Source organism: Conger conger, chromosome 6 (assembly GCF_963514075.1).
Source record: "Conger conger chromosome 6, fConCon1.1, whole genome shotgun sequence".
In the NCBI taxonomy this organism is placed as follows: Eukaryota; Metazoa; Chordata; class Actinopteri; order Anguilliformes; family Congridae; genus Conger; species Conger conger.
In genome coordinates, this window is record NC_083765.1 from 8,187,523 (window position 1) to 8,296,587 (window position 109,065).

The 109,065-nt window shown below is 43.9% G+C and overlaps 3 protein-coding genes and 1 long non-coding RNA gene across 13 annotated transcripts; 2 read left to right on the forward strand and 2 right to left on the reverse strand.

Moving 5' to 3' along the window:
• The first annotated feature begins 30,030 nt into the window (after window positions 1-30,030).
• fabp2 (fatty acid binding protein 2, intestinal) lies at window positions 30,031-32,195 on the forward strand. The gene is made up of 4 exons (XM_061246581.1): window positions 30,031-30,291; window positions 30,613-30,785; window positions 31,567-31,674; window positions 31,893-32,195. Exons 1-4 carry the CDS (start codon window positions 30,225-30,227, stop codon window positions 31,941-31,943), a joined length of 399 nt encoding a protein of 132 aa, XP_061102565.1. The 5' UTR covers window positions 30,031-30,224; the 3' UTR covers window positions 31,944-32,195.
• Window positions 32,196-33,176: 981 nt separating this feature from the next.
• Window positions 33,177-34,048, forward strand: LOC133130497 (uncharacterized). The gene is made up of 3 exons (XR_009708959.1): window positions 33,177-33,421; window positions 33,590-33,700; window positions 33,814-34,048. It is a non-coding gene; the product is annotated as an uncharacterized LOC133130497 (long non-coding RNA).
• Window positions 34,049-34,516: 468 nt separating this feature from the next.
• usp53b (ubiquitin specific peptidase 53b) lies at window positions 34,517-85,526 on the reverse strand. 9 transcript variants are annotated; one of them, XM_061245122.1, is made up of 19 exons: window positions 84,841-85,526; window positions 73,235-73,899; window positions 70,625-70,731; window positions 70,266-70,400; window positions 67,238-67,351; window positions 65,255-65,337; window positions 64,945-65,050; window positions 61,238-61,384; window positions 58,960-59,109; window positions 57,103-57,271; window positions 54,260-54,451; window positions 53,441-53,563; window positions 50,481-51,123; window positions 46,863-46,930; window positions 39,016-39,094; window positions 37,928-38,655; window positions 37,511-37,624; window positions 37,255-37,347; window positions 34,517-37,013 (listed from the first exon to the last, which is right to left on the reverse strand). In XM_061245122.1, the coding sequence occupies exons 2-17, from the start codon at window positions 73,371-73,373 to the stop codon at window positions 37,548-37,550; spliced, it is 3,060 nt and encodes a 1,019-aa protein (XP_061101106.1). In that variant the 5' UTR covers window positions 73,374-73,899; window positions 84,841-85,526; the 3' UTR covers window positions 34,517-37,013; window positions 37,255-37,347; window positions 37,511-37,547. The 9 variants fall into 9 exon arrangements, with proteins under 9 accessions (XP_061101106.1, XP_061101105.1, XP_061101104.1 ...); XM_061245121.1 differs by having other exon boundaries at window positions 37,478-37,624; XM_061245120.1 differs by having other exon boundaries at window positions 34,517-35,697; window positions 35,869-37,013; window positions 37,255-37,624.
• Window positions 85,527-92,822: 7,296 nt separating this feature from the next.
• myoz2b (myozenin 2b) lies at window positions 92,823-101,296 on the reverse strand. 2 transcript variants are annotated; one of them, XM_061246769.1, is made up of 6 exons: window positions 101,192-101,292; window positions 99,468-99,579; window positions 98,168-98,334; window positions 96,772-96,886; window positions 94,772-94,955; window positions 92,823-93,135 (listed from the first exon to the last, which is right to left on the reverse strand). In XM_061246769.1, the coding sequence occupies exons 2-6, from the start codon at window positions 99,547-99,549 to the stop codon at window positions 92,910-92,912; spliced, it is 774 nt and encodes a 257-aa protein (XP_061102753.1). In that variant the 5' UTR covers window positions 99,550-99,579; window positions 101,192-101,292; the 3' UTR covers window positions 92,823-92,909. The 2 variants fall into 2 exon arrangements, with proteins under 2 accessions (XP_061102753.1, XP_061102754.1); XM_061246770.1 differs by lacking the exon at window positions 99,468-99,579 and having other exon boundaries at window positions 101,192-101,296.
• Between the last annotated feature and the right edge of the window lie 7,769 nt (window positions 101,297-109,065).

Consider the following 109,065-nt stretch of genomic DNA (forward strand, 5'->3'; position numbering starts at 1 on the left):
GTAAGAGCAGTCCTCTGGCAGCCGGAGGGTTGCTGGTTCGATCCTGTCCCGAGTGTGTCGAAGTGTCCCTGAGCAAGACACCTAACCTGACGAGCTGGTTGGTGCCTTGCATGGCAGCTAATCGCTGTGTGAGTGTGTGTGTGTGTGTGAATGGGTGAATGAGAAGCATCAATTGTACGGCCCTTTGGATAAAGGCGCTATATTAATGCCAACCAACCAGACTGTGGACAGTGGCAGTTTCAGTGAGCCGAGCTGCTATAGTCACACCTGCTCCGTGTTACTTTCATGCCAGTCAATACTTTACCTCTATTTATGCAGTACCGTATTTGCGACTTGTGTAAAGAAGTCCACAACCGATTTTGCTGCCATTCTTACGGTAATGAAGATTTCAGCAACAGTGATGGAATTTTGACAGGGTTAGCACCCTTACTCAACACAGATAGATCCATGGGATCATATCAGGAGACAACACCGTGGTTCAAATTCCAATCTGTATTATTATTACTATTATTATTATCATTATCATTATCATTATTATTATTATTATTATTCCTTACATGACAGTACGAGTGCAAACGCTCGTATCCCGAGAGACAGCGGTGGAGTTCCACCGCCTATTGAAGATGCTCACGAGGGGCCGACTGCCTGGAGCCGGCTCCATATTCACGAGGCACTTCAGGTCGTGGAGGCGTTAGCCCCCGAGAGCTTTATTTCACGCTGGTTAAGGGCCGGCCCCCTCACTGGCCCCTGGAGGACGTGCTCACGTCCCGGCGATGCTGCTCTCGCTTAGCGCCCGATGGGTCAACAGCTGCCTCAGACTCCCAAGCCGGGCTGAATTAAGCAGCTAAGATCCGCCGCTATTTGCCTTTTCCCAATTCATTAAGAAGAAGAAGAGACAGCGTTTTTTTTTTTGGCGGGCGAACTCAGCCGGCGGTTTGGCTGCAGAGACACAGATGACGGAAGGCGGTGTATGAATATTCTGAGTGAGTAATGTGGCACTAGCCTGTTTTGACATGACCAATTCCCGTAGGGAAATGAAACGCAAGGCCAGGGCACCATCTGTTACCTGTAGCTGATGTCACAGACCGCGATGAGGACAGCAGACACCATCTGAACTACCAGAAAAGAAAATAATAGAACGTTCACTCCTGTCTAATTTCCCATGTCTGGCAGAGCTCGGGTAAACCAAGTGCATGTTTTAGCAGCTAAAAACAACATTTTTAAGCTTTGTACCACTTCAACTGTGTGAGAGGACAAGCAACGAGGTGGGGGGGGGGAAATCTAATGGAAGGCTTCAGCAAAGACAAAAGCTTCCTCATCAACTTTGCCTTGGTGACATCACCGCTGGCATCAAAGTGGTTCAGATCATCAGAACACGTGCGCACAGGGGTCTGCGGGGCATATCAAAGGCATGGCAGGAGGACCAGTCAGCACCTTACGCAACCATGTCCGAGAGGGCTGTCAATCACACAACTTACAAAGTCACTTCACACACTGAAGCGAGAACGCCAGAAACAGACAGAGGCCCGGTCTGAATAGCAGAATTATGCAAACAACGCCATATTTGAAGACTACAAAGGCTACATGTCCATGCACTCCTTGCTATAAAATGGCAAATATCTTTTCATTGTGATTTTTTTTCTTGTGGTATTTCCATACACAAATGTTACCTACCTTTCGAGGTAGATATAATTAGCCTATTCAGATGATGATATTTTCAGTATTTGATTCTGCAGTCACCCGAATATAATATCATTGCTCAGAATGCACTGCGGTGCAAATGGTCCAGGGTTCATTTCATTACAATAGGCCTGCATCCCCTCCAAGGAGCTCTCAGCCAATCAGATCCTGGCTGTAAATACATGTCTGGTCAAGCTCGGATTCAGAAAAGTCACAGGAGAATAGAAAATGATTCTGGTGTCAGTAAACAGGAAACGCCATTTAACTTGTGAACAGGGCAACGGGAACTGCTATCTCTATACCACACACACACACACACACACACACACACACACACACACACATGCACATACACACACACATGCACACACAGTATCTGAAAATATAGCTTTGTTCTAAAACAAAATTATAAATCCTTGGTTCTAACCACTAATCCTTGGTTTCCACACTTCATGTTGTTTTTGGACTCTTTAAGGTGCAGGAAAGGGAATCAGATGCATGCAAAATGTTACTGCTACAATAAAATACAACAAATTACAAAAATACTAAATATATTTTCCAAGCTAAATCCTTTCCCTCCAACAAAATTAACTCCATGTAAACTGGATTGAATGAATATTATTATTATTATTATCTGGACCATGCCATCCAAAAAGACAGTTTAGATAACTGAGTGATACACACAATTTTAAGTGTCATCACCTCCAAATCAGTACCCAGTGAGTTCTACTACTACATTCACTACAAACATTTGAGAACATTGACCAAAAAATGAAAAGAAATGCCAGTGGGTATTCATTAAATATAGTAATATTCTAAAATAGACTGCAGTTACATTGAACCACTACTTGCAGGATTTTTGTCTTTTAAATGCGCTGTACCAAAAGATGCCAAAAAGGTAGGGATTTAAACTTTCAAGAGAGGAATGCAGTTTCCAGAGTGTAATCCCCATATTAAAAAGGGGGGTTACGTAACAACCTGCGTATTCTGCCATTTATCTTCCGGTGTTATCTGTGGATTCCCGCGTGGAGAGGGATTTGGCTCGTCCTCAGCACCTCTGTGTGTCAGGCATAGAGCAGCAATGAGAGCAGGTGAAGCTGTCCTTGTGGAGCAATAGCTTCGTCAGACGCTGTGTTGTGACAGTTAAGAAGAAGTATAACTGCCATGGTCCTCTGGGAAAAATATATTTTCTTTATTACCACGCATTTTCCAAGATTATTGCCGTGTCAGAATTGTGTGTTCTTAAGTCTACGGAAAAGTTAAAACCATACCTAAAATGCATGCATAAAACACATTACATTTGTAACCAAAGACATTTGTCTATAATATTAGAGAAGTGGAAGTGTCTTATGAATCCCAATACATGTATAAATCCCAATATAGTGACAAGCTACATTCTCAAAAGATTGTAAATACAAAAAAAAAAAAAAATGTTACAAAAAATGTATCATGGAGAATCAAACTGAAATTATTTTATATGATTGCTCAGGGACTGCTTATGACTAGGGCATATTGTTACTGTGTGCCACTGTACATGCATCACTCATTTTTATTGATTTATTCATTTGATCATTTTATTTTCATGTGTTTTTATTTCCTCTGGATTCCTGCTCATGTGCACTGAAGCAGTTCATGTTTAGTATCTTGCTCATTGATACAACGGTCCTGCCGTTATGGTGACTTGGAAAAGATATGTGGAGTGATCACTACTTATTACAGTTCAAATATCACATTACAATTTTGATAATATTGGCACCTACAGACATAGACATGTCATATGTAATTGATGCTTTGGATTGTGAGCAAAATTTATTTTCCTTTGGACCTTGTGTAACGTCCATATATTTTATGCATATTGAAGTTGTGACCAATCCAGTACCTTTGGTGCTTGCCCATAAAATACAAATAATTAAAGATATAAAACTTAATGACATACCGGCCATAAATACTTGGATTTCTCATCACTGTACTGTTATATAGCGGTTTTATGTTCTGGAATGTTAAGGCTCTGCATCCCACATACAGAATCTAGCGTTTTTAAGTGCCCATTTTTCTCCCATTTCTTAATTTCTGGAGTTTCTTCTGGATCCGCTGAGCTTAACCTAAAACTTGATATTAAGCTCGCAGGAGTGTTTTCCAAATCCCGCGTGGGTATCCCTACAAGGTTGCAAAACGTTACATCATATTTTGAAAGAAAATGTATTTTGGATTGCTCATAACCGGCACTTTCTGTGTACGTTATTTGAATTTCACAGCGATCTGTCTTTCCAAGAGCAGAGGGATGGATGGGGAAACCCATCAAAGCACAATTATGATTTACTCTGGGTATATCTTTTAATTACGATTAATGTTCTTTGTCGTTTTCCACCATTGTAGATACAAATGCATGCTCAGTCTCCTGAGGGACTTTGCGTGCAGCAAATGGATTCATCCTTCATTAAGGATTACGCATGCCTGCAAAATTGGAATTTAGACTAGGCAAGTGGATATCATGAGTTTACCCGTTAGGAATGAACAAAGATTCAAATGCTTTCTGTGAATATATTGTATAAGTCAAAGATGGCTGGTTATTTATTAATTTGTTGTTTATTTAAATTAATTTATTGTGTAGAACCGTCCAGGCAGCACAGATGGTGCAGTGGGTAGCACTGCCGCCTCACAGCAAGGAGGTCCTGGGTTCAAATCCCCGTCGGACAGGGCCTCTCTGTGTGGAGTTTGCATGTTCTCCCCGTGTCTGCGTGGGTTTCCTCCGGGTACTCCGGTTTCCTCCCACAGTCCAAAGATATGCAGGTTAGGCTGATTGGAGAGTCTAAATTGCCCATAGGTATGAGTGTGTGAGCGAATGGTGTGTGTGCCCTGCGATGGACTGGCGACCTGTCCAGGGTGTATTCCTGCATTTCGCCCAATGCATGCTGGGATAGGCTCCAGCCCCCCTGCGACCCTGTTCAGGATAAGCGGGTAAGGATAATGGATGGATGGATGGAACCGTCCAGTATTGCGTGGTTGAGCCAGAGCTAGACAAAAGCCAAAGCCAAATAACAGGCTCCAGCAGAAGAACAGCACCCTCTGCACCAGAAAAGCCTGAAAGGAATGCAGAACTGGCATGGTCTTCCTGGTCATACTCCGTGTGCTTGCATGACCAGGGGTCGATAACCATAGATTACACTGCCTTTAATCCAAAATACAATAGCGCACACACACACACACACACACACACACACACACGCACACACACACATACAGGAAGACAGACAGAGAGAGAGAGAGAGAACCTCTTTTTTCCATAAAAACCGAAGACGGTACAAATTCATCCCGCAAAGCTGAAAGCATGGACATCACGGCGAAAAGCAGCCATTCAGCCCGAGACGGTAAGCACAGCAGATCGGGTCAGCCTCCTAAACATCTCCAGAAGACCTGGCATCAGACGGAACGCTTTCATTCTACTCTGCAGGGGAAACACAAAGCAGTGTCATAAGCCGTCTGTTTTTCCTTCATCCTTGGAATGGAATTCCAGGGAAGCTGACGTGTGTATCTTCTGATTACCCAAAAAGACACTCTTCGACCTGGAATAATGCGTTCTCCGGGAGCCCTCGGATAGCGAATGCACAAATCTGACTGTTCAGGAGAACGAGAGGACTGGGTAGAGAGCCACGTGTTTTTTTCACCTCTGCATAGGTGCTGCAGCACTACAATATCATACCATGGCATTGATTGAGTAGCTGATGGTCGGATGATTGTGTTACACCAGAGATGGAAACCGTGTATACACAGTGCCATCAGATATGCTAACACTTCATATGTGGCGTGTTATTAAAATGTATGGATGCGCCTCATAATTGCGTTTGGGGCGGTATACGGTTTATATCTCGTACATAAGTCTCTTGCTGTCTCTCGGTGCACTTTATCTTCCTTTTATTGTTGCGTTTTTATGCTGCTGACAAACTAATGACTAAAACTAATAGGACTATTTATCTATCTAACTGTCTTTGAGACACTTCCTATTATTTTAGGATGCGGATCACTCAAAATAATAAACAAGTAATTTAGACGGGAGCCAAAAATGTCATTTATTTGAGTTTGTTTAGAGCTTTTTCATTTTAATAAGCTAATGGGAATAATGAACGCAGATTTTCACCGACACACATTTATCATATCTAAATCTACAGACCCAGTGAAGCTGCAAAAGGAGAGCTGGAATATCATCTATTTCCCTCATACTACTGCCGCAGACATGTTTTAATTTAGGCTAGACTAATTAACAGAGGCTTACAAATATGAAAATATGAACCTCTCGCATACTGAAAAGTGGCTCAGAAGACTCGAAGCATACAGATAACAATCATCACTGGCGACTGAAAGCAACAGAGTTCTAAAATGCCTAAGAATTTTTAAAAAACATTCCAAAAAAAGCCTACTCTCCAAAGGATTAAGGATGCAACATTAAGTGTGCACGGCCGTGATAAGGGCACGGGAGCTGTTGCCAGTAGGTTATCTGTTGGACAGGTCCTTCACACCCACGGCTGAGTTTTTCCTCCACTGCAGCCCACGCGGTTCTTGCGAGGGAAGCCTCGGCGCGCTCCTCGACCCTCGACAGGGCGATGTCGTGTCGTGGGGGGCCTTGAAGCTCGCAGCGGGGCGAGTGTGGGAAGTCGGATGGGCGTCGTCTTCGTCCGTCTCTGCACAGCCGTCCGAACCGCACGCCTCCCACAGAGCCACGGGACAGCTGTGACACTACATACATCGCCTTGAAAGACTTAGCGAGTCAGAGTCACACAAAGGTGCTTGATTTATTTTTTCAGGGGGTTTGGTGGAGGGTTGGTCCGAGGCCCACATTTGGTAACATCAGGTTCTCTCAAAGGAGCTCCGTTTAAAATCATCTCAGATTTACTCGTATTCCATTATTTATTTATTTTTTAAAATAAATTATTAAAAGGGAACACTTGGAAGATGTGGCATCATCTCTGTCATCTTTGTAGTAGTAAAGCTGCAAAAAATACATATATATCCTTCCCACCCACCACGCTGAAGGCATGAAAATACAGTTATTTTCCTTGAAACGGGGAAAAAAGTTTGAGTGAAAAGATAAAAAATTTTACCATGCACAATTTAAACAGTATATGCTACAGACACACATTAGGTAAGACTAAAAAAGTTTAAAAGTTGAATCCTACTACTTTGACCCATGGAATGATTGTTCTCTGCGCTTGGTTGCATATAAAGAAAAATAATAATGAAAAAAAGAGGAAAAAATAACACAAAGAAAAGCCAAAGGAGGAATCATTCTGACATGAAAATAATTTGGGTCAGAGGAACTGTTTTTCCGGGAGACTTTGCCTCGGTTTTCTCACAGGTTTATGAAGATAGAACCACATCCCAACACGCCCTTGTCTCCCAGACGTTTCCCTGACACGTCTCTCTGCGTCTCTATGAAATCAATTTCACCGTGTCGGGCTGTATGATAATATTCAGGACACATCATTATCTCCCCGCTAGCTGCCTACATTTGCCAGATATTTCAGACTTGGGTCATCTCACCTGCGTTAAACATGAGGGATTATCCTTCTGCTGTGTCTCTGCCTGTAGTGACAGCAGGGGAAAATTCAGTCTATTTATCTACCTTGCAAGCTATTTAGCTTAATGGATCAAAAGCATCATATGAGCTCTTTAGCACTGAATGTTCTCAGAAAGGAAGGAAAATTTCTACACATATGCATATGTGTCTGTCCATCATTTTCAAGCAGTTAAATATAGCATATACGTATAGATATGGACGCTACGTGTCTTGTATTGTTTCTTTGGCGGGGGGGGGGGGGGGGCGGTTATATTTGAATTACGTAAGCAGCCAAGACTGAAATATTTAGCATTTAGTAGAGCTGGTGCTTTGCTTCCAGAGCCAGTTTGAGGTTTTGATGAATGTAACTGGGCCAGACACGTAAAACTGGGTAATAATTACGCTTTAATGGGAACGCTGGCTTCCCATGAGCCAGTGTGAGTGTTTACTTTTAGAAAGAAACGGTGCTGAGAACAATGTGTGTTACATAAGCGGCAGTATGGTGCCATTACCTGCTCTCACAGTAAGGACACTGGAGATGGACACAGGCAGCGTCACGAACCAGCCCCTGAACCAGAACAGAACCAGTCTTCCCAGGAACCCGCTGGCCCACTAAAGCAGCCAGTTAATGACGCCCTTCCAATGCCTGTTAATGCTATCATACATGTCAAAATTACAGAAAAAACTGTCACCCTTTCTTTGTCTTCTGGCATCTTGAGAATAACCACTTGCAATCCATAGATGGCACTATGCAGTTCTGCATAGTGTTTCTGTGCGGTAGCTTTTTATATGGAGGAATTTCTAATGATGACTGAGTTTTGTAGAAGATCTAGGCGACTGGTCTATCCTGGCTTGTTAAAAATAGGTTTTATTTTTTTTGGAGGAGGGGCAGGGTTGGGGGTCAACTGACAAGTAACATTTTGTACACATAGATATCTGCACAAAAACAGTTTTAATTCTCCTAATGTGGACGAGGGGGGGGGGGGGGGGGGTGGTAGCCAGTTCAGAGGGCGTGTGGTAACTGAATCACAAAAGAGATCAGTGCATTATGAGTATACCGACACATGCACCACTTCTGCCACCACTGGGCCTGATCCAGGGTGCGTTCGGCCAAACTCAATTTCACCGAGCAAATACAGACTGTGTGTGCATGCATGTACAGACATATCCATCAAACAACGGAGCTTTCAGTGCCGTCTTTCCCTTTTCTTGCCATCCGTGTATCTATGTCTACCTTTACTACAGACTCCATTTCTCTTTGTTCTTATGCGCCACATTTACATATGGGAGAGAGAGAGAGAGAGAGAGAGAGAGAGAGAGAGAATGAAAACACACAGGACATCCTCTCCGTGAAGATATCCGGCCGGCAAACAAGGTCACGTGCAGGACTGTAGTGGGGGGAAAAAAATAGAAACTTCACAGGCCTTTTTACAGATAAAGCCCATTTTACGTCTGACAGGCGCATTTTAAAAGGGAACGAGGGGACGGCTTTAAGGTCGGAGCGTGATGTATGAAGGAGGACCGCGGGGGGGGTGTGGAGGAGACGGGGCCCCGGAGGAGACGATGAACAGGGATAAAAACGATGAACTCACACCCGTGTCCCCATTACTCTCACACAGCATCTCCCGGAAAAAAAGAGAGCCTGGCTGCCTGGCAACAGTCTCTAGGCGGGGCAAGGCGTAGAGACCGACGGCTGAAGGCCACGGCTATGCCTGCCACAGAGACTGTCACGCGGGCTGATACAGAGCCGGTCTCAGACATTTATACAACCGCCTGCCCGTCACAGACAGTTACTAAACTATTAGGAGCAATCTTTTCCATCCACCAGGGGAGACTGAGCCAATTCATTTCAGATACCACTGAGAAAAGGATATAGAATAAAAAAAAGTTATCAGTTGAAACTGAGGAAGATTACTTTTTTTTTTTTTTTTTTTTTTTTACAAGGCATCATCACCAATGCAGCTCAAGAGAAACATTTGTTTCCTCTTCACCAATATTTATTAACAATGCACTAAATACAAATTGATAATGCAGTTTGTAAATAAGTTAAATGCATTAATGCATTAAGTATTCATAACTGAATCTCATTCAATGTGTTAAACTGACCTCTCTCACTTTAGAAATGCAAACTTTCCATGGCAAATGACTGAATCACTGCACTAATGGATACATGTACACTGAATGAGCACTTTATTAGGTATTTATAAGACTTATTTGTCTTCTGCTGCTGTAGCCTATCCACGTAGACGTTTCACGCGTTGTGTGTTCAGAGATGCTCTTCTGCATACCACTGTTGTAATGTGTGGTTATTTGTATTACTGTCACCTTCCTGTCAGCTTTGACCAGTCTGGCCATTCTCCTCTGACGTTTTCTCATTAACAAGGTGTTTCTGTCTGCAGAACTGCTGCTCACTGGATTTTATTTTTCCTTTCACACCATTCTGAGTAAACTCTAGAGACTGTTGTGTGTGAAAATCCCATGAGATCAGCAGTTATAGAAATACTCAAACAAGCCTGTTTGGCACCAACAATCATGCCACGGTCAAAATCACATTGAGATCACATTTTTCCCCACATTCTGATGGCTGATGACTGAAGCTCCTGATCCATATCTGCATGATTTTAGGCATTGCACTGGTGCCACATGATTGGCTGATTAGATAATGCATGAATAAGTAGGTGTACAGGTGTTCCTAATAAAGTGCTCAGTGAGTGTATATTCTAAACTGCTTCCCCACCACAAGCAATTGTTTCAGGTTCTTCTTTAAGCCTTGGCAAGAATACCAGTTGTGCAAATCTCTGCAGTATTCACAAAGTTTCACAATATTCTTTTTTTTTTAAGACTGCAAACTTCCAAAAGTTGAACCTGTACACCTTTCTGTAATTGAATTGCAAATTAATTTGATTTCAATATGTCCATCGGCTAATACTGTAGCTGTTTTGTATGGTTCGCTTTTCTCATTCGTTCAACAGCATGCAAGTTATTCTCTGTGTGTTAAATTTCTCATATAACAGGTCCCCATGGCTGGAGTTTGCTGGTTGATGTAACTCTGATCTAAGCAGAGATTATACTCTCTCTGTAACAGTTTTTCCTTCGGCTGTCTCTGATGGAATGTTGCAGCAGATGTCCTGTTCAGCCGCCTCAATCTCTAACCCAGCCTTCTCCAACCCAACCTTCATCTCTAACCCAGCCTTATCTAAGCCAACCTCCATCTCTAACCCAGCTTCTCTAACCAAACCTCCATCTCTAACACAGCCTTCTCTAGCCCAACCTCCATCTCTAACCCAGCCTTCTCTAACCCAACCTCCATCTCTAACCCAGCTTCTCTAACCAAACCTCCATCTCTAACACAGCCTTCTCTAGCCCAACCTCCAACTCTAACCCAGCCTTCTCTAACCCAACCTCCATCTCTAACCCAGCCTTCTCTAACCCAACCTCCATCTCTAACCCAGCCTTCTCCAATCCAGCTTCTATAACCCAACCTCCATCTCTAACCCAGCCTTCTCCAATCCAACCTCCAACTCTTACCCAGCCTTCTCTAACCCAACCTTCTCCAATCCAACCTCTGACTTTAACCCAGCCTTGTCTAACCCATCCTCCATCTCTAACCCAGCATTCTCTAACCCAGCTTCTATAACCAAACCTCCATCTCTAACCCAGCCTTCTCCAACCCAACCTCCATCTCTAACCCAGCATTCTCTAACCCAGCTTCTATAACCAAACCTCCATCTCTAACCCAGCCTTCTCTAAGCTAACCTCCATCTCTAACCCAGCCTTCTCTAACCCAACCTCCATCTCTAACCCAGCCTTCTCTAAGCTAACCTCCATCTCTAACCCAGCCTTCTCCAACCCAACAACCAACTCTAACCCAGCCTTCTCCAACCCAACCTCCATCTCTAAGCCAGCATTCTCTAACCCAGCTTCTATAACCAAACCTCCATCTCTAACCCAGCCTTCTCTAAGCTAACCTCCATCTCTAACCCAGCTTTCTCCAACCCAACAACCAACTCTAACCCAGCCTTCTCCAACCCAACCTCCATCTCTAAGCCAGCCTCACAAACAGAGCATAGCTGTACGACACTATGTGTCAACGAATGGGACAATATTTCAGCCAATCGTATCTTCTGCAGGCAGCAATGAGTGCAGCAATCAGGCTGTTAGACAGGTAGTTGTCTGCCCTCTTCCAATGTTATCGCATTGCGTCACGGACAGGCCGTCACAGGAAACAGCTGCTGCTATTTTTACTCATCAAAATACTCCCCATGGGATGGGCTGCTGAACTACCTGCTTCCAGCTGGACCCGCCCTACAGCGCAGCCAAATAGACCATGTGACCTTTGAATACTGAACACGCTTCATGCATGAGAAATGGTATGCTACCTTTTTATTTAAATCACACCAGACCCAAGTCAAATGTGCAATTGTTTAGGATTCAAATACTCCCATTTGCTTTACTGAGCTTGTCTGGTGTATTGGCAGCAATTAAATATTCCCAAAAAGTGCAAACCCTGCCTTCCAGTCCTCTCAGTTGGCTCAATCGCAACAAGATCAACTGGCAAGGTCTTATCGAGCATAGAAATGTATTTAGATGCAAAAAAAACATATGTATTTGACCCAGGTCTGCGTCACACAAGACGTAGGTCGATGTAGCCTCTTCTGATTCCGATTCTGAAAAGGGGTAACCATGACATAATGTATTGCATTGTAATAATGCATTCACAATGACAAATACAGCTGCTATTTCCAAACGAATAGCATCTTCAATAAATGAGTTCTAAATCCAACATGTACAGTTGGACGACTCATGGCCCATTTTTAACACTTAAAATAATAATGATTTGAACCATCTTTATGCAGACAGCCATTTTGATTGGCTGATATCCTACCCATCTGACTATATAAATCACAGATTGCTGTTTTGAAGGGCCATCCAATTAAGCAGCATGTTAATCTGCAGCCCCCTCAAAACATGTCAAGTGTCTCTACGTGCATTTACATATTAATCCTCTGTTGTAAGACAAAATAGGGTTATATCAGGTTATAGTAACTCATTTATGATTTTACGGTCATCAAACATAAAGGAACATTGACAACATCAATCTGATGATAGAACCATGCCTTAAAGTAACCATGTGAATTATACAAACCTCATATTGTCTTCGACCGTACTTGGTGATTAAAACTGAACACGCCTTACAATTTATCTGGTTGGTGTCAAATAGCGGTTTTAAAACAGTCATTTTTCTTGAGTGGGATATGAGCCAACTTTGGGTTCCCTAAGTGTCTGCTGTTATATTAGTTGCCAGCTGCAGAACGGTTGTGAGGCAAAGTCTTTACTCAAGTGCAAGCCATTAACAAATATCCTCAGTTCAGGGAGTGCTGATTCATTCCACACTAGAGACGGTTATGAAACAACTGCCATTAAAAAAGTTCTGCCGTTAAAACAAAGAGAACTATCAGCCCTGCTCTACAGGCTTGTGATTTGTCGGGGAGGATAGAAAAGGGGAATGTGTACCAGGACAGCGAGAAATATGGAAATCACATAATATTCACAAGAGAAGAAAACCACACAGTGACTCAAACCCCAACTCAAACTCAAACACAACACAAATCTTCTGTGCCTAAATTGTTTTGTGCCTCCGACAAAGATTAATTCCAAGCAAGCCTCTATGAGATCCTCTCATTAGTGATCATAACAGCAATAAAATCATGTAAAGGGGCGGCCTGTAGCGTAGTGGTTAAGGTAAATGACTGGGACAGGCAAGGTGGTTGGTTCGAATTAAGTGTAGCCACAATAAGATCCGCACAGCTGTTGGGCCCTTGAGCAAGGCCCTTAACCCTGCATTGCTCCAGGGGAGGATTGTCTCCTGCTAATCAACTGTACATCGCTCTGGATAAGAGCGTCTGCCAAATGCCAATAATGTAATGTGTGTTGCTAAACGGGCCCATGAAACCCCAGTTCATATGTTCAGTAAACCTGAGAAAACCAACTAATGGAGGGCACAGAAGGTTAGACTGTACTAAGCATCTTACATGTCATTGTAGAACACGTATTTACACACACAACCTAACAATCCAAGGGGTTTCTCCTCATTAAAGTAGAATGACCCTGACAACATACTGTACAGGAGGTGGTGAAGACAAGGTTTATCATTTCCACATTTACATTCTAAAGAAGACTGCAGACCAGTTCAACTGTGACGTGACAGTGGAAGACTGACCCATGACCTCATTTGGATCCGATACTTGACACTTTAATGATTTCACATAATCCACAATCAGTCTCATCTCAATTTCCTTCCACAAGCACAACACCTGGCCTCGAGGTCATGTGATCACCAGAGGGTCATGTGCTCAACAAAATAGGGTGTTTAAGGTTCAAGAGCACAAGACATCATCGGTTGCTGACTGAAGTCTTGCCAATCATCCTACTGCAGCGTTTATTTAGTTTACAAAATGCATAATGCAACTCGCCATATTTCAGTTACCAAGAAACAAGATGAGACAAAGGTCGGAAGAAAAATATGCTAATCCACAGTCTCTAAAGGACATGCAGAAAGCTGTTAATGTAATAAGCCTAAAATAAAGGTCATAGCTTTAGCCCTGAACTCTGACATATCAGCCCTACATCGCCTGCTATGTGTGTTTCTGTGCCTTATCCTGTTCAGCAAATTACCATTACACAATGCTAATCGAACAGTGCATAGAGACGGGGAGAGAGACGGGGAGGGAGAGAGAGAGAGAGAGAGAGAGAGTGTGTGTGTGTGTGTGTGTGTGTGTGTGTGTGTGCAGGCTGACTAGAGGGGATAATGCCACCGGTCTCCCTTCCTAACCCCTGGAGCACTGCTGTCTTGCTACACTGGAACCAGTAAATGTCACTTGCATAAATAAAAAAGACGTATATAAAGGTTGCCCATCTCTGAGGAATTGTTTGGGTTGCTTTTTCATTAACTGCAGGACATAAACTATATGCATGATTATATGTTTTGGAAATTAACATTTTTCTCATGTTCTTTTTTGCGAAACATGCAGTCCATGAAAATATTCACTCCAAAAATACCGTTTTTCAATGTCAGGTCTCAAATGTCATGAAGTGGCATCAAGCCTCAGCTCAAGCGTTATCGTTCCTCAATCTCAAAGTCATATCCCGTCCAATCCGGCTTCGTCCATGAGGAGGTTTACGCCTCATCTGGCCAGCATTTCAGAAGGTCCTGATTCGTGAGGCGAAACACTTTGATTCCTCTGTCGAGAAGGTGTCACAAACATGCACCACCACTCCTTAGTCCACAGCTTAGATTCTGACACTGTACATTTGAGAACATCATTCCACGCCTCAGAATCAGATGGAAAGTTCTCAGTCAATGCACTATTTTTGGCTTCTCTGAAGTGACATGTTTTATTAATTTGAAGGTTTTAATTAATGACCGTTTGTAAATAAATAGAAGCATAAACCTTTTTGTTCTTGCTAGATAAATGTTACAGAAAACATGGAAGCGCAATTTAGTATGAGTAGTGTGCTAGTACGCGGTTTTGAAAACAGCCTTGGTCTGGAGACCCATATTAGTTAATTTAGTTAATTTCTTTACTCAGGTGCCGTAATGCTGGGCTAAAACAAAAACCTGCACTCTTCAAATAAGACTGGACACCCCTGAGTTAGGAATTCAATCTCTACTCAAGCAGTCTCACATACACTCGGCTATATATCAGGGATTTCTGCAACTGCTACCATTGCCATGTAGCAATGCTCACAGATTTCCATTTCCACCTTGTCCCTTTATCAAATTAATACAGATTCATTCTACCTTTACAAAAGTCCAAAGTAATGCTTTCCCAGTGCAATGGACTCCCATTTCTCATTTCAGCTTACTAAATTACCCTCGGTTTCTACTGGTGCTGTCAGAATGCATTTCTGGCAGCAAAAAAAAAGAAAAGAAAAATGTTAATGCTTCACTCTGAATTCCTATTGGAAGAGAAATATCCTTAGTGTGAAACTTTGCACTTCCTGTGCATTTCTGGTCGCGGGTAAGTTCTGACGTGAGTTCTTCGAGGCGTCCCCTTTCTGAGAGGCAGGAATACTGTGGCCTGTTCATGTACACGGTCTACTGTCTATGCTGTTAACACACTGGCTTCCTTATGAAAGTGCCGGTGGACATCAAAATGCACATTCGAGCAGTTGCAACTAGCATGGGCCAGCTCCCCACACCTTCTGCTACACAGCTGGAGTGACAGACCATATTTTGAATGTGGTTACTACGGCAATATTGTGTGCTTGAGAGAATAAAACATGGGAATCCTGTTCTCTCATCTCCAGCACGGTCTTTAGAGATAAGGATAAAGGGTGCTCTGACAGAACCCAGTCTGGCCCTTTGTGGCAGTTTACTTGGATATATTTATTCTTCAAACACCCTTCCAGTCACTGGTGCCATGACAACACTTCCCATTTCAGCTCTCGTCTGACAGGAGGAGTTGGCCTCTCTCTTTTTCAGCGCTGCCACACACACACACACACACACACACACACACACACACTCAGGGGGAAAACTGTGAAATCTTTGTATGCTCACAGACGGGATTCATATTAATGCAGATTTACAGTTTAGTCATTCACAGATGAGCTGGGCACCTGCTGCCCCCTTCTGTTTAAAAGAGCAAAGGGTAATTCACATCTTATCAAAGTAAATTCAGTTTCAATGCAGGCATCAATGTTAACAGCACTCCAAAATGCTCTAAATGGATGCCTTGTGTTTCACAGTTGAGCAGTCATCATAAGCCAAACATGATGCGCTGCGCTAATGTGTTGAATTCTACAGCTGCAAGCGCAAGTCACTCACCTGGCTGTTACCCTGGCAGCCAAGAGAACAATGGATCAGGCACAGTGGTCAGATCATCTGCTTTACATACACTATATCATAACATAGTGTAATTGTATAACCCGTACAGCAAAGGTGAAGATATACATATGTACATGGTGCCATGCTTGTGAGGGAGTCCAGAGAGTCCTGTCGCCATGTGAACCATGAGGCTCAGCACTGGTTGGCTGAATTGAAAGCAGAAATGTAGGACTGAAGAACTTTCACATTTCTAATTCTTTCCTCCGGCCCTGTGCTCTGAAACATGTTGTTTTCCAAAAAGAGGAACTCGGAGTTCTCTGCTCGGGTTCTCTGCCTCTAAAGTGGTTCCCGGAAGCCAGACAGGTGGTGAATTATTTCGTCCTTCGCTCTAATCCTTCCAAATCACACGTTTCTTTCATCTTTTTTTTTATTATTGTGATGTTGGTTGTTCTGCGTGAGTTTTTGGACAGCAGGTCACCACATGGTGTCCCGTTCTCCGTGGGAAGAGAGTCTTAGGGGGACGCAGGGAGAGCTTTGACTTTTTGAAGCCAAACCGCTCGACGTCAGCGGTCCGTGCTTCTCTTTTTTCATCCTTTCATCATCAAATTGTTTTCCTGCACTGCGTTTTGTTCCTGTATCATCCTGCCAGCTGACGTGGAAATTAATCTCCCTGCAATACCTGAAGCCATGTCCGTGAGCAATCTAATAAAAAAAGGTGCGAAACTGACAGAGCTTGAAGCGTAAAAGCAAAAAATAAATATAAATATATATTTTCGTTATGGACAAAATTAAAGTCTTTGAACAGTACTGTGAAGGCCCGTCTTCAAAAGACAAATCTCTGCATTGATGCCTCAAAACAATTATTCTGAAAGGTATCCACAAATAAATGTGTTACACTGCATTTGCAAAATGCCGATTGTCCGCAACTTTGCAATGTCTGGTTTCAGTTTAGATTTAGATGAATGCAGTCCATCTTATTGAAATAGAAAAACCAAAGCAGCCGAAATGACAAAAGCTCATAAACATATAAACGCACCAATCATGGTATTTATTTTGCACCATGCAGTGGTGGGTTGTGGGACTAGTTTTGCGTGTGCTAAAAGGTTTTGCATATGCAAAAGGTCATTGGTCTGAACCACACTTTAACTACAATGGTAAGAAATCGCAACCTATATTTGAAAGGCGCTTGAAAGATGTATTTTGAGCGAATGATTAATACAGAATTTCAGAAGTGAATGTGCAGTTTTATAAAGTATTTGCTAGACTGAAGATATGGGGGTCAAACTCATTGCCCTGATACGTGATCTTGACCGCGAATAAGATGTAGACATGGGCCAGGAATGGAGGTGGGATTGTCCCGCATAGAAACTCACCACTCTTCAGTGCTTGACATGTGACATACGTGTTCAGTGCGGTCACAGGGAGACAGGACTGTGCTAACAGTGGCGTTGAAGGAGAGGACAATAATCATCTGAACCACGGAGGGGCTGCTGGTAATAATGACATTCAACAGTGGAGTGAAATGACTTGACATGGAATGTGTTTGGGGTCACTGTTATCAGAATGGTTTGGCTTTGTGGTTCAATTGTCATGAGCCTCTTTAGGGTTCCCTACCGGCATGGGAAAGGCGGATGGACGCTCTGTCTGGGTAATTGCTCCTCTAGTGGAAACAAATGTTCAAGGTCTCAGCAGGTCCACCTTGGTGAGAACCACGACAACAAAGAACACGCATCGAAGCTAAAGTCCGCATGCAGCATTTTAACAAGGTGTCATTTTCGTCAGCTCATATGCCAAAATTCTGCTATGTTTCCTCAGTGTAGGTGTTGCACCGTGCGACACTGAATCCATATATGTACAGCAAATAATAGGAAGGAATCTGGGCTTGTAACTCAAAGGTATTAGCTTGCTTCCCAGCTGGCATGGCAACTTTTACTTTGACAATATCTAATTTTACAGTCCGCCTTGACAGTCATGCATACACATGCCCCCTCGCAGTGCTGAGTGACCTCTCATTGACCCCACGTTAAGCACATTACTTAACACCCCCATCACCACTTACTAAATTAGCAATGCAGAGGACAATATGATTACTCTGTAGAAGAAATTGCGTAACACTTTCACATTGCGATAATTCACACATCTACACATTTCACCTCTGTGTATGATTAAGGTAATTACAGCAGTTTCTGCAGCAGCCTTGAGGTTAACCCTTTATTTCCCAACATGAGGTTACTGTAGTTCTTCGTGCCGTTAATGAAGATGTGTTGATTAAAACACATAAAAATCCATTCCCCTTCCACCATAAGAGGCAGCTAGCAATGGTCCGCCTTCTGTTCGAGACACCGGGATTGCGTCCAATCAACGCTGCTCCTTAACTGACAGCTAAAAGCAATAAGTAATTTCTGCTTTATTTAAAACACAGTTTGAGGAGTACAGCAATCATTACATTAAGTTTGAGAAGAAAATGTGTAATTATTGCAGTCACTTGTAAATCACGAGACACATGTTTATTGAGTCCAGGCCATTGTTCCTATCATTTGATTTTCAGTTGATGGGATTCTTTGAGGGACCATACTGCAAACAGAGAGCTGACGGTGTTCACTGTGGATGTACAGGGCTAGATTGGGAAGCGCTAGGATGCTTCATCTTACAGAGCCTACGAGCTTTTCCAGGGTCTGTAAGATTTAGGACTGAGAACAGAGCAAACCAGAGTATAATGGAAAAGCTGACCTGTAGATCACACCTCCTAGGTCTGGGACTTAGAGGAAAGCTATGATAAAAAAAACAAAGGAACACAAAAGCAAAGAAAATGCCAAAAGCACACAAACAGCTTCCCTCTACAGTGAGTTACAGCCATGAGAGTACATTAGACTACAGCGAGTAATAAGCAGAAATATCCCACTAAGAAACTATAGCCTTTTCATTTCAGTAATGGCTGATAAACCGCTTATTTTTAACAGGCATTGCGGATGCGGATCGATAGAAATAATGAAAGATATACTGTCGGCACATTCCCGTTTGCATCCTCTCCCGAAGTTCAAGCGGTGTATGTTACACGGACCTATGACATGGTGGGTCAGAGGTAAAAAAAGCACTTTAATGCGCTGCGATGAAATCAGTTAGAGATGGAGCCATCTCAAAAATAAAGAAATAAAGAAATAAACAGATAAAGAAATAAATAATATCAACAATAGAAAAAGGCTGGTGTCAGCAGCACTCTCCACAGCCAGACGGGTGATGATAACACGAGAGAGGCCCATTTGAGCAGAAAGGGCTCGCTGATGAACAATCAGAGTGATTGTATAATGTGAGCCTGTGGTGTCACCAGCAGCAGCGTGTCACTGGTGATTTCCTTTCACCGAGGACCATTAAGGTGAGCTCTAAAAGCAGCATTGTAGCACCGCTACGCTAATAACAGGGGCCATGGGAAGGAAGCTCGTTACTCCAGAGAATTCAATCACTCCATATTTGATTTCACTGATCCCCATTTCCTGTGTGAGAAGAGGGACTTAACCTTTTAATGTGTGAAAAACAGAACTTGGTCTCCTTTTGCTTTTCTCTTTTTTGGTATGATCTCTTGAAAGAAACTGGGAAGCTACAAATAATTTTTCATGATGCATTTTGTTTGTGAATTGAGAGACAAGCCATCACTTAATGACATGGTACCTCCATACCACTGACATACACTTTCACTCAATAGATAAATAATGAAATATAATAAATAAACAGTAATGTAAGAATAAATAAGAAAATAAATAAAAATACATATTTATTTTTAATTAAAATTATGTTTCCCTGGCCTAATGGCTAAGTGTGTAAGAATCAGTTCAATGTAAAGACCATACAGCTTGATGGCAATACAAAATAGAAGATGTCAGTCATGCATGGTCACCACTGTCAGAACAGCAGAATCCCTCCCCCTATTTCGACGCAGACTCAAAACCCACCTTTTCAAACTCTACCTTAGTCCTCCCTCCTGATTTCCCCTGCCCCTCCTTTCTGATATCCCTATCCTTGTCTAACCCCCCCCCCCAAAAAAAAAAAAAAAAATGCACTTCTGATGACAACTATGTTTAGAACAGCATTTCCTGTGTATTTTGCTAGTTTCTGGATGTGATGCTCTGACTTATGGTAGAACCTATGCACTTGTAAGTCGCTTTGGATTAAAAGCGTCTGCCAAATGACTAAAATGTAAAATGTAAAATGTAGTTCAGTCAGCAGATCACTTTGCTCAACAGTGACACCTCTGGTCAAATGGCCACATGCGTCCTAACTGAACAGATGGAGGATTTTACAATAACGTACGGGCCTACAATTCATCAAAAAAGAAACAAAGAAATGTTCACTGTGAACTAGTCTGTATGTACAATGTCCATGAGAGTCCAAAGATGTGCAGATAGATTTAAAAAGATATATGAATGGATAAGTCATGATGGAATAACAGAATCTGAGCTGCAAAAAAACATATTGCAGTATCATATTTCTAATTGATTGACTTTCCATCAATGGTACAGCAGATGGCATAATCCATACAAGGAAATATCATAATTACAAGTAAGTGCGTGAATTTAGTAGCTTGAAGACCATGGATGTTCGCCCCAGCACATCTCGAGAGCACTGTTAGCAGCGCCAATTGGCCACACTTTGAAAGGACTGATTAGGCTAATTATTTTTAATTCATTTTCAGTCCAACTTCAACTCCAATTCCCATAGCAACATTGCGAACATAATCACAAACAATTAACTGGAAATGAACCGTAGAAACTCCCCATTAAAGTGGTCATTGACCGTACCTATGTCAATATATTCAATTACCCTCCTTGTGAACTCTCTTTTTTTAAATGACATAACTGTCTCATACACCCCTCATACAGTTGATTGTGTGTGGACATTAGAAGGCATGGAACACACCTCTGGAATGAGATTGTTATCAAATGGTTCTCATGTTCACATCATATCGATTGTACGTGTTTAAAAGCACGGTTCTAGAAATATTTTACACTTTTGACACTGTTGCAAAAAAAACAAAACAAGAAGTGGAAGTGGAAGTGTTGGAAAAAGTAACGTTCAAAAATTCCAATGTCTGTAAAGAGCCGTTCATTAGTTTGCAGCTTTGCAGCAGGGAACGATGGCATTGTCTACCTGTTCTTCCAGCCGTATGCTAACGACGTACCTGATTAGTCGCTGAACGACGTGGAACTCTGCGCTCGCAGTCCTAATCTGATTCTTCACGTCCGCTCTCCTTCTGACCCAGATACACGCGATCTGCCACCACAACTCCGTGAGCCAAATTGCTGGCAATCTTCCTCTTTGCAGGCGGTTTCACGTCTTGTGGAGAAAGACTCGGGTGGGAAAATAATGAATCCATTAAAGAGAAAAGGGGGATGTAGATAACTATGCTATCGGTTAATGGAGTCTTCCGGAAAGGCATGTGGCAGCAATCAGCTACATTGTTTCTGGAGTAAAACAGTCTCAAAGTATTGGACAGAGAATTGAGCCCCGTGAAAGGTTACATTTAAAAGGGGGCAGAATGGCACTGCGAACGTGAAATTAAAGTTTCACTGATTTAAAACGCATCTTACAAGGAAATAATATAACCTTGGGAACATACATGGCATGGATTTTAATTATATGTTTTCCATGATTAAAATATCCTTCTAATTAACATCTATAAATAATTAAGTGATGCTAATGAGGGGATTAGGTGTCACACAAGTATAGTTAGCTGCTATAGTTAGTATAGGGAATGTAGTTAGGCGCTGTTAGATTCTCTGAGTGGGCATGGGAAACTTAAAGGTTAGAACATGGATGTGAGGAGCAAATGCAAACAAAACTCGCTCAATGAGAGAGAGAGAGAGGGGGGGAGGGATGGAGGGAGAGAGAGAGAGAGAGAGAGAGAGATGGGGGAGGGATGGAGGGAGAGAGAGCATGTGAGTGTGAGATCAAGCACAGAGAGGTGAGCTGTGAACATTTCTGATTTTATTTTCAACATAATGCTGCATTCATCCTGACTCCCGTTGTGATTCCCCATTGCATAATTATAATATTTATCTAAATAAAATAAATATTAAGCCTGCCATACACATTTATTCTGAGAAAATGTGTCACATACTGGCATGAATAAATTTGGTTTCTTGTGGTTAACATCTTGCAAATTAATTGAGCAAGAGGGCACATTGACGGTTTCAGTGGCTTTATTCCAGACTATACTGCCACCTGCTGGGGGTTGCTGTTGTAGCTTCAAAACAGCTCCAGTCTTGTTTAATCCATTTTGATACAGTCTATGGTTTAGTCAGAAAGTGGAGGCAGAGACTCTCTGGGTGTTAACTGGGGGCTTGTCACAGTGTTGGGTATTCCACACTGTACTGTGGCCTGTAGTGTAGTGGTTAAGGTAAATGACTGGGACCCACAAGGTCAGTGGTTCGATCCCTGGTGTAGCCACAATAAGATCCGCACAGCCGTTGGGCCCTTGAGCAAGGCCCTTAACCCTGCATTGCTCCAGGGGAGGATTGTCTCCTGCTTTGTCTAATCAACTGTACGTCGCTCTGGATAAGAGCGTATGCCAAAATGCCAATAATGTAATGTAATGTACCGTGGGTAAAGGATGAGTCATGCTGGGTGGAATTGCCTGTCCTCTGCTGTCATCATATTTCCTGGTGACATCAAACATCAAGAACTGTGCAGAATGTTTATAAACAACATTCAATAATAATAATCATAATCATCATCATATTCCCTTGAGGCGCCACGGATGGTGCAGTGGGTAGCACTGCCTCACAGCAAGGAGGTCCTGGGTTCCAATCCCCGTGTCTCGGAAAACATCCATAGCACTCAATACAGCATAAAGGTACAAAAATAATTTTGTGTTAAAATATTGTTTCAAGACCATTGTAAATCCCTTCCTATCATTGAAAAATGCTCACTGACAATGACTCACCCTCTGCCTGTGTCTATAGTCCTTAAATTCGGGTTTCAAAATATGCTGTTGACGGGCCGGCACTCTGCACAAAAACATCTATAGCTGTACAATAATTCAAGCTCATTGGTTGAAAATTGGTCCTAACTGCCACAGCCAATGGTGTTTCAACTTCGGCACGTTCACAGAGAAGGGGAGGGATACACCGTGTTGCGGTTTGAACGTGTTTGCTGCCGCAATTCCTCTCTTGACCGTTAGAAGTCCAAAATTACCTATTGCACCTTTAAATACACTAAAAGGAGCCCATTCTTTCTCTGTGCATCATGAAATGTTTATTACAGCCGGTAATGAAAGCAGCGCGTCCTCAGCCCAGTCTCTGTGAGTCCTAACGGAAGCCCGCTCCAAAGCCACGCCTGATAACCCGCCCGATATTGCACTGATGTTACAATGCATGCCGGGTTATGTGCCTTCAGGGAAACAGTCCCCGGGTTTAATTCAGAGTAAATGATGGGGCTAAATTTGATGTGGGGGGCACCAGGCACACATATATCCTGTCTGGGTAATAAAGGGATCCTACCTGTGTGATTCGTAGAGGGGACAGGGCCAAGCCAATTGAAGACTATAAATCTTTTGCACAGGGGAAACCTAACATTCACAATCGAGTGTCTGTCCTTGTTCTATAAAGCAGTGTGTGCATTCTGCCATGTGTGTATTCTTATTTTTAACACTTTTCCTGAACGTGTGCATACAATTAAGTAAAATTTGTGGCTGTGACAAATTAGATTTGCATCATCCTTAACTTCCTTAACTTGCATTCAAACAATGGCAAACGATACTTTAAGTGGAATAGAGAAGAATGGTGGAAGGGTATGGTCTAGTGAAACAGCGACCCCTAGTGGCTCTGTGGGCCACATGAAGCTTCAGTTCATTTCAAAATCATCATCTGCAGATAACATTCACAGGTTCACTATTTTTCTATTTCCGCATAACTAAAATATTACAGCATATTTCTTGCTTAAATATTGACTGGTTTTATTTACATACACTGAGCTGGACTTCATACTGACTATGCAGTGTAGCTTTCTACACTCAACACTGTACTCAGAGCTCCTCCCTGGCAGCCTGCTGTCAGTCTCCCTCCAGAAGTGTGTCAGTGTGGGAGCAGAGGAGGACTACTCAGCTCTCTAGGCTAGTCACTGTGACCTCCTGCAGGACAGAGCTTTTCACACTATCAACAGTCACTGTGAGTCTGCAGTCACGTCCTCCCCTAAGGCACTGAGAGCAGACTTTCACCAAATGCAGGGAAAACGCAGCTTCTGTGCACATATAAGGGGCAGACTGGCATACAGGTCTGTAGCTGGGATTGGCGAGGCTGCCAGTTTGAATCCCAGATGGAGCTTTTGATGAGAACAATGTTGACACTGTGGCCCAGAATAGTGGCTTGTTTGGGTTCAGACTTTGTGCAGATACACTCAGTTTATTTACTGCTTTAAAGTGGTTTTCCATGAAACTGTGCACAAACATTGTCCCCATTGAGGTGTGCTGTACCAGGGGATATCAAGAAAAACATGACAGCAAAACTATCAGGATGGATGTATGGTGAGCATTTCAGGTAAGTGGAAATATAGATTTACTCTATTTGTGGGTAAACTGTCCCTTTGATATGGAAGAAAACGTGAACAGTAAAATTCTAAAACTAAAAACGTCATAGCAGAGTTACAGTGTGAACACAGAACAAAAAAAATGAAAAATAAAATATTCTAAAAATAAAATAAACTGTGTTTACTATAGAAATCCACACCATTGTGAAATTAATGATTTGGATTAAATGCAAGTACATGATGGCCCTGTTATCTATGGGTCCACAGAGTAACCCAGGGTGGCAGTGTTGATTCATAACTGCTGTTTACACAAACACCAGAAGCGTACTATTTGTCACTTTAATCGCTTTAATATTTTTTTAAACTCCCACAGAGCCGCGAAGCTGAAATCCCACATAATGTAAACAAACAGAAATTATTCATAAGTGTACTGTTCGGAAAGGCCGTGTGGGATTTACAGGAAGTATGTGCAGATAAAATGAGATCCATACATATTTATGTTGTACCCAACACAGGAGAGGCAACTTAAGACACATACCTGAGCTCAGCGTCTCACCTTTTTCATCTTATCCACTGTACACTGTGGCAAATACCCACCACACGCGTGCAGGTGTACAGTGTGCCATAAAGCCGTTTTACATACAACGCCAGGGTCTCCAAGTCCTTCAAAAACCCTCCCTCCCTACCTCCCTACACTGCAGGCCTCCTCGTATGTTCGCCTAGATTCTTCTGTTTCAAAAGGCTTGTATTCATACAAAATAACCCATAACAAAAAGAGATATAAATAAACCATCCATCATCCAAAAGAGAACATAAAATGAAGATATGTATTATAATTATATAATGGTATCATTAGGAAATGCATAATCCTTGTCTAATCTGCAGTAAACTCATGCACAGTCTATTGCAATTAGATAGTATTATCTATGCATTATGCATTATAAGCCCGTTACCTAATGATATTATTGTATGGAGCAGATACTATATTTGTATATAAGTTGTGGGATAATTAAAGCGTTAAAAACTAGTCAAATATTCAAGACCACATCGTGGGAAAGAGGGGTGAGAAGTGAATAAACGCTCAGCTACTGGGACACAGATGTAGCAACGCTCTTGTTTACTGAATGTTTACTGCCTCTCTATTCTCTCCGCAAAGACCAATCTGTCTCTTCTGTTTGAATTCTGCTCAAGCACACTAAAGCCTTGGCCAACATTTTACTTTTGATTGCCAGTCTGCATAGTAGATTTGCATAATGGCAAATGGAATGGAATGATGCCCTTTGCTTTAAAGCGACAGAAGTTCTGCTGGCTTACTGGGGAACTGGGCGTGTAATCAGGCTGGAGTAAGCCTTATATGGGACAACCCTTGTGCTATTCAACAAGGTATTTAAGCAGATTTATTTTTGAGACTGTCACCAGGGGCTATGAAATGAATCTCTGCATAGGACAGGTACCACTGTAGCCAATCTTCAATTCACAACAAAGATGAAAAGGGGACTCACTTTGCAGTTGTCGTCCATATTCACAACAACAGAGCTGATCCTTAAAAAACACTGGCACCTCAGATAATGTACTCCATCTCCCAAATCAACCAGTCTGGGGACCACAGCCAAAATGGAGACACGGCTGCACATTTCCTGCAGTAGGCATAACACTGCCATCGACCTCCCTTTGCACAGTAGGACATGAGTTTGAGACAGAGGTCTGCTGTGAACATTGTAAATAGTATTGCCTTGTTGAACTGTGGCACCTATAGTAGGTCAGTGGAAATGTTGATATCACTCTGTAGGAGTCCACAAGCCCTAGTGAGTAAAATACATTGAGGCATTGGGTCTTAGCTTCGGTTAGTCTGAATGTTGGCCACACCAGTGATCTGCAGGGATGCTGTTCCTGGCCTGCCACACGGACCCATCAACATCATTTTTTAAACATAAGAGAAATCAGAAAAGTGCACAGAAAAATATCAAATATACAGTTCTCCCTTGCGCTGCCACCCTAAGCTTGATTTGTGGGTGGGGGTCTCTGCCGGATATCGTGATACCATGTTTTGCGAAATGCACAGCAGAAATAATTTGATTTGATTTAGATTAAAAGCAATAAATCTCTGAGTCTGAAGTACAACTGTGTACACGCTGCAATAAACAGCATTGGCAACACTAAATGTTGTAAATAAAGAAACAGCAATGGTTGTTGTAGGGCGGCGTTCACTGCAAACTGCTTTGAACAATAAAGTTAACTCTACAGATTCAGAAATAATCATACTAATAGAATTCTATAACTTGCAGCTATAAAATGCTCTAGACATTAGATCTGTGTTGGAATTTTTTTTCAGAACATTTTATTATCCCATTTATTATCTGACTTGGCTCAGACATCAAGACTATAATAAGCACAGAGGTGCAAAACTAACTATTGAGCGGGCAACAGCCACTTTGAATAGCAACAATGTACAGATTTATAGATTCAATTGAAATTGACTTCACATTAATAAGAAATGGGATTATACGTACCTGTTCTGTACTTGGGGTTTACTGTATGTATTGTAAGACAGGCCTACTAAACAGCCCGGCTAAGCTAAACACAGCCACAGCTTTTACTACAGGCAGTATAACAGTTTATGGAGGGAAGACTGCCCATCACAGTCAATGACTTTTGAAATTTGAACTTAAACGAACTGTTTATCTTTTGGCTGAGATAATTGGATTCATTGAAAGGATTTCACAATCTTTCAAACAACCTATAAACATAAAGTCGTGAAACAGACACCGATATGTGTATTAGATAAGGTATTCCACAACTTGTTGGCGTCTTTCTCGTCTTCTGTTTGCTCCAATTTCAGATTAGCAGCGGCACATGCATGCATTGTGTTGCAATCTTTGGTTCCATTGCTACTTCACCTGAAAAATCCAACAATTTACAAGTGTCTTTCTTTTTTAATAGCATTCTGGATAAATTTTATATTGACTGCCCAACCCCCTATTTTATTGAACATTGTAGACTAAGATATTTTGTACACTGTGTATTCTTTTTTTAATCACTGTTGCCGATGTTGTTTATTTTGCAGTCACATTGTTGCAAAAACTCTTGCATGTTTTCTCACAGTTGACACTATGCATATAGCCTACGTGTATACATTTTCTGCATGCATTCTTTCGCTCACTTTCTTTTCATGGTTTTTTGTTAATTTGTAATGTTCATTTATTTGCCCCTTGTTATGGAAACTTAAACACAATGATCTATTCATTGTACATACATTATTTTGAATGATGTGGTCTCATTATAAACCCCTATAATATTTTTTTTTTTCTCATCTGCAAATTATTTTCCCACAATTTAAATGGGAGAGAAATTACCTTCTCTTGTGTGCAAAATTGATAAATAAAAAATCTGATAAAATCAACTGCACTGGGTCTACAGAGTTGGCCCTGCAGGTGCTGGGTGTCGTCACACTTGGAGAAGGCTGGGGGTTACAGCGTTATGCTCAAAGATCAGCAGAGATATCTCCCTAAAACCCAATGGTAGTTAACCCTACAATAATCAATCTTATCAGATCAAGCGTCTGAAGATATCCTTACAGTTAACTTCAGTTTTCTTTGAACAGTCAATTAGTATTCAGTGACAAGGTTTAGTTGCATGTGCAAGGCACAGATCAAGCACAGCGCTTACATGGCAGATTTAAATATGATTTTTAAGCTCAATTTTCCCCTACAACAACACTCTGAGCCTTTACAATTCAGATGATGGTGTATGATGAAGTCCTAAAATACAATGTATGTGCTGGGCTGCCCATGAGTATAAATCAATTTGGCTCCATCATGTTGGCTCCAGATTACCCTTTGTTTTCCCTTTAAAAATCTGGAAGTGGGTGAAATCACCGTAAAGGACAAATGTCACCCATTACTCCCATTCTCTGCACAGACTTTGTAAAGATTAGATGCAAGAGTGCTCCCCCTGTCCTTGAACCAAATACAGTCCTACGAAATGTGAAAAGAGTCACCTTTCCCATTACCCTGACCTTCATGCAAACCCTAACCTTAATGCAAGAACATGCGTGCTAATGATGACTTCATCAGTACATGACAGAAGCCTGGTTAATGACTGCCCTCCAAAGTCAGAAGGTGAGCCTCTACATTTGTTACCAGTTACGTCATTGCCATTGGATGAGAAGAGTTGTCCATGTAGCGTCAATAAAGTTAAGTACCTTTTGTAGCTTTTAGTTAAAGGTCAACATCTTCTTTCTGCCCCCCCCCGTAAACAACTCTGCCCAACTATCTGTGATCAGATTGTGTTACTGGCGTCAGATGTTACATCATGCCCGCACTGTGTATAGCATATGGCGCTTTCAGACTGTTGGTAGGCGTACAATATGCATTGTAAAAACTAATGCACAAGAGATAGCTTCCTCTGGGTGACAGCATGGGAATAGAGAGGTGTGGTTTGAAGACTGATAGCGGCCGCCTTTAAAGGAATTTCAGCATCGCCTGATAACTCCAAAGGTCAGTGGTGGGGTGGACTGAAAAGGTTCAAATTACAGATACAATAATGATAAACAAACATCGTAAAAAAAAAATATATAAGTCAAATTTGTGGTGGCTGGTGAGTCTTAGGCTGTTTATCAATGATAGTTTTCTTTTGCTTGTTTAAAAAGTATTATTACAAAAAGTAGTACATCATTACACAACTTTTCTGTGATTTTGTAAATTATATTAAAATCTGGGTGGCACGGATGGTGCAGTGGGTAGCACTGCCGCCTCACAGCAAGGAGGTCCAGGTTTGAATCCCGGTCGTCCGGGGCCTCTCTGTGTGGAGTTTGCATGTTCTCCCCGTGTCTGCGTGGGTTTCCTCCCACAGCCCAAAGACATGCAGGTTAGGCTGATTGGAGAGTCTAAATTGCCCGTAGGTATGAGTGTGTGAGTGAATGGTGTGTATGCCCTGCAATGGACTGGCGACCTGTCCAGGGTGTATTCCTGCTTTTCGCCCAATGTATGCTGGGATTGGCTCCAACTCCCCTGCGACCCTGTTCAGGATAAGTGGGTTAGGATAATGAATGAATGAATGAATATTAAAATCTGCTATAAAATTACATTGTTCAGTTGAAATACACCACTAAGGACTCAATACCTAATGGAAAGCTCCAGTGTTATCACGTATAAGCTAAAGGTGTAGGAAGAAATCTGATTTCAGCAGCAAACATTGCTTAATTGTGAGTAAAATCCCCTTTTGTGTACACTGCAAACATTGTTCAGTACAAATTAGTGACAGTGCCTTTCCCACTGAAACGCCATTGGAGCCCGTGTTTACTCAGCAGAATGACTTGTCAAAGCGCCCCAGTCAGACCTGCCTTAAGTAAATACAAGTGCCCAAAGGAATTGCTGTGTTGAATGACAATTCAGTCGCATTGTGCACAGCAGAGTTGACTGCCAGAAACACACACACAGACTGCAGCACTACAGCCAGCAAGACTCTTCTTTTGGCACACATCCCCACAGCCTTGGAGGGCAGATTTATTCTGCGTGAGCTTTAAGCAGCCACATCAGCACAGATAAGAAACGCCATTAAGGACGGACACGGTTTAAAAGGGCAGGTGTCGGGTCCAGGGAGGGCACTCCGCAGAGCAGCGCCACACTCACACACACACCGGCAGCCATGACGTTCAACGGCACCTGGAAAGTGGACCGGAGCGAGAACTATGAGAAATTCATGGAGCAGATGGGTAAGAGGCACTCTCCTGGGGCCGCCTGTCCTGAGAACAGATGTGATTTTGGAGAGGCCAAAGAATATGAAAAGACCAGGAGGATACTGCACACCGCACTGCTTGGCACTGTTGCAAAACATGTCCATAGTTCGGCCATCATAGTTTAAGTGAAAACAGAGCTGTAGCGGGAGAATGGAATGAAAGCACGCTTACAGTAAAGGCGACTTTTATAGCGACCGTACCGGCGTTGCGTTCAGGTGGTCTTTGAGTGACGCACCGGCGCTTGCGGCGGTTGGTTAGCCTCTGAATGCACTAAGCTCTACAACTCTCTTCAAACAGGCATCAACATGGTGAAGCGGAAACTGGCATCTCATGACAACCTGAAGATCATCATAGAGCAGAGCGGAGACAAGTTCCAGGTGAAGGAGAGCAGTACGTTCCGCACGGTGGAGATCAACTTCACCCTGGGTGTGAGCTTTGACTACAGCATGGCTGATGGGACTGAGCTGACCGTGAGTGAACGCTCTCTGCAACACTTTTCACTTTTGACATTGAGCATCAATGGCTGTTCTCCAGAAAACAACTAATAATAGGCTTCTTGACCTTGCTATTGTGCATCTCATTCACACAGTATATTGACATACAACTTCATGTCTGAGAATTAAACTACGGGGTGTCATCTGATTGGATGTACTGTATAGTGACTATATGCTGTAAGAATTAGTTCAGAAGGGGAGTCACACAACAATATGTACATACTGGGCTCTGCTTCCACAGGCTCCCTGGGCCTTCATATAATTCATATCACATGACTTCCAGCTTTAGTAATACCCAAATAAGGGTAATAAGGTTAGATTTACTGCATGAGAGAGAGTGGGCTTGGGCAGAACTCCCTCACCATCCCCGGGCCCCTCTGATCTAAACCACAGTGTTCCTCATTAATTACAACTACGGATAATACTGATTAGCTGTTTTAGTAAAAACACATTAGTAACATTACATTTTTACATGAGTAAAAACACACACATATATAACATAGCACTCATCTACACATTTTATCTCCAACTGTAGCAATCTCACACCAAGCACGTGTGTCTTTTCTGAAGTCTGCTATTTTTGGCATCTTTTGAAAACTGTTCAATTTTGTTCTCACCATTCCTTAGTTACATAAAATGCCATGTTGCACTCTTTAGCATTGGTTCTAGCAGATGTGATCCTTTTGTCCAATTACAAATGGCTGCAATTACAAATGAAATGTGTCCCGGCTGAACTGTGCTAATGTGGTGAAAACAGGGTTCCTGGGCCCTGGAGGGAGAAACACTTAAAGGGACATTCAACCGGAAAGATAATGGAAAACAACTGCTTACTACCAGGATTATCTCTGGTGATGAGCTGATACAGGTTAGTCACAAGTAACATTTAATTGATAGCCTGGTAGGATTAACCTGATAGAATTACCTCACATGATTACTTCAATGTTATAATTGCAACTTGACCCTGTGAAGATCTACTCCTCATATTGAAATATATTTTTAAACTAAGACCAGAAAGACTGCAAGTTCTCCAGAAATTCCATGAGATGTATTCAGTATGTGAGATATTTCTACTCTTCACCTCAGTCCTACAACTATGAAGGAGTCGATGCCAAGAGGATTTTCAAGCGGGGTTAAGGAACTACCAGTGATCTGCAAAGATGGCAAACCTCGCTTGAAATTACCTGAAACTCTGCAGTGCTGCTCAAGTCTGAAGTTCCATCTTTCTCCATACTGCACACCTGTGTGAATGACACCTCTGGTCTGAGAATCACCAACACTTCCTGTACAACATATCACATGGGCCAGATGTTTACAGTTTATGTCTACAGGTGGTGCTCTGCACAAGTTTAGATATTTATGAAAAATAAAGCCACTTCCCAAATGCCAGTAACTTTGCCTGTTTGTTTTGTATTGTCTGAAATCAAGTCCTGTGGTTGTACCCAAAATGCTCTTTGTATTATCCGATACTTACATTACACTGAGGTGAAATTCAAATGATTGCAATTCATTCACAGATCGAGCATCGAACAAACATTCACATGGCCAAATTATAACATCGATTTTTTTTATTATTATTTGCTTTGGATAAAAGCATCTGCCAAATGACTAAGTTGTAATTTGTACTTTTCATGTGGCAACTAAATGGGACAGGTGCTGTGCAATTTTGGGGAGGGGAAAATGGCAAATCCCTTCTAAAATCATCTTTCAAAAAACTTTGTCTGACTGTCTCAGTATGCAACCATCTGGTGCTAACACCCAGCATCTATTATTTTTTTTATTTGTACAAACAATTCATATAAAACATGGAAACACTAAAGTGGTCCAACACTAAAATCTACTGATAGTTATTTTACAGTACAGGCCACGTGTTGGCACTGTACCTTTCTGTCCAGCTTGCATTTTATGACATCATTCATCACACTGAAGTACATCTGCGTTTTACTCTCAATTATGTATCTCAACTATCTTAACTGATCTACATAACATAACTGTCCAATATCAACTTGTAATGGATACCATTGAGTTGAGTAGTTAGCCCTCATGCTTGCCTGTTACAATATCCCATTTAAAATACGGGAATAAAGTATGGTAGTATTTAAACACGAAATATTATTACAGAACTATACTTTTTTGCGGACAGAAGCCCGTAAATATAAGGTGGAGACATTTTGAAGTGGGTGTGTAATTATAGTTACGCAATGACAGGTTGCAGTGGCCGTTGTGACCACTAGATGGTATCGGTATAATACTGGAGTTCGGTGCGCCTACGCACATCCGTGATTTCCGGTTAAGAGTCTGAAAGAAATGACCAATGGAATTAGATAAACATAAAATTTAGGCCGTACTTCCTAGTTTTACAAAATCTTCATTGGCTCTCAAAAACTGGTTTCGAAGAAGGAAGTATCCCTTCATTATTTTGCTTCCAACATGGAATCGGAGAAGGAGGAAAAGGAAAAGAGAGGGGCATTAGTAATTTTACCTAAACACACGTACTGGTTTGACTTTTGGGTGTTTATCGTTTTTGACATCGCCTTTTTCCTCGTAATGTATTTTGTAGTGCCCTAAACATTATTCCCGCTTCTTGCTGCTGTTCTAAACCTACAGTAAGCCAGGTACAAACGTCTTCCGTATTCTTCAGTGTTTTCAGTAGCTAAGTGTGTACGTGACAACTCACTTGTAGCCTGCTTGGTAACGGTTTGAATGAACGAATATGGGATATGTTAAATATGCATTTTTGCTCGTATAGGTTTAATTTGGTTTCTTCTTTTATATTTATGTAGCACTCTTATCCCAATTAATAGCCTATTTGAGCCAGATGACTGCATGCGAGTTATACGACGATGAATCGAGGGGAACGCCTGGTTTGTGTGGGATAGTTTGATTAAGTCACGGTAAGTAACGTTAACCTATTTACATTCGCCCAAATATTGAAATGAATGCTTAAATTATACTCGTACTATGTGCTTACTGGACTGGCAACAAAAAATTCTATCTTCTCTTACAGACGTCTTCCCTGGAGTTTGCTTTAACCAACTGCCCCCAGCTGACTTCATTGTGTGCGGTTATTTTCACGCCGAATGTGCCTATAATGCTGAAGTGCATCGTGTAATGGAATGAAGTATTTTGACATGGAGCAAGGTCTCCAATACAAAATCATTAATATTTATTTAGCTATGCAAAAAATTAAGTGTTCTGATTCATGAAATGGGTTAAAATAAATACGGTTTTCTAAACTGGCACCGGAATGTACGACTTTTCTTTATAACAAGAACAAGGATGCTCAGTTGGAGTCAATCAATGGGATCTGTTCGCCATGAGTGCTTCACTCTGTTTCAGTACACATTATTGATTTGAATCAATTGGTACAGCAAGGTTATTTATATAAAATGAACTGTGCTGGTATGATATAAAGTTTTTGATGCAATGATTAACCTGCTTTATTTCACAATGACCATCGATACTGTCCATAATACTAAACTGATTTGGCTTGCCAACGTCAGCCAACTGTGGGGTTGGAACATAAATGGCTATGGCCACCAAAAGAAACGGGACTGGGCATATAGTCGGACAGTGATCTATAGACGACAGTCTTCGTAATTGAACGTCAATAGTTCGTTTTTCAAGCGAGCTACCGCTTTAGACTCGTTTATGGTAGCCGAGATTACTCGATTTACAGTGCAGGGACGAACCAAAAACTCAACTGGTGTTTGAATAATGAAGTTTATTAAACAAAATAAATTTTACAAAAGTATCTCCAAAATATATACATGTATTTTTTTATGTTTCCCGTCAGACAAATCATGGCATGTATTTTACATGGAAGAAGGCACCACAGCAGCACCTGCTGAGCATACATATACAAAAATATCCATGCAACTAAAAAAAAAGGTGATGGCAAAATGAAGTTAAAAAAATAATAATAAAATGTATCCATGGTGGAAAAGAATTTAAAATGACACAGGACAGGAGAGATTGTGAAATAAATAATAACGCCAGCTCGTTCTCTTTCACTGAATACAGGTCCTCTTGGCATTTAAGACATAATTCATGTCGTATGATTTTGATTGAATTTATTTCATAATGCTGAAATATGACTGTCTTAAGTTTATCAAAGTTTGTCGATTTAGAATTTCTTAATTGACTACCCACACAACTGAGTCACTGTTCTGTCTTTACTGAGATCTGCTCCATGCTTGCTTTGATTGTGCTACACGTCTGCTAGGTGCTTAATCCTGATCACCACTCTGATGAAGGACTTGGGTTGTGTCTGGAACAGCCTCCTTGCTATCCTAGCTATGCAAATGTTGTCTACTAAATATTATCTACCAGTGTGCATTTTTTTTAGTATGCGATGGACAGTAGCCAATTAAAAAATAACCTCCATTCTATGTTCCGGTGATACTGCTGAAATGTCATAAGACGTCCCGCTCTTGGGAGGAAAAAAGCCCTGCTTCCTTCCTCTTGACCCAATGATGGCTCCATCTCTTCCTCTGTGGGACCTACTAAAACGTGTGGTTTACTTCCCGAAATGTGAGCTCCCGAATGCACCCAGGGTTGTGTCCAAAATAGTTCACTCGCCTACTAGTGTACAAGTTGTATAGTAGGCCTCAGCGAAGCCCTGGGAAGAAGTATATCCTCCAGGGATTTTCAGTACGCTACACTGAGAGAAATTTGCCTACTTAACTTTCGCATCCATTGTAGTTCACTTATGTACTCAATAGCAGGCAAGTCAGCGGACTCAGCAGTGCCAGGATCTTGTGGTTGAGAACTGTAGTCGGCCTATATAATTTCTGTAGTATAACTGACATCACCTCAGTCTATTCCAGGAACGTGAATACAAAACAACAGATGCACTAGAGCAGTGGTCTCCAACCCTGGTCCCGGAGAGCTACTGGGTCTGCTGGTTTTCGTTCTTACCCTGCAATTAACTATAATCAACTGCTCTAATTTAATTAATTAACTCACCTCACCTGGTTACCTGGGTCTCAACAGGTGCTGATTTTAAAGTGAAAACAAAAACCAGCAGACCCAGTAGCTCTCCAGGACCAGGGTTGGAGACCCCTGCACTAGAGTGTATGCATAACATACATCATCAACCAATCCCACTCAGTTTGTGATTCTCATTGGGAATCAAACTGGTTAAAAAGTGCATTTCACCTAACTGTTAGATGGGTCTCAGCTGCATGAACTGAAAAGAGACCAAAAGAGAATCAAAATTTAGCATGCATTAAAGGCAAAGAAGTCAGAAAGACCTGGGCTGGATGAACGATGACCGTTTTGCACTGCACAGAAGGGTCCACCTCAATCCTGTGGCAAAAGGAACCCCAAATGATTTCAAAGACGGTCATCTCCAAACCTGATCGTCTACCTAAGAGCCAATTCCTTTCTAAAAGTTTCTGTTCTGTCAGAAAACATGCTTGTTTAAATTTCTTTCTTAGTTTACAGTGTGTAGTTCTTACCGCATGGCAAACTTTGTCATGCCACTCATCCACTGTATAACACAGTTGACAAGTAAAATACATTTTTTAGCTGTTTCAAAGACACATCTCCTTCCCACACGTTTTTATAGGTCTCGCATATCGTCAAAAATGAAAAAAACAAAAAAAACAAACACTTGTCTACATAAACATATCAGGATTTCAGTACATGCTACAACTATTAAATACCAGATATGAAACAAATTGCAGTACTCATAATTGAGTGGGAGAAAATCCCTGACTTTTTATGCTATGCAAAAATGTTTCTTTTTTTTTTGTATCAGGAAAAGTTTGTCCATGAGTGTGTTAATGCTACAATGTGCGTGAGTAAACCTTCATATCTTATAAATTATTTGCATAAAAAAAATCTGAGAAAGTGCAGTTTAAAGGGTCATTTTTACACTTATTTTACATGTTAGCTCCAGGACCCATAGTCATTTGTTTACATTTTTTCCAGACAAAAATAATAAAATAATGGCTTCTGTTTTATATTTGGCTCACCCCTGTGCAAAAACCATAACAAAAGCCTGCCCCCTGGTGGCACAACCTGAAATTACCTCAAACCAAAATGGAAGTTGGAAGTTACTTCACAGTCTCTAGGTAGTTAATAAATCCCCAAGTTTATTTTCTGGGTATAGTTGTCCTCATTTTTAATGAGGTGAAGGACGGATCCTTTTCGAAGGAAAATCCACTTCTGCCATACAGTTAACGTTTTTGCATATCACACCTAGAAGGAGAAATTAAACCACAATGGATACAGCATTAATAACCATCTAAACATCCATTTAAAATAGATTTGCACATTTTAAGAACCAAACATATTACAGCTTGTAATTCACCTACCTTAATTTAAAAATAAAGTATGGTGACTTCAGAAAGATTATAATGATACATGTCATCATTACATGGAATAAATAAGCACAGTAAAATAAAGTACTTCAGCAAAGATCCGGTGGCGACAGACTTACCAGCCTGCAGAATGCATCATAAAAAGCCGTGTTCATCCAGACCTTTCGGAGTGACTGGATTCCATTTTGCGGTGGGTTTACTTGTTGAATAGCCTGGAATCAAACGGACATAACACGCATTAAATGGTGAATGGTAAATGGTTGGCATTTATATAGCGCCTTTATCCAAAGCGCTGTACAATTGATGCTTCTCATTCACCTATTCATACACACACTCACACACCGATGGCAAATGGCTGCCATGCAAGGCACCGACCAGCTTGTCAGGAGCATTTGGGGGTTAGGTGTCTTGCTCAGGGACACTTCGACACAGCCCGGGCGGGGGATCGAACCGGCAACCCTCCGACTGCCAGATGACTGCTCTTACTGCCTGAGCCAATGAGACAACTGCTATTACTGCCTGAGCCAATGAGACGACTGCTCTTACTGCCTGAGCCATGTCGCCCCATTACAATGACAAACACAGAAAGGGAAGAAAAAAACGTCTGAATCCTTGTTCATATGAAATGTTGAAGTAAATAATGTACGATCCCATATCGAGTGGGGAGCAGTGATCTTCATTCCTTGCCTGGTTTCTTGGGTCTGAACTGGCTGCTGAAACAAAAGGCACACGCCCTGCAGAATGAAGACGAGCGGTGTGGAGGGTACCTGGGTCAGGCCCGGGTTTGGTTACCTGGGTCAGGCCTGGGTTTGAGGTGCTCTGAGTCCGCGGGGGCGTCCCCCGGATCACCCCGGTCCCTGGGCTCTGGCGCCACCCGCTGGTGGTGGTATTTGAGGCGGTACGTGTCCGTCATGCAGTTGTCCACAGTGAAGTAGGTGGTGAGCGCGACCCCTTCTCCCGGGCCCTCCGGGTCAGGGCTGGGCCTGGGGCTGGGGAACCTCTCGCTCGATTCGCTGGCGGACGAATCGCTCCTCCCGTGGTGGGCGGGGCCGCCCCTGCCGCCGGGGTCGGGGGACAGGGGGTGTCCCGCGCACCTGTGCAGGACGGCGTAGGCGCGGGCGGGGTGGGGCGGGTGGGACGGGCGGGGGCTGGTCTGCGAAGGCTCCTGGAGCAGTCTGGGGCGGAAGCCGGCCCCGTGCCTGTGCGCGTATTTGGCGGGGGGCAGGGGCGAGGCGAGGCCGGGACAGGGGGGCTGCGGGGCCGGCCCGGGGGACTCCAGGGGGGCGGGGGATTCGGGCGGGGCCGTCTCGCTGTTGCTGGACCGGTACGCGCTGTCCTCCTGCTCGGAGAACGGTCCCGCCAGGTCGTCTGAACTGTTCCACTCCGAGCTGCTGGTCTTACCCTGCTGCTGCAGGGCGGGGCTCCCGGTCCGGCAGCCCCTGTCACTCACCAGGGCCGGGGGGTCCCTGTCCACACCGTTCCTCCTATCAGAGCCCCCGTGGGGGTGCCTGAACCGCCTCCTGCCAAAGGAAGATCACCATGGAGATCACAGCCCATAATTCCCATGCTTGGCCAGAGCTACAGAGAGAGGACCTTCGATGGGCCGATGGAAGCAAAACTATGAGCCAATTCTGCTGTCATTCTGTTCTCTATGACCACTGGAATAAACAGAGCATGACAAATGTACAGCTTCCAACTGGAAACCCAAAGGTTGCAACGGATTACACTTGGCTTGGAATCAAAGGAGAGACCAAAGTATGAACTGGTCAAATATTCAGTATTAACCATTACATTACAGTACATGCTCTTTCAACATAGAAATGTTAATTTTGTTTATAATTATATTTACAATTATATCATATTTTAGTTTCTTTTTTTACCTTAAACTCGGGCTGGATTTGAGGAAATGGGCATCTTGAGCGATGCCATCCTTGCCTTTAATTTTGGCCTGATAATCCCCTGCAGGAGAAACACAGAGTGGGTTTTATAGCTTTGCATTCAATTAGAGTAGTGTCCTCTGGCACCTGACAGAATGCTGCTTATCCTAGATTTTAAACCATCAGCTAAACACTGAGTGAAACATGTAAATGTACAGCTACAGTGCATCAGTTTGGTGCAGGATGTGCTCCTGTGTGAGATTTCAGGATCCCCTCGTCCCCTCCCCAGGAAAATGGCATTTCTGAGATGGCAAACTAGAAACAGACAGTGTGGCAAACCAATCTGCACAGACAGAAAATACTTTCCAACTGATTTGAAGAATTCAATATGGTGCTTGTTCTTAATTTTTTTTTTACAGGTCCTGGAGCACCTGTTAAGATAGACGTAATCATGAACACCAGTACGTACCAAAATATTTAAATACCAAACAATGAACCCAATTGGAAATCTTAAATGTGTTCTTTTATACTGACACCCATACAAAGAAATAAACTTATATAAAAAAGTCTAGGGCGCCTAAGACTTCTGCACAGTACTGTACATGTTTAGGCAAGTTTGTACACCAAAAGTCACACAATAAGTTATAATTTGTAACTTGTATTTATACAGAGTAGGTTGACTGAGCATGCCGGCTTTTGAACCCAGGATTTTGAACCAAGGACCTTCTTGTGTTATCCACTGTCTGCCCTGCTGCCCACATGCACTTCATCGTCCTGTCATCCCAGGAGATGTTAAGGACCATATCCTCATCGGTGTGTCCTTTCACAAGCCTCAGGCTCTGTGGTCGTACATCACTCATGGGCTTAGACCCCATTTCACGCACCATAATCCCCTAATAAAAAATATATTACAAATGTCAACTGATGTTTGAGTCTTCTCAACGGCGCATGGATATGAAGTGTCCTGTCAACGGGTGCTTTCAAACGTACGATGCTCTACAATGCTATTGAGTGTATGGTCACTTGGACACAGGCACATTTTACACTTTGTACATTCAGTTCATACCCTACAATAAGTGGCTTCTTGGTACATCCAAGTAAATACTTTCCTTGGGGTTATTATTAGGTAATTACTAAGGGGACTGCCCCACTTTACATACAATCTTTAATTGCTCCCTACACCCCAGCAAGACCATTCTGGTCTGCCAGCTCTGGTCACCTTGTGGTTTCCTCACTACGAGCACCAGGAGGTCAAGCTGCACGTTCACGCCTGTTTTCCGTTCTGGTTCCTCAGTAGTGGAATGACTTGCCTACCACTATCAGGACAGCAGAATCCCTCCCCATATTTTGACACAGACTGAAAAAACACACCTTTTCAGACTATACCTTAGTCCTCCCTCCTGATCCCCCCCCCCCCCCCCCCCTTCCAATATCCCTCATCTAACCCTAACCCTTAATAAAAATTAAAAAATTGCACTTACGATGACTATTGCCTTTTTGTTTAGAACAGCTCTTCCTGCGTGTTTTACTAGTTATGGATTGATGCTTTTAACCCGTGGAGGAACCTATGCACTTGCAAATCACTTTGGATTAAAAGCGTCTGCCAAATGACAAATAATGTAAATGTAAATATAATTTTTAGGTAAGTGAAAAACCGAAAGTAGTTTTCCTTGTAGTGCTAAATTTCACTGTGTTCTGTCAGCAAACTCAACATTTTGATGAGTATAAACAATCGAATCCCTTGTTCTGTTTGGAAGAAGAAATTGATCCGAAGGCCCTATTAGCAGATTTATGCGGCCAATTGAATTACACAGAGCGGTATTCGCATCACAGGCGGGGGACGTGCTTGCACAGTCAGCAGGCTGTGGCCGTAATGAAATGAAAAAAGTGGATCCCTGGGTGTGCTATATTACCTCCCAACCGTGCCAGGAGTACAGAGCTCTCTAATGCATTGCATTACTTATTTGTTGGCACACACATTTATTGGATTAATGTTAAATATCTCACTCAATGTACAACTCCAGTGGCCTATCTGGGACTCATGCCATACCTGTAAACCGTTTGGTCTTGAGCCCAGTCCTTTAACTACCACCCCATACTGCTCCTTAATATCGACCCTTCGCGGTTACAGCAACCAAACGTTGAATGTGCTCATCCATTAAATTGCACAGGTGCTAGGCAAGCAAAAAATAATGCATTCGTAGGAAAACTAACTAAATGAGTAAAATGTGTTTATATATAAACAAATGTGTAAATTGACTTTTGTGCTTCAGACCAATATGGAGGAAAGGAATATTTCTAACATGAAATCTAACCACAGATGAAAGCAGCCACGTATGATCTCAAAATGAAAAATAAAACTATTTAGTCTGATTTATAGTATTAAGTGAAATACAATACAGAAGATATTCTGGATTTAGAAATGAGAGAGCAAAGAGGCCAAACATTATTTGAACAAAGAAGATGGAACATCTTCCTGATGAAACTCCTGATGAAACCGCAGTGCTCCTGGCCCTATTGAACCGTTTCAACCGTCCCCTTCCTGGGGCTGGTGGTCACAGTTGACACAGCTCGGGCTCAACACCAGACCGCACTGCCCAGCCATCCACAAGCACACAGCCTTAACAGGACCAGCCGCCCAAAAGCCTCGGCTGTGTCAACTTTTGTAATTAAAAAATAAATAAAAAAAACCTAAAGGGAATCAAGCAAGCATCCTGTCCAGACCAGTCCCATCTGTGGCACGCCTTCTAACCTGTGAGACACAGCCTTGATGCGCCATACACCCTGGATAGTCACATGCATTAGCCTCCTTAAGACACCATTGTTATGGGCAACCCTTCCATTACGCCCTCTCATTGACTGACTGCCTTATTATTTTCATAATAGAGCCACAAATTATATTCTATTTTCAGCACAATACTGTATTTATCAGACGATGTGCGGAATCTCCCATACTAATCCCATCTGCATGTATGCTATTTACATGAAAGGCATAGTCATTCAATATTTACAACCTGCTAAACTGCTGTAGATATAGGCTGCATATTTGTGTTTTATAAGAGAATCCCATACATATGTATGTATTAGCGACTAAATTAAAAATAACTTTTTTATCAGCTTATGATGGACACAAATTATTGTGTGAGTGTGAGTGTGAGTGTGTGTGTGTGTGCATTTGTGAAAAGGACAGTAAAAGTAATTCAGCCAGAAAAAGAGACGGCATAGAAAGTGACAGAGACCAGGAGAAATATACTGAAGCAAAAATGTCAAAAACAGACAGATGAAAGTGAGTATAAGGTAAACAGAAAGCCGTGCTTCACGTGTGAGAAGTAGAGGGATGTACTGTAAAAGTCTAGGGAAAGGCAAGAGAAAGCGAATGCTGATTTTGTTTCTTTTTACCTGATTCTATTACGACATACACTCACTGAGCACTTTCTTTAGGTAGACCTGTACACCAGCGTGTTAATAGAAATATTTTATCAACCAATCATGTGGCAGCAACTGCAGTCTGGTCCATAAATATTGACAATGCTGTTGTTATTTTAGCTTGCTACCACAAGATATTGGAGTTGGAAGTAAATAATGAATATGATGAATAGGGCATTTACAACTAAATCGGGTAAACAGTGTGACTCAAGAATAATTGGACAAATTAACATAATCATAGATTAAATTGTCATATTTTTATACTTGGTTGCATATCAAGGGTCCAAGGTATCAAATGAACCTCAAATGCTGCCCCAAATATGCAGTAGATATGAACGGATCACTTCAAGGGTTGTTTCTCCTGAATAATTGTCCTACTGAACCCAATGGAAATGTATTCAGGCGGAACAACCCTTGAAGTGATCCATCCATATCTGCTGCATATCTGATTACCGCATGGTGGTTCAAGGCTCATTTCATACCATGGACCCTTTACGACTTAAAGCCATTTAGCCAAGAAATGTGTTCCATGCTGTATCAGGATAATTTACAGCTGACTCCAGTCCCAGCCCCCCAATTCCCACAGAGATCCATTGAAATTGCGAGGTTTAGTATCGCTTATAGGGCAACCGGAATATAAGATATCAAGACTCTGATGTGCGGCTGTGCGGATCTTATTGTGGCTACACCGGGGATCAAACCGCCGCTACAGACCACCCTATATAACCACACAATTGCAACAGTGGTATGGAGAAGGGCATCTCTGAACACACAACGCACCACACCTCTTAAGAGGATAGGCTACAGCAGCGGAAGACCAACAAGTCTGAAAAATAAGTCTAATAAATACCTAATAAAGTGGTCACTGAGTAGAAATGCTCTTTAGTGTATATCACATGTCATGTGGATTTTAATTAATACGTAATTGAGAAGTAAAGGATGTTTTCCCTCTGTGTTTCTTTTCTGAAATAATGAAAGGCTGGCTGCCGTCGTAATGAAACCTGTTTGAATCAGGGGAGAGCGTGAGAGTGAGAGAGCTGGAGAGAGGCCGCAGCGATGAGCCAGGAGGCGTACCGCTGTACAGACGTGAGGAGGCAGCAGAGGATTGTGGGCCGTCGGGCGTTCGCTCTCTCCCACACGCTGGATTCCTGCGCTTTATAAATAGACGTGTTATTTATTTTTTTTCTTTCCTGCTGACCCAGAGGTCCATGCAAGGATAAAAGCTGCGGGAGCCGATCTGGGCGTTCTGGCTCGGGGGTTCACGGTGCCCTAAATATGGCCCAGGCTGGCATTCCGGTCTGACAGGGAGCACGGAGGCACCTCGCCGGGGTGCTGTCAGAAAGGAGGTGGCTAACGCGCTTTCGCTCAAAGGGTGTACATTTAAAAAATAAATAAATAAATAAATACAATGTCCTGAGCGCCGCTTAGATCTCGACAAGCGACAACGGTCAATGGCGGGATTTGTGCCCTGTAGGAAGGCACATTGTGCAAGGCTTCCTCCCGATCGCAGGGCCGGCAGTCGAAGCCCCGGGCCTTTAACGGCCTTTTGAGTTACGGCACGTGCCACGCGCTCAGTGATTTAAGGCAGCTCGGGCCGAACACCATCCCGGGATCCAGGTCCGGCTGTAACCATGCCGTTGCAACAGCAAGAAGCTCAAACAGAGGCCATGGCAACTCTGCTCGCTCTCTGTCCCATTACCAAATCGAATATTTTCCGACAGCCCATAAATTTGTGCTGACAGACAAACCATGCGTGGCTGCCTGGTTGCTGTGGAACCAAATTCACTGTGTTTTGTGTTTTGCTAATACCGTCGATCTTAATCAGCGTTATATTCCGCAAATGCCATATATAACATTGTACGAAACATCTATATTTCTGTGGTAGCACAATCCAATCAGAAATGAAATCGTATTAGGGGGGGAACGACCTTTTCAAAAGCGTTAAAATACATGGTTTTGTGACAATAATAAGTAAGTACTCAAATGGAACAGAGGAAAACAACGTGAAAAGGGGGTTTGGGGAGGAAATGACAGCCGGCTCCTTCGAGCACTTGATGGACACGTCCGGTCTGAAACACACAACGGTTCCCTGTCAGCTGTCTGAGGGAAAAACGGCTTTGATTGCGGCCCCATCCCCCCCTCCCTCTCCATTGTTTCGTGCGATTTATCTCCTCCCACCGCTTTTAAAAAGGGCCTCAGCCTTTAATGGACACGGAATGATAAGCTGTCCGTGATGAGAGGCCATTCCAGAGCAGGGGGCCGTGGCAAGCTGCCAGACCCGCCGCCATGGGAGGTCCGCACCTCTCCCGGCAAATGGGAGATAATGACAAAGTGTCAAATCTCAAAGTTCAAAGGTCAGCTGCTACCGCACAAACCACTGTAGAGCTGCAAGCTAATGCGCCATCATGCTATGTTTCTCAATGTTTTTCCAGTTTTTTTAATTTTTTTATTTTTTTACAAAGAAAGTAAGTGCTTTTGTGCATGACAATATTTTATGAGATGATCACTGTATGAAGTAAATTAGTATGGCAATCCCAGGAAAGCAAAACTGACTGTACCAGCATACAATCGTAAGTAATTATTTCACCTTTATTAGCAGAGTACTTCCACTCAACAAAAATACAAACCTCATTTACCTTTTATCTGTTTATCGATTTCAGCTCAGACTCACAAACTATGAGAAATAAACTGCAATAACTCTGGGTTAAACACGCCACGTTCTATCGACTAACAAATGACAAAATCATGATGCGTACAGTAGAATTATATTACTTTCATCATAGTTCCCGCTCACTGACAAGGTGTAAGACAGAACAAATGGTCTATGCATCAATGAAAAAGGTGTGTATGATTCTGTGTGTGCATGTGTGGGTGCACGCGCAAGTGTCCATGCGTGTACGTCCGTGTGTATCCGCATGTAAGTGCATGCTTGTGTTTATGTCTCTCTCTGCGGCGTGGAATTAATTTCTGGGAATCTGTGCTGGATTTTAAACAGTAAATGCAGATTAGAAATTAGAGGCTGTTGCATGGTGTTTTTCCGAGGGTGACTGACCAGGCCGTTTAATCAGGCTCTCTGACGGTCAGAGCCTGCCCCAGGCTCTGTTTATCCTATTGGCTCTCTTTGCCACTTCTTTTTATGTAATCCACCTCCACTCCAGCCACGCGGACATGGTATTACGCCCGCCGTTATACCACGGCTTTAATCAGCTTCCTTTTTTTTCTGTTTCCGCTGGACTTTCACAAAAATAATTAGAGGAGCACTAACGTGAAGCCCTGGCAGTCCCCGGGAGAGCTGAGTGTGTTCGGCGCTCCACCGTTACAGCACCGTGCCAATTTCTTTGCGCAACAGCCATTTTGGGAGCCGTGCCAAAAAACTGTGTAAGCAAAAACTGTATGAACATATTCACTGCACTAAGCAATTCGGCCATTTCACACCGCAAAATAAACACTCCTCATTAAACAATAGCATATGGCCTGTGCAGTATACAGCCACAACGGCAGTGGGCACACACTCTGCGCTCAGGTGCTATTTCACTGCTGTATCGTTAAACTAAAACCCCCCTGGCCACCGACCTAAAGAAAGACTCATATTAACGAAAAATGAACATATTTTTCCAACTTCTACTTATATACTTCTGACTTATTAAAAAGGCTGTAATTTTACCAGATGAGTATGAGAGTATCGGAGACTCAGTACAAGCCGGAACATGGACTGAAGTAAAAAGAGCTGTTCCAGGTTTTGCTCGGCGCAGTTATCCAGCTGACTCAGTAATCCTGATTTGTGATACGGACCCGTGCTCCCTGAGCCACCCTCCTCCCACTGAGACTAATACCTCATTACCCAGAGTGGCCTAGGCGAACACAGACCCAAACATTGGCACTGTTCCTGTTAGTCTTGTCCCAGTTTCAAAGCACAGGATTCTCAAACCCAGGGAAAGTGCTTGGTGGGCCACCTGCTTATGCATGCAGCTATGGCTGAGACTCATACCCAATTACACCCAGCAGCCAAGGCATACACAGACCAAACAGTAACACTGTTCCTGATTGCCTTAGTCCCAGTTACAGAGCACAGGATTCTCAAACCCAGGGAAAGTGCTCGGTTGGCCACCTGCTTATGCATGCTTGGCTTTTCCTTTCCTTTTCCCACAAACCTCAAAAGAGAAACCGACAAATGAAGGATAACTATATAAGCATAGCAACAGCATCTAATCTCTGAGTTTAATGCTAAGACAACTTAAAAATATGAAACAATACATTGCTCCTACAATGCAGTGCCAGTGGCCATGCTGGGGAATGGCGATGGTAATTCACCAATAAAATGTCATCACTCGCAGTCGACCAATCGCTATGTCTCTAAATAGGCATGACACAGCGACCGGGATTGGACGTGCGGCTCAACCACGCAGGAAGATCCCGGCTCTTACCGTAGGAGTACGAGGGGCGCGGGGAGTCGGCCTTGGAGTCCTCACCCCGGGAGTGACGGAGGGGGCTCCTGGAGAGAAGAGGACATCAAGGTGAGGTCGTGACACTGGACATGCTCTCACAGAGTGGCCCCGGGGCCTGGAGGAAGTCCGCTGCCCTGTGGCAGATCGGCACGTGCGGAGCTCCATTCCCACCCTTTTAAGAGATTACATTCAGGCCGAGGCCTGGCACCCTTCCCACACGACGTGTACGACAGAGGGCCAGCGTGGATGCTGTCCGATAGGGGCCCTCAACTGCAGATATGTGCGCCACGGACATTGTTCTGTACGCCCTTGTGCCGTGTTCTGGTATTGTTAGGCACAGCGTGAGGTACAATCAGCGATGTCGCTTTACATATGAATGTGTGTGTGTGTGTGTGTGTGTGTGTGTGTGTGTTTGTGTGTGTGTGTGCGTGTGTGTGTGTGTGAGTGTGTGTGTGAGTGTGTGTGTGTGTGTGTGTGTGGGTGGGTGTGTGTGTGATTGAGTGTGTGTGTGTGTGTGAGTGTGTGTGAGTGTGTGTGTGAGTGTGTGGGTGATGCTGTGTGTGTATGTTGCTGTGCAGTCTGAAGCCATACCGGTTGTAATGAACTATAATAAGCAAACTGTATTGTTTAAATGAATGCTCTACAAATCCAAGTAGCCAGGTTTTTTCTTATTTTACTGGTGCTGTTTTTACAGGAGAGAAAGAGATGAAAATAGAAAAGTGTGATCCAGAGAGAGGCAGCCAGAGAGATATTTCTGACTGTGTGCACAGAAGGGTTCCACACAATGGAGTTTTTCGAGAGCTGGGTGCCATTCATTCCAGAGAAATGGCCTACCGTAAATCCTCAAATTGCGGCCGGGGTCTTTTATTTACTGCACAAAGCACAGGCCTTTATTTGGGGCAGGCTTGTATTTGAGACAGGCCTTTATTTCTTATTAGGCTTCTGTTGTAGAATTTTATTCTTAGAAATAAAGTAAAAGGCTACACTTAAAGTGGGCCAACACTGTTCAACACTTCCTGTAACTGTTCAGAAACACAACTTGAGTAGCTAAACCATTAATGAAAGCCAAAACAGATGTGTCTTCATAAAATACCAACTTGCCAGACACGCCTTCATGAACAATAACAAATTAGCGTAGATAACACCAAGTTAAGGATCTTTTTTTCCTAAAGTGCATTTTATTGTGAGACATGCGTTTTGTTTGGAGCAGCATACCGGTAGGCTATCAAAAGATTTTCGCTTTGGTTTGGGATTTAATTTACTTTTGGACTGTTTGATTCAATTGCTAAATGTTGGGACTGATGGGCACTGAAATCTGGGGGGTATTTGATGGTTCACTGTTAAGTTTTATGTAGTTGAAAGAGTGTCTGGATTTCCACCCGTCTGTTTATTGCGAGTCAAGGCAGCCACTTTCATTCATTCACTGAACGTGCGCTGTGCTGTAAATACATGGAAACCTTATCGCGTAGCCAAGTAGCCTAAATTGAGTACATTTTTAATTTTGCCTGATTTACTTTTTATTAAATTCGTAGGCTGGAATGCCTCGAGGCAACAATTGTGTTTAAATGTATACTGCTTGAGCTTTTGGCAAGCTACTCAGAAGGGGGCGGCTCAGAAGCGACTGGTAGCTTGAGAGCAACGTGTTGGAGACCCATGGTGTAGGACAACGACTTTTCATTGGCAACAGTATTAAACCAACCAACAATATAAAATATTAAGAAGAGCTCTTTTATTTCATTGAGTTAAATTGAAACAATGTCTTCTAGTGCTCATGGACTGATAGCCCTACTGGTAGGCAATATTACCCGGGCTTGTATTTGGGGGCCGGCCTTTATTTGTCCGAATCGACCACGCCCCCGGCTATTATCTGAGGCCCGGCTTCAAATAGAATCCCGGACACAATTTGAGGATTTACTGTATGTCTGGATCATCACTTAAAGGTACTTGGGGTGCAAGTTATGATCCAATCATGCACGTTATACCATTATACACATTTAAAAAATGGACATTTCTGACCAATGTTGTAATTACAGTGAGTGACAGATTCTGTTTGCGGTGAAGTGGTTAAGGAACTGGGCTTGTAACTAGAACATTCCAGGTTTTACCTACAACCCGCACGACCCCCCCCCCCCCCCCCAATATTAAAGCTGATTCATTCACAATGTGTAAAATGTTTACATTTAAGTGTCCCTTGATAGTGGCTGTACGAAATGCAAATATAAACCGATGGCGAAGACATACAAAACCGAAAGGCATTTTCAGTGCTCCCGCCGAAACATTATGTGCTAAAAACGCCTGTGGAGTAACACATTTGAAAATGTACATTTCATTTCCATTTCCCTGAGAAAAAAAAAAAAAACATATTTCCTGGATGTCGGTTTCCCTGGAAACACACGGCAGTTCCCGACGTTGTGCCGGCCGGTCGCCGGTTTCTGGAGGAAATCTGGCATTTGACTGCAGGGGCAGTTGAGCGTGCGTCTGCGTCTGAAACGCTGGCTCCCTCCCGCGGGAGCGGAGTCGCTCTCTCTCCGCGCCGCGGGCGTGTTAAGCCCTCGCGGGTCCCGCGCTGTCGTGCGGCAACGCTCCGGCAGCCGGCGAGTACAGCGGGCAGGTGCGCTCGGCACACAACTGCGTCTCGCTTCTATTCATAGAGCCCCGGCCCCGCGTCTGTGAGCGCTTCAATTATTCATGGCTGTAGGTCGTGTTTAATATGTCGAAGCACAACAAGCGGCTACCCTTAGAAACCCATCGGCCTGGAAAGGAGGATGGCATCCCAGAAGTGTGTTACAGGGCGGAACAGCGTGCAGAGCAACGCTCTTCGTACGACACGCACAAATGTACAGCGTAAAATCTTTAGCGTTAAAATGGCCATTTTTTTTTGGGGCACTTGAGAGATTTTTCTCCGGGCACTCGACCGTATACTTCACTGTCAGAAGCCAAATACCGCATTTGAAAGCACAGTTCATGCAAACCTGACCATTGACATTTGGATGATGTTACGGAATAAGTGAGCGTTAAATGGTAATTTACTGTCCAATAAAATGCATTTTAATGCATCGCTCAACACACTGAAAATGTATTACATAACATGAGAAGTTCCCCCTGGTCACCAGTGTGTCAGCACACACACACACACACACACACACACATGTGGCTTTCAAGATAAGGCTTTCAATTACCAGTTGTGATAGTTACATCAGAATTTGAATGTTTAGTTTTGGACATTGTAATATCTGTGCTCTTGTAGCTTTGAGAGTTAATGGTAGAATAGGTAATTTCGAGAGGAATAGCAGCAAGAAGCACCTTCAAACCACAACACTGTTTATCCCTCCCCCTTCTCCGTAAACGCGCTGACGTCGCAACGCCATTGGCTGTGGCAATTAGAACCAATTTTCAACCAATGAGCTTGAATGTCGGACCAAATTTTAGGACTATAAACACAGGCAGAGGGTTAGCCAACATGTCAGGGAGCTCTTTCTCAATGACAGGAAGGGATTTACAATGGTCTTGCGACAATGCTTTAACACAAAACCCGTACCTATTGTACCTTTAAACGTGCTAAACACAGTGAATAAGGCAGCGAGCGCGTGCGCTGACCTGGGCTGCTGTGCCTCGGCTCTGGGCCTCAGCTCCTTGGCGCTGAAGCTCTCCACCACGGGCGAGTCCGGGTTGGTGGAGCCGTTGCTGAGGCGGTCGCTGCTCTCGTAGCCGGACTCGGTGCGCTGGATGGTCCAGTTGTCGGCGCGCAGCTTGAGGCCGGCCCCGCCCTGGTCCCGGCCGCCGCGGGCGTCGGACTCCAGCGAGCTGCGGCTGCCGCCCTCCAGCCGCTGCTCGTCCTCGTAGATGGTCATGAGGCTCTTCTGCTTGCGTTCGTCGCGCGGCCTGGCGGGCTCCCGGTCGCGGCGCGGCGCCCTCTCCTGGCCGGAGGCCCTGCGGCGCCGCTCCAGCTCGCTCAGCACGCTGTCCACGTTCAGCACCTCCCGCACGGGCCTCCACGACCGGCTCCTGCCGCGGCCCTTCTCCCGCGCCTCCTGCCCGCCGTCCCCGTCCGCGCTCCCCGCCGCCTCCTGCCGCCGCCCGTGGCCCCCCCCCGGGGGGCTGGCGCCCGGGCGGGGCTCGTGCGCCGGCCGGCTCTGGTGGGACGTCCTGTCGCTCCAGGGCTGGCCCTTCCCCGGGCTGCTGTACGCCCTGAGGTCGGGGGGCGAGGCGGGGCGGGCGTGCGTCTTCTCCGCGGACACATCTGAAAGGCAGGACCAGGCGCACCCGTTAATACAGGCACCTCCGCTCCGGCTCATGATACTGGCTCCCTAGCGCGCACCACAAAGACTAAGCTGCCGGCGCTTATAATCTGTAGTAGATCCATACACACATTTCCCACTGCCAGTCAAGAGGGCACACGCACCAACAAGGCTAAAAATATAACCGTGACGTCAAATAATAATCTTTAATAAGTCTTGGCGGTCACGGCCCTCCCGGACAGTGGAAGGGGTCCCGACACGTGTGAATTATGCAGATGTTATCATCGCTGCACTTTTGCTCCGCATTAGGCATGTCCCTGAATGCTCCATCAAAGGGCGAGTGACTCCAGTCGCGCACGTCACCGGTAATCCTCTTTTAAAACGCTCCTCCTAATCGCGCATTGCGTAAGGTCCCGCGGCAGGCAGGACCACAGCTCGCCTTCGTTTCGCCCATTCAGGGAGGATCTGAACGGGGCGGAAGAGGACCCGGTTTCCCGCAGGCCCAGAAGACCGACAAAAAAAGAGCATTAAAAAAAAATCAAGAACAGCTTCCCAAAAAAGAAACTATATCCAGGGGAAAAAAGGAACACTGCTCCTTACGTGCATCGAGCTGCCGACTTTAGCCTGGCTGCTATCAGCACGGCGTAATATCGTGCCTCTACCTCAGCTGAGGCGCCAAGCCGGGCTCGTACCTGAGAGCTGTGCCAAGCCCAGTGTTCCGGGCACACGGCGTCCCGGAACGGGGTCCTGCAGGAACGTGGCGGAGGGCGGCTGGCATCGGCGTCCGCCCCGCTCGTCCGCGGCACGGCACGAGCGGGCAGCCGGCATGGCAGCCGGAGACCGTGGGTGGAGCGTGGGTGGAGACCGGGTGGAGCGCGGGTGGAGTGCGGATCGAACGCAGATCGAGACCGGATCGAGCCCTGCTCCTCGCCTGGCGGGTCTGCCCACAGCTCTGTGGATTTTAGCGGAGGAGGCCGAGGAGGGAGCAGACTGCCTGCTTTCTCCACCAATAACCACCCCCAAACCACCCCCGCCCCCACACACAACTCCACACTGGGACACCCTGCGGCAATGCGGGAATCTTTCAAGGACGCCATGAATCACACTTGGCACTTAAAAAAAAAAAAAAATATACAATTTAACAGTGCAGGAATGAGGCCACTGTTACTGTACAGAGCACGGGGGTAAGCCTGCAATGCAGAAAGCTAGGCCGTACTGTATAATCTCTGCATCGCCGAAGGCTTACCGCATCTCCTGACCCTGGTGTTTTTCCTGGAATCCACAGAATACTCAGCGGCCAGTGCCCAGGGACCCCGAGGTGGTGATCTCTGCACAGTCGCCAAGTATGGATTAGACGCTTCTGCGGGTGATGTCATCGCTACATCTCCCGATTGATTAGAGAGAGGCGGACTGACGGCATTCTGCAAGGCGAGCAGGCCACCTTTCTGCAAACGGAAGGTTTAATGCTTTCACCCAGCCACGGGCGCCCTGACATCAGCACGGCAGACACTGTGTTTAAATGTGCGCATGTCTGCATGCCGATGCATTCCCGCTCACGAAGGGTCCGCTTCTCAATTCTCAATCACGCAGAATCAATCCTCTCCTGTCACGGACATAAAATCAAAACACTGAACCTGTGCAAAACCAATGTATCAGAAAGCAAGCACTTTGTCCCCCGATATTTCAATTCAAACACTGAATAAAAGAAAAAGGGAAACGCTGTGCAGGCAATCAGTGAACCTGAACGGTGACACGTTTGCCTGTTCTGCTCGAACCTATCCCAAACCGCACAAACACAGAAGATTATCCCAGCCTAACGGTCTTGATAAGCACTGTGCTAATCTGTGTCACAGACATAACATAACATAAAATAATGACGAGGACAGGCCATTCAGTCCAGCAACGCTCGCCTTTTCCTACCACTAAAGTGTATCTAATGACACACAGTTTCAGACAAACTAATGCAAATACTCTGATGCCGTGTTCATACTTTTGCAGCCGGCGTTAGTCAAAGATTTGCCAGGGAGCAGCCACCGCGATGCGCTTTGGAGACAGCGTGAGAGTGGCAGACTGCTCTTGAACTCCAAGATCAGCCACGTGCACGATCAGAACCTGCCAAACTCTGCCCACGCATGTCACAAGTAATCTTCCTCTGACACACTTTCCCTAATCTCAGGTTACATAAGGACCTGTGGCGCAGCGAGCCGGCCCTTTGCTTTGTGTCAGAGGGCATCTAAATCAACGCGAACACAATTCGGACGGGGTTTGAGCCGCGCTCTCACGCGATTTCCCCCGCCCCGGGGGCCGGGGCGCTCCTACCTCTGTGTCGGGACTCCTGTCTCCTCTGCGCCCGCTCCGACTCCTTTTTCGGGAGGTGGGGGGTACGTGGCTCTTTGGAGCCCTCCCTCGGCTTGCCTTTAGAGTCACCGGGGCTGGCTTTCGCTGCGGGATTCAGGGGAGAGAGAGAATTGTTTAGAGAGAACAGCCACGCAGCATTGCCATGTATCCCCTGACAGTCCAGGTCTCTGGATCTTAATCTCAAGATGCACATAATCTACTATGCTGAAACATTCATGACAAGTGACATTCACTGAAAATAAAATCCTATTTTGGAAAATATTTTCACTGAAGATATGTTTCTCTGCTGGGTGTCAGGGGCACTTTATTAGGCATTTATTAGACTTATTTTTTAGGCTTGTACTGCTGTTGCCTATCCACTTAGAGTTCTCTTCTCCATACTTATACATATTTGCGTTACTGTCACCTTCCTGCCAGCTTCAACCAGTCTGGCCCTTCTCCTCTGACCACTCTCATTAACAACCCATTTTTTCAAGCAGAACAGCCACTCACTGGATTTGTTAATTCTCTGCAAATTCTAGAGGCTGTTGTGTGTGAAAATCCCAGGAGATCAGCAGTTTCTAAGATACTCAAATCACCACCAACAATCATTCCACGGTAAAAGTCACTTAGGTCACATTTCTTCCCCATTCGGACCTTTGGTCTGAACAACAGCTGAACCTCTTGACTACGTCTGCGCAACCTTCATGCATGCCATATGACTGACTGATGAATTATTTGCGTTAACAAGCCGGTGCACAGGTCTAAAGAGATCACGGTGCGTATCCAGTAATGGCTCACATGAAGGTTCCTGGTGTCCCCTGGGAGGTGCTGGCCCCCGCCCAGCGCTGGTCTGCCCGCCCGTTCGGCTGAAGGCCTGGCCGGAGGGGCCCTGGAGTTTGGGTTTGAAGCCGCCCGGGCCGGCTGTCAGGCCGCCCGCAGTCTCTCTGGACATGTCCGGCTTCTTTGATCCAGACAGCGGACCATCGGGAGCTGCAGGCACAAGGGAGTTACGAAAACAATGACATGAAACGCCGCAACCCCCCTTTCATCCTTTCCTCTGTCCCCTGTAGCGCCCTCCGATGGCCAATGGAGATGAGGCGCCCAGAAAAACAAAGGTGCCCACTGTAGCCGGGGGGGGGGGGGGGGCGGATCCACAGCGAAACAAAACCACAGCGACGATTTTGGGCTGCTAATAACAATATTTTTAGAAGTGCCTGATCTCGTGCCCATCTGAGGTGTCTGAATGAGAGATTTCCCTGGGATCTTAAAATATCCGTTTTTTCTTTTTTTTTTTACTTCCCCTCCAAAATCCTCAAACTAATATGACAATCCGAATAGGGTTACTAGCTTTTGCTAGCCATTCTAGCCGTTCTATAGCGGTTAATCTGCTTTCATTAGAGAGAGAAATGGCCTCTCCCTGTCCTTTAAATAAAAACAAGCAGCAGGATTTGAATTGGCAATGGCAATTGGGACAGGATTAGCCGCAGAGGAGATACTGGCGGCCGGTAAGCGGCATCATCCCACGGGAAATGTGCCAAACTCTGTGAGCGATTCTCACCAAACATCAGCACCTGAGCAGCCTGCTTATCAGCTGTAATGAGCAGACGTGTCCCTCTTCATACCCAGACTGAGGACTTTGATTATATTCACCATACGGCAGGCTTAAGACGCCCGTTAACACCATCAGCCTGGTCCACTACAGCCGCCATGAAGAACGAGGCGCATTTTAACCCTTTTAGGTGTGACATCACAGATATGTGATTAAAATGTTCTTCACCGAACATTGTAATGCTAATGTAAAGCGCAGTTCAGACCAAAGATTTGTGACGTGGCAAAAAAATGTTTTAGAAGAGCAGAGAGTAGTTGCAAGTGTGAACTACCCATATCATAACCTCTGATGCCGTTGCAGCCGATATACTGTAACTTGTCTAATCACAAGGTGGGAAGTTTTTGAACCTTGCAAGTTTCGAGTCAGCGGTTGCAGATCGTCACATCGAGAATCTTTGCTCTGACCTGGGTTTAACAATCGCCACGGCTGATTGAAAGCAATGTTCTAGAACACTGACTTAAGAGTTCTGAAAAAAGAAACATTCTAAAAAAAAACACGACTCTTTGGGTTAAGGAAGATTAGCGCAAGGGATGAAAGCACAAATGAATCCCGCTCTTTAATCCGCCAGGAGAAAATAAAGAAATAAATAAATGAACATTTATCTGCCGTCATCTGCTGCCCTTGCCAGAGATAGCGTGGATTTGAATGTGTGGGCATCAAAAAATAAACCATAACAGGGCATCAGTCTTAACACATCTATATTTGAATGAAAGAGAAGGGAGCCTACTCTTTATGTTCCAATATGCCATTTGCGTACCCACGTTTTGGCACACAGTGCCTGGGACCGGGTGTGACACACCGTAAAGGACTGTTCACCCAAAACACTTTCCCTTTCTTAAAAATCATCTGCCAGTGATCAATTAGCAACTCCTGAAGTTAGTCTGTGATCTGTCATTGGTTCCACTGTCTCCATGGTAAAAAGATGCCAAACAGCTGCTGTTCATATTTTTGAAAACACAGCAGCGTCTGCCGTAGAACTATCAGTGACAATGAATTTCAGCGTACCATCTGACTGTCCAATCAACACTGCGCGACAAAGCATAAGTACAGTATCCACTACATAAAATCTACACGTGGCCAAAACTTTACACCTTGTCTGTGGAAAATGCATCATTTTTGTCAGATGACAGATGGCTCAGATTGATTAAGCCATGGAGGGCTGTGTCGTACAGGCAGGCTAAGAACGTATAACCAGGAGGTTTCAGGCTCTGATTGCCTTTCGGCCCCCTGCAGTGGCATGTTTTATCAAGACACTTTATTACTACATTAATTGCACCAGTAAATATCCCGCTATATTAATGCAAAATAGACAAGGGTGTAAGCTCTCCAAGCTGTCCTGCATAGCGCTATCTGCTAATTAAAATAAATAATGTATGAGAAGTGGTAGATATTTTGTGGAAGTAGACAGGGGGATATCCCTGGGGATACTGGGAACTGGGAGTATGTATTAATTGGAGAATGAAATTAGAGGTATTAATTAAGCCTAAAGCACCGTGCTCTCGGAAGACTAACTGCATGCGTTTAAAATTCACCATGTACTTCTCACTGCCGACTCCACTCTGCCATGTACTTCTTCACTTACTGATGCTAGTTATGCATTGCAGAGTCCAAAGGTGAAAATGTGTTTAATGCCTCAGTGATTTAGTAAACCTTCAGGCAGACGTCCTGGCTAAAAGCAAAAGATATTTACGGTTGAAACGCATTTGGAGGTCCTGGTATCTGAGGACCTAATTAGATGGCTGTAGATTCTAATCCAGGTCTCACCCTGCTGTCGAATGATATGTAAATGATCTGTTCATTTGTTTTCACATCATTGACCATTATATTTTAGTTTATTTATTTGCTTGACGTGGACACTGGCTTAGAGGAACTTACACGCTATTTATAGTACTTCTTCATGCTGTATATATTTCTATGTATTTCCACTTAAAGTTCTGGATATTTACTGAGGAACCTACATTCATGATTCTAAAATCATCATGTGTGTGGCTGAAGGTGGTCATTTGAGATTTATCTTACGCAGCGCGAGTACCTGTGGTCTCTCCGTTAATCGGGGACTTGTAGTGGGGCCACATGGTGGTCTGTCTGGGGGCGTCCTCCGTGGAGACAGCGCTCCCGTCAGGGTTCGAATAGAACAGGAGGAGGGGCTGATAGTGACCTCGGATGCATTTGGAGGCCACATCTTTCCACTTGGACCCGATCTGCAACGCCGGGATCAAATAGTCAGGAAACGGAATGGTAACATGACAACATGAACACCTTGGTCCTCAAACGATGGACCAATGAATAACCTCAGAAATTAATTAAATTAATGAATTCATCTATGTGTAAAGAAGGCGGCAGGGTGCTGACCCAGGACTAATTTCCATCCCTGTATTTTCTTTCTGTCATGAACTGCTACAACATCACTTCATCCAACTTCTGCATTGTGTTTCAACACCTTACCCCTCCCCCCTCCGAAAAAAAAGAAGAAAAATCACTAAAATAGATTCCTTTAAAAAGACTGACTGTGGGTGTTGAAAAATGGTGAGCAATTTACCTCACAACCAGAATTTAGCATTCATGTCAAACTGGAACCTGAAATTGCTCAAATCTTTCTGGGAGTCAGTGCCAGTGAGCACTTGCAATATAAACCCTGGAGAAAGTGTTCTGTTTGGATATCCCAAGCATACATGAAAACAATGGCAGGACGCTAAAGTTATCCTTTAAGCTCTTAAGCCCCGAGTTGAGCGATTAAGCTGAATGATGTGATGTGTTTCCGCAAAGTAATCATTCCGAGGTCTCTGAGAGGGGAAAGGAGCTGGAAAAAGGCAGACATTTTTGGAGCGCACCTCAAGGCCCTCGCCAGTTATTACCGTTACCCATCCTCCCCCCATTCCTGCAAGCTGCCTGGGTACTGTAGTTTTAAATGCTCTATTTCAATGATGTCATCACCTTTGGAACAGAGAGAGCTTATACAGTAAGTGAATGTTTGAGGGGACTTCAGCAGTCAGTCACTGTGCTGATTTCCTCTATTATTGCATATTTGTCCCACTGAATGGTTTCAGATCCGTAGGCATTATATTACATGACATTAACGGCATTTGGTAGATGCTCTTATCCTGAGCGACGTACAGACGGATCTTATTGTGGCTACACCGGGGATCAAACCACTGACCTTGCGTGTCCCAGTCATGTACCTTAACCACTACGCTACAGGCCGCCCTGTATATGTAATATTACACCTGAGTAAACACAAAAAAAGGTCACCCACAAAAGGACAGAATGCCAAACCAAAGAGGAGGAATGGGAGGGAGGCTTTTAAAAAAAACACAAACCACAGGTAAGGCATTTTGACCAGCTCCTTAAAGACAAATCTGTGCAATTAATATTTCCTTGTGACTTATGGCGGCTGAATGCCTAACAGATTTTAAAACCGTGTAATTTTCAGGTTGAAACAGAGAGGCTCATGGGAGCTGTGGAACAAAGAAGGAATTACCTGCATTAGGGAATTGAGGTCAGAACAGGTGGAAAATGTACATACAATATGTTCTGGGAAAAACACTTCTTGCGGTGCGAATGGCTCGCTTTAACATTTGATGTTTTTGAAAAATGCAGCACGCACTTTCCTGCGTCCAGAGCTGTGTCTTCATGCACCAATGCCTCTAATTGTCACTGTCACTTGCATTGTTTACATTTGTGCCAGTAAATTGGCCCCCACGCCCCATAAATAAAATATTTGCAATAAAATAATAATTTACTGGGTCTTTCAAAAAAAAACAGCCAATCTACTGTAAGATTCATCATACAGCCCTCAATTTTAGCATTGTTTGCGATAACTGTTACTTCCAACAGCAAACGGTTCTTGCAGCCTCATTACACATCCAAACATTATCGATTTGAAGCTCACCTCTTTGACGGTGGCGTCATCGAACAGGACCCACTTGGCGGACTTGGTGTGGTACGCAAACGTGCAGTAGTGTCGGCTGGAAAAGCAGATCATTCCCACCAGGACCAGCTCACTGCGTTTCGCCTTCTCATCCATGACCCTGTAGAAGAGCTGCAGAACACAAGTGCCCAGGTCACCCCATTGGACAGTCCAGGTCTCTCCGTATGACATAATAACAGTCTCCTCGCTGGATGGGCTGGGTCATTCCGTATGACGCAGAAATAGTCACCCCACTAGTATAGTCAGGGTCATTCTGACTGACACAGTAACAGTCACCCTGCTGGTAGCGCCCGGGTCACTCCGTATGGCACCCTAACTCGCTGCTAGATGGCCCAGCTCTTTCCGTATGACACAGTAACAGTCACCCAGCTGGTCTAGTTCAGGGGTCTACAATCTTATCCTAAAAGGGCCGGCGTGGGTGCAGGTTTTTGTTTTAACCCAGCAGTAACACACCTGATTATACTAATGAACTAATCGTGGTCTTTAATCAAGACCTAGATGAGTAGAATCAGCTGTCTTAGTCCTGTGCTAAAACAACAACCTGCACACACACCGGCCCTTTCTGGATAAGATTGGAGACCCCTAGTCTAGTTCTTTCCATGTGACACAGTAACAGTCACCCTTCTGGACAGTCTCGGTCTTTCTGTATGACACAGTAACAGTCACAGAAACAGTATCTCTCTAATCCCCATGCACACACACACACACACACACACATATAAACAAACATAAACAGAGATGTTCCTTAATGTTGAATTGCATAAAATTCTGGGCTGGCCTTAAAGTTGGTTATATCCTCCGAGAAGTGGGAGGGGTTTAAGGAGGCCACTGTTACTCAGGTTACCAGTGCATCAATTCCTCCAATCACATGACAGGTGCCCAAATCCAACTGAAAGAGATACATTTCCCCTTCCAACACTAGCTCTCTCTTGCTGTACAGTGTGTAAAGGCCACACCGATAACTGGTTCACGTACCTCATTCCTCATGCTGGCTTTCTGCTTGCAGACCTCAAATGACCTCTGAACTTTCTCAAGCTCAAAGGCTATTAGACTCATTGCACAACATCACAGGCACATGGCAGACATTGAGCCAGAGCAACGGGCTGCCCAGCAGACCGCGCAGAGAGGGGGACGGGTCTGCCAGTCCGTCTCGACTTCAGTGTATTCCCAGAGTCTGCTATGGTTGCTGACATCACCCCGGGCTAAAATTAAGAGCTGGAACAGTCCTCCAGTGAGAGAGAAAACTGGGTTTTTGGAGCAAAACGCGTCTCTCCTGCGTCTCTTCAAGACACTACACCCCCAGCTATGACGGCTGCAGGTTCGACCCTTGCCCCGTGCCACGTGGGCACAGCAAAACAAGCCTAGAGTATTTTAGTCTAAAAACATTAAGTCTTAATTATTACTTAAAAAATTTTTTTTTTTGCTAAATAGCTAACTTAAAACAAGCTCATATCTTCTAGTAAAGACACTGATTATGACAGACGTTTTTGCAGTGGGTCTTGCTCAGTCGTGCAGGGCGTAGAGGAAGCGGGTTGGGAAACAGCATCGCAGCTTCCTGCAGGCGCTATAAAGCCTGGCGTGACACCGCACGCACCGACTGGGATGCAAAAGCTAAGTGACGGCTCATCCCGGGCACGTACAAAACAGCGGGCGCACAACGGAGTGCTAGCAGCCTGCTACTGACGCACGGCAGCTAAAGCTCAACAAACCACTGTGGAAAAAAACAAAACAAGACCACGGCAAACCAACAAGCACACAAGTAGAAAAGATCTAGTAGAACAAAATATAGATACAAAGCAAATGCATTGTATCAGCTTCATCTCTCTCCCTTTCTGTCAAACTAATCTAAAGGCTTTTTATTAAATCTGACTAGTTTGGCTAATCTACCAGGCAGTAAAATCTCACAGGCAACGATTATTCCTGGTATAAAATGGTGTAATCCTACTTGTTATTTGTTTCCAGCCGTCTTCATTCTCCAGCCTGAAAATAAGGCCTACCCACAAAAACACTTTTTATTTCTGGCCCAATAAAATCTGGCAATATAAGCAACCAAAGCTCAAACCTAATACTCATCAACACAACATCATATGTAAATACTGCACATAATCCAGCAACATTTTAACAGTTCTAGGAGCCAGAGCGATCAACCCTGCAGGAAGCAGGCAATGCACTGTGGGAGAACCCGTTCTCCTGCAAAGTGGTAGAGTGGTGACACAAGGTGGCGCTCTCCTGCTCTTACCCCGGAGAGGTTGAGGTGAGGGGCCAGCGTCCGGACGACGTCCTCGGTGAGGTCCGACTGCTCGGCGTCCCAGACGAAGCCGATGGTCAGGATCTCCGGACAGTTCATGAGCACCCGCCGAATCTTGATGCTCTCGCCGCAGTTACTCTGCGAAAGGGGGGGACGGAGCACGCGACAGTAAAAGCGGTTGAGAGATAGGCGCGCCTCAAATCTGGGCAATTCCGTCTTCTCGAGGGTCACATCTACCATAACAGACACATTTCACACCTACAAATAAACAAGCAAACAGCCGGGAACAAAGGTCTTCACTGCAAAAACCATTTACATTTACATTTTAGTCATTTGGCAGACGCTTTTAATCCAAAGCGACTTACAAGTGCATAGGTTCTACCACAAGTCAAAGCATCACATCCCGAACTAGAAAAATACACCTGGACTGCTGTTCTAAACATATAGTCGTCATCATAAGTGCAATTTAGGCAGGGATAGGGGTATCAGAAGGGGGGGGCGGGGTAAATCAGGAGGGGGGACTAAGGTAGAGTTTGAAGAGGTGTGTTTTGAGTCTGCGTCGAAATAGGGGGAGGGATTCTGCTGTCCTGACAGTGGTAGGCAAGTCATTCCACCACTGAGGAACCAGAACGGAAAACAGGCGTGAACGTGCAGCTCGACCGCCAGGTGCCCGTAGAGAGGGAATCGTAAGGCGACCAGAGCTGGCAGACCGGAGTGGTCTAGCTGGGGAGTAGGGAGTGATCAGGGATTGTATGTAATGTGGGGCAGTCCCCTTAGCAGCCTGAAATGCCAACACTAGGGCCTTGAATCGGATGCGTGCGGCAATAGGAAGCCAGTGGAGGCCAATGAGAAGCGGGGTGACATGAGCCGACCTGGGCTGACTGGTGATCAAGCGGGCTGCAGCATTCTGGACCAGCTGGAGGGGCTTGATGGCACACGCTGGGAGACCGGCTAGGAGGGAGTTGCAGTAATCCAGGCGGGAAATGACGAGCGCCTGGACTAGGAGCTGGGTGGCTTTCTCCGTCAGGAGATGACGGATGCGGCGTATATTAAACAGAAAGAACCTGCAGGTTCTGGCAGTGGAGGATACTTGTGGAGCCAGGGAGAGGCAGTTATCAAGAGTCACCCCAAGATTCTTTGCCGTACGGGAGGAGGAAACTACAAAGTCCTCCACAGTCAGTGAGAGGTCGATTGACGGAGAGGACTTAGCAGGGATGTAGAGAAGCTCAGTTTTGGCAAGGTTGAGCTTCAGGTGATGGGAAGTCATCCATGCAGAGATATCAGCCAAGCAGGCAGAGATCTGTGTGGTGATTTGGGTGTCAGGGGGGAAGGAAATGAAGAGTTGGGTGTCATCAGCGTAGGAGTGATAAGAGAAGCCGTGGGAAGAGATAACAGAACCAAGAGACATGGTGTATAGCGAGAAGAGGAGAGGCCCAAGAACCGAGCCCTGTGGGACTCCAGTTCGTAGGGGTTGAGGGTCGGAGAGTGCGCCCCTCCAAGTCACCTGGTAGGAGCGACCAGAGAGGTAGGAGGAAAACCAAGCGAGTGCAGAACCTGTGACACCCATCCCAGACAGCGATGAGAGCAGAATCTCATGGTTGACTGTATCGAAGGCGGCCGACAGGTCGAGGAAGATGAGGACAGAGGAGAGGGATTTTGCTTTAGCAGAGTGGAGTGCCTCAGTGACCGCGAGCAGGGCGGTTTCAGTGGAGTGGCCACTCTTGAAGCCAGACTGGTTGGGGTCATGGAGATTGTTGTGGAGAAGATAAGTGGACAGTTGGGAGCAGACCGCCCGTTCCAGGGTTTTAGCAAGAAAGGGAAGAAGAGAGACAGGCCGGTAGTTGTTCAGGGCAGAGGGATCGAGAGTAGGTTTTTTGAGGAGGGGAGTGACTCTGGCCCTCTTCAGGGAAGAGGGCATGGTGCCGGAAGAGAGGGAGGTGTTGATTAGAGAGGAGAGAAAAGGGAGAATGTCCTCAGATATAGATTGTAGGAGGGGAGAGGGGATGGGGTCAAGAGGGCAGGTGGTTGGGCGGTGGGAAGTAAGGAGTTTCAGCGTGTCGGCGTCAGAGAGGGGAGAAAAGGAGGTTAGGGAGTTGGGGAGGGTAGGAGGGTCAGCAGGGGTGGAGGGTTGGGAGAAGGAATTGCGAATAGCAGAAGGAATTGCGAATAGCAAATAGCAAAACCAGAAAATATAGTAAGTCAATCTCTTCATCATTTTTCTGTATTTTCATGATATATTTTGACGTAAAATCTTATTTCTTTTACATTTTTGCTAAATAAGACAAAAATATTGTCAATGGCCAAATACTGCTTTTCTTTGGATACTCTCCGGCTTGAACTCCTACTATGTTGAGCTGCACAAATGTACTCTGCACTCTATTCACACCCCTTTCAATGCCACTGTGGTATAACAGAAGGAAATAAAACCCCCGCCCCAAGTATTCCGTTTCTTTGACTGAACAAGTATGCCTGCTGATTACTGTGTAAACACTGGGATCTCATCTGCGTGAAACGCGATTGCTTTCCCTTTCCCGGGATGCACCGCGCGCGGCAGGGGTGCTGTGACGGACGCGGCGTCGGTGTCGTTGGCAGGTGCAGCACGTGAGGCGCTCTGGACAGCCAGAGGTGGAGCGCAGCTCCGTTGCCAATGGCGATGCCAGCGCGGCTCTATTTATATCCCGCCGTGAGATCGGCTGCTTCTCTTTACAGCCGCCCGAACACCGTGTCACAGCAGAGCTCTGCGGCAGAGCCTGGCACCGCGCGCTGCTGCAGAACTCATCTCTCTCTCTCACACACACACACACACACATGCACACACACACACACACACACACACACACACACACGCACATGCATGCACGCACACGCACACACACACACATGAATACACACGCACACTCACACACACACGCATGTGCACACACATGCATACACATGCACACATACACAAGCAGACACACACACGCACTCGCACACACATGCACACACACACTCACACACACTCACACACACACACACGCACATGCATGCACGCACACACACACACACACACGCACACACACACACACACACGCACACACACACACACACGCACACACACACACATACACACACATGAATACACACGCACACTCACACACACACGCATGTGCACACACATGCACACACACACACAGCCACACACATGCACACATACACAAGCAGACACACACACGCACTCGCACACACATGCACTCGCACACACACACACACACACACACACACACTTTTTGGGTTGTGCATCATTTAAATTTTCTCTCTATGTAATTGTCACTTTGTGTTTGGTTTTTTTTTTTTCTTTTTTTTTTTTTTGGAGTTTAATTCAAATATATTCACAAAAGTAAGGGCTAATCTACACCACACTTGCTTAATTTACATTACTGTAGGAAACAAGGAGAAGAAGACCACAAATGTGATTTTTGCTCTTGATGATGTCACATAAAGTAAAGAGTGGCGTGACTCAGGGAACACCTCTCTAAAAAGGCGGAGACAAGATAAACTCCCACAACTCCCCGCACGCGAGCACGCAGGCCGCATGACTCACGCCATCTGTTTACAAGCGTCGGGCTACCGAAGGGGGAAGTGGAGAAAAAAGGCTCACGACCAGGAGAACGGCGCCAGGGGCCGACAGAGAGGCGTGACGGCGGCGGGAGGCTTACCGGGCAGTTTCGGAGGTCCCCGATGGTGCTCGCTGCCTGGAGCAGCTCCGCAAACGTTTCGGACCTGTGCCTCTCGCTCTTCTCCAGCACACGGTCTGCCTGTTGGCTGGGTGATAGAGAGAGAGGACGGCGGCCATTACGGCTCTGATCAGAGACGGGCTGGGCCCTGCTTTGCTCTGTGGTGGAAGAGGCGGCCATTACGGCTCGGATCAGAGATGGGCCGGGCCCTGCTCTGCTATGTAGAGCAAGCGGCCATTACGGCTCTGATCGGAGACGGGCTGAGCCATGCTGTATGCAGAGCGGTGCTTACCAAAGGGCGGTGGTGGAGACATAATGCACTAACTGTGTGAAAGGCAGGGGATCAGAGGAAGCTCCACAGCTGCGGCACACACACTGAAATATAAACAGGACAAACACAGTCATTACATTTCATTTACATTCAGGCATGTAGCAGACACCTATTTTAACATGCAATCCAGTTTCCACATTTGGAAAGTTGGGAAACTGCATCAATTCAGGTCAAGCACTTTGCTCAAGGGTATGACAGCAATGTCCATTTTTTGAATAAAACCTGCAACCTCTGATGTACGAGCCGATTATCCCATGAGACTACGCTACACAGCGACCTCATCATAAGGCATTAGCAAGTCACCACCTTGAGAACCCAAACCATTAATAACCCAACACATGACCCAGTAACAGCCCAGCATGGGATCCATTAATAAGCAATATGTTTGAGAACATACAAACAGGGAGAAGTGTGTTTTCTTTCCCACGTGTAATAAGCTGAACATTTAGAAGTAGCTGCCTTTAAAGGGGTTATAATTATAATCACAGTTATAATTACCCTGAGTACTATCTATGAAATGTGTTCACACTGAAATGTGATGAATTCTCTAGATTTTAATACTTTTTTAGAGGCAGTTTGCCGTGATATAATGGACCTCTGTGGGCCTTATTTTCTGGTAATGAATCTGCAGAGTATTTACAATCAAGAAAAACTGAAGATTAACTTCTATTTCCAAATATAATGCCACAGTTACTCATTACATTACATTACAAAGTATTTAGCAGACGCTCTAATCCAGAGCGACGTACAAAAACAAGTGCAGATTGAACACAGGGACAAGTGTGATGAGGACCCTAGAGGACAGAAGGCTTGAAGAATATCAATTATCAATTATCAACTTACGAACTAGCATACCATGGTTGGCAGCTAAAATACCCCGAGTACAACAGTACAATATCTGAACTCATGAACATCAACAGAGCAATCCACATTTTAATCGAAAACTAAGTATTCCTTCTACTGTTGGAACTCAGCAACTGTGTCCACTGAAGCATACCAGTATTCAGGAGCCAAGTGTCAACTGTTTTAGCCAACTGCTGCACTTGGCTTGTGTATCAAAACATGTAAGTCTAAATGTTAGCCAGCTGTGAACTTCAGTTAGCAAAATTGTGCCAAGAAAATATAGGAACACCTTTAGCTTGCAATGTCGGCCAATGAAGATGACATGGATACATTGCCCAAGAATACTGGTGTGCTTGCTGTGTCCAGTTTTCTAGTTCCAACAGTAGAAAAAATAGTTCATAGTCGTGGTCTCTTATTGGGAATCATATTTGAGTCATACTTGTTTCTGGCATTTAGCCACAGAGCCAGAGCACTATTTATCTCTGAGTGATGAATTGAAGTTCTACTCATTGGTCTTCATATTTTCATACACCATTATGAATTTATTAATTTAAATTAACCCAAAAAAATGTTACACAATATTAAATCATCCCGCATTATGTAGTTAGTGTGTTGTACATTTCTGTTAGAATAGACATCTTGGGATAATTTTAAACATAGATGCCTCAGAGTCTAGTAAGTAATTGTTTCGGATTCAAATACTTTTCTATACTACTGAGCTTGAGTCTGGTGTATTGGAACCCAAAATACTCTCAAAAACTTCAAACCCCCCTTCTGGTCCTCTTGATTGGTTCAATTGCACCAGGCAATATCAATTGAGCACAGAAATGTATTTGAATATGAAACAATTATGTATTTGTGTAAGGTCTGCTTGGTATAAAAGACAGACCAGACTCAATAATCCAGCTCGTATAGAGCCACATACCTGCTCATATAGAGCCACATATCTGATCATATAGAGCCACATACCTGCTCATATAGAGCCACATACCTGCTCATATAGAGCCACATACCTGCTCATATAGAGCCACATATCTGATCATATAGAGCCACATACCTGCTCATATAGAGCCACATACCTGCTCATATAGAGCCACATACCTGTTCATATAGTGCCACAGCAAACTTCTGGTGGGTGATACAGGACCTGGAGGTGCAGACTTCTGCCTCGGCGTTGGACACAACATGAAGGTGAATGCGCTCCAGGATGTTCTCCTGTACCCCAAAGTAAGTCAAGAGTCAAAAACAACACACCGCAAACAAGGGCTTTAGTCTTGTAATGAGACATAAAATCTTTCCTCTCAATTATAATTCAAAATTTTCTTATCACATTGAAATAAGCCCAACTGTCTCACCTTTTTGTCTTAATTAGCAAATAAGTAATAGAAAAAAGGTTCTATGTCTAAATGTAAGACTAAAATACTTTTTGCAGTGCTATATCGTATAGTATCTTATCTTGCATGTTTTGCCTTAATAATCAATTAGACACATTAGAGAAATAGATTCATTTCTAAGCAGTCCTTTATCAGTTTCCCTGTGGTCAAACCAACATTGAGGTGTATAACAATCTGAGTGCAGTCCCTAACAGTCAGACATCAAGACTAAATGAGATGCCTGAAGGAAATTAGCATGCAAATTGAGCAAGCTCGGCACCAAGTCTGTTGTACATGTACTTTGTGTTTACTCTCAGCTTATCTGTGATGGTGAATCACAAAGAATGGCTTCTGTTTTAGCAGGGGAATTTTGAATTGGCACTCTAATAGGCACTGTGTAGGATCTGAACATGAAATATCGTAACACAGAAAGACATACTAAAAGTACTGAAGTAATGAGTAAACAGGATTGATGCGTGTTGGGGGGGAAAAACGGAACAAGAAAACCAACTCAATTTCGCTGAGACCTATGATATTAAATTGAATTCAGTTTACCGCAAAGCACTTTGTAGTTTGAAACAAGTAGGGGGTCTAAAACGAGTTGTATATTTCCCTGACAGCTGAGGAAAGTGTGTCTCACTGCGCGTGTGCTCCGTTGTATTTCCACCCAGCAAAATATGACTAGCATTATTCCGTTAGTCTCCTAGATGAAAGAGCTGAGATTTTCAGCATCCATTCCTGACAGCCACACAACACATTCGTATGAAACCTCCCGCAAATGCTCAACCCGTTGCAGGGATCTCACTGTCAGATCATCTGAACTAGCGGCTCGAGTGTCGATGGAATGCAGCGGTTGAAGCTTTCTTTGCATGGCTTTGTGTCACAGAAGGGAATAATATTTCTATGCAGCCAGATATTTTACATATTTTAAACATGACAAATATTTCTAGGCTGGATTTTGATCACTTCATGTTCACTTCATATTTAATTGATCGTTAATGACTTTTGGTCAGTACTGTACTTACTCAACAGAATACTTGTTGAGTTGCACACAGGATAAATGAAGATTGAGTGTATTGCATAAGAAATGACATTATCTGCCAACAGTGTTCTCCAGAACAATCCACATTGGGCATAATCTGTCCATTCCCTACCAATTATCATGCTTTTTAGCTGAAATCCAGTGAAGATTTATTCAGTAAGAATGAGTTAACCCCCAAAGGCCTGCTGACTTGTACAGGAAATGACTCTCTCTCTCTGTATGATGTGCTTTTAATTCCTCCATTATCTGTGCAGCAGATGTTAAAATGCTGAGTATAGTGCTTCCATGAGAAAAAAATAAATGATATATGCGTGTGTGCATGTGTATGGAAACAGTGTGTGCACGAGTGTGTGCGCGTGTATGTGTGAATATGTGCGCGTGTTTGTGTGTATGTGCGTGTCAATGTGTGTATGTGTGGGAAATGATTCTCCTGCTTTAATCGCTCCTGTTTATTAGCGTCTCACATTTTTATTTCAACGTGTGTGCATGTGTGTGCACGTGTTTGTGTTTTGTGTGTGTATGTGTGTGCACCTGTATGTGCGTGCATGTATGTGTGGAAAATGACTCCTGCTTTAATCCTTCCTGTTTATTAGCTTATCCCATTTACATTTTAATTATAACATGCTGATAGAAACACCAGAGCACTGCAGTACCATCAAGCACCTTGATATCAAAATACCATTAAGTGCTTATGGAACAAGCAGCATGAATGGAAATCAAAGAATCCTGTTCTTTGAATAATTTTTTTACGAGTAAGTATCACATTTAATAAACGTCAGCTTTATTATAGCCGTATGGCTGACCCAACGTTTTAAGCTGAAGTACTAAATCGACAAATCATGACTGAAGACACTTGTAGCGATAAGCAGTGTTTCAGTTAGGTAAATTTTTTATTATGACTATTTTGTTGTTTTCTGGTTTCAATATGGAATCTCTGTGCTAGCCACACCTCATTTCCCAGGTACCTATACCTGTACCTCTATAGCAAAGAATCCTAAATTGCTACGTGGCTTAGTATGGTGGGAGAAAACCATTTTAGACCGCATACAGGACTTTATTTGCGCATCTAATATGGACCTACATACTGAGCCCAGAGGGAATTGGGTTTTAAGGAATTAAAAATTATGTTGTCGGCTGTTGGGGGCCTATTTACCTGCGTGTAACTGTCGCACCTAGCCAATTGTACACATGCATACACACAAAGGCAATAAAGTTTCAGCTTCAATTTTAAAAGGATAAAGGATTGGGATAAATATCAAAAGGCAATAACATAATCTGGAAAACATTAGCCCAGTAAACAAGGGGTGCGTTTTAAAGGCACTGTCCGTTAAATAGTGTACGTCTGGTTATTTTCACAGTCACAGTGGTGTTATATAATGTGCTTCAGTCACGTTGGAACCCAACGGCAGCATTCCAGGGTGACACCCTCCCCCCCCCCCGACTGGACGACCTTGCCGATTGGACGATCACAGCACATCCTCTCCCTGACCCCTGCCCCCTGCCCCCCGCCTCCCTGTCCATAAGCCTGGTGGTCCGGGGGGCCGGCCCATCACTAAGGTCACCATGCTGATAGGGTGGAGTCCGGGGGGGGGGGGGGGGGGGGCTGAACGTGCAAAGCACTCGGGCACGTCATCCATCAGGCCCCGCCCCCCGGCCATCACTAAGGTCACCATGCTGATAAGGTGGGGGGAGGGGGGAGGTTCGGAGAACGTACGAAGCACTCGGCCGCGTCCTCCATCAGGCCCAGCTGGAAGCGCTGCTCGTCCTTGAAGGTCTCGGCCAGGGCGTGGCGCAGGCTGTCGGACGGCAGCGCCCTCTCCCGGCTGTGCTGGAACTGCGTGAAGATGCTCTGCGGGACACCGACGGCGGACACGTGAGGATCCGGCCCACAGCAGCGGAAACCCCCCGTCCCCCATCCCCCATCCCCCCACCCCCCCATCCCCATCCCCCATCCCCCATCCCCCATCCCCCCACCCCCCCATCCCCATCCCCCATCCCCCCCATCCCCCATCCCCCATCCCCCCCGTCCCCCATCCCCCATCCCCCATCAAATAAAGGTGGACGTGAGCGAACCTTCAAAGTGCAGAAGATGCAGGCGTCTCCCAGGCAGAAGTGGCCCGGAAGCTGCCGCAGACTCCGTCTGAAGATGTCCAGCTGCCAGAGCACCTGCAACAGGTACACTACATTACATTACATTACATTACATTACATTATTGGCATACTGGCAGACACACTTATCCAGAGCGACGTACAGTTGATTAGACTAAGCAGGAGACAATCTTCCCCTGAAGCAATGCAGGGTTCAGGGCCTTGCTCAAGGGCCCAACGGCTGTGTGGATCTTATTGTGGCTACACCGGGAATCGAACACACCGGCCTTGCGGGTCCCAGTCATGTACCTTAACCACTAATGCCTCTTTTCGACCGGGAGTTCCTGGGAATTTAACTCCCAGGAACAAGTACGCAATGAACAAAAGGTTCCTTCAGCCCGCATTTCCACCGGGGGCTAAAGTTTACGCAAATTTAGTCTGAAGAAAAAAAGTGAAAACGTTCCACGTTTTGCAATGCTTACGCCGGTCTGTCTGCTAGCGAGCTAAACTAATAGCAAGCTGTTGTTCTGATGCTACACTGGGTGTGGGTGTGAATCTAATGAAAACCCACCGCAGTCAAGCAGGAGTTGCAAATACTGATTTCAAAAGGAGACAGTCTCAGAATTGAAAAAATGTTGCATTTATTCACTTGTTATGGTTTCACATTGCACATAAGTAAAGCCACAGTCCAAATCGAAAACAACAGTCACACTACAATGTGTTGAGAAACACCATTAGACCTGTACGTGCATGTACATCGTTGCAAAACGCCGGTCTTTTAGCTATCGTTAAATAGCTATCGCTACATAATCGCTTGCTAGCGGGCAGACCGGCGTAAGCATTATGTGCTCGTACAGTAAATTGAGGAACTAAGGTGTTCTGATACAACAAACAAAACAAGCTCTGTAGCAGGCATTTAAAAATGCCGCCTGGAATACAATGCACGTAAACTCGCCCAATCAGAAATGACCTGCGCTGCTAGCCACACCCACGCTAGTTCCTGGCCATCAGAAAGCTCTACCTCCTGAGCAGGGGCTTTTTTAGGGCTGAATAACGGCCCCGGAACGATGAGATTTGCCAGGCACGTGGTATGAAAACGCGTCGACTTCCGGCGAAATACCTTAGTTCCGGGGTAAAGTTCCACTGGTGGAAATGCGCCATAAGCTACAGGGCACAAACAGCAGCCTCTCCCTCCTGCTTTTCTCCCCATTACCGCAGCGACACACTCACAGCACAGCCACAGACTTCAACGTGCTTTCAGCTGCCCTGAAAGTGACACCGAATTCAGCTGGGGTGGATTATTTCCCAGCGTGCAAAGGAATTTCCCCTGTGTGTGAAGTGAAACATCAAACAAACGAGGGCTATTTCATGTGCCTTCCGCACGGGGACGGAGACTGCGAGGCCCAGGGGAACGCTGCCTGACTCACTGGGCCGAGTAACAGGCCTAGCCTCCAGTGGGCCTGAGTAAACCGGGGAGGGGGAGGGGGGGCGTTCTGCTCAACTGAGCACCCCTAACCCTGAGCGCCTCGTCTCCAGCAACCGACGCTGCTGGTAGCCTCATATGCCACAGTGATGCAACACAAAGGTGCCTACTAGCAAGGAATCTGATGATGTACTGGCAAGACTGGGAAGACCCTAGGTTTTTTGGAACATTTGTTTTTTCTAAATTCTAATTCCGTGTTCTAGAAATCCATTGCTTTCAATCGCCAGCAGTGATTGTTACATCAGCATCACATATTATGGATTCCGTCCCATTGTGACCTCGGGTTCCGGAATAGGAAAGAGAAGTTACGTAACCCAGACCCAGGGTGGCCGCCCAGTATCAACTTGGGCCGGAGGCTGGCGTGTCCAATTCGCAGACCAGATGCTAACCCCAGGCTATGGCCAAAGATAAACTCTTGTACTTCACTGTAAAAAAATTATGCGAAATGTCACCACAAAAAAATATTCTGTTGCATCGTAAAAGGGTGAGTGGTCTGACACGGTGACCTTTGTGTTAGAGCAAGGTCAAACAAATATTTAAATGGAAGAAGGCTATGTTGAGCAGTGCCCAGTCTGACTAAACTGATCTAATCATTTTCTTGTTTGTTCTTGTTGATACGGAAATAGTTAGCGATACTACACCTCCCCCCCGATCACACATATACATATAGCGCCTATATCCAAAGTGCTGTACAATTGATGCTTCTCCTTCACCCATTCATACACACACTCACACACATTACATTACTACATTACATTATTGGCATTTGGAAGACGCTCTTATCCAGAGTTGATTAGACTAAGCAGGAGACAATCCTCCCCTGGAGCAATGCAGGGTTAAGGGCCTTGCTCAAGGGCCCAAAGGCTGTGCGGATCTTATTGTGGCTACACCGGGGATAGAACCACCGACCGAGTCATGTACCTTAACCACTACGCTACAGGCCGCCCTGGCAATTGGCTACTAGGAGGTGTCTCGCTCAGGGACACTTCAACACACCCAGGGTGGGATCGACCCGGCAACCCCCCAACCGCCAGACGACTGCTCTTACCACCTGAGTCAATGTCGGCCCTGTGGTTTGGCCAGGTGAACACGGGCGTCAGCGGTGGACTCACCTGTACGGCACTGTTGAGGAAGCAGCTGTTCTGGCCGGGCTCGTTCAGCAGGCCTTTGGTGAGAGCCAGTGACATCATGCTTCCTGGCTGGTAGGTCTTCCCCAGCCCGCCCCCTGGCCTCTTGAAGAGTTTGACCCATGCCATTGGGCAGGGGCGGAGCCTCGGGGGAGGGAGAGGGGGAGGCGGGGGGGGTCACTCAGCAAAGCGGGGTGGCGAAACCGTCATAGAGGCCCAACGACGCGGCGTCAGAAACATCGGGAGTGTCTCTCTCGCACGTGACCGCCCACGGGCCTTCGTCAGCCTCCGTGAGGTCCCTCCCTGCGCAATTCCGCCAATTCCCCCAGGACGTATCTCAGAAGGGCTGACCACGCAAAAAATGAAACTAAATCACCACTGACGTCTTTTACACCCAAACCGGGGCTCCGAGACAATCCAGGGGGTTAGAAGTGCAGTCGATGTTCCCGTATCCTGCATCGCGGTGGTTACTCTCCCCACCCGGTGTTTGGGGGGGTGTCCCTGCATCGTGGGGCACTGGGGCGTGGCCGCAGGCTGGCGGAGGCGTGGCTGGGCTTCATCGCTCCGGGTCCAGAGGGCTGAGGCCAGGATCAGCCTCAGGGACACTGTGCGGACACGGGTATGAGCATCGGACACCAGCGCGGCCAAATCTAAACGGACAAAAAAAAACCAGATCAGCTCAGGTCTCCTTGAACAGGAAACAGGAAGCAGTGCAACGATAGATAGTCCCTGTTGAAATGGGTAAGCAACACATATAGTTCCGTGTATATGTAGCACCTTAGCATTGCCGTGTGAGTGAATCTTTGAGCTGTTATGCGTGAATTTAACCCTCCCTCCTGTTGCACTAATAGGAGTCTGTACCGTGCAGAGTCCTGCTAAGTTACTGACCATTAAGAATCACTTTAAAACAAATGGGGAAAGCCATTCAGATACACAGCCAAAATGTAGAGACTAATACTAAACAATCTGCTAGTCTTACATTAATTACGCAATGAGGTGAAAATGCTTTGTCCACCCCCGAGACAGATCCTGTGCCTGTTTATTTCCCTGACTAGGACTCAGGCCTGCTGCAGGTTCAGGCCTAAGCATTGCGTCATGCTTACCTCCAAACCGCTGATTTGAAGGTTAAGCGAGATTGGGAACGACGCCAGGCTATAATATCAGCGCTCCAGTCACTCGCACTGGCTTCCCCGGGCCTCTCTTACGCCATCCCGCTCAAGACCTGCCGCAGTTCCGTGACTGACCGCAGTAGAACGCGCGGAGGGTTAATCCTCCCGTGGCGTGTGGCTGCCGTAAGACTGGCATGCCAGACCTCACCGGCGATTAAACCCTCCGCTTGACCAAGGCTGCTCTATTCCTGACAGGGTGACCAGACACCAACAGGCTCAGACGAACAATGTTTTTTTTTTTCCAGATTTACATTTTTGCTGCGATTCTAGAGGTGAAAAGTCCAGGTGTCAAAAAGTAAAAGTCCTGCCGTGTGTTTCTTCCACCCCTTCTTAACCCCTTCACTGATTTCACTAATTTGTTCTACCCTCTGGCTGATGAATTGTGCGAATTATCAAATTGGGGTGATTGGAAAAAATGCTGGGGAGGACTTTAACTTTCTGAACCTGGATTTTCCATCTGCGCAGGTTCTCAATCACACATCCCCAGAACAAAGCTCATGGCGAGTGACATAAATATCATCGTACATCATGTATTTGCGCTGGTCTGAAGCTGTTTTATTTTTAATAAAAGCGGTTTGGAGACCTACCCTCATTGCTGAACTCATCGACCCTTCCTGTTTCTGATTGTCTCTGATTGGGTTATCTAGCGGTGTGATCTGAACAGGAAGTCTTAAGGAAACTATAATCGGTAACCTATAAAAAGGAAAGTAAATCCCAACCCCACTTCTCAGCATCTCTGTTCCCATCTCTGTCTCTCTCACTCACACTCACACCAGTGTTATTTAAAAAAATGTTTAAATAAACAAATTAACAACAAAATCAATGGTTGGATGTAATAGCCCCCTTCCCTAGAATGATTCTTCCTAGCTAAGACTTCCAGAACCTCCGTGAACAAAAAGTTCCATAACGAACCTTGCCCTAGAACAACATGAAATTCTAGAATGCAATGATTGACTGTAAAATAATACAATAGGCTAAATCCACATAGCTGAAGCCCTCTCACTCGTGAACAGTTTAATCAGTGAATCAGAGTAGGGTCCGGCAGATGCAAGCCCTTAACGCAAGCCTCGTGCTCTCTTCGAAGCTCCCCTGTCATACGCTCGATGTAAGCATGGGAAAGGGCCACGTGCAACCTACCAGTATTCCACTGTGTGTAAGCTTCAGTAATGGCAGCTGTTGAATAGGCCAGACCTAAGAGCTCTTTGAGTGATCAGGTAAATGGGATATGTGACAGCTCAATAAATCTTTTGCAGTGTTGAGATTCACAAACTACATGGTCCAAGTGGCCCCTGTTTCACTCCCTCTGAAGCGGTGTGTGTTTATTTATGTATCTATACACTCATTTTATTGGTGGATGCCCTTGTACCGAGAACCTTGCATGCCTCAATAGGATATATGGGTGAGTGACAAAGTAAGGCATATAGTCTAGAAAAACATAAAATAGGTAAAAAAAATACAGTTTTTACTTTCATTCGAATGATATTCAGTTGATATCATATGATGATGTGATATCAGCCACAAATGTCACACAGAATAAAATATTCATTATTTTTTGTTTGTATTACCACCCGATAACAAGTAAATATTCAAGGTGAATATTTGGAAAATGTCTGAAAATGTGTCACTACATGACATCACTGTTGTTGTGTTCTCAACTCAATCAATTTAAATGATTTACTTAAATTAGTATTACTACAAAAATCTTATCCACAGATCTGTGACTGAAATTGTTACCTGGCAGGGCAAAGTGAAAGGCACTAAAAACCTGTATTTCAAAACATTTTATTAGACCTAACTGTAAAGAAATGACTACAGAAAACATATGTCAATTATGGATTTGGCCAGTTAAGAATAATAATACATGACATTTATTATGTGACTCATTTGAAATAACATCTGAAGGCGCTACAGGAAAAGAAATCAAGACATAAAATGTTATAGGAAATCTTTCCTATAAAAGTGTGTTTTCAGGCCTGAATTAAAAAAAAAACCTAATTTACAAAACACCTTTTCAATTATGTAATTGGTTCCCTAACCTTCCCTCCCTCTTTATGGTTGTGGCAGCAAGACATAAAAACAGTAAGCATGTGAGAGCGAGAGTCTTCGAAGACAGTATTAAAATTCTTTAACCATAATAAATAACTATGGCTTTATAAATAATGACTTACTGATTAACTTCACAATAATATACCTCTAAAATAACTATAGTATGATAAACTGTGCTTGTTACTTAACTGCTCCATTGGATAGCTAATACAACCATGTCATTATAAATAACAACCTACTGATTGGTCTGGGAATAATAGACCCCTATAGTATGATTTGCTGCAGGGTAAAATAATCTTATCATAGCTCAGATTTTCTTTTAAATTACCTGCACTTATTACTTCAGCTGCTCCATATTAATACCAAGCTATTTCATGCCTAATTTCCAATTGTCAAACGACCACGACTAGTAGTGAAAATTCAACAAGGGAATGAAAAAAAGGCCACATCATAGATTATTGAATTAATAAAACATCACTTCACAAGCAAACTCAACACGTGAATTAAAAAAAGACCATATGCAATTTGATTAAAGGATTAAAGCGGTGTTTATTTGATTTTTAAAAAAGATCCACCTTGTATTACATCACCGCCACATTTGTTATTTATCATGCCATTTATCACAGCGATTCGGACAGATGCGAGGACATTTTTAATTCCGGAAAACTGTGATTCCATATGCTATAAGACATGTTTTCTGATTAAAGGAAATATTTGCCTGGAGCCTGTCCCCTCTGCTGGCTCTAATATTAGATGGACTGTTTAACCGAGGGTGCCTCTAAAGGACATAAGCAGGGGAAAAAAACAGATGGTACACGCTAGTTAATTTGCAGCCACTGTCACTCATGTGTATTGAAATGTAACATTACAACTAAAGAAACACAGAGGAAACACAGAAACAGTCGCCTGCTACGTAAGCATCCAGTCTCAGTTCTCATTGCGATACCACACAATGCAAAATAAGTCATTCACACAGAATGGAATAGTATAATGCCTGTCTTGAGATCATTAGCAGTATTACACTTTGCCTTTGTCTAGTACTCAGAAATCAAAGGATAACCGTGAACTCATTTTAAAAGCAATCATTCTGCCTTGGAGTGTTAATTTTGCTTTTGTGCCGCTGGCTTAGTCAGAGGACACTGTGGGACTCGCTGGGGAGATGTAATAAGCATGACACCAAAAAGCTTATTTATCCTGACAAGTGGACATCCAGCTCAGTGTCCAGTGGTACGTTTCTCTATCGGCTTGACACAAGTTTATCAATGTGTGTGAAACTGGGGGGATACAGCACATTGCTTATACAGTCTTTGCACACAATGTTACAAACAAATGTAATGGTAATTAGATGGAAAAAGTATACAAATGAAAAGCAGGAACCAGGGAAGTTTCCAGATGACAGCTACAAAATGGTGCTCTGCATTTGTGAAACTGGTTGATTACAGATTGATGAACTACAGCTTGTGTTCCTGGGGTTAGAGTTGTTCACTGTGAGGCAGTGTGTTCCTGGGGTTAGAGTTGTTCACTGTGAGGCAGGGCTGGGTTAGGCCATCAGCATCACAAGGTGAACAGACATTGAATATGAGTTGGCTACCTGCATTCTATTGAGTCCAGAAATCAAAACACCAAAATCACACATTAACAAGGAAACGGCAACAGGAATGCTTCACAGCAGAAAAGGCATACAAAAGGCCAAAACCAAAAGTCACAGCAGCACAAAACACCCCCACCTCTGTCCATCCAGCTAGTCCCAACGCTCTTATTATTAGGAAACAGACCACAGCTACAGTGATTACATTTGATCACAGCTGTGGCCATATCTGTATGTAGGGATGGTGCTGCCCCCTGGTGGACAGCAGCTCAATATTCCTATCCTGGTGCCACAATACATACGCACCATTCAATCAAAGCAGTATCTCACACAATGATTCAAACAAAATAAAAATCAGCCTGTGAAAGTGTCATATTTACCCTCCTCTGCCACAGAGATGAACTTCCACGGGCAAGAAAAATCCAGATAAAACATTATTAAAGGTCTGTTATTTCACAACGCATTTTAAAGCATCATTTCTTCAGTCAGGTCAGCAGAATGATAAATTACACGCGGTGCTGTGACAGTCAAAACCAGTGACCAGCACGCAGTTTCACTGTCCATAAAAAGTAGAGAATGGCTTTATAGACTGTGAAGAGACCATGTAAAACTATATGTGGCTCGCTGCAGAACATGAGATTCATGGCTCTTATGAAACATTCTGTTTCACTCGCACACAAGCGCGTTCAAACCAGACCTTTCGTCCCGAAGCTGACATTTTCAGGTTTTGGTTTGTACCAACATATATTAAGTATATATTTATGTATAAGTTCTGTCATTTCTGCATGGTAAAGCCAAAATATACTGTATATACACCAGATCTGAATCGTTGGATCATGAATCTAAAATTGCACAGTGCAGATGGCAAATCATGAAAAATATGTCTGTATGTCTGCCCAGGGCCTAATATTTAAAATATTTTGGATAGGATTTCAGGATTAAATGTGAAAATTGGATATTTCAAAACTAAATCCTGATCCTAAAATTCTGGCTAAGGATTTTGTAATCCAATCCTACGTAAAATCTAGATCAAATTGGCATAGTTTTGACACTGAAAATCTGGATACTCTTGATCCCACTGACGGGGTGGATTCAGGAAGGATTCAAGGTTGATGTCAGGGCATGTGGGACACATGGATCATCTTTCATAAATTGTTTTTGCACATTAATAGGAACACAACCCCTTCCAAAGCAAATATTCTCAAGAAGAACCCCACAAAACAAGCCATAAAAATGTGTAAATTCTTTTTTCTTTTTCTAAGTTTAAGTGTTTGGAATTATTTTTATTACGTGGCAAGATAATTATCAAGCAAAACATTATTGATTGAGGGCAATGAAATTAGGCTAATGTTGCAAATAAAATATTTATTTTATTTTGTGTTGGGAACAAAAAGATAAAACATTGAATAGAAACATTGGCCTTTTTCTTGTTCCTGTGCAAACTTTTTGTCTTGTTCGATATATAAAATCATGTTTTGATACATTTTACACCAATCTGATTCTATAGCAGAGGAAAGCAACGTAGGGACTGCATCTTCTCATGGGCAAACTGCCTCCACGAGGCTTAGTCCCCACAGAGCAAAGTGACAGAGCATCTCCATCAACTCTGTTGCTTTTCCCAGGGGGCCATCTGGGCTAAATTCTGAAATTGACTGACTTTGGCCTGTGTTCACTCACATCTGCTTGTCTTGATGAAACGCTGCATTATTTTGACCAACAGACAGAGACATATCGAAAGACTGCAAATCTAGATTCTGTAATCCGGATTTCAAATTTTTCTATTTTAAAATTTAAAATCCGGAGAATTCTAGATTAGATACATTTTCTTTAAATACTGGGCCTGGAGTAAAAAAAAACAAAAAACAAAATCTCAGAAAGTATTTTACTCATACAGTCCCCTCCAAAATTATTCAAACAGCAAGGTAAATTCCTTTGTTTTTGCTATAAACTGAAGACAATTGAGTTTGAGGTAAAAGAAATTGGACATGTGATGACAGGTCAGAATTTCATCTTTTATTTCCTGGTATTTTTATCAAAACATCTGACTGACAGGTGTTTCTTATTTCCCAGATCTAATCTCCTGTTAGATTGATTGGTTAAACAATGGATAGTTGTTGAATGTCTACTCTTGGTTTTAGCCTTGGGTTTTGCCTGTGAAGACCGCATTTGTGTTAGAAAAGATAAACCAACGTAAAGACCAGAGAGCTGTCTTTGGGAGAAAAGCATGCCATTGTGAAGCCTAGAAAAGAGGGGATAGCATTGGGGATAGCTTGCACAACAACTTGGAATATCCTGAAAGAAAAGAAAGAAACCATTTGCGTACTGACCTATTCGATACAGATATCGAATAGGTCGACCACAGAAAACAACGGCAGTTGATAACAGAAACATGGTGAGAGCTGTGAAGAAAAGCCCCAAAACATCAGGCTGTGGCATCACACACAATCTCCTCAGGGCAGGGGTGACGATATCTCAATCAAGCATTCAAAGAAGACTTAGAGGGCAGCAGTATCAAGGCTATACCACAAGATGCAAACCACTTATCAGTAGTCAGGAAGGCAAAGAAGTAGAGAGATGAGCCGCAAAGGTTTTATGGACTGATGACACCAAGATTAACCTCTACCAAAGTGATGGGAAGGTCAAAGTGTGGAGAAAGAAGGGATCTGCTCATGATCCAAAACATACAAGCTCATCTGTGAAACAGTGGAGGAAGTGTCATGGCTTAGGCTAGTATGGCTGCTTCAGGAGTGGATTCACTAATCTTTATTGATGATGTAACTCATGATGGTAGCAGCAGGATGAATTCAGAAATCACTAAAACATTTAGTCTGCCAACACAGAGAAATTTGTCCAAACTAATTGGGAGTAACTTGATCCAAAACACACTGCCAACACAACAAAGCACTTCATTATGGAGAAAAAGTGAAAAGTTTTAGACTGTCCAAGTCAATCACCAGACCATGAGCATGCATTGCACTTCCTGAAGTGAAGAGAACCCCCTTGCCCTGGGCAAACAAAAACTGAAAGAGGCTGCAGTAAAAGCCTGGAAAGCATCAGAAAATAAGAAAGCAACAGTTTGGTGATGTCAATGGGTCACAGGTTTGATGCAGTTATTGCAAGCAAGGGATATGCAACGAAATATTAAATGTTATTTACTTTCATATCCTTAAATACTCTCTGCCCCAATACTTTTGCTCACCTAAAAATTGGGTCTGATACCAAAGGTGCTTTGTTTTAAGTAGTGTAACACATCGAGGTATAAATACCAGGAAAAAAAATCTGAAATTCTGAACTCTTCTCTCGTATTCCTCTTCTTATCTCAGCCCCAAATATATTCAGTGTATAGCAAACGCAAAGCTGTCTTTTGGAGGGGACTACATATATTTAGACTGATATTCTTATTTTCATTCCTTTTTGCTAAATAAAACATACACAAACAAAGAATTGCCATCGAGGTGAGCCAGTTTGACTCATTTCAAGATTTGCCAATGGGAGAAGAAGATTTCACTTTAACTAACAGTAATTTAGAACAAGCTAATATTTTTGGACTTCACAGAAAAAAAATAAGATTTTAGGTTTCATTACAATTCAAAAACACGATAAGACAGATATTTTTGCCGTGTACAGAGGAACGAAATGGCATTTGAAAAGCGGTGCAGGCCGGTTTGAGTTACCACTTGTCCAAGGAAATAAATTTAATTAAACACTGACACATCCTGGCTGGCTGCGTTCAACTCCAGCCAAGCGGTCCAACGTCTGTGTACATGCAGCAAAATTGTGCAGTGTTAAATCAACTCCAACAGACACAGTAATTCAGCTCAGAGTGGATGGGAGTCCCGGCTGAATCGAACGCAGTCCATCAGGGTAAGATGCACTCTATCCGATTTGATTCATCGCGGAACACGTCGCCGTTCATCACTTTCATGAACGGCGACTTTTTTTTAAAATTAAAGTGAGGACATCCAGGGCCAACTGTGAATTTGCCACACTGTACAAATCCTCCCGCGGAGGTTCTGCGACTCACAACAGAAACTGCGGCTGGACAGATTATCATACCACGTCTCAACCGCTCCCTGACATATCTGCTCAGGCTGCTTGATAACAGAGGTGATGTAACCAAGAGTGGAATTCAATCCTCAATCCTGCTTTTGGAAAGTTACTTATGTGGTAAGCAATCCTATATTTAGTATGATTATCATCTGTATGATAACAATATTAATTAGAATAATAATAATGATTATTATTATTATTATTATTATTATTAAATAATAATAATAAACCAAATTTGTATTATTATTATTATTATTATTATTATTATTATTATTATTATTATCCGGTATTATTATTATCCTGTATTATTATTATTATTATCATTGTACAGAACTCAAACTACATTTCCAAACATGAACAGCGGACACAATTAAAAGCCAATTAATATAAAAGCAACAGTTACAAGTATAGTGCATTCTCTGGCTTGTAGGGTACGAGGAGCTCACCGATGTTGTATAAGCCATGAAGAGCCCTGTAACTGATCATTAACATCAAAAATCAATTATAAATGTTGCTCACAGCCAGTGCAGGGAGGCAAAGACTTAGCTTAGTTCCCGTTAAAAACCTGGCTGCTGGGGGTTGGCTGGGTGGCTGGCCCTGTTTAGGTTGTTGGCCTCATCTAGTGCATGGATACACTCTATGGTCTGGTATTGAATACATATGTCACTTGGTTTCAGTCACTTGAATAACAGTGTCTCATGTGACCCCACTACTAGCCCAACAGGCACCAGCAAGTCTGCTTGTTACGCTGCACTTACTCCAGATCAGGTCCGTGTGGGCCTTACTGGAGAACTGCACTGTCATAAGAAGGATGTACACAAATGCACTGACCGTTGCAGCATCAGCGTGATTAAGCATTCCAAACTGGGGGGGAAGGGGGTGGGGGGAATACAAATTTTAAAAAAAGTCCTAGCTGTTGAATTTTGGACAGAGCTGGCACCTGAGGGGAAAACAGGGGATTCTTTACAATGAAGAGCTTCACATTAGTCTAGTCTGGAACAGATCAATGCATTACGACAAAGAGAGAGCTGGGGAGTTGAGCATAACACCCCTTAGAAATATATCTCTCAAATTCAAAATGTAGGTAAAAAATAAAATAAAGTTTTTCGTTACTTTGATATGTGTATTACAGTAGAGAGAGAGTTAGGACCCAGAAAGAGAGCTACTTTGGTTTTATCTGAGTTGTGGAAAGTTCCCAGAAATCCAACTATTAATATCATGAAGACACTCAAGAAGGGTAGCTATTTAACTTGAGTCACCAGGTTTCCTAATTTGTGGAGTGTACCAGCTGTTTAGCAGTGAAAAGGGATATTGTGTTGATGAATAGCATGGACAAGGGGTAGGACATAAATTAAGAATACATTCAAAATAGGAACTTAAGGGTGTACCGCAATAGTGTCTGTTGTCATTTAGCACTCTTGATGAGGTTTGGAGCAATGTGGGTATGTATGGTGCTCTTACAAAAGACTAATCTATTTGAACAGATGAACAATAAAGGCATGTCCCTGTATTGCTCGACTACAGCTCAGCATACAGGAGCAACCAAATACTCGTATTCGTCACTGTGATTAATAGCAATTATAATAAACGTAATTTATAGAGCATGTTTCGGACACAGCGCCATTGCAATTCAAAGTAAAAACAGTGAAGTAAAAAAGGAAAACAAAAACAGCAGAATATATATATATAAAATACTTATATATATATATATATATATATATATATATATATATATATATAGTATAATATGTATAAAGTATAATACGATTATACTTTAATATAATTAACTACGCACTCATCTTGTTGAACTGTTCAGCAATAGTGCATCGTATATTACGAAATGCTACATTCATAAATGGTGGCATGCTTGTGTACACGCGCAAAAGAAATGAACAATCGGAACAAATGCAGTTGAAGAATCTTCTCTTAAGATACTTGTCGCATTAGCGTATTTTCGTCAAGTTTTAATGGCATGTACACAGTATATAGACTAATTTGTGCGTTACTATTGAAAAAAAAAAAAGAACGCCTATCAAGCTTCACACTAACGGTAAACTTCATATTCACTGTAAGTAAATATTTAATATTTAAACAAGTAGGCCTATTTTAAACATGCCTAAGTAATTATGTAATATTTAAATAACTCAATATTTATTACATTTGGTTGTTTTCGCAATTTTGAGAATCGTGTGTGAATTCATTTATGCACGTTATGTAAAATACATGCATAGCCACGACAAGTAGCCTGCCATTGAAATAATCATGTTTTCACATCTACAGCATGATATTCAGAGACCTCTGCGTCATTCGACACGTTCAAAGGAACATATGTATCTTTACAGTAAATAATATTTCACAATATTGCCGCCAAGTCAGTTCGTCAACTGCACCAGTTGTACTTTCTGCTTATAAATGGAATGACATGCTTGGTTAGTATTCCGTTATTTATGCAAGGGACTAATGCGTCTTATCCAGCGAGCAAAACTGACAACACGAGAAAATAACAAAAACATGCTGTAGCCTAGACCGCCAGCTCGTGTCATGACATAGGCGGCATCAGCAAGACCTCGTTTCCCTTTACACGCACAATAAATCGTGTACTTCCAACAGCAAGCTGAAAACGACGTAGCCTACCTGTTATGCAGGTAAAACCCCGGCAACACACTTATACAGAAGAAATGGCAAATGGCGAATGAAAAAGTTAATAAACCAGACACCCGATGGATAACAAAACTCACCTTATCAAAGCGCGAGTAATTGGTAGCCCAGATGTGTTTCAGCTACGTCCGAGTCTTGGTTCATGTGAATAGGATCTATTGGATATTTTTCTTTTGTATTTCTTTTTATTTTTTATTTTTATCCACGAACACGGGAGTTCGAAAGAAGTGGTTACATGTCGAAGGAAAGTCTAGCTGAACATCTTGGGATCTGATGAAGAGAAGCGTGATTTAAAAGTAAGACAATCCAGTCGTTCTCGCTGTTGCGTTCTCCATCACAATTTCCAGTTTACACAGTGGCACGGTCCCTTGCAGTTTTTTCACCTTTTGGCTTGCTTATATTTGTTATGCTTCTTAATGAGCGGCGGCAGTGAGCCGTCGACTCTCCACCTGAGCGTCAGTCCAAGATTAGTGATGTTTGGAGAGCTGCGAGGTGAAACGCCGCCCCTAGTGTACGGTCTTTACTGTCGTAGCAATCTCAGCAAACGCTCCCCCGCCGCGCTGTCACACTGTCACAGGGTGAAGGGAGTTCTGTAGCTCTGTAGACTCGTAGTTAATATTTCATATTTCGCACAGGTAGCGCATTCCGTTGTTTCCACGGACAATACAGTTGCCCCGGTTTTAGTTGGAAAACTTTGAATGTTATGAAGATAACGTATTCCTGACCGCGCGCCATATTTAGCTTTATAAAATTATGTTCTGTTCTTACGTTCACTTTAAATTCCGGAACGAGTGCAAACGATGAATCAAAGCCACCTTACAAAAAGTGTATGATGCAAGAGTAACACGTGCGCTTTTGAAACACCATCTGCCCAATCCGTAATACTCCCTAAAGGAAAAAAAAGGGGCTTTTTCTACGAACATTGACTTCCATGTACTACAGTCTCGTATCTAAATATAATTAAAGAAACGGGAAAAATTTTGTAATGTACATTTATCTTTATCACTTATATTTCTATAAGATCAAACACGCGTTGTTAACGCCAGCGCCACTGCCTCATCTGCATAAACCATGTTTACCCAGAGCACATTTTTTCTTATTCTTATTAGATCGATGTATTATGCATAATTCAGAGTATATTTATCCACGTCTACCTTCAAGAGGCTACTCAGATCTGTTTGTAGACTAGATATCTCATATATGTACGCGTAAGTTTCAAAGTTCACATTTAAGAGGATGTCGCCTCTGGAGGTCAACCTGACTTTGAAGTAATCTTTCTCATTTGATTGACAGAATGAAAGATCTATCGTTTTACTGTATTTAAAATCAAGCTAGCCCCCAGGGCCACTACAGAATCGGGATGAATGCAGCATATGCTCTGCTGATGGAGATACTGGATAATTGCCTTTGCTTGCAGTGTGCAGCCCAAGTTCTCAGTATGAAAGAGAATCAATCATAGTCACACATGATAATGCGTTGATTCGGTTAACCCTGTCATCACCAAGTTTTACTGCAGATTAAAAGTGTGATCTTCCTTCCATGATGGTAAACACATATTTTCTCATAAATTGGCTAGAGTCAATCCATGTTGCTTGTAATCTGAGATATACGTTTATCATTCAATTACCACTTAATTAGCCCCCTAAGAAGATTGACAGCTCTTGTTTATGTTCAGTCAGACATCACGTTCTGGAGTCAGTGTAGCCTATAAAACAATGTAGCACACCACTTACCCCGCTTGCAGTGACACCTGAAGGACAACTGTGGAAATTCGACCTGGCAGGCCTGATGGTCACATGTTAAAGATGAACTCTTGGCCTACGTTTTATCACAAGGGGTGCCATCCCATCCATCCATCCATCCATTATCTTAACCCGCTTATCCTGAACAGGGTCGCAGGGGGGCTGGAGCCTATCCCAGCATACATTAGGCGAAAGGCAGGAATACACCCTGGACAGGTCGCCAGTCCATCGCAGGGGGTGCCATCCCAATACAAAAAGAAAAAAAAATATATATATATATATATCCTCCTTTCCTCCACTTATTTGCCCAGGGATGGGCAAAAATACATAAAAATGTATTTTGACACAAAATGTATCTAATAAATTACAACAATCCTGCAAATACAAAAACTGGATCTAAATAAAATACAAGTCATGTACCTTAGCCACTTCTCTAGAGGCAGCCCCAACAATAGGCAGCTTTTTCACATGGTAGTTACATGTGCATATGTTTGTATGTTTTACCATTACAGAAACAGCTCCGTTCCCAGCTCTGCCAGTGTGAGCAATGGCTCAGGTGTTTCCTTTGATTTAGACTTTGTTTTCCCCTGTGGCGATTGCATTTAGAGTCAGCAGACATACGCCATCATGAAAGAAACCACCGGTGGAAATTGAACACTGTACAGGTTGACCAAGGAAGACAACTGCCAGTCATGACTGATGAGTCCTAAGAGCTGTGGAAAAAAACCCCCAAACAACAGTCAGGGATATATCCAGCAGTCTGCATTAGTGCATGGGTGGAAATGAAAAGCCACCATCTGCAAAAGACTTCAACAGCAGAGCAGAGGCAACACTGCAAGGTGCTAACCTCTCATCAGCAACAAGAATCAAAAGGCCAGTTACAATTAATATGATCCAAGCCAGAAGGTCTGGAATGAAGTTATCATGGATAGATTAGACCAAAATAAACCTTTACCAAAACAACAGACAGCCAATGGTGTGGGCCCATGGTCCAAAGAACTGGCTTCATGTATGGAATATGGAGGAGTTACATGCCATGGCCTGGGCATGCTTCTGGAACAGGCTTGTCCTTATCGATGATGTAATGGAGGATGGCAGTAGCAGGATGGCAGGCACCTCGTCCTGCAGAAAGACAATGCGCAAACCCCAAACACACTGCCAACACAACCAAAGCATTCATCGGTGGGAAAAAGTTGGGGGAGAAGGGGAGACCAAAACCGAAAGAACCAAAAACAGTAAAGGCCAGAAAAAGGCATTTTCAAAGACGACGCCAAATGATCGGTGGTGTCGATGGGTTGTAGACTTCTTGCAGTCATTGCACTTAAGGGCTATGCTACCAAATATTAGACTTTATTGCTTTGATTTGCTTTTAAGTTCATCTACCGACTTACTTTTTCACAGCAGAAAATTGGGGACTCCAATAATATGAGGTGTTTCTTTAAAAAGGTAAAACATATATGCATGTAAATAGTGTCTGACATTCATATTTTGATCTCAAATGCAAATTCCTTAAGTATATAGCTAAAATAAAATCACTCTACTGTTTCCATGATTTAGCAGGGCACTGTATTTGATCTATTCTGAAACCATAGTATATGGTAGTCAGGTAGCGTATGGCAAAACAGTAATAAGGGACATAAAATTGTTTAAACTAGTATTAAATGTCCAGTGTGAACACTACAGCAATGCATTAGTTTTGCAATAAATTAGATAAAGGGAGAACCACCAGAGTTGCACTTTACCCAACTCCTTCTGACTGCTTGGCTTGCTTATAACATATCAACTAAACAGAACAGCACAATGAACATGAAATTAACCATGTCCAAGAAAATCAGTAAGACTGTACAAGCTATCCTGGTTATAATTATCTAACGTTAGTTAGTTAGTTAGTTAGTTAGTTAGTTAGTTAGTTAGTTAGTTAGACATGATCAGTTTGAGGTAACAGATTAGCAAATTTGTTAAAAACATTTTCTAACTTAGTTTTGGATAGCAAATTTAGTCACTGCTGATTTTGGTGCTGACACAAGTATTGAAGCAAACCAAGCAAATTAGTGTCAGTGTAATATTGAGTGACAGCTGTAGTGTTGGTTACTCAGGTAGATGATGCCAACAATCAAAATATACCGCTCAAAGGAAACATCTTGCCACTAAAACATCTGTCCTCATTGTAATGTTACCTAGCTAGCCAGTTAGGTATCTTCTCTCTAAGGTGAAATCGAGTAACCTTTTGCTAACTTCTTTAAAATGTTTGCTAATTTCGCTAGCTGGCTAGTTATCCATTGTGTTTTACAACAAGCTGATTTAACTAGATAGATTTTGTGACAGGTTTAAAAAAACAGCTGATGGGTTGTTTAACCATTAAAAATGTTGAAGCAGTGCTCCATGTAATGCCAGTCTCTGGCCCGGGCCATTGGAGAGGGGTTATAGTGGGGCATGAGTTCCTGGTTATACCTGATTAAAGACCTGTTTATACCTAGCCCAGCACAATGGAAAGGGCCCAGGAACCCTGGAGTTAGGTTCAAGCACAAGGTCTGGCGCACAATGGAAAGAGAGCGAGTTACTGTTAGAGTATTTTGATTTTGATACAAATGACATGAGATTTTTTTCCTACACCATGAAGTACAAATTACAAAATACTATTTTGTATTTCAAATACATGTATCACATCAAATACTGCCCATTCCGGTCCCCTCCCCATATACGTGGATAAGAAGGATAGTTTTTCCTGAGTATTGGGATTGGGATGCACCCAAGGTTTAAAGGTTCTGTTTCTGCAGGGCACACTACTGTTGTATATATAAACTATGCACTTGACTTAAATTGTTGCGAAATATTCAGCCCAGCTGTGTACATGGATATTTTGAAATTAGTAAATTGCTGGTAAATGAAACATAAGTGCGACCAGTAGTTCCTGCAACTAACAAAAGATAATTGAAAATATTTGGAATCATGTTAGAACAATATGTGTTTTAATGTTCCTCAATATAATTTTTTTATGTTTCAGTGGGTCCCTCAGTGCGAGTTCTTCGTTTCTCTTTGCCTAGTCAGTAATTACCTGCTGGCATTTCAGCACGGAGCCAATTACCTGCCTAAGTCTGTGGCACAGTTCCACCAAAGTGTCTGCAACAGGACCAGGTTTTGTTGGAAATGGAAATAAGATGAATACGTAGATTGTGAGATTATTTTCAGGCACTGTTTTACACTTGAGAAGTAACCTCCCTGTAATTTAATGTATGCAAGGGGGGGCATTTAATCTATGTATTCCTTTGAATCCTTTTTCATATACTTTGTGAAATTTAGTCAAACATCTTCATCCAGTGATATTAGACAGATGTTACTGAACTGTTACTGTTGTCGTCCACTGTAGGAGCAGCATTAGCAAACTGCTGATCTATCTAATTCCTTCCCCTTGCAAAGCGCATCGCTAATGAACGATTAATTATGTAGATGTGCAGGCGCTAAAACGCGGCTGTTTCTAGTTTCAATATCACAAGCTGTGAGGATGCTGCAGGTCCCTCAACTCAACGTAGACCACTGCACAGAGCGTGTGGTATATAGAATAGTGGTGGAACCCGCCCAGCACCAGGCAAGTCGATGAATATACGTGAAAAAAATGTTTCTGACCACGGCTTCACTCATTAATGGCCCGTGGCTGTGGATGGTACCGTTATGAAACAATCGGAGCTTTTGTGACCCGTGAGAGAGAAATGACCTGTGTGTTTGTTTAGACCGAAAGCTCAATTAATCAGTGACCTTCGCCCGGCTGCCAATGCCGCGTCCGGTGCGGTCAGAAGCTGTTTTTCACCTCCGCGGCCATCTCATTGCCAGCTCCGCCGAAATGCGGATGATTTAGAGGCGTGCCTAATCTGTAGTTTTTGTTTTTTTCACCTTCTATATTTAGTCTTGACCAGTCATTTGTGTTGCTATGAACACGACCGGCCACTAGGGGCAGCGGTTATGAGCACTGTGTTAGTTAAACCTGAAGTCCTGTAATAATAAAAATAAGAAATAAAAAATATATATGGAAAAACTATACACGAAAACATGGAAATATGAATATGAATTTTGTACTGGCTAATGAACATGAACATATGAGACAAGAACAAATCTTGTCCTAGACCTCTTGACATTGACATCGGTCCCTGTCTTAAATAACCAGAGAGGGGTCCACAACCTCTGCTAAACTCCCCACTGCTGATGTTAATTTGGTCCACGGCAGTCGACTTGGCAGTGTCGGGTAGCATGGTGGCATGTGTGGAACCGGATCTGGGGAACATGGATCCCAGTTTCTGCTCTGCTGGTTTCATCCGCATTGAAGCACCTTGAGCCAAATGTTTTACTTCATCCTGTAACACTTTTTTTTTTTGACCCACAACACTTCCGACACGCTGCTTAACAACACAAAAATATTTTCAACTGGAAAAAATGTGTTGTAAGACACCTTGAGCAGTATGATGTCATGGACACCATGCTACAGTGTGGTTGGAAAGTTTACAAATGTAAACGAAAGTTTGGCGTCTGGTTACCGGACTAGGACACTCTAGTCAAGGCCTGCATGCCGGCTATTTAGTGCCCCCTATTTACTGAGCAGCTCTGCCGGCTATTTAGTGCTCCCTATTTACTGAGCAGCTCTGCCGGCTATTTAGTGCTCCCTATTTACTGAGCAGCACTGCCAGGTATTTAGTGCTCCCTATTTACTGAGCAGCACTGCCAGGTATTTAGTGCTCCATATTTACTGAGCAGCACTGCCAGGTATTTAGTGCTCCCTATTTACTGAGCAGCTCTGCCGGCTATTTAGTGCTCCCTATTTACTGAGCAGCTCTGCGGGCTATTTAGTGCTCCCTACTTACTGAGCAGCTCTGCCGGCTATTTAGTGCTCCCTATTTGCTGAGCAGCTGTGCTCTGCCTGTGTATTGTATTGTCTGTGTGACCCTAACGGGATGTCTCGGGGTGCCAGGCTACAGTACCTCCCTCTGTGATGTCGCACTTGCCGCTTCACCAACACGGCGTCAGGCCATAAGCTCTCCATCGGGGGGGGGGGGGGGTCCTCCATGGGCCTCTGGAGTTCAGAACGCAGCGGGGAGGACGGACAAACGCACGCAGGATGACAGGACTGCGTGGGCGATCTGATCCAGCCCCGGTGGCTCTTCCAGGTGATCCGCCTGTCACCCGGGGCACCGTGTATTTTTGGCGAGGCAGTAAAATAAATGGGATTTGTCAGTTTGACAAGTGTAACCCTGAGGTCTGAAATAGCCGAGACCGTGTACGATGGTGTGACATGACACTATTTATTGCCAATAGCAGTTGATTAATGCAGGGTTCACAAGCCACTTTGGTGGCTGGCATAACTGTTTCAAGATACAAATTGATACTGTCAGGCAGCAAGGATCAAATCTCATGACAGTTTCCCACACCGAATACCAGTAAATGTTACAGACTACTAAATGCATAGTAAATAGTTATGGATTTAAAATGGTCAATTTGTGATGCTGTATATTCTTATGATAGCATTTCATATCAAGTCCATTCCCATGTACAGTATAATATACATATCTATTTTATGGTATAATAAAATGCCTCTTGTACTGTAACTATACAATGTCCATCACCGGTAGCACATTTAAACACCTTATATGCATACAGAGCTTTGTTATCTTTGACATGAAGCAAAAAAAAAAAAAAAAAAGAACAGCTTCAAAAAATGCACACAAATGCTTTATAAATTGAAGAGACATTCCATTGTTGTTTTTTACATGAAAAATAAATTGGTGTAATAATGTACTGACCTCACAGCTCAGTAGGATTCAGGCAGTTTTCTACTGTTATTTACAAAAGAACCCATTGGATACTGTGGTGTAGTCTCAACCGACTCACAAATATCAGTTGTTTCCTTTACTTTACACTTGCATTTGAATTCAAGAATACGTTATTTATTTCACATGGGGCAACTAACTTGGATAAAAACTTATTGAAGAGCTGAACCTCTAGTGTTTGTAATGTAACAGAAAGTAAAGTAAGCCTTTAAATGTGACAGCATAGTTCAACTGAAGGCCCCAGTGCCCCACTGTTTTTTTTTTTTCTTGATTTTTATTTTTTATTGTGCATGTAATTTAAAATGTATAATTCATGGTACAACTCTGATAAGGCAGCGGCGAAAGTTAAAGTGGAAAGTGCAGCACAGTAGCACTCCCCCTTCCCCCCACCCCCCACCCCCCCCCCCCCGAAACGGAGGCCGCCTGTCCGCTCTGGTGTGCATCAACAATGGCGTGCCTCTGCTCTGGCTGTGTCGCAGCGAGGGGTGGGTGGAGGGGCGCGGGGAAAGGGGGGGGGGGGGTGGGAGCGTTTGGTGTGAGGTGACACGTTTCGCGTGAGCCGTCTGTCTGCTGGAATCGATCACGGCGATTGGCTCAGAGGTCGTCTGACTCCGGGACCTCCGCCGGCTCCAGCCCCGTGCCGGGCAGCGTGAGGGGCAGGCCGTCCGATATCCAGCCCTGCGCCGTCCGGTTGAAGCTGGGCCGTTTCGCCGCGGGGTCCTGGAGCTCGGGGTACTTGGGGGGGTTCAGGTCCACCTCGGGAAGCTTGAACGTTATCCCCCGGGGGGCCTTATCGAAACCGCCGAACGGAGTGGCAACCCTGAGGGCCAAAATACACGGAGGTGAGGGCGAGATCGGCCATTACAGCGTCCATCAGTAACCTCCACGGGATGACCACCGACGTGGAACTGGCTTGTAGCGTAGTGGTTAAGGTACACGACTGGGACCCGCAAGGTCAGTGGTTTGAATCCCGGTGTAGCCACAATAAGATCCGCACAGCCATTGGGCCCTTGAGCAAGGCCCTTAACCCTGCATTGCTCCAGGGGAGGATTGTCTCCTGCTTAGTCTAATCAACTGAACATCGCTCTGGGTAAGAGCATCTGCCAAATGCCACTAATGCAATGTGCTGCAGATCCACAGCATCCAGAGTGGCTACGTGCTCTCTAAAGGCCCTGCACTGCCCAGGGGCAGCATATTCATTTCTCCCAATCTGGCCTTTCTCCGCTTTGCAGATAAGTGAGAATACCATCACACTCCAGAGCAATTATTCTTTAAGACTGTGGGCAGTATTGAGGGTAGGTATTAAAATAGGTCAGGAACTAAGCTTGTAACCTAAAGCTTGCAGGTTTCATTCCCTGGCCATTCCCACTGCCATTGCATCCTAGAGCAAGGTACTTATCCTGACTTGCTTCAGTATACTGCAGTATATCCAGCTGTATAAATGTATTCTGTGCATAAAAATAATACAAATAAAATGCAAAAGTTGTGTAAATCACTTTGCTACAACATATGGAAATGGGTAAATGCTTTAATGTATGAAATAAATCTCCCTTATAATGAATACTTAATTAATACTGAAATCCAGGTCAACCTGCTCCCTGAGTTCCAGAAGACATAATTAAACTGGAAATCTATTGATTTTTTTCCATATACAGAAATACCATATTTGACACATATTTCTCTAGCAATGACTATTGAGTTTAATTTGATGTCTATATATTAAGGTTTTAAGTTAGATGACGGCCCTCCACTCCCGCCCTGTATCTAAATGTATGCAGAGAAACCACAGAAGCCTATGGAAGCAACGAGAGTTGTGAGTGCAGAGATGAGTAGTTTGCAGAAGAGTTTGAACGGCGTGAACACAAGAGGAGTTCAGAGCACCGTTGTCTTTGTTTGCAGTAACAATGGATGAAAAGGCGTAAAGTGGCCAAAAAAAGGAACCCACACCAACTGTATGTCACAGGGAACTATGGGAACTGAAGTGTAAAATAGACCTGTTATGACCACCAGTCGCCATGGGTGGCCGCTAAATCCACCATTCATTCATTCATTCATCCATCCATCCATCCATTATCTTAACCCGCTTATCCTGAACAGGGTGGCAGGGGTGCTGGGGCCTATCCCAGCATACATTGGGTGAAAGGCAGGAATACACCCTGGACAGGTCGCCAGTCCATCGCAGGGTACACACACCATTCACTCACACACTCATACCTAGGGGCAATTTAGACTCTCCAATCAGCCTAACCTGCATGTCTTTGGACTGTGGGAGGAAACCCACGCAGACACGGGGAGAACATGCAAACTCCGCACAGAGAGGCCCCGGCCGACGGGGATTCGAACCCAGGACCTCCTTGCATCCGTGCCGCCCACTAAATCCACCAGAACCAAGGAAATCATTTAAGCAAAACCACTTTAAGGTGTGAAAGTGTAAATCCCGATAGTGTGGGTCCTACCTGTTAAAGCTCTTGTAGTCAGGGCCCTCTGCCTTGGCTTCGGCCGCTGGCATTTTCGCATTGAGCGTTTCCGCCAGGGCAGGGTCACTGATGATCTCCAGCTCCCAAGGGGAGTGGTAGGATTTGGGGACGGCAGTGGTGTTAAACTTCTCGGAGGGGATATCCTTCAAGGGCTCGCCGTAGCCTGAAACACACACAGGAGGGTCTGCAGTGACCGCCAACCCTCCAAAGCTCCCTCTCAGTACTCTGAGCAGGAGAGTGGTATAGTTTTTATGGGGACGGGCATCTAACTAGAGTGTGGCGGGTTTTGTCATCGGCTCAGCGTTACTGTTGTACCTCTGATCAAAGTACATAACCTGAATTGGTTCGGTGTAAAATCCAGGTTCAGAAAGGCCTCCCCAGTACTTCACCTGGATTTGCTATTTAGCACAATTCTTCAGCCAGGGGGTAGAACCAATGAATGAAATCAGCTGGCTGAGTTCATGGGTGTCAGAAACACATGGCAGGACCTTTACTTTCTGACCTTCTGGACTATTCTACTTCTGTAATTGGTAACTATTTAGCCTAAATTAATGGACGATATATCAGATATGTTCTGCCGGGAGTTTCTGATGTAGAGATTTAAATAACAAATACAGGGTTTCTTTCCCAGGGCTACAAAGTCGGTACTTATGAAACCTGATCTGATGGCTGAAAAAAAAAGAAACCAAGAAAAATAAATTTATAATGTGTATCATTTTACAGTTTGAATGGAATTTGGACTACAGTCTTAAAGATGAAAAAAGATCTTAGTTCATTCCTCAGTGTCTGACTTTGTACACCACACAGTCTGTTTAATGGGCGTATCGCGTGTACAGATACAGTATAAACAGCAATCTGACCCCGAGGGGCTGATTTGTGTTTTCCTCCACTAACACTCAATGTGCCACAAGGAATTTATTTCAGACTCATGCTGGGCTTCCTATTTATATTTATGGTGTCATATTATAGAAATCTATTACGACTGCTGGGCCTCAGGTTACGCTGAGACATTATGAGACAAAGATCGCAATTCTATGGCAAGTGATAGAGGACAATAAAGTCATGAGAGACTGCCATAGGTGGTTCAATTGCTTGCAAGCCAATCCACCTGGACCACCTTAACAGAGAAAGAATAATACAGTCTTCACTTCACAAAGGTGCACCCCATTTGGAAAGAGAAATATTTCCAACAGAGCAATAATGAAGGTAAAAAAAAAGATAAAACGCTCAATCATTCGGCAGATGGTGTGTCGTTATCATTAGGCTGTTGTGGCCCCGTTTTCACGCCACAGGGTTCCACTGTGGGGCCCAGTGCATTAGCGGTACAGCCAGGCCTCGTGATGGTGATGATGATGATGATATATAATGAATTCGAATGCAACATGAGCTTGGGATAGTGTGATGAGCAGTGGCTAATCCTCTGTGATTTTTTGAGTGCTCTGTAATTACGGCACAGAGCCCCTCGTGGGGAAGGCCTGGGAATAGCACGGAGGGAAAGGCCATGTTTATCTTGTGGAGTGTGAGGAGATGGCTCGCCCTGTTGATGGGGATGACGCAGAACTGCGGGGTATCGGGTTAACCCCGCCCCCAGGCCAGTCATATGTCTCCCGCTGATGGTTTTGAGAGAGGACGGGAGGCTGTGGAAATTCCTCATGACAGGACTGCCTGTTCTGCATGAGGACGGCTATCCTCAGCTTAAATTCCCCATTTTCTGGAAATTTTGGATTTTCACAGAATCGTGTCTGCACAGCCCTTTTTGGACTTTTTTATAACACCGTACAGGACTGTCCTGGCAGAACTCTGCACAGCCTAATTGAATTAGAACTGCAAAAAAGGCTTGGTTGGCCAAATTTGTAAATACTCCAAATCAAAAGAGCAACGAAAAATGCTGAGCATGCAGCCCGACTCATGGGAATTTGAGGGGGAGGTTTAGTTATTCTGTCGTGGGGGGTGGGGGTTAGTTGTGAAATCCCCCCTACCTGGGGCGATGGATTCCGGGTCTGCGCTGTTCCTCATATCTGGTGTGTTGGGGGGTGTCTTGGCTTCTGCGTCATTCGCCTCTCCTGCCGTCCCGTTCTCAGCCGGAACATCATTCTGTGGAGAGAGGCGGCCATTGTAATTCCAACAGGACCGGGCTCGCTCTCGGAAACAAGATGAAATGGTAAATGGTTGGCATTTATATAGCGCCTTTAAATGGTACATGGCAGGCATTTATATAGCGCCTTTATCCAAAGCGCTGTACAATTGATGCTTTTCCATTCACCCATTCATACACACTCTCACACACCGACGACGATTGGCTGCCATGCAAGACCCCAACCAGCTCGTCAGGAGCATTTGGGGGTTAAGTGTCTTGCTCTGGGACACTTCGACACAGCCCGGGCGGGGGATCGAACCGGCAACCCTCCGACTGCCAGACAACTGCTCTTACTGCCTGAGCCATGTCGCCCCTGATGAATCCCAACATCATGAGTGTGTTTCCACCCCATTAGCTGTGTCCATCACCCCAGTAACCTGCACCTCAGTTGAACCGTGGATGTCAAATTACTGCAACCTTGCAAAAGGAAGAAAGAAAGCTTTAAATTAAATGTAACCTCAGATGGTGTAGATATGTAGGTGACAGTGCTTCAAAATATGACCTACCCAAAGTCCCCCATGTTTATCTGGCTTAAAGGGCATGGTGTCAGGTGATGAGCTGACAAGCACACTTTCACCCTCAGATCCAGTACGTACACTTAAGTCTTATGGTAGAGTAAGGGGAAGCTTTATTTGTTGAACTTTCATGCATGCAAGCCTCTGCAGATTAACTCCTGTCACTGAGTAATCTTTTCCAAGTTTGGATAGCATCATCCAACGAGCCAATCAGAGCAATGGCTTGTCAGCTGACACTGATAAACAAAGTGACAGCCTTTCACCAGTAAGAGCTGGCGTCTGCCTAACGGGCCCTAAAGAGCAGCAGAGATGAGCACAGGTCCAAGATCAACTCACGCACCTGCAGTCCTTATACTGAAACATTATGAGCTGAAAACATCAAACTGACCTCAGATCAGAACGTGTGGCATTTCTACTCAGATTTTATCCGTATCCTTTCTCTATACTTCCAAGGCAAATGGAGCCCCCATTCACTCTCAACTTTGGTTCAACTGTTTAGTCTTTATTTATTTAATAATTTTTTCATGCTGTGTCTATGTAAACTGATGATTCTTATGTTTATATGTGAGTGTAGATGTATAAGTGTGCATATGGATATGGCAGAAATGCTCATCGCAGTTTATGGGTTTGGTATGGATGCGTACGTATCTGTGTACTGTATGCGTTGTATGTATCTCCTTTGTATGTGTATGTGTTTGTCTATCGGAAAAAAACAAAACTTACATTCAGCTGCACGTTGGCGTCGTTCCGTATGCTCTCGAAGGTGTACTTGTCCGACCTCCTCTGCCGCATCTTGAAGAGACGGGAGCCCCTGTTGGACAGCAGAGAGAGCTCCTCCAGCATGATGTCTTTGGGAGTGCATAGCTTCTTCCCCAGATCCATGGTGTCTCCTGGAGGAGAGACAGCAGAAGGTGAGAAATATACTCACTGCACAGGCGTCCCTGACTTGTTGAAGCGGATGGCGTGAGACAACATGTGCTGGCTTCCCTGGCCAGATCTACTCAAACCACCCGACCCCCCAGGGAGGAAGCCCTAAGTAGCCCCGGTATCTTATTTCCTCTGTAAGGGAATCCCACCCCAACTACCACTGGAGCTCTCCCCTCAAAACAATCAACAAAGACTGCTTTGGGAAAATGTACACTGATTTCAGCTTGCTCTTGTGAATAATATACACTTCCTACAGATCGAGGCTGCCCAATGTCATCCCAAAATATAAGCAGGGGTAGTTGTAATCAGATTTCAATATTTCAATATTTTTCTGTGCTTGATTGATCTTGCTTGGTGCAATTGAGGCAACCAGGCACACCAGAAGGCAGGGTTTGTACTTTTTTTTTGGGGTACTTAATCGGTTCCAATACACCAGACAAGCTCAGTAAAGCATAGAAAAGTATTTGAAGACAAAACAATTATGTATTTTGACCCAGGTCTGATAAGGAGGACGACCATGAATGTTCCAGTCATTGTATTACCAGTTTCCTTCCAGTATCTTTTCCAAGTTATTAAGCAGTCAAATTACAGTCTCTTCACTGTAATAGTCATAATCAGAATGTGCTCCAACGACTAGGGCTGTGACCCTTGCATATTCTTCCTTATGTGAGATCTGGGTGCTCATCTACAGCCTAAGTGGATATAATATGGAACCTTTTCACCTCTAAATCCTGTTTCTTCTTTATGTATCTATAGCAGGTCCCCCCCCAAAAAAATGTGCTTATGGAGATGTCAGTGGCCAATCAAAGGCTGAAAGGAAACCCTGGCGGAATGTTCCTCAGCTGTTTCGGATCTTCATGCCTTTGCAGTGCCCATGCAGTTGTTCCCACCAGAAATAGATGCTTCGAAAGGACAACTACAAAAGGATTAGGCGCCGTTGGCAGCATAGCATCCCGTTAACTTATTTATGGCAATCGAGAGAACTGCGGAGACATTCTGCACACCGATTAGCATGTGTCCCTCAAAGAGAGGGGCGTGTGTGTGTGTGTGTGTTGCGTGTGCCTCTCAGCGCAAACAGCGCTCGGCTGCGTCATACCGTTGGAACCCTGGACCTCTCGGCAGATAGCGGCCGCCTGCGTCTTCCGCTCATTGGCCGACAGGGTGCTGAATCGGGACATGGCGTTTAAAGATGGGCGGCAACGCTAACCCTGAGGGAGCGGAACACACACAAAAGGACACAGCTTGTACGTTCCTTTCCACTGACTTGGAGAAGAAGAAAAAAAAAAAGAAGAAGAGGGAGAATGCCCCACTGCGGATCATTTGGGGGAGATTGCCGTCTGCCCACTCGTAGATCCCGACGGAAACGTTTGCCGATTCGGCGGACATCTTAAAACGACGATGTCAGCGCTTCTTTATAAATGTCCCTGAGCCTGAATTTCAGCCGAATGCATTGACATGCCACAGGATATAAAGTGCCCTGTGGCATGCGTTGGCAGTGGGACCTGGACACCGCGGCTGCTGTGGGGAGCGGGGGCTTAGTGGGCCGGGCCGGGGCTGCCAGCGGCGCTGAAGTCATTCTTTCCATTCGACGCACCTGCACGTGGGCTCACCTCGCATTCTGACGCAAGGCATCGCCCCTGTGATTCCAGAGCAAAGATTGGGCTGATCTCATCAAAGAGGCCTCACACTCCCACAGATCATATTCCAAATCCAACTCAGATTCATAGGCTGTTGTCAGGAATGGTAAGGGTTAAAATTACTTCAGTGGCAGCACTCAACACACACTATAACAACCTCCCCCCCAGCCTGCCCGTGCCACCCGAAACCACACTGTCCCCCGCCACCTGTGTCTGCAAGAAATCGCCCACCTCTATATTTAAATGTCTCACAGTGTGTCGCATTATGTATATCCAGTAGAACATCCCCCAAAATTATACAGAAATACCTTTCCATTTTTCCTCTATTTGAAACCTTTTCCAATAGCCAGTGAAATAAAAACATTTGCCTTGTTTCTAGGAAGCACCTCCAAGGGGGAAGAAGAGTGAAAAAGACCTTTGAAAGATAGATAGAACACACATAGATAGTATTGGGATAAGTGCTTTCGAGCTTTCCAAGCGCCAGAAAACTATTAGATACAGATCAATTCCATATTGATGTTGGTTTGCCCTGAAAAGCGCTCTGGGTAAAGCTCTGTGCTGGCCAGAAAGTCGCCACAAAGGAATCTCCTCAATGCTGCACGCGCAACTACAACTGTTAACCTCCAATATGCCCTTCAGTGCCTGCTTGGGTTTCAGACGTTTTCCCTCCAGTTTCCCATAACATTCCCAAAAGGTTCATCCAGCAGATATCCACTGCAGTCGTTCAGTCAGGATTGATCCTGCTTCTTGGAAAATCTTCACAATTAAGCCTCAAGCCAAAGACCCTCAAGCAAACTCCAGGAAGAAGCCAATACAAGCTGCACGGACTGATAATATTATCAGTGCAGAAATGACTCAACCTTCAACCATCCGTAAATGACGCAAATCGAATAAAGCAAATACACTCACACATTGAGAATTGCTATTACTTTTTATGAAATATCTACAAACTGTGTAACTGAAAAGAAACACGTAAGTTATTTTTTTAAATGGGAGGAAACCCATTTGAAGCTCATCATGCATTCCTGGGTGTGTGGTTTGCAGCGAGCATGGTGTAATGAAGCGCAGGACGTGTTAACATTGAGCAGACCTCTGAAAGCAGCGGTGTGAGCGTTGATGTTCCTTTTCGCGGTACGGTTAAAGACTTTCCTCGGCAGCGCACCTGCGGGGATGGGCCCCTTACCTGTGCGGACGTCCCGTCTCCCTCACCTTCAGCGGGTATCCTTGGAGGCAGCGAGGAGGAGCTCAGGGGTCAACCTGGGTGCTTCGACTGGCCAGATCTCCTCACTCCCCGCAACTGAGGCCAATCGGGGGGGTTGTCAGTGTGTGTCTGTTGTCAACGGTATGCAGCTTACATCAAGAGGCTAAATATAGCACCACCAACCCACTACCACACACACATACACACATAGAGACACACACACACACACGCACAGACATACAGACACAAGCACGTGCACAGACACAGGCACAAACAAACACATACACACACAGACACACAGACAGAAAGCATACACACATACACACGCACTCACGCATATACACGTACACATTCAGACACACACACACACACACAAGCATGTACATTGACACATGGAGTAAACACAAGTAAGTGGTTGTATGTGTTGGGAGTGGGGGGTTGATTTGTGTGTATGTGTTGGGGGGGGGGGAGCGGGGTCAAGGGCTGCCACACCACATCCGTCTCAAGTGCGGGGGGGGGTGGACAAAGGTGTTGTTCCTCTGGCTCATCCAAGAACGTGACTTTCCAGGACCATTGGAAGTGACTCGTGTGAGCAGACAAGACATTCTTCTCATGATCCGGCCACATACCAACGTGCAGAAAAGGGCGGGGCCAGGAGATTGCACGGCATCCCCCCCCCCCCCCCCCAGGTAAGGCTGCAAATCTGCCATTTAGAGCGAGAGACCACCGAAGGTCAAGCGCCGGGGGTTTATTCGGAGTTTAAACGGGAGGCGGTTCCCTTGGCCTGCGAACACAGGCCTTCTGCACTAACGGCACAGGGGTGTTCCAAGGTCACCTCTGCGCACGTATGCATCGAGGGTCCCTCTTGCATAACCATCCCTACCCCCACCCTACCGGCTAGCGCCGCACTCAGCTGCCTGCCTCACAGTCTAATCTTTAATCTCTGATAGGTCGGGGATCAGACAGTTCTGCCGGAACTTTGGGTTGAGTGGCGAAAATCTTTACTTCGATTTGTTTACATAATATAGTGACCTAACTTGAATTGCATAATACAGGGATCTGTATCAGGACACACCCAGAATGGGTAACCCTATAAAGTGTGAAATCACAAATACGTACATATTATACGTATGATTATTAATGCTGGTCATTGAAAGCAATAGACTTCTGGAACTATTTACTACCAAAAACCTACTCTTCAAAGGGTTACTCAAGTAGAGAGGAGCACATGGATCATTGAAAATGATCGACATTATTCACTCTTTAGAGGCAAAAAAATAGAATCGAAAAAGAATAATCTGAATTCTGATTTTAATGTCCATTATTATATTAGTAATCATTTCTTAATATGGGAGATGAGCTTCATGGTGTGTGTATAATCAACATTTAGTTTACATTGTAACAGACACTCAGTTAGCACTTTATGAGGTATTTATTATACAAATTTTTCAGACTTACTTCTGCTGGTGTAACCTAGAAACTTAAGAGACGCGTTGTATGTTCAGGGATGCTCTTCTGCATTCCACTGTTGTAATGTGTGGTTATTTGTGTTACTGTTACCTTCATGTCAGCTTCAACCAGTCTGGACTTTATCCTCTGACCTCTCTCATTAATAGTGCGTTTTTGGCACCAACTATCATGCCACGGTCAAAGTCACTTAGATCACATTCTTTATTCAGATATTTGGTCTGAACAACAGCTGAACCTCTTGAACACGTCTGCATGCTTTTATGCATTTACTTGCTGCCACATGAATGGCTGATTAATATTTGCATTAACAAGCTGGCCTACAGGTCTATTGTGTCAATTAAGATACATCATTTCATTACATATTGGTTTAACTGAAATGAGATTATTAATCATAAAAAACAATGTTTTAAGTGAAATGTTTGCATTTGCTGAAAGCCTCAAAAGGCAGGAAATGAAATTAATCTGCCCCCACACTAACATCAGCCTGCTGTTCATCAAGGTGTCTCAGCACAGATCTCTGACTACTGCTACAGCCATGTATAATGTCTACTGTAAGTCAAACCACTGATTGTTTAAGATTCAAGCCACTCAAAGTATTAATATTTCTAAGAGTAGTGCACTGTAAAGTGTATTGGCAATTTTTTTATATTAAAGTTAGATGCTTATTTTGCACATTTCTAAAGTGTGCTTTACTTCCAGCTTGCCTATGTGTCCTAGGTCAGATCACATATTTTGTATCACTCTTTCAACAAAGCTTGTCCACAAAGTGTGTTGCATACACGTTGCATACAGTTTTTAAAATAATGTGATTAATTGATTGATCCTGCATTAAAGGGTATATTGTAGAGTGTAGAGTGCTTAGCTACGATCTCATTCATTTAGGTCTACTGTATGTCATTTGTGTGCCATCAACACGATATTTGTATATTATCTGGCAAGCGAGAATACACATGACATGAGATAACATGCAATGAGAAATATCCCATATCAGCCAGTCAGCTAGCTAGCGAGGTAGATCCGAACTGGTTCACTTTTAAAATCTTTACTGTATGCTAGCTACTAGCTAACTAGCTGGCATTAACACTGTCACTGTGCTAGCTGGCTAACCTAGTGAACTCACTTTGTTGGTGTTTATGACTAGCCTAATAAACTAACATAGCTGGCGATTTAGCTGTACGTTTTCTGTTTAAGGACGCCAACCCAGCTGGTCTATGTTTGGCCGTCCTTGCTTTACTGTATCCAACACGTCTTCACAAATTGAGTGCTTGCCACTTTGAAGAGTCAGTGAGACTGGCTGCTGCTACTGTCCGTGTGCTATAGAATGTCATCTAGCTAGCTACCGGCATGTGATGACGTTGCTGAACATAACGGTCTCATGCTCGTTTAGAACATTAGATTAGCCTCACCTATGTAAGTATTGTGTCTCGCCATGTTAAGTCTATGGACAATTAATTTTCTAAATTTAGAATTTTGACGTCTGATTCAAATGTAATAAAATGTACAGTCATGAAATTAGAAATATTATATTTCTGAATTACCCACAAAAAGAGTTGTCTTGTGTTGGGATCAGTTGGATTTAAATTGAGTTATTTTTGCAACAGGCAAAACAACTGGGGATAACTGCTAAAAATAGTATCCCAGCATTCTCTTGTACAAAGGGCTTGTATGACATGCTTCACAAAGATAGCAACCTTCCTCACTACGGTAAGCGGGAGGTACAATATTATGGAATGTAATGCATGGAGGCATTTTATCTGTCTTGTAAGTTGTAATGTTATTTCATTAAACTAATTATTATCATGCATATTGTGTCAGTCACTGCATATTTAATTATGATCCGTATAAAATATATATGTACCCAGTTCACTGATAAATTTGTCAGGTGAATGATTGGTTTATTTTTAATTCTTCTCTTCAATTTATATCATAACAACCTGGGCATTTTAAGCAAGCCATCTTGTGCAAAACGCATCTGAAATGAGTCTGTGCTTTCTTTTTTATGTTGCTGACTCAATGAGGTTAAATAAAAAACCACAGAGTTTGTGACCAACGGGAAAAAAAAAAGAGTTTACAACTGTAGCATCAAAAGGTTATTATTAGCTACCAGAGCTGGCCCTCTGTGATTATGCAACTGTCTCCTTGGTAACTAGTCTTCTGCATATTGTACAGGATATGCTGTCTGACAGATTGCATGAACAGAGTTTGAAAATGGTGAATAAAACAAACTGATTGTAAGAGATGGAGTAAAACAGCACATAAGAACACTCTGGTATTCTAACCTTGCGTCGGCTCTCTAACAAACATTAACCCTTCAAGGTGTGAGATCGCACTTCCTGACTATGCCAGTGCACATTACATACATTACTGGCATTTGGCAGACGCTCTCATCCAGAGTGATGTACCGATGATTAGACTGAGCAGGAGACAATGCAGGGTTAAGGGCCTTGCTAAAGGGCCCAACGGCTGGGCGGATCTTATTGTGGCTAGGCTGGGGATTGAACCACTGACCTTGCGGGTCTCAATCATGTACCTTAACCACTACGCACATGAGGATGTAGAATTCCTGATTGCATCATCAATGGACAATGCAGCATCTACATAACTGAAGGTATTGATCCTATAACTGTAGAAATTGGAATTACATTCTAACACTTATTACAGCTAAAGACCGTTGGCTGGGTACTTGCATATCCTAATGGCTCCAAGTTCTCGTCTTGTTGTACAGTGGGCCCAATAGTATTTAAACACATTAAACACATTAATATTAAACAATTATGCATGCTCCCAAGTATCCTTTTCCTCCAAGTATCCTTTCTGTGCAACAACACGAAACAGCATCACTGCAGGCTTTCAATCCATTTAAATGATTCATTTATCTATTTTATTTTTAACCTTGATTTTAATTCTATATTGCTAATTAATATTGCATGTATAATGATGGCACTTAATGGTAAGGGTTTATAGAACTGTGCAGGGTCAGAGATGAATACAAAAACATTTAACCCTTTTTAGTAGTGCTTCACATTTGGGGATTTAAAAGACTGTATGTGGAATTCATTTTTTACTTATTTCTTCTTCTTTTTTTCTTTCTTTTTTTTAACAAAATCACTAATAATTTATAAGTGCTTTATTGCATTACCCTCACTTTTACCCTGTCGCATTCACCAGCAATGCAAACTACACTATCAGTTCAGAAGTGCTCAGGCAAGTGTGCCTGCTCCCCTTCTGAAACATGTAATACAACTGCTGAGTCTTGTCACACCTATCCACAGGTTTAGCTTGGACCAGACACAACTCACTTGCACCTGCAATTTCCCGACTGACTGTGAGCAAAAATGATGGATACCGGCCTATGGAGCAACATGGAAGGTTATCTTAACTGGATAATGTTAAGCCACCCAGCAGCTCACTACAGTAACTATGTTGTTTAGCAGTCATCACTATTATTGAAAATATTTGACATATGAGCTGTGAAACGTTTGCACTGGATTGATGACTACACTGACTACACTACCCATTTCCAGCAACCCCCAACCCCCCCCCCCCCCCCCGCTTAAAAAGAGCACCAATACACTCAGATCGAGAGGCCAGGAATTACCTGACAGAAGATAAATGGTTTCTAAATCATACCCATAAAGGTTTGTGCCCTTCCCCCCCTCTAGGCCCATCCCTTCCTTTTCCACTTTCTCCCCCCTTACAGACTCTGATGTTTCTCAACTCCTGCTCTGCCACCGCCCTACAACCTGTGCCCTTGACCCTATCCCCTCTTCTCTTCTCCAAACTATCACACCTGACATTCTCCCATTTGTCACCTCCCTTGTCAACTCCTCCCTGTCTTCCGGCTGTTTTCCGGCATCCTCCAAGAGGGCCCACATCACTCCGCTGCTAAAAAAGCCTACCCTGGATCCCTCCATCATCCAGAACTACCACCCGGTATCTCTTCTTCCTTTCCTTTCTAAAACTATAGAAAGAGCCGCTTCTACTCAACTTTCTTCCTTCTTTTCTAACGACAACCTGCTAGACCCCCATCAGTCTGGCTTCAGAACGGGCCACTCGACAGAGACTGCGCTCCTCTCCGTCAGTGAGTCACTTCATGCCGCACGAGCAGCCTCCCTCTCCTCTGTCCTCATTCTTCTAGATCTCTCTGCTGCCTTCGACACTGTGGATCACTCCATCCTCCTGTCTGCCCTGTCAGCAACGGGCATCAGTGGCACAGCCCTGGACTGGATTGAGTCCTACCTCTCTGGTCGCTCCTTCCAGGTTGCCTGGGCTGGTTCCGTATCGACACCTCGGCCCCTCGCCACAGGAGTTCCCCAGGGCTCAGTCCTTGGCCCACTTCTGTTTTCTCTCTACACTCGCTCCCTTGGCCCTGTGATCACTGCACATGGGCTATCCTACCACTGCTATGCGGACGATACCCAACTCTTCGTCTCGTTCCCGCCGTCTGATACGCAGGTTTCAGCCCGTATCTCTGCTTGCCTGAGGGACATCCAGAGCTGGATGGACAACCACCATCTAAAGCTCAACCCAGGTAAAACTGAAATGATATTCATCCCTGCTAATACCTCTCCCCATCTGGATCTCTCCATTTCCCTCGGGGATACCACACTCACGCCGTCACCCAGTGCAAGGAACCTCGGCGTGGTGATGGACAGCAGACTGTCCCTTTCCGAGAACATTGCGGCGGTGACCCGGTCTTGCAGGTTCTTCCTATACAACATACGGAGAATCCGCCCCTTTCTCACCCCCTACTCGACCCGGCTCCTGGTCCAAGCGATGGTTCTGTCCCGCCTGGACTACTGCAATTCCCTCTTGGCTGGCCTCCCAGCGTCCGCCATCAGACCCCTCCAACTCATCCAGAATGCAGCAGCTCGTCTGGTCTTCAACCTTCCCAAATACTCACACGTCACCCCCCTGCTTACTTCCCTCCACTGGCTGCCTGTCATGGCTCGCATCAAATTCAAAACATTGGTGCTAGCCTTCCAAGCAGTTAAAGGGTCTTCCCCAGCTTATCTGCAAAAAATCATCAGACCCTACACCCCTGCCAGACCTCTTCGTTCAGCCTCCACAGGCCGCTTGGCACCTCCCCCTCTCAGAACCTCCACCTCACGCTCACGACTACTGTCTGTTCTGGCTCCACGGTGGTGGAACGAACTCCCCGTTGACGTCAGAACTATAGAATCTCTCCCCACCTTCAAGCGCAAGCTGAAGACACACCTCTTCAAGCAGCACCTCTCCCCATCCCTCCCTACCTCCCTGTGAACTTGTTGTCTCTGTGACTTGCTTTGTGTATCGGTATTTTTAGTTGGCTAGGTAAGCAGTGTTTGGATAGTTAACTTTGGTGACTTTTGCTCTGTTTGTTTGTTTGTTCAAAAAAAAAAAAAAAAAAAAAAAAAAAGGCCCTTGTCCTTATCTTTGTTGTACAGGTAGCAGTTGAAATTGTACTTACCTCTAGGGTCTTTCAGCGAACTTATCCCTGGTTATGGGTATGCACTTTGTTGTATGTCGCTCTGGATAAATCTGCCAAATGCCAATAATGTAATGTAATGTAATGTAATGTAATGTAAAACCAACATCACGCAATTAGGTGTCAGGTGTCAGAGGTATTCCTTTCTATGAATGGTTGAGATTTATGGTGGTGACATTCTGATACAAAGGCACATGTTGCCCAATAAATGTTTCAGATGGGTAATGAACATTTTTGTTTGCAGCCGATAGCTTGTTGCATCATTAGTGAATCTATCCAAATGGTTAGGAGTGAAACTTCTCCAATGAATATGCTGGTCACTGATCCTATAACTAAATTATTTGCACAGTTTTATTTTTTGTACCAAAGCAGCAGACTGGTTAATTTGATGTCATTGTGTGTGTAAATATCACACATGACAAAATGATTTCACTGATCTCTGTATAACAGTGCGGGGGCTGTGATTGAAATCCAGTTTTTAGATTTATTCGTAAAAGCGTGTCACCTCACCTCCTTGCTTAGAAAGTATTTATATTCATAAAGAAAACTCGCAAGTCACTCATTTACTGTGCAGATGCTGAAAACGTGTTTAATGGAAATTATTTTAATAACACATTTTTCTCCTATTTTTGTCCACAGGAAAGATACAGTGATTCACCCATTAATTTCACAAAATGCAGTTAACATGCAATTTAGTAGTCAATTAGTGCATGTTACATGCTTTCACAGGAAGAACTTTAAAGATCACATAAAACATGTTACTGAAACCTCATTTTAAATAAAGTTTAGGCTTGAATCAGGGTGACACTGAGCAAAAAAAAAAGAAAAACAAGTTCCCCAGAGCAGTAACATTAATTCACATCAGAACATTATACGGCAGAAAACAGCATTTCATGAAAAATCACAGAGGCAATGTAGT

Excerpts from the sequence above, each read along its gene's own strand:
- usp53b (XM_061245119.1), bottom strand. The coding sequence starts at position 73,373 with ATGGGTCAAACTCTTCAAGAGGCCAGGGGGCGGGCTGGGGAAGACCTA. Across the intron at positions 65,338-67,237 it reads CTGTGGCACTATATGAACAG|TGTGTGTGCCGCAGCTGTGG; the intron begins GTATGTGGCTCT and ends TTTATATTTCAG. Across the intron at positions 37,348-37,927 it reads CAAACCCAGGCCTGACCCAG|GCTATTCAACAAGTAAACCC; the intron begins GTAACCAAACCC and ends GTTTGATTCCAG.
- fabp2 (XM_061246581.1), top strand. The coding sequence starts at position 30,225 with ATGACGTTCAACGGCACCTGGAAAGTGGACCGGAGCGAGAACTATGAG. Across the intron at positions 30,292-30,612 it reads GAAATTCATGGAGCAGATGG|GCATCAACATGGTGAAGCGG; the intron begins GTAAGAGGCACT and ends CTCTTCAAACAG. Across the intron at positions 30,786-31,566 it reads CTGATGGGACTGAGCTGACC|GGTTCCTGGGCCCTGGAGGG; the intron begins GTGAGTGAACGC and ends TGGTGAAAACAG.
- myoz2b (XM_061246769.1), bottom strand. The coding sequence starts at position 99,549 with ATGTCCCGATTCAGCACCCTGTCGGCCAATGAGCGGAAGACGCAGGCG. Across the intron at positions 96,887-98,167 it reads ACGCCAACGTGCAGCTGAAT|AATGATGTTCCGGCTGAGAA; the intron begins GTAAGTTTTGTT and ends CTCTCTCCACAG. Across the intron at positions 94,956-96,771 it reads CCCGGAATCCATCGCCCCAG|GCTACGGCGAGCCCTTGAAG; the intron begins GTAGGGGGGATT and ends TGTGTGTTTCAG.